Genomic DNA, 143,609 nt, shown 5'->3' on the forward strand with positions numbered 1-143,609 from the left:
TCTCACATAAAAAATAGGATGAACGGTAGGCAATCCATCCCATGAGGTGCCTCACATAAAAAAAGGATGAACAATCCACCATGTGAGGAAAAATCATCTCAATTTGGCCGAAGCCCATGAACATGCTGAAGAGTCCTCTTTGTGCACAAAGCCAACTACTCTATACTACAAGTAATCATGCAAACTCGTAGGGCTTCTCCAATGTAAGGTTTGTGAGCCTCTTTGTGCAAGGTTTTGTTGAATTTTGTTTTAAATTCAAAGCATTTTTTTTAGTGTTTTTAGTCTCACATTGCTAAGTGGAGAAGCTTGGAAGGGCTTATATAGGAAGCCCTTCCATCCTTGCTTAGCAATGATAAGGGGACCTACACGCATGCGCGGGCCAAGCCCAAATCGAGTGGATTTGGGGGGTTCGAGCCGGAAATCCATAAATCGGGCGTCACGTGCGCGATTAACGCGCGCGCGGGGGGAGGGGGGGGGAGGGTGCAAATCCCCAGTCCGTGGGCCTTGCGCTCACGAGCGGCCCAGTCTGAACTAGAACCAAACCAGAGTTTGGTTTTTCAGTTTTGTTCCGCGCGTGAGGAAGGGACGCGGACGCGACACTGAGACGCGTTTCCTCGCTAGCGAAGCAGTGCTTCGTACCTTCTCAGAGTGAATAAAAGGGGACTTGCAGCACCTCTATTCTTCGTCCGTTTTGGTTGGGTCCGAGTGTCGCGTCCGTTTTGGAGTGCACCTACGGACGAGACGAACGGTTGTCGGATCTTGGGAGAATTTTGCCGGAGAGCTTTTGCACCGTGAGGCGGCAATAAATTCTCTAAGGACAGTCGGCGTGCCGACGCTTCAACCGGATAACTATATTCTAAACCCTACTCCTTTATTTATCTATCTATTGCATGCTATTTTTTGTGCGAATATAATACTGCTTATATTGCTTTAAATTTACAACATTCTTAGAGAATTTATTGCCTGTATCAATAGACATGATGAATGATAGGGTAATAGGATCTGATGAGGCTAGTGCTAGACCCGAGAAATTTTACGGGCAAAACTTCAGACATTGGCAACAACGGATGAAATTTTGGCTTCTACGCTAGGGCTATTCTCCGTTATAGAAACAGACTCTCCTTCACCTAATGAAGAGGAACCTGCCCGTAGTGCTGCCTTAGAGAGGTTTAAGCAAAGGGATTATCTCTGCCATGGGAGAATCCCCTCTTAGACTCACTATTTGATGTGTACTGCTCAACCTCTTCATCTAAAGAGCTGTGGAAATCTTTGGATAAAAAATATAACTCCGAAGATTCTGGTTTAGAAAAGTATACTGTGGCAAAATTCCTGAACTTCAAAATGGTTGAAGGCAAATCTGTGGTTGAGCAGACACATGAATTCCAAGTTCAAATTCATGGTCTTGCTGAAGGAGATATGCCATTACCTGAAAAATTTTAGGTCTTGTCTATCATCGAAAAATTGCCTCCGAGTTGGGAAGATTTTGGCATGACTCTTAAACATCGGAGAGGTAAAATCTCTTTATAAGATTTGATGATTGCCTTAAATATCGAAGAAGAACATCGGAAGCAACATAAAAATGATGATACAAGAATGCCTATGGATTTTATTCCAAAGACGAATGTAGTAGTCTCATCTGACAAGAAGAAATTCAAAAATTAGGAAATGAAGAACAAGATAAAACCCAACCCAAAGGTTCAAAAGAAAACTGGAACCAAACCTAAGCCTTGCTGGGCATGTGGATAGGTTGGACATTATGCCAAATTCTGCCCTAAGCGAAAGGACAAGGAGAAAAATCAAAGCAATACGTCCAACACCAAGGTACAAGTAAATGTCGTGACTGCTAGTAACGACACTAGCGATAGGTTTGTTACCTTCAAACCCGAACTAAACTTGATCTATCAACCCAATGAATGGTTAGTTGATACAGGTGCTAATGTACACTGTTGTGCTGATCACTCTGTCTTCCTTACTTATCAGGTAATTGAAGGCACTTCCGTGACTATGGGGAACCATTCTGCAGCCAGGGTGTTTGGGATAGGACAAGTTGACCTGAGGTTCACCTCTGAAAAAATCCTGTCACTGCATGAGGTGAACCATGTTCCAGCGGTCCGTCGGAATTTGATTAGCGGATCAAAGTTAGTCCGTGCTGGTTATGAGTTGAACTTTAAATGTAATAAAGTTGTAATATTACATTTAGGAACCTTTATTGGAAAAGGTTACCTTAATGAAGGTTTATTCAAACTCAATGTAGAAAATGCTACCTTAAATAAATCTACTAATATTGGTTGTTCATATAACATTGAGTCTTATGATATATGGCATAACAGATTAGGACATGTCAATTTTAATACCGTGACAAGGATGATGAACCTTGACATGATTCCTAAATATGCTATAAAAGATAGGAAAAATGTGAAGTTTGTGTGCAATATAAACAAACCCGAAAACCCTTCAAATCAGTTGATAGAAATTCTGATATTTTAGAATTAATCCATACTGATTGTTGTGAGTTTAACGGTGTAATAACGAGAGATCATAAAAGGTATTTCATCACCTTCATTGATGATCACTCTCGTTATTGTTATGTTTATTTGCTAAAAACCAAGGATGAAGCTTTAGATAAATTTATGGTTTTTAAATCTGAAGCTGAGAATCAAACCGATAAAACTATTAAGAGGTTAAGGTCTGATAAGGGTGAAGAATTTACCTCGAATCTGTTTCAAAAATTTTGTCAAGATACAGGTATAATCCATGAGGTAACTGCTCCATATAGTCCTCAATCCAACGGTATAGCAGAACGAAAAAATCAAACCCTTGAAGATATGATTAATTCCATGTTAGGCAGTTCTGGGTTACCCAACTTTATGTGGGGGGAGGCTCTATACACTGCATGCCATGTGCTAAATAGAGTCCTAATGAAGTCAAGGGATAAAACACCATATGAGCTTTGGAAAGGCCGAAGGACAAGTTTGAAATATCTTAAAGTGTGGGGGTGCCTTGCAAAGGTACTAGTACCTGAACACAGAAGGAAAAAACTTGGTCCAAAGACCGTAGATGGTATCTTCTTGGGTTATGCTCAAAATAGTATTGCATATAGGTTCCTGATTATTAAATCAGAAATTCTTGGAATAGATGCAAATACTATTGTAGAACTTCGCGATGCTATATTTTTTGAGGATATATTTCCTATGAAGATGAGAACACCTCAATCTAGTATTCCTACTAGAAATGAGCCTTCTTCCGTAGAGGTCCCACTATTCGTAGTGGGTACACCTTCCTCAAGTCACTCTAGACTAGATGAATCTAGTGAGTATACAGAACCAAGAAGGAGCAAGAGGCAACGTGTGTCTACGGATTTAGGCCAGGACTTTATCACCTATAATATAGAAGGTGATCCTGTGACATATAGAGACGCTATGGCTTCTCCTGAAGCTAAACACTGGAAAGAGGCTATTAAAAGTGAAATGGACTATATTATCTCTAATGCCACTTGGGAGTTAGTAGATTTACCTCCTGGGTGTACCACTATAGGATGTAAATGAGTGTTTAAGAGAAAATTAAAACCTGATAGGTCAGTAGATAAATTCAAAGCCCGCCTAGTTGCTAAGGGATTCAAACAAAAAGAATGGATTGACTATTTTGACACTTATTCTCTTATTACCAGAATTACTACAATCCGAGTGTTAATCGCATTAGCATCCATATATCATCTTGAGGTCCATCAAATGGATGTCAAAACGGTATTCCTGAATGGAGATCTCGAAGAAGAGATATATATGGATCAGCCTGAGGGATATGTAGTCTCTGGAAATGAGAATAAAGTCTGTAGGTTAGTCAAATCTCTTTATGGTTTGAAGCAAGCCCCAAAACAGTGGTACGAAAAATTTGATAGAGCTATGCTATCTTTTGGCTTTGAAGTAAATGACTCTGATAAATGTGTGTATGCTAAAATGAAAGGTGATAATTGTATTATCCTATGTTTATATGTAGATGATATTCTACTATTTGGAACTAACCTTTCTATTATTAATGAGACTAAGACCCTCTTAAGTGGTAAATTTGATATGAAGGATATGGGTTGTGCTGATATGATTTTAGGGCTGAAGTTGACTCGTTCAACTGATGGAATAACAATTTCTCAGTCACTCTATATTGAGAGAGTATTAGAGAAATATGGTTATAGCCAAGTTAAATCTGTTGTCACACCATATGACCCTTCAAAAACTCTCCACAAGAATAATAGTAGTATGACAGTGTCTCAATTAAGATACTCACAAATAATAGGTAGTCTAATGTATTTAGCTAATTGTTCTAGACCTGATATTTCTTTTGCTATAACGAAATTGAGCAGGTTTACCAGCTGTCCGGACAGAACGCATTGGGATGCATTAGACAGAGTACTCAGATACCTAAAAGGTACTATATCCTTGGGCTTGTGGTATGGGAGATTCCCTGCAGTCCTGGAGGGATATAGTGATGCTAGTTGGATAGCAGACACTGCTGAGTGTAAAGGCGTTACTGGTTATGTCTTTACACTTGGAGGCGGTGCAGTTGCTTGGAGGTCTGTTAAACAGACAATTATATCTCGTTCTACATCTGAGGCAGAATTGTGTGCTTTATGTTGGAGTGTATACTGAAAGCCTAAGCTTTGTAAACATTCATTATGAATAAATAATCACATTTGGTCAAATTATCTACATTTAGTTGTAGTTGTTCACTTAATTTATATTATAGATAATATAGTATGTGGTGTCACATACAGAAGATGATATTATTAGTACCTTATAAATTATAAACAGTAGCTCACGACCAAAATGGAAAGGAACAAACCATTAGAAGGTCGTAGTGTAATTAGGTATCAGTTTATCTTGACTGTATAATTACACTAGTACACTTAGAGTGTATTGAGTAGGACCATTTGAGGTCGTTTCTTTTATACTGACTTTATAAAGAAACAAAGACCTCGGTTATTATGGAAGTGTGTGCTCTTAATCCTAATATAATAACAAGCACATATATTTGATATTTATTTCTTTAATTTATCAATGGGTGAGATTTAGTTCGATAAATCAATAAGCCCGATAAGTTGGGAAATGGTATCACTTATAGTGTGTGTTGTTGATTATAGAAGGAAACTGTGTCCTAGAGATACTAGGTTGATAATGTCCTCAAGAGGAGCTCATAAGGATTGTCATGTTAAACCCTGCAGGTGGACTTAGTCCGACATGATAATAAGGTTGAGTGGTACTACTCTTGGACTAAGATATTAATTAAATAAGTTGTTAGTAACTCACTTAATTAGTGGACATTCGATATCTTAAACATAGGGAGACTAACACACTCATAATAAGAAGGAGCCCAAAAATGTAATTTGGGATTGGTGCGGTAGTTCAATAATAGTTCTCTAGTGGAATAAATTATTATTGATAAAATTAAGTTGTGTGTTCGGGGCGAACACGGGATGCTTAATTTTATCGGGAGACCAAAACCAATTCCTCCTCTCGGTCCCTATCGTAGCCTCTTATTTATAGAGTACTATACTCACCTATATCCACCTTCTATACCCACCAATAGGGGGCCAGCCAAGCTAGCTTAATAAATTATATCTTCCACATAATATTTTAAAGAGAATTAAAATTAAAATATCTCTCTTAAAAGATCTACAAAAGATTAAAGAAAGAGATTAGATCTCTTTCCTTATTTGTAGATTGGTGAGATATTTTATTTTCTCTTTAAAAATTATTCACATGTTGTAAAATTAAAATTATGGAAATTTCTTTTTATCAACCATGAAGAGATTTTTGAAGAGAAATTTTAATTTTAAAATTTCCGGAAACAAATTAGGAAGTTTTAATTGTTGATTGAAACTTGTCCAATTTGTTCTTCATAATGTGGCCGGCCACTTGAATTTAATTGGGGAAATTTTATTTTATTTTTCTCAATTAAATCATGTCAAGGAAATTGAGGAAATTTTATTGTAATTAAATTTCCTAATTTGCCTAGGCCAAGGAATATAAAAGAAGGGGTGAGGGTGCCTTCATGAGATACAACCTCTAGCCGGCCATCCTCTCCCTCTCTTCCTCTTGTGGTGGCCGAATCTCCCTCTTCCATTGGAGCTCTTGTGGTGGCCGGATACTACTTGGAGAAGAAGAAGAAGAAGGAGAAAAAGCTAGCATCTCTTGGAGCTTGGTTAGTGTTTTGATTTTCTTCCTTGGTGAAGCTTCTTTCTTTGTGGCCGAACCTAGCTAGGAGGAGAAGAAGGTGGTTGGTGGTTTCTCATCTCGGAAGATCGTTGCCCACACAACGTCCGAGGTTAGAAGAGGAATACGATAGAAGATCAAGAGGTCTTTCTAGAAGGTATAACTAGTAGTTTTTCCTTTTCCGCATCATACTAGTTATTTATGGAAATAATATCAAATACAAGAGGTATACGATTCTAGTGTTTCGAATTTGTTTTCGATATAGTGTTCTTTTGTTTTTCTTTTCCTTGTGATTTGATTGTTCTTTTTGGTTAACCTAAAGTTATTTTAGGAAATTAAATATTAGCTTTCCATAAAAGGTTTTGTCTAGTCGGTGGTGGTTGCTCCCATATCCAAGAAGGTCATGTGCCTCGCCACGTCAGTACTGGGAACCAATTATGGAAATTAATATTTAATGGAATTAATAACTTAAGGTGATTTGGGTCGAACGTGTTAAGTTCCGCAGGAGATCCAAGTCAAAACCTAAAAGAACAAATAGATTAAGTTTTGGATCAAACGTGTTAAGTTCCGCAGGTGATCCAAAATTTAATTTAAAAGAACACATGGTAGCTAGGAAAAGGTTCAGACCTTTGTACAAAATTTTTGTACAGTAGAACCTCTAGGTTTTCCGAGTAGCAACCAACACTTTAGATACCACAGTAACTGAAGTTGATTGGCTTAAGGGTCTTCTTTCAGAAATTCCCTTGATGGTAAAGCCAATACCTTTTATTTCAGTACACTGTGATAATCAAACAACAATAGCTCAGATTAGAAGCTCCAAGTATAACCAGAAATAGAATAGACATGTACAAATAAGATTGAAATCTATTCGTGAGCTAGTGTCTCTTGGAGTGGTGTCATTGGACTTCGTAAGTTCAAAAGACAATATTGCTGATCCACTCACAAAAGAACTTGATTCTGAGAAAATCAAGAGATCCAGTAAGGGATTGGGACTGAGGCCTATCCTGGTTTCATCTATAACGGCAACCCAACCTATCTGATTGGAGATCCCAAGAAATATGTTCAATGTGGTATAAACAAGTTATAAGGGTGAACCGTAAGCATCAAATTGATTGAGATGTAATCTCATAGTCTCTTCCCTGGATAGATGCTTGACTGCTAGTAAGGATGAGCTTGGAGGCTCTTAATGAGTTCAAGGTCTTATTGACAGGATGCTCGCAGTACATCCTTGGAGAACTCACCTATGTAAGTGTAACTGTGTGGCCGCAGTGTGGGGGGTCTAGGCAACTCCCCTTAGCACTTATGAAACAAGATTCGGTGGCATAGTCGTAATGCACCAACCCAGAAGGATTCAACCGTTGCCCGTGATGAGTTGTTACCATTTGACTTCACATTTTTAATAAATTATAAAATTAATACTTGGATAAATTTATATAATTCTAAATAGAATTAAATTCTTGATTGCATTAGTCATGTCTAAAATTTTAGAAACAAAGTCATTAGTCTATTCAATAGATTTCAAGGATCATAAGAGTATTTGTTAACGAAATTAGACTATATATGAGTTTTGGTAAGATCTACACTTGCCCAAATTTGGAAAACAAACACATATAACGACTCAATATGTCCAAACGATGGAGTATTTATTTGTTAAATTATACCACATGAAAAGAAAAGGAGAGTGCGCACAAAGTATAAAGTGGAGATAATAGAGATTGCATGCAAATATATTTAAAGAGGGCGGCAACATAATTTATAATTTATATTTTCATGTTCTTCATCTTTTATTCTCTTCTTAATCAGTTCTACTTAATTTTTCATTTTTCAATATTATACACATTAAAATCTTACTTTATCTAACAACTCAACATAATTTTGTTAAGTGGGTGAACACTATGCAATGCACGTATAAACGACCTATATTTTACATGATATGAATACATCATGCATAAATGAAAAAATCAAGATGAGCGACCTACAACCCACCTAAGAAGAATGCATCGTATATGAGGGTGAATGACCTGCAATATTAACGAAATGCATCGTATGTATGTACCTATACATATATAGATAGGATGAACGACCCGCACTCCACCCAAAAGAGATATATCATATACATGGGGTGAATGATGTGCAATCGACCCACATTGTTCAGAGTAAGGTCTTTGCTCGTGATCATCTTTAGCACCACTTTTCCTTGGCCCATGATGTCCAAGATTGCTGAGTTTCCCATGAACAACTTGTCTTCATTAACTTCTTCAAAGTTATAGAGCAGTTCCTTATTGAAGCAGACATGTTTGGTAGCTCCAGTATTGATTCACTATTACCGTAGTTCTAAACTGACCAGGTTCAGTTCGGAGACAACAGTGCATAGGTCATTCATTTCTGGTCCCTTGTTTAGATTAACCTCCTACTTCTTCTTCGACTTTTTGCATTCCGAAGATTTGTCACTGGCTCAATCACAGTTGAAGCACTTCATAAAGAATTTCTTAATGTCTTCTCTGGGTTCCATCTTGGAAGTCTTTGGATTCTTTCATTTCGAGTTTTGACGGTACTCGACCATGTTGGCTTTCACTGTAGCATGAAAGAACAACTTTCTCTCTGAACTCTTGTTGTCTTCTTCAATATGAAGTCTAACAATGAGTTCCTACACATTCATCTCTTTCTGCTTGTGTTTCAGGTAATTCTTGAAGTCCTTCTAGCTAGGAGGTAGCTTCTCAATGATAGCAACCACTTGAAAGGTTTCACTTAGAACCATCCCTTCTAAGTGGATCTCGTGCAAGATCACCTGAAGTTCCAGGACTTGGCTGATCATTGTCTTGGAGTCAACTATCTTGTAGTCCAGGAATTAATCCAAGATAAACTTCTTAGCCTTTGCATCCTCTGTCTTGTACTTTATGTCCAGGAACTCCCACAGCTCCTTAGTCGTTCTCTTCATGCTATACACAACGTACAACGTGTTGACAAGACATTTGAGGATGTAGTTTCGGCAAAGGAACTCATAATGAGTCCATGCCTCCACTGCACTAATGGTCTGCGCATCATCATCCTCAGCACGCTTAAGAGAGTCCTCAGTTAAGAATCGAGCAAAATTGAACGTGGTCAAGTAGAAGAGCATCTTTTGCTATCACCTCTTAAAGTTCACTCCAATGAACTTCTTTGGCTTTTCCCCATGGTTGATTGATATAGTTCCAATCGGAGCGGAGTGGGCCTTAATGTGTTGAATCTGTTGCACCCCAACACTTTGTCCTGTGGTCATCTTAACATAATGAAGTCTATTTCAAGATTGTTGGATAATCTGTTGGTGGAGATATTGGAGAATTAGCTGAATTTAAATACATCAAATTAAATTTAACTTATCTATTGAAATGATTTGAGCTGATAATCTCAGGCTACTAGCGGAGCTGGTTCTGCCAAGCTTCCAGTGATCCGAGTCGCGGAGTTGATGCGATTCATAGCAGATTCAGAGAAGGAATTCATCGAGGAAGATGTCAAGACATGCGCTTAACGTAGTTTCCTTGAAATAAATTCGTCCCACCTTCGGCTATGCTTCGAGGTTCTCTCGGGTTATCTGTTTCCCAGGATACAACGGTAGAACCATATACATAACCAAGCACTGTTGTACATGACGAACTAAGAATACACATGAGTGTTATCACGAGTAGTTCAATCATGCGAATGCACGACTGAGAGAAAAGAATCAAGGAATGAAGGTGGAGGAATTCTTCTGCTTTTGCTTTCGTTTCTCTTACGTCTCTATCTTTGCTCAAGACTCAACCTCCTTATATAGGAATTCTCACCTTTCCTACAATAAATAACAAAATTATGGTTATTTAATGCTAAGTTTAATGTAGTCATTAATGAGTTTAATGTCTTCATTAATGTTGAGATATTACGAAATCATTATTAATGCAACTAGCAACCTACGTATATGAGAGTGAATGACCTGTAATATTAATGAAATGCATCGTATGTATGTGAACAACCCGTAATCCACCCAAAAGAGATATATCATATTACTTAGATAAAATTATAAATCAAATTTTGCATTATCGAGAGTTTTATGCATCGAGTCGTTCTTTTATCAATTTTAACTTGGATAAATTATAAATCAAATTTATTTAGCTAAAAAATTTAGCTGATAAATATATAACAATATAAAAATGATAAAGGAAAGAAAGAAAGAGAAAAAAATAAAATTTTGATAGGAATAATAGTAGAATATTAAATATGGTTTTAACTTTTCAAAGTATTTTTATAAAAAAAATATAAGTATAATGCATAAATATTTTAAATTTATTAATCTACTTAATTTTTGTCAGTAAATTAATTTTTTTATTAATGAAAGATTAAAAATTCTAGATAAAATTTTAATAAAAATAATAAAAAAATAACAGCCAAATCTAACTTTAAAGAAAAAAATTAAATTTTAAATCAAATCTAAATTTAATGAGTAAATTTTTTTTAAAAAAACCAAATTTAACTTTAATTTATAAAAAAATAATCAAATAAAAAATAAAAATTATTGAATAAATCTAACATAAAAAATAAAAATTACTGATGAAAATAAATTTAATTAAATTGATTTTAATTATAATTTTAAATAATACTATCCAAATTTTATATATATATATATATATATATATATATATATATATATAGGTGGACCCTAATATAATAGGGGCCTAGACATAGGTCATATTGGCCTATGGCTTGAACCGACCTTGTGACCATCCGTCATCCACGTATTCGAATCCCATCAGGATCAATAAGGCTAGTAATGATGCAAATTTAAAACGAATTTATTGTGGTCGGATTATGTTCGATTAATGTGGTATTATTGTGGTCGTTTGTTTATTTATTTATTTATTTATTTATTTATGTAGAACTAGGAATCAAGTTAGTCAACGCAACGGTGACCGTAGGTTAAATCATGTGGAAGATGCTTTGGAATCGTGGCGAGCGTTCCGTCAAATAATATAAATAATAGGCTAGGTTAATCTTGCATTCCTTTCTTATCCCATCTCGTTGAATTAAGTTCAATTTCCCCTAGCGTAAGTCCACTCCAAAGTCAATTGAGGCTGTTGTACACTCGACCATCCATCTCGCTCGTTTTGTAGCAATCCGCATTGTGCCACCGTTTGCTTGGCATTTTATATAGTAATCCTTGCCTTTGAGTTCCTCTTCTACCTCTGCAACTCACTCATTGATCAAGTTCGATGGTGATATCATTTTCCTCCACGCTGCTCTCTGTTCCTCTGATCCTTCTCCTCCTCCTCTGCCATGCTGCGTTGCTACTTGGGATTTAATCTAATCCTTGCCTTTGAGTTCCTCCTCTACCTCTGCAACTCTCTCATTGATCGAGTTCGATGGCATCATTTTCCACGCCGCTCTCTGTTCCTCTGCTCTTTCTCCTCCTCCTGTGCCATGCTGCCTTGCTACTTGGAAAATCTCATCGTCCTCCTTCTTCCTGCGGCGACATCGACATACAAAATCCATTCCGGCTATGCGGCGATCCTGACGGATGCGGCAACGATAGCTTCGAACTCAGCTGCGAGGGAAACCGCACAGTCTATAGTGACTCCCATTCTGAGAAATACTTGGTCACTGAGATCTCATATCGATTTTATGCCACAACGCTCCGGCTCATGCACAGTGGTTTCTTGTCCGACACGAATTGCCTTCTTCCCAACCATTCTTTCAAGAGCAATACATTTCATATGGGCCAGCGGTTTGATGAAGAATACCGGATTTTATGGGCCAGTTTCATGAACTGCACGCAGGAGGTAGAAAGTCAGGAGTATGTGGCAGTCCCTTGCCTTCGCGGCAGCAGCTCAACTACATACGTCGTCGTTAACGACAGCTCGTATCAGCTATCCTACCTCAAGAACTCGTGTAGCTTCTTAACCACCGTGCCAGTCGAGAACACGCTAAGTCCAGGTGATCACGACATCTTTAAGCTCCTGCGAAAGGGATTCCTGGTATACTGCACTCCATTACACTCGGTGAAATTCTGTTGGGAAGAACTAAAGTAATCAGGATTGTGCATTCATCTTCTCGCCTTAACTTGGTTAATTTTGATATCTCGTTGATTTCATAGATCAATTTGGTTTCCAATCTCCACGTGTGAATGCAGGTACGACGCTCTTGTAACTTTTGCAGGTCCAAGTCTCCTTTCCCAGATTACCTATGCCATCTTTTTTGGGCTTGAATTCCTGTCGTGCGTCTGCAATAATCGGGCCTTAGCGGATGTTCTTGGAATACTCGCCTCTGTTTTGTGGTCTCTTTTTCTTGCCTCACTAGGTGAATGAGAGACAAGATAATTCAGCAAATGATCTATTGTTTTTTATATATCGTCATTCAATTAATTGAAGCTATACATGATCTAATCGCTCTCCGTTAATAATTTTGCCAATATTAATTGTAGCGGCCAGATTAATATTGGCACCTCTATGTGCCTTCGGATTCCTCCTACTCAATTGCTGGAGGAGAAGCAGGGCACCCGAGGACGCCGTCGAGAAGTTCCTTCGCAACCAACAGCAATGTCTTTCGCCCACGCGCTACGCCTACACTGACATCGTCGCCATGACCGGCCACTTTAGGGAAAGGCTAGGCCAAGGCGGCTTCGGCGCCGTCTTCAAGGGCCACATCATGGGAACATACCCTGTCGCCGTTAAGCTCCTGGGCGGATCCAACTTCCACGGCCAAGATTTCATCAACGAGGTGGACACCATCGGAAGAATCCACCACCTGAACGTCGTGCGCCTTCTCGGGTTTTGCTCGGAGGGATCGAAGAGGGCGCTGGTCTACGAGTTCATGCCCAACGGGTCGCTCGACAGGTATATTTTCTCCTCCAATTCCAAATTCAATCGCAATGGGGCAAGCAGCAGTAGACGCCGCCTCAGTTCGCGCAAGCTCAACGAGATTGCCTTGGGCGTGGCCAGAGGCATCAACTACCTCCACACCGGATGCCACATGCAGATCTTGCACTTCGACATCAAGCCGCACAACGTTCTCCTCGATCACAATTTCACCCCCAAGGTTTCAGATTTCGGACTGGCAAAGCTCTGCCCCAAGGACTGTAGCCTAGTCTCTATGAGTGCCGCAAGGGGGACGATTGGATATATAGCACCCGAGTTGATCTCTAGAAGCTTTGGGATCATATCGTACAAGTCCGATGTGTATAGTTTCGGGATGTTGCTCTTGGAGATTGCTGGCAGAAGGAGGAATGTGGATCACAAAGCAGAGAATTCGAGCCAAATTTATTACCCTTCGTGGATTTATGATCAACTCGTGCAACTACAGGAATTTGGAGGAGCAGAGGCTGATGATATTAACTTGGAAATCGATGAAATCGAGAGAAAGCTGTCCATGGTGGGGCTCTGGTGCATACAGATAAAATCATGTGATCGTCCCTCCATGTGCGAGGTTGTGGAGATGCTGGAGGGGGATATAAACAACATCCACATGCCACCCAAGCCATTCTTTTCCTCCGGACAATCACAGTCACAATCGAACCTAGTTAAGTTATCATATGCTCAGTCATCTTCTGTAGGGTTGCATGGTATCTCAGAGAACGATGATCTTTCAGAACTTTAATAGCCTGATAAATTAGTTCAGATAGATAGTATATGTTTTCGGTATTGTTCAATATGTACTCAACAGGCTTGCTCATCCTAGTTATCGTTCTATCTTTTTTGACGGATGCATTTGGATTCTGAAGGAATTAGAGGATGTCTAATTTCGGTCTAATTACATGCATTCGATATCGCCATTGTTTTATTTTGAGATGGAGAAGTTCTATACTATAGCTTTTGGCAGATGCTTGAGTGACACGTATTTTTATTATTTTCATTGTTTTACCAAGAAGCTGGTAACATCAAACATCTAATTCCTTTAAACGAGAAGAGTTGTGTAGATCTAAATATGATATTTAATAAAAAAAATAAAGAAGACTAAATTTTTTAAATAGTTTTTGTAGATCGATAAGGGATAAGGGATAAGGGTTACGAGTTGAGGTGACTTTTGGTTCACTCTTAGGAATTGGAATGCGAATGAGTATCATAGTATTATGAAATAGAAATACGTATGAGCTTGGTACCATTTTTAAAAATAATGTTTGGTTAGTTGAATATTTTCAATCGGAATAAATTTAAATTTCTTTTTTTACCCTTAGAGAAAAATAAAAGAAAAAATTAGATGAGAGAGAAAGTTGAATGTGAGAGAAAAATATGATGAGAGAGAAAGTATGATGAGAAAAAAATGAAGAGATGGAAAGTGTAGTGAGAAAAAAATGAGAAGAGAGAGCGTGATAGAAGAGATTGAGGAGAGAAAAAGTACGATGAGAGAGAAAATATGCTGAGAGAGAAAGTGTGATGGGAAAAAATGAAAAGAGAGAAAGTATGATGAGAGAAAATGAGGAAAGAGAGTGTGATGAGAGAGCATGAAGAGAGGGAAAGTATGATGAGAGAGAGTATGATAGGAGAAATTGAGGAAAGAAAAATTATAATGAAAGAAAAAGTGTAATGAAAAAAAAATGAGAGAGTGTGTAATGGGAGAAAAAGTATATTGAAAGAGAATGAAGAGAGAGAAAATGAGGAGATAAAGTGTGTGATGGGAGAGAATACAGGGAAAAAATGGTAGAGAATTTATGATGAGAGAGAATAGGGAGAGAGAAAATATGATGAGAGAATAAGGAGAGAGAAAGTATGGTGAGAGAGAATAAGGAGAGAGAAAGTGAAATGAAAAAAAATTGAACAAATATATTAAGAGTATTTTTATTCAAAACTTAATTTTCATTCTCATTCTTATCAAAACCCAAGAAAAGAGGGGAGTTTCATCAATACCGAAATTTTTGTGTTTCATTCCAAATCTTAATTCAATTCCCATCAACCAAACACAAAGTTTGGGAATGAATCCATTCCCTCATTCTCAAACTCCTAAACCAAATGCCACCTAAGAGTTTTAGGGCATGGTAAATTCAAAAGAGCAGAAAAAACCTATTAGACGATTGAATTTCACCTTTTTAGATCGATCAAAGGGAACATAAGTTAAGAGTTTTGGAGCATAACACTCAAAGGAGTGTGATATGGATGTTATTAGAGGTCTCCATGTGTACCAAAAAGGTCAATGGCTCTAATCCTGTCTGAAAATCGTGAAGAAGGCTAGCTAGAGATGTGGCTCCTCTGTTGACCTCGCGAAGACTTCACTCCGATCTGCAACACAAGAAATGTCAGTGTCGGGCCAGGGAAGGGGTCCCTGTCATTGGCCCTCCGACGCTCAAGTCAGTCATCGAAATAGTAGAAGGCGGAGCAACGTAGTAGCAGTGAAAGCACAAGCGTGTGATGAATAGCATATACCTCCACCGGTGTATGGATCCCCCTTTATATAGTGATACAGTAGGCGACATGCACACTTCTCAAGGTGTAGGTATGTTTTTTCAACCGTATTATGAAAGGATATATCAGAAAAGTGTCTCTGACATTATACCTGATGCGGTGATAATGAAGAGCCCCACCCCACTATCACGGTGGAGGTCAAAGGAAGTCAAAGTCAAGGTGGTCAATGCATAGATGGCATCGGTCGGTCGAGCGAAGCATGCCCTAACCAGGGAGGAGGGCCCAATCCACCGCTGCCTTTGATACATGGAGAAGTCAAACGACCGACGCTCAATAAAGACAATGTGAAGAAGCCGCTCAAGTGCCTTCCTCGCTCGGCAAGGCACCAATATTCGTCATGGGTAGACGAAACTAAGGTCGAGCGACTACCTTACTCAGCTAGACAGCCGAGCCTGGCATCGACAGAGTTCAACTCCCGCCGAGCGACTATCTCGCTCGGCCTGACAGCAGGTCTTAATAATGGCAGAGTGGAACTTCGGTCAAGCAGACACGCAAAGGAGTATCGAGGCTCTGGCCGACCGGACGAGGAACCAGAGCGGCAGAAGGATGACCGAGTGGTCAACCCGCTCGGCCTAGCAGGACACTCCCTCTAATATCCAGCAGTATCCTTTTGGGAGTTGGTGTCGCCAACACTAGGCATGGACAGCCAGAAGATTATACGGCGGAAGCTTCCACTATCACTTCAGAAAAATGCTCGCCCTGTTAAGGTACTATGTCAGAGACAATTTACTGAAAAGTCTTTTCAGGGAAAGCTTTGAGAAGCATGCACGCATGCTACCGGAGCTCTATATAAAGGGGGGGGGGGTTCAAGCATCAGTGGAGGTATGCGATATTCACTGTTTGCACTACAGTCTTCTTGTTCCTTCGCTTTATTCTCCATCGCCGGTGACTAAATTCATCGTCGGAGGGCCAACGTCGGGGACCCTTTTCCTGGCTCAACACTTACATAGTTTGTGTTGCAAGCCCGAGCGGAGTCCACAGGAGGTCAGTGTGAGCGCCACATCCCTAGCTTTCTGTCTCTTTGACTTTCGGATAGGATTATATTTGGCGCCGTCTGTGGGAACGCTGGACGACTCACCGCCGTGACGCTCACTCAAGAGGAGCTTGAGATGCTCGTTCAAGCCCGAGCGGCGAAGATGATCAAGAAACAGCAATAACAGGCGTTAGCTGATCGGCAAGCGCCGTAACCTGCAACATCGACGGCTGGCAGACAAGCTGAGCAGGAAGATCGAGCAGCACAAATCTCTGTATGGGAGCAGAATAGAAGGTCGACCGCCACACAGGGTGAAGTGCCCCTTCCACCGCGCCTTGTTCCAAACCCCCTCTGAAATAGCCCAAGCGAATCAAGAACGGGGATCGCCTTCGGATGATGCTCCCGTTCAAGATGCACGAAAAGGCAAGGCACCCAGAAGCAGCCCAGCAACTTCGACCACGTGCTCAAGAAGACCAACAAGTATATAAATATGGAAGAAGCCCAAGCGGCCAGAAGAAAGGAGGCGTCGATTGAACCTTCGGTGTCGACCGAGCGCCGACCATCAAGCAGTCATCACCCGTCCAAAGGGCCAAGGGTCGAATGAGCGCGACCACACCAGGAGACGAGGGCACATGTCGTATAGCATGTGGTGTCCAGTCGGCCGAAGGCATCGAAGGGCAAGATGTGGACGCCGATGTTCTATTCTTTCCATCAGTCGGCGACCCACAACACGCAAGACTGCCACGACCTAACAACAATCGTCAGCCGACCGGGCCCAAGGGGATACCACCGCCGATCTCCTCCGATCGATGATAAAAGCATCGATCTACAGGGCGGCGAGAGGAAGAAAGAAGAGAGCCCGAGTGGCATGGCCAACATCAGCGGAGGGATGACATCGATCCCTCCCGAGTCCCGGCCGAACTAAATAGACCATCCGCTCGGAAAGAAGAAAACAGGAACAACGCTTCCCGAGGAGAGATAGGCATGATCGCCGAAAGGTCGACCGGCGGTGACTCCAACAGAGCCAGGAAGTCGTACACTCAGCGGTTGGAGATCCACATCATGGGATGCACAAGGAGAATGTCGAAGGACCCTAGATCAACTTCGGCCCAGCGACTTGGAGAGAGTGGAGATTCCTCACGATGACGCGTTGATCATCCAAGCGGTAATCGCTAATTATAATTGTATTTGAGAATGATCGAGTCCAAATTCCATCGGGTGCTTCATTTCTACATGTCGTTTCAATGACCCATAGCTGTCGCCGGCTTGGAATTTGTAGGAAGCATTGCAATGCTTACATTTTGCACGCATTTCTCTCGACGGAAGAGTAACTTTCTCAAAATATTTAGTGAAAGTAGAAGACTTTAGAGGATGAAGTTCCCGAGTAATTGCATCGGTACTTCTTTGTGTTTCGGGTGTCGGATTTGGAAGATGCTCGATCTCATCATCGGTGGATTGAATGTTGGGGTCCTCCTCCCGTGGATTCATTATTTCCTTTCCCTTCCAAGCTCGAGATGACGCACCTCCGCGGCCTCCTTCCATTGTAATTGAAATTAGAAACGAAAGTGTGTAGAGAATACGAAATTGATATTAAGAGTAGAGAAGATGTGCGTGAAAATGATGAAATAAGCTTTCTATTTACAGAATTTTGATAGTAACGGACACTTAATCATAGTCATTGATAAAAAAATGGTCCAATGATCCTAACCGTTGAAAAAATACTCAAAAAAACCTCCACATCCTCTCCCAACGACTATGAACTGCTAGTTTACCGGCGGTTCCAACGGCTATGAATCGCGGGTTAACCGACAGTTCAAACTGGTCAAAAAAAAAAAAAAATCAAATGTTGAACCGTCGAGCCGAACCGACGGTTCACCGATTTTGCACCAACGGAATCAGAACCGGCCCGGCAACTTACGGCACCGGTTCCAATTCAACCCGATTACTGGCCCGAGCCGGGTTCGGGCTAGATCCAGCCCGGGGTCGGGTCTAATTCGCCTTGACCCCCTTCTAACTCTCTTCCTTTGAGCGTAAAATATTAACAGAATGTAGGCCTCCTAATCTTAGTCGGACAGTCAACCACTTCTTCACCGTCGACTCATCGTTCCGTATTAATTAGATATAAATACGAGATGGCCAATAAATTTTAGATGAAAATGTTAGATGAAATATTAAATTCTTATTATATTTTTGATTTGATTTGGTAAAAACCAAATGTCTGTTTTAATTTGGGATTGCATAAGCGAGAAGGATATTTTTAGAAAGAAATATATATACCATCTGGTTAAAATGCAAAGTATGATATTTGATTTTGAAAATTATGATTACAAATGGTGTTACAAACAAACTAACATGGATGAGTATTATAATATATATCCACATAATTCTTTGAACAATGTTAATGAACAGATTTTATATTAAAAAACTTTTAAAATAAAAAAAATGTATATTTTGAATATAAAGAATAAAAATAAATAAATGTATTATTAAAAATCAATGCGAGTTTACGTTAATAAAAAAAAAATGTTAATATAATATAAGCTACGTGTATATATGAATAGAAAATGAAGATGAAAAATGGAAGCGGATGATTGGGACGACATAAACACCTTGAAGTTGATGGTCAGAAATTAACTTGTGCTTGTGGTGTGAAAGCCGAAAGGGGATGGATGACATGAACACCTTGAAGTTGATGGTCAGAAATTAACTTGTGCTTGTGGGACGACATAAACACCTTGAAGTTGACGATATATACTCAAAGAATTGCCGGCAAATTAAATTGGTCGAAGTTTAATTCTATTGTAATTTTATCGTACTTTTCTTTCTTTTCCCATTCCGTTTAAGTCATATTTTCTCACTTGTAGTAGCAAATCTTATTAATCCTTGGCTTAATTTGAGTTCCTAGCTCCTCTACCTCTGCAATTAACTAGCTCATTGATCGATCGAGTTAGATCGATGGCGATATCAATTTCCTCCACGCTGCTCTCTGCTCCTCTGCTCCTTCTCCTCCTCCTCCTCTGCCATGCTGCGTTACTACTCGGCAAGTCTCATAGTTGCCCTCCTTCTTCCTGCGGCGACATCCACATACGATCTCCGTTCCGGCTAATCGGCGACCCTGACGATGCGGCGACAGACGCTTCGAACTCGTCTGCGTGGGAAACCGCACAGTCTATAGTGACTCCCATTCTGAGAAATACTTGGTCACGAAAATCTCGTATAAAAGCAGGAAGCTCCGGCTCATGTACAGAGGTTTCTCGTCCGACGCCAATTGCCTTCATCTTCCCGACCATTCTTTCAAGAGCGATACATTTCATATTATGGGCCGGCAGTTTCACCAACAACACAGGATTTTATGGGCCAGTTTCATGAACTGCACGCGGGAGGTAGAAAGCCAGGAGTATGCGGCGGTCCCTAATTGCCTTCGCGGCAGCAGCTCGACTACATACGTCGTCGTCGTTAACGACAATTCGTATAATAATCCCAAGAACTCATGTAGCTTCTTAACCACCGTGCCAGTCGAGAAGTCGCTGAGTCCAGGTGATCACGACGTCTTTAAACTCCTACGGAAGGGATTCGTGGTACACTGGACTCCAACACAGTCGGTGAAATTCTGTTGGGAAGATAACAAGTAATTAATTAATTAATTAATTAATTAGGATTGTACCTTAATTCTTTATTTCATCAATTCAATTTTCACGTACATGTGAATGCAGGAACATTCTGGCAACTCTTGGAGGTCCTACTCTCGTTTACAAGATTGTCAATGCCATCTCTTTCGGCCTTCAATTCCTGTCCTGCGTCTGCAATAATACGGCCTTAGCGGTCGTTCTTGATGTACTACTCGCCCCTGTTTTGCGGTATCTCATTCTTGCCTCACTAGGTGAATGAGAGACAATATAATTCAGCAAATGATCATCTATTGCTTTTATATATATCGTCATTAATTCAATTAATTGAAGCTATGCATGATCTAATCGCTCTACGTTAATAATTTTGCCAATATTAATTGTAGTGGCGAGATTAATATTGGCACCTCTGTGTGCCTTTGGATTCCTCCTACTCAATTTCTGGAGGAGAAGCAGGGCACCCGAGGACGCCGTCGAGAAGTTCCTTCGCAACCAACAGCAATCTCTTTCGCCCACGCGCTACGCCTACACTGACATCGTCGCCATGACCGACCACTTCAGGGAAAAGCTAGGCCAAGGCGGCTTCGGCGCCGTCTTCAAGGGCCACATCATGGGAACATACCCTGTCGCCGTTAAGCTCCTCGGCGGATCCAACTTCCACGGCCAAGATTTCATCAATGAGGTGGCCACCATCGGAAGAATCCACCACCTGAACGTCGTGCGCCTTCTCGGGTTTTGCTCGGAGGGATCGAAGAGGGCGCTGGTCTACGAGTTCATGCCCAACGGGTCGCTCGACAGGTACATTTTCTCCTCCGAATCCAATCGCAATGGGGCATGCAGCAGTAGACCTCGCCTTAGTTCGCGCAAGCTCAATGAGATTGCCTTGGGCGTGGCCAGAGGCATCAACTACCTCCACACCGGATGCCACATGCAGATCTTGCACTTCGACATCAAGCCGCACAACGTTCTCCTCGATCACAATTTCACCCCCAAGGTTTCAGATTTCGGACTGGCAAAGCTCTGCCCCAAGGATTGCAGCCTAGTCTCTGTGAGTGCCGCGAGGGGGACGATAGGTTATATAGCTCCTGAGTTGATTTCTAGAAGCTTTGGGTCCATATCGTACAAGTCCGATGTGTATAGTTTTGGGATGTTGCTCATGGAGATGGCTGGGAGGAGGAGGAATGTGGATCAAAGAGCAGAGAATTCGAGCCAGATTTATTACCCTTCGTGGATTTATGATCAACTGGTGCGACTACAGGAGCTAGGAGGAGCAGAGGCTGATGATATTAACGTGGAAATTGATGAAATCGAGAGAAAGTTGTCCATGGTGGGACTCCGGTGCATACAGATGAAATCATGTGATCGTCCCTCCATGAGTGAGGTTGTGGAGATGCTGGAAGGAGATACAAACAGCTTCGACATGCCACCGAAGCCATTCTTTTCCTCCCCAGACTCGCAATCGGATTTCGTAATGGTGTCGTGTATGCAGCAGTCATCTTCTATAGGGTCGTTTGGTATCTCAGAGAGAGAACGATGATCTTTCAGGACTTGAATAGCATGATAAATTAGTTCAGATAGATATATATGTTTTCATGTATATTCATTATGTACTCAACAGGCTTGCGCATCCTTATTGTACATAGTCTTATTCCACCTTGCAAAGATTATTTTTACTGACTCAAATTCATAATCACAAAATCACACGGCAGTAATATTACTATTACGCTAGAGCTCCCCTTCAAGTTTGAAACAATCACACTAGAAAATTTGAGAACTATGATATTTGGAAGTGGTGGGTGGCTTAACAATTTGACTCAAAATCATTTGATTTAATTTGTTAAAAACAAGTAGGAAATATTTTTATAACTTTGACATGTAGGATTTCACTGGGTAAAAAAAATGATATTGGATCATGGAGGTTGAAACAAGTCCAATGGTACTTGGTTTGATGTTAGTGAAGGGCATTTAATTTGCGTGGACATAGGCATGCCTAGTTTGAGAGAATTTTTTGATAGTCATATCTAAAAAATTTTCTTTATTTGTACGATAAGCTTCTACCAGTAGATAAACTCAATGGAGGAGCAATGAAGAATATCAAGGAACTAATGTTTCCATTAAAATAATGTTTGGACGTAGACTCTTTTTTCTATAATCATCTGTAAGAAATCATCAAATCCAAGATGGATATACCAATTTGCTTTGGAAGAATTGAATTGCGCCATCAAGAGCAACAATAACATGGCACTAAACTCAAACAGCAACAGTGTCCGAATTATATGATCTGAATTATTCAAGGCATGTAATGTAATTCACAATATGCTGCATAACAGGTGGGCACAAACTATCATATATTTGATCTTTAAGTTGAAGGGTCGCTGAGCATTAGGCAAATAAGTGAATAGAAATGTGTAAGATTTAAACTTAAAATTGCACATTGATAAAAGTTTTACAAGTTATGGGAGCCAATTAAGGCTCGACGACATAGCATCGGAACAAAGAATCAACTTTTATCAGACATCATGTCGACAAAAGTGTCTTCATTTACTACCCATCTTTAGTTGGAAGCAGCATGGAGCTTGTGATCGGAAATGGATCTTAGACTTGCCTTCGGAGTAAAATCACGATGTTTTTCCATTAGATTTAACCACAGTGGATAACCTCAACCTGCATGAGGTTACAGATAAAAGAAGCTTCACATTATATAATACAAGCAACAACAGACAAGGCTAATTGACCGCTTCTAATTATAATGGTGTGCATTTGACATATGATTGGCAAGACCAATACCTTAAGGGCTTGCGTTGGGTATTGGCGGTCGTCACAGGAGTCCACGCCAAAGATGGTGCAGAGAGTTCTTCAGTGCTTCCGTTCTGTGTGTTATTTCCGCCAGACATTCCATCTTGGGTCACTGTTGTACCAGAATGAGATGGCTCCACAGAACAACCCGCAGCAGGAGCAGATAGTTCTTTTGCCGAAGATGGAGCAGAAGGTTCTATGGTGCTGCCATCCTGTGTGTTACTGCTGCTGCATATTCCTGCTTGAGTCACAGTTCGATCAGCATTAGAAGGTTGATCTGAGCACTGTGATTCAAAATATTCAAGCTCATCCAAACCCTCAGGTAGAGCTGCAAGGTTGCCAGGCTCCACACTAGTTAGTTTGTTAATTGCCAATGCCTCTGCCTCCTTTGAGCACAGAGATTGTTGAGTGATGCCAAATGTAGCAGCAGCAGCTGAAGTTTCAGGCTTTGTTAGTGGTTTAGCCGTCTGAAGCTTCATACCAATAGGATTGCTATAGGTACTGCCTTCCATGCATCTTCTCTTCCTTGAATCATCAGGCATATAGGTGACCCCGTTACAAGAGTCTGGAAATTCAGTTTCAGTTGGCTTCAAAGAAGAATCAGCCACTTGGTTTATTTTAGTACCATTCTCCTCTGTTGTATCGTCTACCTTTCTCTTTTTTGATTTTGATTCAATGGAACCAGTAGACGCAAGTTCATCCAGCTGTTTTGTATCAGTACATTTGTCAGCCACGTTGGCCATAGCCTCAGCAGCCTTTCCAGCCTGAACTCTATTTGAAGCCCTACCTCTAGAAATGTCATGACCCTCCAAACCTGCAACTACTTTAGAAGGGCGAGAAGGCCGTACACCACCAGGGAAAACAAATGATGGAACATTTCTTCGTTTTATGTGGGTAACTCGAATCTCCATTCCAGGTTTCCACGAGGTATACATGCCTACGGAATGCTTAAACTCTTCCACAGTTGCCCTTATGTCAAATTGCTCGCCTTCTTGTACTGGTACTCCTTGTTTTCTCTGAAGGCCCATGAAGTAACAACAATGAAATGATCTAGACTTGTCTGAAAAATCACGTGGACAAGGGTGGCACTGAAGCATGCCAAACGTATGTCTTTCAATCTGCAAAAGAAGTTCCAATTTGTTAACAACAGTTTGATGACCAAGTAACTCAATAAAGTTCACTTTAGTACTACCTTTAGGGTCAGTGTGCGAAGACGTGATTCTACCCAACCTTTCCAGTTCCTAAGGTCAGATTCATTTCCAGCGGTTATGTCAATCTCGAGATAATTCTTGTAGGCTTCAAAAAACGGATAAGGCTCAAATAGACTATCCCAGTCAGCTTTGCTAGTCTCCATTGCCTGCCACATTGTCCACCATAAGGCACTTTGAAGAGAGAAAATTTGTGAAGAAGATTGGTTATGACATGGATATAGCCAAATATTTACAATAAAAAATTGGATAAGAATTTCTGATAAGCTAAAATATTTCTGAAATAATTCATCATCAAGCCTTATTTGTTCTAATTATTTGACATTGTGTACATGAATTTTATGCCTATATTAATCTATGCAAGGGTATTTCACTAGAAATATTTAAATCGAATAAATTATTATTAATTATATAAATAAAATAATTTTTTTATTACGTTGATATCTACTTTGGTGCCCCTCACATCCTAGCACCTTTCACTTCACTCTAATCCATTCTATTCGTTTAAATGTAAATTTAATATTCACATTTAAACAAGTCAACACCATTTTAAGATATTTCCTCTCATTTAATCATTCTAGATTTGCACCTAATTATTCATAAACATTAGTGTTTTTTATTTTATTTTATCATTCCTAGTAACTCCACAAATCCATCATAGTATTCTCATATCTACTACATTATCTTTCTGTACATCCTACTTTCTGCTAGTGCAACACTCTAATTCATAAAATATGGCATGTGGTAGTACAGCCTTATAAAATCTTCCATTTAGCCAAAAAGACACATGACAATGAGACAACACCCCGAGAGACTCCATTTTTGACCAATCATCCTTTATATATCTCAATTAAAATTCATTTCTGTGTTGAATAAAAAAAGGCAGCCCAGTTTATAGATTATTTTCTTACCATTAAACTACATTTAACATATTCAGTTTTAGTTCTACTTATCATATAACATTTTATAGTTACTAAAGTTTTTCACCACAATTTATGCTTTGAATTTATTCCAATTACTCTCATCAATTAATATAATATAATATAATATAATATAATTTGTAAATAGTGTACACTGAGGTTTACCTTGGATTTGATTGGTTAGCGCATCTACTACTATCATAAAAAGATGGGCATTTGAAGTAACAACTTGATGTAGACCTACAACTATAGAAAATTCATTTTAAGTAACACAATTTAACAACATTATCGTGTTGTTGTGATATGTTTAGGCAATTTAAACATGGGTTGTTTGAGCTTAACCCATCCGGGTTTGGGACTCACATTAGTAGTTTTTTTTTAATCTATCAATGTTTAAAATTTCTTACAGAGCATCACACTTTGTAACTAAATTTCCCACTGAGAGGAATTAGATATATTATTCTGAACCCTTTTCGGAAACTACCACACTGCTCTTAGTGATAGTATGCTACTAAAAAGAAAAGGCAAACATGAGTATAAAATCTCATGAATGATGCATCCATATGTCATAATAAACTATCAATATGCTATAATAGACTATGAATTTTTTAAATTCAAACTTAGACTTGTAAACAACATAATGCAAATTTAAATGCTAGAAATGATTATCATATTGGGAACAGTACAAGAAAATAATATAACATAATGTACCTCACATATCTGATTTCCACGCTGAAATTCTTCCAACATGACCCGCAATGTGCTTGATGATACATTGTAGCTAGAATTCATACAGGGATATGCAGGTGTTATTATGGGCATTTGGTGATGTCTATCTCTGAAATTTCGTCTGGGATCCCAGATAGGAAGTCCAAGAGTACCCTCTTGAATCTCACAAAGCATCACAGGGTTTGGCCAACGCCATTGGGTGTAGACACGAAAAAAGCGCGATACTAGCATGCTTGGCAGTGCATTGGGGTATAATTGGCATATTCGAGCAACAAGTAATGCCCAATTTATACCACCAAGGAACCCTGCAACCTGATAAAAATGAAGGAAAAGCAATGAGGAAAAACTCTTCATGTGACAAAGGAAGAAATCTATGTAAAATATGAAAACCATACATTCGAATATACTCCACGTCTCTTTGCCCAAAACCTCATGCAGCGCAAAGTTGTGCGAAAGTTCTAGAGAAAACAAATTTAAACTATTAAAGTGTTCAAAGTTTACTAAATTGAATAGAACTGCAACATAGGGGGTCAGGGAACAAAAGAACATTGCACATTGTGCCATTGCACATTCACCTTGCAGGTTCGTGATATCAAAATACAAGGGACTGTGGTAACAAGATACCTGAATATTTGGCACCAAGTGTAAAATTTGATCTGTGACTCTACACCCATTCAAACTGCGAACAGTCTGCTCATCAGCATTTTGTAATATGGAGTCCTGTGAGATATCTAGGTCCTGACAAGCATAGAAATGAGAGATTGTAAAGCAATCAAATGCATTGCAGTGTTATAAAAGCACATCGATTCAAGTTTAGTAATTCTGGAAAAAAGGAAATACCATATCAATAAGCATTCAATCAACATAAGAGCCACAGTAGGATCACACACGGTGAAATGCAACATACAACATAGTTTTATTTTACTAGTAAATATGTACACTCTTTAATACCAAACTGAATTCACAATTATAACCCACTAAAAACTTAAAACGAATTTATGATGGCCAAGAAGACATGAAGAATTACTTTCTAAACCAACAAAGGAAATGTTTGATGCCAAAAAAGTGAATCTTCTTCACACTGGTGATTTAACATATTTAAGTTCAAAACATTTAAAATTACAAACTGAACCAACTTTCCCAGTAAAGAGGGAGAGGGGAAAAAGAGAGCATACTTCAGGTATGACCCAAAGTGTTAGCTTAGCATATAGAAGATCTATGGAAACTCCATTGAGCTTGAACCTCATTACAGGGACATGAGCATCTGGAACAGGTTGCAGTTCTGTCACTTCCGGCATCTCAGACAACATATTATGCAGTTCTGTGAAGAAATCTTCCTGCATAAGCATTCAAAAAATAGATTGCAGATATAAATGCTTATTTCAAACCATCGTCATCAAAGTTGTGCTTGAGGAAGGCTATATGAATATTATTCCTCCAGTATATTGCATGTTAAATGCTTAAGTCAAATAAAGTAGAAAAAACGAACAATGTCTATATCTATCTTACTTCTCTAGTAGCATGCCTTGGACCCACACACAAAGTGTCTATATCAGCGCCAGGACCATGCACCTAAGATTAAAAAAAAAGAGAGTATAGATAACACTAAACATTAAAGAATTGGCACAAAGTCAGAAAATTTCAGATGCTCAAATAATTTTTGATAAACAAACTGTACAAGTACATTTTGACCCTTAACCACTCATTATCAATCAATACCAAAATAAAAATAAAAAACTCACAAAACATATGAATCATTCATAATAATTCCTCATATCCGACCAGATAAAATGATTCTCAAAATGTTGTGTAGCTAGAGTGGAGTTATAATCTGATGAAAATTCAGCATTCATGATTAGCATGTGGCCAAAAGTGCCATAAACTAGCAATTTTTTAGGGAAATACAAATTTGCAGTCCTAACTGGAGTATAATTTGATCAATAAAAACTACAAACCTAAAGAATCAGTTGCTAGCCTCTGTCAGTCAATATGCGTCGCACTTTTAATAAGAATGGGCAATAAACATTGCACATGGCGCTCCACATAACGAAGTGTGTAACCAGAAAATTGGGCATTAGAGAGGTTGACAGTTACAATGCCTTAATACAGAGACAATCTTGTCAATAATGATGTCTCAAGCCAACTCAAAAAAATGAAATAACAGAAATAAGTTTCAACTACCTAGGATCAGTTTCATTATCATTACTAGTCATTGAGCTGTGTATTATGGTATGTTTCTATGGGTTTGAGAAAGAACCAACGTTGTAACACAGTAGAAACAACGAAGAAGTATGCATCTTATTAGATTGTCAAGATCACAAAGCATGCCATTTCACATTTTATCAAGTTAACAATTTGTCATGTAAGTATTCAGATTAGTTCAACACTTGGATGTAATTTCCTATTCACGCCTCCAATATGTCTATAATTTGTGGACAAAGGAAAGATTTGAATACCCCAAGTCGGTAAGACCCAAAAGTAAATATCTTCGCGTTTGCCTCTTGGACAAACTGCTCATTGAATCCCTTGGCCCTGCTAACTTTCTTTATCCAGAGCTTTACAATCTGTTGTAAACCCCCATACATCATTACCAGCAAAAGACATAAAATGTGTAAAGATATCAGTAATAGATTGCCAACCTGATCCAATCTTCCCAGAACCTCTTCTCTGGAGACAGCTTCTTCCTGGATTTCATACAACCCAGCATCCTCAAGAAACTAATACAAAGATAATAAATATTACAACGCATTCATTGACAACAAGGTTAAGGGAAATCATCCTGTTTACAGGGTTGAACCTTTTCCAGCTCCTGGGTCTTGTTGATATCATACTCCGTTGGCCCACTCCATGATATTGGCTCGGTGACCCCAAGGTAACCGTTAGTCCGTTTAGTGACTCCAGAGCTCTCCATGGGTGATAAACAACCCTTGCTTGCCAAAAAGATCTGATTTTTTTATATTTCTGATATGTACCCAGGCTGATCAATAGAATTACTAAACCAAATCAAAATCCTACACCTCCGGCTTCAATTACAAGAGGAAAAAACTGATTTTTTTAAAATATCTTTATAAATCCTAAATTTCAAACAATGAGCATCAACTGATGAAGGATACGAAGAGGAAGAAAGAAAGGACCGAAAAAAAAAAACTGTAACACCATGAAATGACTAGTTACAAATACAAAGAGGAAAATAATCCATCCAGTTCAAACGGGAGGCTTGATTTTACATAAAGATCTCATAGCCAAAGCACGACAATGCACCCAAAAGTAAATAACCACCAACAGACATTCCGAACACCCTCTCTTCGCTCCGCTCTATCTCTTATAAACGAGATAACAATCCGAACCAAATCCCAGACAATCGAAGAAAATAGGGCAGATCCTCCAAGAGAAAAACTTGCCGCGATCGCGCTGCCTCTTGCACCCTTGCTCAGCCTCGCCGATGAGAATATCCAGCGATGCCGATCTCGTCTTCCCAGTATCAAATCGAAGGATAAGAGGGATCAACGAGAAAGCCCTAGCGAATTGGGGTGGACGGTTCGGAGAGCCTTTGTAAAGAACAAGAAACTTCGCGGCCACTGCTCGAACCTAACTCGAGTTACTTATACTACTCAACGGAAACGATTGGCTAGATCCGTAGGCACCAATTTAACGAGTTGCTGCACCTACTGATTCAATCCTACCAACAATATACCCACCTTTCTTGCGTCGATAGTTTTGAAAGGGCCCAGTTACCCAATGGCGTAGGTTGTTGGGGACGTGGAGAAAATCTAACCTAATTTGTTTAATACAATTTCTATAATTGGATTTTAAATTAAGACGGAAATAAATGATAGATTCTCAAATGTCACTTAATAGTTTAATATTTTTTTAAATTATAAACTAAATTAATATTTTCTTATTTTAAATTTGTCCTTTCTATTCTCCTAACTGCTCGTTGTCGGACTTGTAACGGATACACTTGAGGGCCCATTTTGTTTAATTTGTAACGGATCTTTAATTTTGTTGGCCCAAATCCATCTTCCATCTTCTATCTTCTATACAGGATTCGTATTTTCCTAAACTTTAGGTCAAGATTTTTTTCATCGATTTAGACTTTCTTTCTTTCTTCAATTTATCATAGGTTATTAATATATCTTCTCTCTTTGGATTCATATCTGTTGATATAGTTTCTTTCTAAATCGATTGGGTTATCTTTATCGTTTTGCACTTAAATTTCTATCTATTTTGTTTATTTTTTAATACTTAGCCCATCTAATTTGCTTTTTTGTTATCCCAAAAACACATAGATAAAGAACAAAATTGTGATTTTCAGGAAAAAAAAAAGAGAAAAGGGAAAAAATTAAGAGGACGCAGAAATTTTGAAAAAAAAAATGAAAAACAAGGAAGTAAAAGAAAAGAAGCAACAAAAGGGTTATAAACATAGACTTTGTTATTCTATACTTGCATTTTGTTTACTATTCTTTATTTTTGAATTTTACATTTCCTATAAAATTTTGCCTAGATTTAATTATGGCACTCCTAAGTTAAATTTTGATAATTTTTTCTTTGAGAATTTTTTTCCAAGTATCTTTATCTTTTGATTCCGCATTCTCATAAGTTTTATCTAGATTTTATTCTAGCACTGGTTTAGATTAAGTTATGGCAAATTCTCTTTCATCTCTTATTTTAAGTGTCTTTATCTTTCAATTATGCATTCTTATAAGTTTTACCTAGATTTAATTTTGGCATGCCTAGATTCAATTCTGATAAATTTTCTTTCAACACTTAATTCGCTATCAATTCTACAATTTGCATTCTTCTTCAATTCCTATCTTTTATCCTAATACCGTTAGGAATTTTTAATTAATCAAAGAAGGCTTACAAGAAATTACCTCAATTCTAAGTTCTTTAAAGAGTTAACCTTAGTGAGTTGAGTGATAACAGATTGCTTTAATAGCGATAAGTGGAGAGAAAGCAAGACCTAGAGAATCACTTTATCAACGTGCCTTAAGATAATACTTAGAACATATAGGATCAGATTTAGTCATATCATTAATATATTAGAGGCACAAGATGCTATAATTACTGGATTGCAAAATAGCTAAGTTGGTAGAGTTTCAGTTCCTACACGAAGTGTTAAACAATATAACCATGATGATAATGTTGATTCTAAAGATATTGATGATAGAGCTTCTAGTGACAAATCTAGTAATACTAGAATTGGTGGTAGAAGAGGAAGGATGAATGATTATGTTGATAGAAACATGAAAAATATCCAGACGAAGATTTCTTCATTTCAAAGAAAAAGTGATCCAAATGTATATTTAGAGTAGATAAGAAAGTGAAATTAGTGTTTGATTGTCATAACTATTCTGAAGAGAAGAAAGTAAAATTTACTGTTATTGAGTTTATTAATTATGCTATTATGTGGTAGGATTCAATTATTCTAATCAACAGAAAAAAAAAACCAGGAGAGATTCGTTGACACTCGGGAGGAGATGAAATCTATTATGAGAAAGAGGTTCATTTCATCACATTACTATTGATATATGTACCAACGGCTACAAGGTCTAACCTAAGGGTCTAGCCTATGGAGGAATACCACAAAGAGATGGAGATTGCCATGATTTGAGCCAATGTGGAGGAGGACTGAGAAACAACCATGACCTGATTTTTACAAGGTTTGAATCCAGAAATTACAAATGTAGTGGAGTTGCAACATTATGTGGAGCTTGAAGATATGATGCATATGTCCTTGAAAGTCAAAAGGCAACTCAAAAGGAAGGGTTCAATCAAGCATGGGCAAAGTTCTAATTCATCCACTTGGAAATTTAGTTGATACAAAAAAGATGATGAAGTTGCATCAAAGAGTAAGACCAAGTTTTCTAAGAATAAAGATGCAAGTTGTATATTTGTCAAAGATAAAGAACTTATCCAATCTTCAAGAAATAGATATATAAATGCTTTTAAGTGTTTGGAAAGATGACATACTGTATCACAATATCCAAACAAGAGAGTAATGATTTTGAGAGAAAATGGGATATTAAAACTGAGAGTGAGTCCAAAGATGATAGTGTCTTACCACCATTGATGGAAAGCAATATAGAAGAGTATCTAGTTAAAGATGAAGCTCTCACATGCTCTAAATGTGCAAGTGAAGGGACAAGATGAAGAATAATAAGAAAGCATATTTCATACTCGTTGTCACATTAAATATAAGGTGTGTAGTATGATTATATATGGGGGAAGTTGTACTAATATAGCTAGTACTATCTTGGTTGAGAAATTATGCTTATCTACCACTAAACATCCTAGACCTTATAAACTACAATAGTTGAATAATTGTGGGGAAGTTAAGGTCAATAAACAAGTGCTGGTTTCATTTTTTATTGGTAGGTATCATGATGATGTTCTTTGTAATGTAGTATCAATGCATGCAAGTCATTTATTTTTAGGTAGACCGTGACAATTTGATAGAAAGGTCATGCATGATAGGTTCAAAAATAAGTATTCTTTTATGATGTATGGTAAACTTATAACTCTTGTACCATAACTCTCAAGCAAGTATATGAAGATCAATTAAGGATAAAAAATGTGAGTGAAAAAAGAAACGATTTTGATAGAAATGAGAATGATAAAAGAAAAAAACATGCAAAAGAAAATGAGTGTGAAAAAAGAAAAGGTGAGGATGAGAGGAGTGGAAAAAAATAAAAAAGGAAAAAAAATCAAGATCAAGAGAGTTAAAAAGAGAGTTTTTATGCAAAAGAAAGATGGTAAAGAGAGTTTTTTATTCTCAACAATCGATGATTATACTTTTGTATAAACAGACTTATTTCAACACTAACAATCTAACTCTTCTTTGCTTAATGTTGTTAAATCTTTTTTTCAAGAATTTGATGATGTATTTCTTGATGCGGTTCTTGATGGATTGCCACCAAATTGATTTCATCGCAGGAGCAACAATTCCTAATCGACTGGCCTATAGGAGCAACCCCGCGGAGATAAAGGAGCTTCAAAACTAAATTGAAGAGTTAATGAGAAAAGGGTATGTCCGAGAAAGTTTAAGTCCTTGTGCAATTCCTATTTGCTTATGCCTAAAAAGGATGGAACTTAGAAAATGTGTGTTGATTGTAGAGCTATAAAGTATGTTGATGCAATTTCCCTAAGTCAAGGTTGATTAGGTTGACTAAGCTTGAATTGGCTCAAGCTTAAGTCTTGATGTTTGAGTTTTGATGTTTGACAATGTATAGAGATTGCATGTGCAATCATCCATTTGGGGATATTGTTGGAGTAATTCTCCTTTGGTCAATGTTTGACCAATTTAGTGTGAAGAAGAATCAAGTAGGTCAAGGTTGACCAGATATTTAATTGAGAAGTCTTAACTAGAAGTTAGGCAAGGGCAAGTCAATGGGAAGGTTGGTAAATGATGAAAATCCAAGTGGGTCAATGTTGACCGGACACTTAGTGTGAAAAGTTCTGGTGAGTGAAGCAAATGGAAATTCCTAGTGAGTGAAGCTAGGCAGTTGGAAAGCTCTAGTGAGTAAAACCAGACAGATGAAAAATCCTGGTGAGTGAAGCAAGGTGAAAGACCTAGTGAGTAAAGCTAGGTAGATGGGAAATCCTGATGAGTGAAATCAGGTGAAAGACCAGTGAGTGAAACTAGACAGTGAGAAAATCCTGGTGAGTGAAACCAAGTGAAAGTCCTGATGATTGAAGTCATGTATGTAAAAATCTAGGTGGGACCAGGGTGACCAGACACTTGATTGTTTGGAAGTACAAGTGGGTTATGGAAGACCAGAGACTTGGCACGAAACGGTAAGTCCAAGTGGGTCAAGGTTAACCGGACACTTGGCACGGCTAGAAAAGTCCAAGTGAGTCAAAGAATTGACCGGACACTTGGTAATGAAGTCCCAGTAGGTAAGGGTTGACCAGATGCTAGGCATGAGCAAGTCCCAACAGGTTACAGTATACCGGATGTTGGGTTCGAGACCCTAAACTTGAGTTAGTCAAGTTAGGGTTAGTGAATCGATCAGTCAATTGATTGAATCAGAGCTCAATCGATCAGTTGATCGATTCGGAGAGCTTTGCAAGATAAGATAACCTAATCGATCAGTCGATCAATTGGGGCTACACCATTATTGATTGGAGATCACTCGCGCGAAAAGCATAGTGTGCTCCCCAATCGATCAGCCGATCGATTGGGGCTTGTTTTCTCATGAGATTGCTAGGCATGCTGAATCGATCGATCAATCGATTCAGGATTTATCTGCAAGAGCATAGAGCCGCTCTGAATCGATCAGTTGATCGATCAAAACCTCCCCAATCGATTGGGATATGATCGTTGTGCAGGTTGTGAGATTTAAACGACTGGGATTGTGCGGATCTGATGTAGCAATCGATTGGGAGCAGACCCGATCGATTGGGAGCCCTAGATCATGGAGTATAAAGGCGATGGCGAGGTTCAAATGCCACAGCGCTTACAGGAGTTTCTTCTCCACTTTTTCTCTGATTCTCACCACCAGTTCTTGAAGATTCTTGGAGTAAAGTGTTGCTGCATTTCCAAACAAGAAGAGAGCATCTTTGTTGTAAATCTTGTAAGGTTTTTCTTGTATTTCTTCTTGTTTGTACTGAGAGTCTTGTACAAGGTTTCTCCACCTCCGGTTGTTCTGAGAATGAATTATTTTCTTAGTGGAGAGTGTGTTAGATGTGTAGATCATTGGATTAATCACCTATTCTTAAAGTAGATACCAAGTAAATCTATGTGTTAGCATTGAAGAGCTTGACTTTAATTCTATCCATTATAAATTAACATCTACGAAGCAAGCGAATGAGCGCAAGAAGCTATTCATCCCCCCCCCCCCTCTAGTTCTGAAGTGACCCAACAAAGTGTTATCATCCTATTCCTAGATTAGATGATATGCTAGTTGAACTACATGATTCTTGCAATTTTCTCTAAAATTGATTTGAAGTCTAGTCATCATCAAATTTGCATGCGTAAAAAAGATAAATGGAAAATTTCTTTTAAGACAAGGCATGGTTTGTATGAATAGTTAGTCATGTCATTTGGGCTAACTAATGCACCTAATATTTTCATGAGATTAATAAATTATACTTAGCGTGCTTATATTAGAAACTTTGTTGTAGTATATTTTGATAACACTTTGATTTATAAAAAAAAATTAGATGAGCATCTCAATTATTTACAAAGAAGTTCTACTTGTTTTGAAAAATGAAAAGTTGTATGCTAATCTTCAAAAATATTCCTTTTGCATTAGTCAGATTAAGTTTGTCGGTTATATTATTAGTGCTAAGGAAATAGTGTTGGATTGTGAGAGAGAGGGTGAATCACGATTTACTTATTTAAATTTAAATTAGAGTAAAAAATAAAATTATAGCGGAAAGATTAAAGAAAGCAACACACACAGAAAACTTAATCGATTTTACTTGGTTTGGAGCTTTCGATGACTCCTACTCTAAGACCCAGGTCTCACGGACCTATCGATGGATAATCCACTAAATGCCTCTTCCGAAACCGCCGGAGAGGGGATAGAGTACAAGTAGAAAATAGAACAGTGTAACAACCTACATTTTCTTTTTACCAAAATGAAAGGTAATTAAACAGTAAATTAAGATTGTTACCAACACTTAGTAGATAGGAACCTGAACATGCTTGTGTGTTGATGTCGGTCTACTGGCAACGGTCGAATATCACGGAGTAGCAGTGTAGTAGTAGCAAATCATAATCGAGGCAACAAAGGAGTCGTAGAAGCTAAGTATCAAGTTATATTTCGAATGCTACTCAAACAACCCTCTCAAAGATTGTTGGAGGAGCCTCCAATGCCCATAGAGGCGCTTTCAACCTTGAAGCTTTATCCCCACAAGATCGCTTCTCATCCATGACGAAGCAACATTCTGATCCTCTTTAGGTTGCCTTCCGTCATCTTTAAGGCGCCTTCAATCCACACGAGAGAGTGCCTTCCATCATATCCAAGGCGCCTTCAACCCACGCGTGAGGGTACCTCCAGCAAAACAGAGTAAGCACAATAAACATAAGGAGTACTAATTAGATTCTGTCTCTCTAAGACCAGGATCTAGTCAAGGTTTTAACTTAGATTTTCCAAATGGACCTAAGCTGAACCGACGCCTACTATCCCCTCAATTGGGACGCATCCTCACTTAGTCACTCTCCTCTATTAACTTACTTTTACTTACCAATTTGTAGTCTATTGACTCACCTCTTGACCCACCAGGTCTTCATGCTAGTTGTCAGGTCCGCAGACCCAATTGGATTTCAGCCGGCTATCAAGCCCCACGGACCTAGTTAGACTTCCTGCTAGATATCAGTTCATCCCTTTGACCTATCTGATCTTCGTACCAACTATTGGGTCCCGTAGATTTAGCTAGATTTCTTGTCGGATATCAGGTCGTCCCTTTGACCTATCTGGATTTCCTACCAACTATCAAATCCTCAGACCTAGTTAGATTTCATCACAGTGTCAAGTCCTCTAGACACGTCAATCTCTGCACACTCGATAAATGAATTAATCAAAAGAACACTCTAACTTTAATCTCCTTATCATTCATCAAAACTTGAGTTAAATTATTAGTGCAAATTGTACTAACAAATGATAGTTGATGAAGTAGGTTAAGACTATTTGTGAATATCTAGCACCAAAACGATAACTGAGGTACATAGCTTTCACGGGTTGGCAAGTTTCTATAGAAAGTTTATTAAGAATTTTAGTACTTTAGTTGTATCCTTGACTGAAGTTGTTAAAAAGAATATTGGATTTCATTGGGATAGTGAACAAGATTTAGCTTTAAACTTACTTAAGGAGAAGATAAGTTCTGTACATTACTTATATTACCTAACTTTGCTAAAACTTTTGAAATTGAGTGTGATGCATCAAGAATAGGTATTGGAGTTGTGCTAATACAAGAAGGTCAACCTCATGCTTATTTTAATGAGAAACTCGACACAATAGCTTTAAACTATCCAACTTATGACAAGGAGATGCATACATTGGTAAGGGCTTTAGAGACTTGACGACATTACTTGTGGCCCAAAGAGTATCATTCACACTAATCATGAATCATAAAAGCATTTAAAGAACCAGAGTAAGTTGAATAGATATCATGTAAAATTGGTGGAGTTCATTGAATTATTTTCTTATGTGATCAAGTAAAAATGATGTATGGAAAATATTGTTGCAGATGCTTTGTCTCGAAGGTGTACCTTGATCCCTACTTTGAACACTCGCTTGTTAGGAGTTGAATACATAAAAGATCTATATTCTAATAATATAATCCTGACTTTGAAAATATGTTTAAAGTGAATATGCTGCATTTGGGAAGTTTTATAAACGTGAGGAATTTCTTTTTAGGGTAAATAGGTTGTGTGTGCCAAATTATTTATTGAGGAAACTATTAGTCGAAGAGACTTATGGTGGGGAACTATTGGAATATTTTGGAGTACGAAAAACTCTGGAAGTTTTTGTTGACCATTTCTTTTGGCCTCACATGAAATGAGATGTAGTCAAGTTTTGTGAGAAATGTATCACATGTAGGCAAGCAAAATCTAGAACTTTACCTTATGGATTATATACACCTTTATCAATTCCTAGTGAACCTTAGATTGATATTTTCATGAACTTTATTATAGGATTACAAAGGTCAAAATGAGGTATGGATTTTACTTTTGTGATTCTAGATAGATTTTCTAAAATGACTAATTTTATTTTTTCAAAGAAAACATATGATGCTAACCATATTGTTGATCTATTCTTTAGGGAGATCGTGTAACTTCATATAGTGTTGATGAGTATAGTTTCATATCGTAATGTAAAGTTCCTAAACTATTTTTGGAAGACATTGTGGGGAAAGTTGGGCAAAATCTTCTGTTTTCTATAACTTGTCACCCATAAACAAATGGACAAACTGAGATAGTAAATCAAATTTTGTCTACTTTATTATAAGCAATCATTCAAAAAAATTTAAAAGGTTAGGAAGATTAATTACCATATGTTGAATTTACTTATGTAGGATCGGAAAGAACACTAGAGGGAGGTGAATAGTGATCGTCGAAAATTGAAAGCGAATTAAATCGAAGTACGCAGCGGGAAAAAAATAAACCAATGCTAACAAACCAAATTTTACTTGATTCGGAGCCTTCGACGACTCTTACTCTAAGGCTCACACTCATCCAGTGCTTTCGTTGGACAATCCACTAACAGTTCACAAAAAGTTCATAGGAGTTAAGTACAAGAACTAGAAATAAAAGTTACCAACAACAACAAAATGAGAAAGTCTTGGTCGTCGGTTGTCGGAGGAGCTTCACAGTGTCGCAGGAGCGTTTTCGGAGCACCGAGCCAGAGAGAAACTTTTCATCATTGTTGTTCTGAAGTTCCGGGTCGAAGATCTTTAAATAGGTCCACTCCGGGCGCCTGGACCACGTGACTCCGCCAATCGACGTGCTCTACGTCAACTTGTGGATGATTTTTTGGTTCCGGGTGCCTAGACAGAGTCCAGGCGCCCAGATCGGCTCAGCGCTCTGGGCGAGCTTACTCCGAGCGCCTAGACCAGCTCCGGGCTCCCGGATCCCTTCTGGGTGCCTAAAGTCCTTTTCTTCAACATCCTTTTCCCTGCAAGAAAAGGTTAGTCCGAGTAATAAAAATTATATCTACCCTGCAAAATAGAGTTAGCACAACATAACATATAGGGTAGTAATTCGATTATGTCTCCTCGAAACCAGAATTTAGTCAAGATCTCAACTTAGGCTTCCCAAATGAACTTAAATTGGATCGACACCTACAGTTCCCTCAACGGGGAATGCGTCCTCACTGGATCTCTCCTCCAGTTGCTTACCTTCACTTACCACTTGCAGTCGCTTGACTTACCTCTAACCCACCAGGTTTTTTCGCCAGTTGTTAGGTCCACTAACTCAACTAGCTTCGGTCGGTTGTCAGGTCCCACGGACCTAATCGGACTTCCTGCTAGATATCAGGCCCCGCGGACTTATCTGGACTTCCCACAATCTATCATGCCCGCAGACCTAGCTAGATTTCAGCCTGCTGTTAGGTTCCTCAGACCAGTCAACTCTTGCACACTTGATAGAAAAGATTAAACAAACATCACATCTAATTTTAACCTATTTATCATACATCAAATCCAGATTATTAGTGCAACATGCATCAACAACTTACGCGGGGAGTGGGGGGGGGGGGTGAATAGCGCTTGTGACTTCCATTTAAAACAATCGAGTAAAACGTAGCGGAATAAAGATAGAAACGAAAAATAAACAATGGTAACACGACCAGAATTTACTTGGTTCGGACCTTGTGCTGACTCCTACTCCAAGGCCCGCACGTGAGAGTGCTTTCAATGGGCAATCACTAATCAATCGTAAAGATTACAATTACAATTTGAAACAATTACAAGTAATTAGAAAACTAAAAATACCAATGACTTGGTGGGATGAAAATTTCAACAAAGTCGTCATCGGAGCTTTTGGACGTCGTAGAGGCTTTATCAGAGCAGCGTGCAAGTGCAGAAGTCGTTCTGAATGTTGTTATTTAGCCCCTGGTCGAATACTGCTTATATAGGCTATTCTGGGCGCCTAGACAACGTGTCCCGGTCAATCGACGCGCTCTATGTAGGCTTATGGATGATTTTTTGGGTTCGGATGCCTGAACCGAGTCCAGACGCCCGGACCGCTTGGGCGAGGTTGGTCCAAGCGCCCGAACCAATTTTTTCCAACCTTGCTTTTTCATGCAAACTGAAGTTAGTCCGAGCAATAAACTATATATATAATATAAATTTGACAGCCTCTAACTGTCTGGTTTTGACTTTAAGTTTCGTTGAAACTCTAGGTCAAAACAATGCTTACTGTTCCCTCTTCGGGGGAATGCGTCCACACCTACTCCTCTCAAGAGAGTTTACCTTTTGTTAGATAAGTCCTCCCGACCGTCTGGACTTTTGCTCAGCATCCGAGACTTCAGGTATTCATACTGAACGTCCTCTCTACGACCCGTCCAGACTTCCACCTGGTCCGCGACCACCAGGATTTTCACCTAGAGTCCCTGACTCTAGGATTTTGCCCAAAGTGCTCAACCCGTCAAGACTTCGTCTTGCCTAACTATAGGTAGAACATTCCACCACCTAGGATTACCTCCTCCTAAGACCTAGGGTTACCTCCCCTTAGGGTTTCCACTTGTCTGTATCCACTACGACTTTTGTTTAAGCACACTTAGGACTTTTGTTAGGATCCTTTGTACGAGGCTAGAGAGGGGGGTGTGAATAGCTGACCCCAATTTCTCGTTTTTCTTCCTACAATTCGTTAGCGCAGCGGAAAAACAAACAAGGAAACGAAAACAAGAAGATCAAACCTCAACGCGTCGATGTAACGAGGTTCGGAGATTAGGGCTCCTACTCCTCGGCGTGTCCGTAAGGTGGACGAGTCCAGTCAATCCGTCGGTGGATGAGTCCCCGGAGAACCGGCTAATACAATATACTCCTTGTGGGTGGAGAAACCTCGCCACAATATTCTTGCAACAGCAAGAAAGGAATACAACAAGAAATACAAGAAGACAAGAACAATGAATGTAAAAACACAGGTTTTCTTGCCTCCTCGCCGACTGGATTTCGTTGAAGCAGCAGCTCCTCAGAACACCTACAACAGCAGGATATCCCAGTCGAGAAGCTCACGCGAAGCTTGCAAAGAAGAGCTCAACAAAGCTCAAGCACCAGAACAGCAGCTCTGTAGCAGAAGAGAAGAGGAAGAAGTTAGGGTTAGGGTTTTTACTGCACATCTTGTAAGCTTTTGCTTAACTTGTATTTCCCTTTCTTCTTCTTGTATTGAGAGTGTTGTAGGGCTTCTCCGCCTTTGGTAGTTACCATAAAGGAGTGTTATTCATAGTGGAGGGTGTGTGCGTTGGTGTGGATCCTTGGATTAGTCACCTCTTGTGAGGTGGATACCAAGTAAAATCCTAGTGTTAGCGTGCTTGTGTTTGTTTCTGTATTTTCCGCTGCACATCCAAGAAGAAACAAGCAACGCCCAGCAACGAAGCGCACCGAGCGAACGCGACGAGCTATTCACCCCCCCCTCTAGCTACTTTTGGTCCTAACAAGTGGTATCAGAGCGAGGTTGCTCTTCACCGGAATCATCGCCGGAAGGGTCAAGCATATCAAGAAAAGCTAGAGGGTGAAGAAGTTGGAGCAAATTCTTCAAGTTCAAGATTTTATCAAGCTCAACTTCAAGATGCAATTCCAAGATGGACTTGGATTTGACACAAGGGTGGCTCCACCATACACATCCACAAGCTTCGATTCTTGGAAATCAAGAATCGAAACCTTTCTTATGATGGAGATAGAGCAATGGTTTGCTCTAATGGAAGGCTTCGAAGCTCCAACAAACTCCAAGGGCAAGCTTCTCAAGAAAAGCAAATGGAGCTCGGAGAAAATCCAAAGGTGCGAGGCCAATGAAAAAGTGACCAAGCTTTTGGTCAATTTATTGCTAAGCACCATCCTTTGCAAAATTGGAGAATTTGAAGATGCAAAGGACTTATGGAGCAAATTGGCCAAGCTTCATGAAGAGATCCCCTCCACTGTACGAGATCAAGAAGAATCCAGAGAGGGAGACTCTGTGGAGCAAGACCAAGAGGAGGATTCCGAGGTTGAGAGATGCTCAACCTCCGAAGAAGAGGAAATCCAAGAAGCTTCATCCTCAAGGGAATGCAACGAAGGGAACAAGGAGGGAGCATACTCCTTGTTTCATATTCAAGATGATGAAGCCTCCACCTCTAGGATTGAGGGGGAGCAATCCTTGGTGACACCGGATCAAGAAGAAGGAGAAGCTTCTACATCCGGGTCAAGAGAAGAAGAGGAGGAAGAAGCTTATACCTCCACAAGTCAAGAAAAATCAAATGGAGGAGAATCAAGGTCCGATCAAGAGAAAGCTTCTACCTCCGGATCCAAAGAAAAGATGCCACCCTACAAGCAAAGGTACGTGAGGACGGAATATGAGAGGTATACAAAGGAGTATAATCACCTTCTACTATAATCAAAATGATCACCACAATTCATGTTACGGTAGGTTAAGAGAAGACTATTCCCAAGTGACTAACGATTTTGGAATAGAATGAACTCCGCTACATAAACGCCAAGAAAGAAAAGGAGAAGAAAAAAACAAAGTTATATTGATGTGCTATCAACATAGATTTACATCAACTCATCCAAGAGGGTTTATACTTCTTTAAGTCTCTCAAGAAGCCTAGCTAGCAACGGTTTCTTAATTGCTGCTAAATGGAAGAAGAATCAAAAGGATTAGGAAAAGACCGCGTGAATGCTAGCCATCATGAGCACTACTACCATCATGGGTTGTTGCGTCAATTCTCCCAATGATCAATGAACTAAGAAATGTGATATACGATTTCAGATCAATAAAGTTGCCTAGATTCGAATATTACACTCTTATTTGTGGGCTCGAGATGCAAACTTAATGTAAATTATAACAATCCTGTCTTTTTATAGTTTAACTTTTGAGAAAAGGATCTAGCATGGATGAAGGAGAGCACCAATAATTGGTAGTAGGCATCCACAATTAGCATAATGCCCATGATTTCCATATCTCCAAGTATATCAGAATTCCACAAGTTTTGTTGAAACAAACCAAAGGAAAAATAAATAAAAAAGCTATATCATAAAGCTTGCTCTAATATAACCTCTTGATAAAGTAAGCGTGCAATACAATGTGCACGCCATTGAAGGATGGGTTAAAAAACTAATGCAATTGAGTCAAGTTGGAAACTTGCCAAAAAAATGGGATTCAAGTGCAACTTCGGAACTGCTTTATCATTTCGCGAGGGAATATCCAGAGTGTACAGTCGCCATTCAGCTTCCCAGCTCAAATTTTCATGTACATTTTTTCTGGACTAGTGAATCTACAAAAGGAAAAAATATGACAGAAAAGACAGTCTGCCAGGAATTAAAAACGATGCTCATAAACAAATTTCCAAGAACTTTATATCTACTACAGCATACCTCTTATGACAATGTGAACTACAGATCTACATTAGTGTTAATGCATATCATTGGAGAAAATTTTATGAAATATTCACCCAGGGATATTTTCAAATCCTTGGTGTAACATAATATGATGAAACAAATCGAAATTACCTCTCTGAAATAAAACATTAAAGTTGCCAAGTAGAATCAAAATTCCCAAATTGATAGAAAAAATCGATGTGGCATGGTATTTATAAATGAGAAGTCCATGTTTACCTAGTCATCAATGCTTTTTTTATCAGATTGACCCATATCTAGTCTCCTCTGTCCTTGGGTTTCCTTGTGCTGAAGCAGATGGGCGTTCCCAAGATGTCTGATTTGCAAAATTATGGCTATCTACATCTCCTAGTCTATAGCTACGACTTCCAGATACCTTGATCAATGTAAGAAAATGATTAAATGTCTAATGAATTGATTGCGTAACAAATCAGAACTAAGGGTAGAAGAGATGGAAGTAAATGATGTTCATCCTTTAGCAAAAAAGTCACCCACCTTATCCAGAAGTGCAGAAAGGACTGTAATTCCTGGCAAGGCATCAAGACCATGCTGCAGATTAGTGCGGTTAATTTATCAAGTCACATCCATTTTCCCAAAGCAAGTTCACTATGTATTGCCAATTTAACAAGTAAATTACCTGATGTTCTACACGGGATTTGTAGAAAAACCCTCCACAGCAAATAATCATAGAGGAGACAATGAAGCTGAATTAAACAGATAGAGATTTCATAACTGAAGACAAAAATGAGAAGAAAGAACCAGAATTTAAGGAGAAATGCTTATTTAGACCCGCTTGATAAACAATTGCTCAAATATCCATCCCATTCGTACATAATATTTTTCCAACACTTTCTCAATGGTATAACACTAACAATTGTGGCTTATAAAAATCTTCTAATGTTCGTTACTTAACTAACATTATTTTTGTCAGATATTGAACCTGTGTTTGACCAATAGAACGTAGGAGGCACTTCCAAAAGAAAAAGAAAACATATATATGTATCAAATACCAGCAATTTGTCAAATATTGATTGCTGACGTACATGCAAGAAAGCACTCCAAATGTAGCCCATCCATTAGTAGAATCATCCTCTCTTTCTTGCCTATAATCTGCATATGATGCATTACAGAATTGGCATCAAACAATTTCAAATACCAATTAGTGTGTTCAGAGATTTATAAATATGATAGTTATATTGAATTCTCTAATCTAACAACACTATTTATAGCATAAATACTTTTAAATTGAATGTTAAAAGTATAATAAATAGTATGCTATAGTCATTCTAAATTTTTCTACAAATAACTAAATTTAAATTGTATAGAAAATTTGATATTTACTTAATTTCCGTTTACACCCCTACTCAAGTTATCATCATTCCATTCAGTCAACTCTAACAAATGTCACTATCAAAGTCACTAAAAACCATGGTATTTTATATTGTTTTTGAAATGGGATCCAGATAATTCTAATACATGGACTGATTACTAATCTGCAAATTTTCATGTATAGTGATCTGTTACAGAGAAAAACATGCAGCAAACTGGACTACAGTAGCTCTGCTGGTGGCAGAAATGACAAGTAAATACTATAATTGATCTGTTGTTATGCTATACCACGATGGACAATAGGCATCACTATTTAAAAAGCAGACATTTGAACCACTTAAAACCAAACCAGATAACAACAACACAGTATGAAAGAGTTAAACTATAGACTTTCAATGCAGAGAACTTACATTGGTAAAATATTCCAGCACTATTTACATAGCATCTAAAAGTATTAAACACTACAGATATCATGCAAATATATAAAGAAAAACTAACCGCATAGCTTTGTCAGGGTGAATCCAATTGGATCATAGCCATCCACTGGTACCATAATCTCGATTTCATAAGGAGTGTCACGAGCTACTTCACCTGTAAAATAGTAGCAAAGCATTCTTGGTGATCATTAATGACAAAGTTGTAGGTGTTTAAACTGCTGAAGAAATATACATCTCCAATATATATTGAGAACTGTTGGTGATAAAGTTGTAGGGGCTCTGCCATTTTCTGCTGAACCTGTCAACTTGACCTCTAGCCCTTTATCTGGGTTAACCTGCAAAAGCAGAGAACCAATAATTAATATACAAAAAGGTCATTAACAACCTGATGAAAAAAATTAGTTTACCTTGATGAGTGGTTTTCTTACAAGACCAGAAAGGCTGAATTTTGCTGTCAAATATAGAGATACATGTGTCTGTTCAGTACCAAAACTGCAGTAATACAAAATTCACAATAAGCCTGACAGAGTAGAGCACATCAACATATATCTTATCATGAAAACTCAACTTGTCATTCTGGGAGTCATACTGAAACAACGAGGCACATAATAATAATTTATAATACTGGTGAGCAGATCTCCTCAGGGCATAAAATTTAATCAATGAAAGCAACGTAAACAATTAAAGCTGAAATTTCTCACCATTTCTAGGAAGATTCCAGCCTCTTTACTAATCATCATTGCTATATCATTAGTCAAAAAAAAGGATTTTTAGATCCATTCTTTAAAGTTTATGTTAAGTGGGATTTATTCCATTCATATCTTCTTCTTAATAGATATCTATCTAAATGGTATATAGTACTCAATCTAAAGCCCTATCCCTAAAACGCTCAATGTGGAACTAAAGCCCTATCCCTAAATCCTTCTACGACTCCCCTCAGGGCTTGAACATAAATACTATCTATATCCATCTTGTTACATAAATAAGAAAAGTTCTCACGAAAACTAAGACATGACCATGATGAAAGTGAAAACACTAAGAAGCAAAGCTCTGAAGGCGTTGACAAGTATGTAGGTGCTGATTCATTTAGCCTCATCTTAGCTTGACAAAAAGGATATGGTGAAACACTAAGAGAAAATATCTTGAGTGGAGTTTTCCTCACAAAGGCATTGACAACACATGGCAAACTAATGAAAGATGAGAAGGAAAGCATTCAACAAGGGTTCTAGAGTCGGCAGAGAGGATGAGGCAAGACCATTAGTAAATCTCTTGAATGGGCTTCTCCTTGTGACAACATTGACAGCACATGGCGAACTGAATAAAGGGGAAGGAAAGCAGCAGAAGAGGGAACTAAGGTAGCTCCACACATGACAGAAGATGAGCAGTTCTGGAGGAAAGAGATTGAATCACTGATCGTGGAGGCATGAATGAAGCCAATGGTAAGAGGATGAGATAAGGACATTGTTTCTGATGCTAGAAGAAGGTTGAAAGCAAAGAAATCTGGTCAGATTTACTGAAAAAAAGGCATCAAGACCTAGAACTATTGGAAGATGGCATACTAACTTCGAAGTGGCTCCATATAGAAAGAGGAAAGATTCAAAGAAGCAAGCAAGGAGAGATGTTCAAAACTGAATGAAAGTAGCACCATCTGGATCTAGCAAAGGAATAAGACTCACATATAGCAGTGATCTCTTGTGGAGGAAGAGTTCTGAAGGCAGGTTGTTGGAGACTAACTGAACCGGACTAAGCATGATGCTGCAGTAATCTCAAGTTGATACCATGGTGTTGCTGGTATTGCTCGAGTCTAAAAATCCATGGGCAGTAAACTGATGTTTGGCCGCCAAGAAGCAATGAAGAGGTGAATAAGCGTGAGCAGAGGAATGAACAAGGAGGAAACCCTCTGAAACAAATGAGCAAGGACAAGTAAATCAGGAGATGTCATTCACATGCTCAATCAGCATGGGTATGCTTATCTTTTGCAGAGGCAGGAGTTAGAAGACGGCACCACCTATTATAGCTTACTCTCATGCAAGGAGATTGCTTAGACATTAACACAAATAGACCCAGATTCAGTGACAAGGAGGGGAGTAAGCGACAAATGCTAGGAGGAAATAAAATGAGGAAGAGCAAATCTGAGACTAACTCACCTAGGCTGTAGAGCACTGATGATGACAGAAACCTAGGAATAATCTAGAATAGAGGAATCCCTTGTCGTGTATTCAAAGATAAGTCTCCTTGTCAGGCCATGACTAGTCATGGGGGCAAGGAGCAGGCAAACAGGGGATTTAGCAATTTCTTCAACAAAGGAAGAAAACTGCTACCATGGATGATTTGAGCTCATGCTCACTCTCAGACAGAAGTTTCAACTCATGAACGAGACTAAAACAAAGATAAGTAGGCTAGGACTCTGAAGATAGGAGGAAAGGAAGACAGATGAGGGGATACTGTTGCTAAAATTGTTGGTCTCCCTCTAACAGGATTACTTTCCTGAAAATCCTAACCATAGAAGAGGGACTTTGATACCGTCTTAATTAGGGAAAGGAATGCTCCACTAAAATTCTTGTTGGTTAAGAGATACATTACATGGTATATAAAAATCAATGCATAACCCTAAACCTAAAACATCAAATGTGGAAGTAATCTCAGCCCGTGCCGAGGTTTAAAATCTCAACCCGTGCCGAGGTTTCGGTCCTAGACCGGAACGATATGGTTTCGATATCGTATCGTGTTGTGCCGATACGGTTTCAATATTTTTTTATTTATATATAGTAATTATTAGATAAATATATTTATTGTGTATAATTTAAAAATAAATTGTATATTGATTTTATAGAAGTTCTTAATTATTGAACAACTTAATATTGATTCCTCCAATCGATCGGCTGATCGATTCAGCAGTGCACTGTGTTTGTGCAGAAAGCATTTGAATCGATCGGCCGATCGATTCAATTCACTTATGTACCAATGCAACATGTGGCTGAATCGATCCAGGTTTTGATTCAATCGATCGATGAAGCTCAACGGCTATATCTAAATCGATCAGAGATGTTCTCAATCGATCGACGGCGACGGTTATGTGAGAAACGGCTACTTTTGAAGACGAATAAAAAGGGGAGATCACTGTAGCAAAACTAATCTTTCTTGCATACTCATTGTGCTAAGCAAAAAGAGTGTTCTCCAAGTGATTTCAAAGAAAAGATTTGAGTCTCTTCCTCCAAAACCTAGATCTCATCTTGTAAGAGGAAGAGGCATTTCTTGTGAAGGTTTCTCCACCTTCGTTTGTGATAACGAGAAGGAGAAGTTCATATTGGAGCTTGATCGTGTGGGTGTGTGTGCCTTGGATTAGTCACCTCAAGGAGGTGGAGACCAAGTAAATCAAGGAGTTAGCATTGCCTTCTTGTTTTCTTTCTTTTCATTTCTTTCTATTTGCTTCCACTAACAAGTTGTAGGCGAAAAATCGAAGAAAGACTATTCACCCCCCTCTAGCCAATCGCAAAGGTCCTATCAACATCTTCATAGGTAGTTAAGGTCAATCTTCTTTGTTGCTACTATAATTTTTCAGGAAACCAAATCCACAATTTTTTCTTGAGAAATTAACATCTTCATACGGGTATTTTTTTTAATAAAATAAAACATTGGAGAATAGTGAATAGCATTATAGCAACATAACAATGAGGATCAATCAATCAAACAATGAAAGACTGGCAATAATTTTGAGAATTACAGTGCTATAAAACTACTTATTTTCCAAGAGCACAACACCTGAATTCATTATGAAGCTTCTCGTATCCTAGTTGAGTCATTCCATTGGACACCTGTTCCAAAAGTCAAATGAGAATTCTTGTACTCAACAACAGAGAGAAAATGCCATAAAATAGAATACAGATTTAGTATTACAATTTCCCATGAGCGAGGATGAAAACCAACAGTAAAACCTTCAAATACTCGAGAACCACGATTAGTGCATGGAATTGCTAGTTGAGCATGCACCCTAGTTCATAAAGAAAGAAAAAAGAGTAATCAATTGACAGGCTTAAGATAGTAACAACATATGCATTATTGCTCTAATAGAAGTCAGCTGAAATTAATATTCTTTCAGTTCCAATCAATTGATGAGGCTGTCACTCAGTATGTAAGAGTAGTGAACTGACTCAAATTTCCTGGTTCAGCATCACTTAATATTATAATTTAAAATGGTCAAGGCTAGTTTTTGGCAAGTGGATTCATATTTGACCCTAACTATGTGAGTATATGCATGATACACTGAACAAAGCAGCAATCTGTCTAATATGATTTTGGTCCAACTAATGTGACCACTCATGGAGTCCAGCTTATAAAATTTGACATTCAAGATCTATTTGAACAATTCTGTGGATGCAGACATGCTTGTGCTTTAGGTCAGCTTGATAAATTGCGCTGACCAAGCCAAGCATGTAAAACAATCCAATTTAGTCTAATCATTGAGAATCTTATCTGGACGAGAAAATCATCATGAACCAAGATACCTAATGCAGGAAGATGTTCAAAAGCCAAACATGGATCTGAGAGCTAGAAAGGACCAGAAGAAGCAGATAATCAGATTATCTGGGCAGGTTTTCCATGAACAAAAAATTGGCCAACTCACAAAGACATGAAAGGACCAAATTTGCAATGATCTAGACTCCTCATCCATTAGAATCTTACAAGCCTATTGTAAAGAACAATATCACTGCATCTGACATAGCTATGAATAGTAAATATTGTCTGCTCTCAAATTTATCCAATATAACAAGAAAAGAAAATGTTTTATCTTTCTTGGGAAGAATATAAGACAACAACATGAAGTCATAAGTAAAACAAAAATGTCAAAACATAAAAGGATTAAAAAAGACAAGTCAAATTAACATACCTGCATAGAGATTCATCATAGCTTACACTACATATGCAACCAGATTGCCCTGCAAAAATTCTGACAATCAGCAAAATGTAAAGAAAAACAACACAAAACTGTAAAAGTTAAATGCTTATTCACAGTGTAACATAATACAAGGTTTAAGTCACTAATTGTACACAGTTGATATGCACAGGATTATAAGGACCAAGACCAATATTAGACCTAATGCATGGTACTATTTAGTGCCAAACATTAGTTAGCTTCCGAAACTAAGAGATATGATTGAGTATAGGGTCCTTGTTATAAGTATCATATTATCCTGATAAAATATAGACACCAGTTCTTGAGCAGTATATAAGCCTTGGATAGATTTAATGTGCCCTTGTTTGAAAATGGTTAAAGGATAAAAGTGTGGAATAATGCAACGTTCAGGTCACTGATTGTACCTAGTTGATATGTACGGGATTAAAATAAGGATCAAGACCAATATTAGACCTAATGCAAGCTACTGTTTAATGTTGAATATTACTTATCTTCTGATACTAAGAGGTACAACTGAGTATAGGGTCCTAGTTATAAATATCTTACTATCTTGATAAAATATATGCACAAGTACTTAAGCAGGATAAAAGCCTTGGTTTAATTGCCTCACGACCTTATGCTAGAAAATGGGTAAGGCCCTATGCTTGGAAACCACTAAAGGATTTAAAGCATTTATATTTCTATATCCGTATATAGTTACCAGGATTTTAAAGCAGTGACCAGCAACCATATACAACAAATATGCACACTGTCAAAGATTTACATATCCATCCAAATAGAAATTTGTATTTCCTACTAGGGAGAGAAACCAAAAATAAAGTAAGGTAAGATTTCTCCAACCGCACTTTTCATCGGACTTCATTAGCAGAAAAAGAGGGAAGGAAAAGATTGGGGAATCCCCAATTTTTCTCTATATTGTTTCAGTTCAATTGGGGACCAGAAGGCTCACTTTTGTGTTTAATGGAGTTCCAATTCAACCTTAATTTTTTAAAAAATATTATCTTTTTAAATTATTGTTAATTTTTTTATTTTTAACAAATAAGGTTTTGAAGCTTAAGTTTCCTTCCTCTTTCCTTCTCTCCAAGGAAAGAGAGAGACAAAAATTAGTTCACAATTCTTTTCATATGAGTTTTTTTTCCCTTCCCTCTTTCTTTTCCTAGTTATTTATTTCCTTTGTAGGAAAAAGAGCCTTTCCTCTATTTCCTTTGGTGTAAAGTGGGAGGGATGAAAAAGATAGGGAAGATCTTTTCTCAATTTTTCTCTATATTACTTCTATCTGATTTGAATAGAAAACTTACTTTTGCATGCATGTAGAGCTCAAATCCAAGCAAAAAAAAAAAAAAAAATTTAAATAATTGTTTAAATTAATTTTCATTAAAGCTTTTTCTACATTTTAAAAACAATCTTTTAAAGTTGAGTTTCCTTTCCTCTAAGGAGATAAATATTTCATAATTTTTTTACCTATGAGATTGTTTTCTCTAGCTTTCATTTTCTTTAGATGTTTCCTTGCTTTATACAAAACAGAGATTAAAATGAAAGGCACTGACCTGTACATGCTCCATTTAAGCAACTTCCACATATAATATCTACCTAAAAAACACAGGACAAAAGAGGTCAAAATTAAATAGAATTATATATTATAGTTAGTTGATAAAAGCCAAGAACTATGTGGAATACCATGAACCAACCTGAGATATACGACCCATTTGGTCAAAACTATGTTCACAATTTTGCAAGTCTCCATTGTAATACCCCTGAAGTGACAAATTAAGATCAGATGGCAAGTGATGGAACTAAAATCATCTGTAAGTTTATAAGGATATATCAAATCAATAAGGTGGCTGATGCTTCAAGCACATCGGTTGAGCAAAATCATACAAAACATAGTAGATTCAAAACCATATCGAACGTCATACCTTCTACAACAGCATTGGAATAAGGTTATATTCGGTATGAAAAATATGATGGGACATCCTTTTGACTTTTTTTTTAAAAAAAAAAGGCGCCCTTATGATTCTGATAATTAGGGTGCAGTGCCCTCTTGATTTTTGACCAATGACATGCCCCAACAAATCAAAACCAGTTAAAGAACAACTGCCTTATCCCAACAAGTCAATCTGTTGTTGAGTCTTCATTAATATCCATCTAGGATATATATTTTGACATCAATAGGTACAGAAACAAAATTGAGCGAATATGGGCCAAAAGTTTTCACCTCATTTTTTGCATATGTACCTGAACAAAGTCTACTGGTGCTGAACCAGCTGCAAAATAGTTTGAAGTTTCATAACGGCCAAAATCTATATATCCCTACAAAATGGAGTGGCAAATTATGTTTGTGTTCTGAACAGAAGATACATTTAGATGTGCAGAAATGTTGAAGTTATCAATACATAGCTCAAAAAGTATTTTCCTTTCTCATGAAAACAATAGTAGGTTGACTTTGTTAAAATCTGACAAAGAAAAAGTAGAAAGACACTGACATTATAAATCTAAGAAGTTTAATTTGAATTGAAGTCCAAGGTTCAGACACATAATCATAATGACCCAGTTTCTGTAACTGCTTTATATATCCCTCTGCAAGTGAAATATTAGAGCAAAGAACAGTGCTGATTAATGAGATATTGTGTGGCAATCCATCAGAAATGACGTGGCTAATACATAAAGAATATTTCCTTAGCATGACTTAATACCATTTGTGGTTTTGGCTAGTAAGCAATCAAATCATCAAGTTTTCACCTAATGCTAATATATGTGTTCATTAATCAATATTCCATATCACTGAACAAAGAAATTTCAAAATAGCATATGTGGTTAAGAAGCAGAATTAGCTGAAGAATGTAGAAGAAAAATGATGACAGTAAAGCAAAATTAAGGTCCCAACAAGTTGGGATCAGCAACATGAACCTTTTGTCACCAGTGAATTGCCTTGGGACAGTGATATCATTAGTCAAACTTAATAAACACCGAATTCAATAATAATGCCTCTAATATTGTCTTCTTCGGCTCTCCATAAAGGTTTTGACAAATAGAATAAAATAAATAATTGGTGCATCTACAGATCTCTGTTGAAGGTTTTATAAAATATGTTCCAACAGTCCTTCATCAACACCATTAATTTTTCCAATTTGGTATACTGACAACATCACTGTAGTAAGAATTAGCAGTCTAAATACAAGCAAATAGAAAAAGAAGTCACAGAATGAGCATAGAGCTCACATCCTTACCGCTTGAGAACAGCGCTCCACATCCTTGCAGAATCGAACCACCAAATCAGCATCCTATATATACACGGACAAACTGTAGATTCAATGATACACATGTATATGGAAAACTTACTAATGCTCTATTCTAAGGATTATATTTTACATGACTAAAATATGAAAGAAAAGGAATTGCAATATTAGAGATGGGTATTACAAAAAATTATACATGCTAGAGTAAAAATCTAGTAGGGATAAAGGTCATTCTTTCATATTGGAGCACATCTAATAGATTTTGGTTACTGCCCTCTTCATATGACCTGCAATAATCATCTCAAGAAGATCCTCGAACATTAGATTCCAAAAAATCCCTAATTTGTAATTCAACTTCATAACTTGTTCATTACAACCCAAACATACTTCTAGTGTTTTAGTAGACTTTGCCAAATTGATCAAACACAAAGACCTAGCATCAAGGAAGGCCACATTGATCATTTGTATTCATGTTGCTTCACCTTTTTTACAATAACACCTATAGCTTCTTAGTGTAAGACCACATAATCTTACAACCAAAGAAACCCACATATCCATTTCGCCATCCAAGCATTTTGTATTTGATTCTTGTTGGTTGTTGAGAATTCCATAGTTGGTCACCCCTTCATGCCATAATGTTCTCTTATATTTCCTGTACATCTTTCAGTTTAATCTATTGAGCAGTGCTAAAAAACATCCAATGTGCATACATGATGCACTCAAGGTTTAAAGTTTTGAGTAGATATTGGAACAAAACTGTTTCGTTTAGATTAGGTGTCGGTCTCTTTGAGGAGGCGGAGAAAGCATCCACAGAAGAGGAAGAGGCAAAGGAAGAGGAGCAATGACGAAGGAGGAAGAGAAGAGGGCCGATAAAGGAGGAGGAGGCAAAGGAAGAGCATTACAAGGTAGAGGAGGTGAGCGAGGGATAGGAAGAGGCATACCGCATACCTTGAAGAAGTCCCACTCATTGTGGAACCCTAGTCTCCTTTCTCACTAGCGAAGGAAGGCTCATAGAGGAGGAAGGTAATTGCAATTCTTGCAACTATGTGTGTCTCGTGCCTTGTTGTGTGTCAATTGGCGGGCAGAATGAAAAACTTTAACCATGTCAACTGGCACAGAATGAACTTTAATTCTTTGGGTGCAATAGTTGCTTTAATTTTATGTTGTATCACATGGTAGGATAAATTATTTGCTTCAGTAAGACATGCTTATGATGCCATGTCTCAATGTTATATAAGCTTCTGATGTAATTTGTTTCATGCAGATTAAATCTTTCTATAGAAGTATCTCCTTAATCTCTCCTTCTGCCCTCAAAGAATCATTATGAGATTACAGAAACAGTGATATAGCTGAGTAGAATCCCTGACAAAATTTTAATTCTTGGAATATAACAAACCAAGGATATAATTCAGAAGTTGAGCTAAAACATATATCCTAGTAATTAGGCAGAAAGAACACTTGTTTTGGCTTGTGAGTGAAATTATACAAAGTAAAATTTGGCTATATTAAAAGAGACTTGGTCAAGGTATTCTCACTAAAACCATCAGTTATTAATTCTAAAGAATGGAATTGTTCAAAAAAGTGATCATTTCGTACCTTTCCATCATATTCAAAAGTATGGCCAGTCCACTCAGTCTACTAGCAGCTCAAAGAAAACAATCCATGAAGAATCTCCAAATGATGACAATTTAAGCATATAGTCTAGTGTTTATCATTTAGAGTGAGGATACAAAATCAACAAGGCGACTAGTATTATCCAAGGCGTAACAGCTAGAACTTGGCACCGTGAGAGATGTGACGTAGTAGAAGTGCAAGAAGGTTGCTGTTGAACAGTGAGAGAAAAAACAGAAACAAGGGAAATATTAAGAAAGATACACACATGGACAGGTTTAATGTAAGAAAAGTAAAATGGCACAAGAGACTAGAAACACCAGTCATCTTGTAAAAATAAATCATTTGCGTGGCGATCAAGAAGGACAAGTGCAAGTGACACTCATGGTTTTATGTGGCCTCCTAAGTGGGTTTAAAAAGGGAGCACATAGCAGAAGCTAATGGCCACATATGCAATCTGCATATGCAATTTTTTTGAGAGAAAAAAACCTGTGGTTAATTTGAACCAATTTAAACTAGACCTAATCAACTTAAAAGCATACGGTACCCTATTCCATAGCTTATAACTTGTAATTGTAAATGTTAACTCAAATTCTTATCTTGCAAATGATAAAGATTTTTATATATTAACCATATGCATGCTTATACGCATGATATATTTTACACGATGGATTAATATTGACTATTATATTTCATATGTTTTTGCATTAAATGATCGATATATATATTCTATGTGAAAGTATGAATTGGATGCAGTAATTAGTATACTTTATCGTATATATGTGAGTCTCATAGAATTTTATCAAAATATATATTTTTTTTAATATTTTGAATAGTATCTGCACATACCCCTGTCTACTGCATGTGTTATGTGGTAAATTGACCATAGAGCATTTGCATACGTTTTTCAAACCTTAGTGATAATATAAACAACAAAGTAATATGTGTTTCCCAACAAAACCATTATGCTAACTTTATGCATGTAAATCGTTATGACATTAAATCATTAAAACCTTGAGGGTCCTAAGGATGAAAAGAAGCAGCACATATAAACAAACAAATAAATTCTTTGTATTGTCAATATCAAGCAGTTATTGGCGTCATTTCTCTTATTCTTCATGTTAGATTGGCTGAATGGAGTGAGAGATCTGATTTATCGCTAGACTTTGAAACATAATCAGGAATAGAACCTAACAAAGAAGAGAAACAAGAGCTTATGCTAGATTTGGTAATCTATCCTTCCGTACACTAAGTCAGATAATGAAGACCGACAGTAATAAGGTGTAATGTACCTAGACCGAAACGGAGAAACGCAGAAGTGAAGAACCCAAAAGTTAGTGAACTCCCACCGCTCGGCATTCCTGTGCAACCAAAGATTATCAACAATATACCTTGAGATAAAGCAGTTTTCTGGTCAAAGGGGAGAAAAAGGATGATTGTACAAGTAAAATTAATCAAAGAACAAAGATCATCGAGTTGTTAACCACTGTCCATTTGAAATTTGAATACGTCGTTACGTGCCTGAGGCAGGATGGGGGCCAAGGTCTAGGAGATCTCGGCTCCGGTTTGACAACGGAAGAGACTCAATCTCCTTCGGAAGCCACCTTTTCTCGTATGGTGAACAAGCCAACGAGGGTTGGTCCGGAATGGAAATTCTCTGGTTCGGATTGGGGCGAACTGAGGATTCGCGACTCGGCTGCCGAGACTGCAGGCTGGGCTATCAGAGGTTGCGTCCCGAATGAGCGCCGCCCACTGGGGCTTGGGCCGGCGCAGCGGTGAGATGGTGGCAGATCTGGGGGAAGAGGTGCACGGGTGGCGCCTGCGGGGATCGATGGTGTGGCGTGGGCGGAGGAGCCGTTGGTGACAAGCCGGAGGCGGTGATGGGGCGGTTGTCGGCTACGGTCGCGGCGATGCTATCTCAGGGTAATTTTATTATTTTTATTATTATTATTATTATTATTATTATTTATTTACTTACCTAATTGTGGGATGGAGGCATGGAACTGCACGGCTGTAAACGAGATTTTTGGGGTATTTAAATTTATTTGATAAGATATCTAAGTCAAGTCGAGTCGAGCTAAATTTAAAATAAATCAAGTTAAACTTCAACATTCATTTCAAAAGTTTGGTTTATTTTTTACGAGTTTGAGCTTGTTTGAAGCTTGGTTCGTTTAAATATTATCAAGCTCTCAATTCAAAAAAAAATATAGAACAGCCACATCAGCGACCCCCTTAAAGCCGGTCCCACGGATATAGAGGGAAGTAAATGTAGATACATAGCTGAAAGCGCATAGCCGGGATGCCCAGGCAATGACATCCCGATGATCGAACTCTGGATCTCTCGGCCACGAAATCATGCACCCCCAACTATGCTACGCCCTGGGGATATCAAGCTCTCAATTCAAGTTTGGCTTGAGCTTGGTTCGAGTTTGGCTTGAGCTTGATTTGAGTTTGGTTCGTTTAGATGTTATCAAACTCTCAATTCAAGCTTGTTTGATTGTGTGAAACTTTTAATTGTTTGATTGGTTATTAAGATTAATAATTTTAATTTATTTATTTATTTATTTTATTATTTATTTAGTATATTGAAAAGAGCTTTATTAATAAATATGGTTCGTGAACATTGTTCATTAACGTTGTTTACGAACATTGTTCACAAACGTTAACGAGCTGAACACATATGTGTTCAAATTTATTTGTTTAGCTTAACGAGCTGTTCAAGTTTGTTTGTTTAATTAATCTTATGTATATTGAACGAACATAAATAAGCTCTTATCAAGTCGAACACCAAGTTTGTTTCACAAATACTTGGTTCATTTACAGTCCTAACTGCACGCACGATGAAGTCGATCCTTTTCGGAATGACAACGTGTAAAATTAAAATTTAATTTCTTCAAAAAAAATATTATGCATACATTTTTATATAAATTTTTTTACTTACCTAGTTAATATTATTTAATCTTAATTATTTTTTTTAAAAAAAATCAAATCATTATAAAAAAATCAAATTACTTTAAATGATCGCTACAATCAGGTTGCTATTCTAATTTTATAATAAATTTATTTTTTTAAAATACATTTAAAATAATTTTGATTAAATTTATAAAATATATATATATAAAAAGTATCAAGTTGCTATAATAATGTTGAAAAAGTTGAAATTAGAATAGTTTTAGAAGGAAGGGACCCTAATTAAAAACATCCTTTTTAAATTTTTGCCCATGATTTATCCATAAAATTTAAAATATTATTTTATAATTTAAAAATAATATAATTATAAGGTGTTATCATTTAGGACAGGGGTTGCCTTCTATAAATTAATAATTATATTTTTTTTTCATTCCAATAAGAAAGTTATATTATTTACTCATCTTAGATGCTATTTATTTTAAGAAAAATGATTTACAATGGAAAAAATAGACACATAAAATGATAAATCTATAAAAATAAAAATAATATATTATAAATTTATATATCTATCTTTAAAAAAAAAATTGAGATTTTTTTCCTCGATACTCAAAATAATAATAGTAATATGCATTCCTATTGCAAGCAAACTCAAGCCAGGCAATTGATAAGTAGAGCAAACATTTCCTGAAACTAAATAATAAACATTTCCTAAACTTACACTTGGCAAGTTTCAAAAATTCATGTCATCTGTGCTTCTTGATTTACATGATAATTAATGAAAAACTTTCATAAAACCGGCTCCATCATCTCTAAAATTAATCAAATATTAAAATTAAAAACATTGGCGACCAGAAGACAAGTTCTATATCAAGATGAGCGTATATAGCATACAATCACTCAGCCTATGCTCCCCAAAGTCACTGGGAGTGCCAAATTTTAGACAGCAGATTTGCCAACAATTAAAATAAATTCTGAGATACTACTACCAGGTGCCCTAGAATCAAATATTTCACAGAAAGGGGGAAATTATTGAAGGGGCTTGATTCAGGGCTTCATTTTCTCCCAGCTTCACCTGTTTCTCTGCATATTGATCTACTAGGTGAACAGCAAACTAATTTTGTGATGCTTTTTTTTCCATTCTATGTGGCATGGCAATGCGGGATCAGAATGATTTTGCCACAGCCTAACCTGCTTCTAAAACTTACTGATGATTCGAATCTTCACTCGCGACGATATTTTTCCCAGAATCCTTTCTTCATCTTAGGTCCACCTCTGGATGTTGATTGTGATGGTTTAGCAAGGGAAAAATACTGCTTCAAGAAAGACCTTCTGTAAGATCTGCACTTCGAATTGGTTCCTATCTTGAGGTTTTTTCGAGCCCCCTTCCCATCATCAGACTGAGCGTCTCCAAGTGCATCAGTTTCTGCCATTTTACCCTTGCAAGATTTGATTATGTCCATGCCAGCCTTCTCGAATAGCCTTATTGCAGATTTTTCTCCATGCGTACAGACAGGGCAAGGTGGGTCGTATCGGTTGGTTTCAATAGTAACTTTCTCCAAACATTCGGAATGATAAAGATGACCACAAACCAAAACAGCAACCACACAGTGCCCTGTTAATCGCTTTGAGCATGCTTTGCAAATCTTCTGATGAGGAGGTGTATCCGGAGGATTTGAGCAAGCTCGTTGGCTTCTACATGATGTAAGGTTGACACTGTCAGCTGACCATCTTTCCTTATTTGAAGAAGCCACAAGCTCAAAGAATGCCCGCGTGGACCAGGCATCAGAAGACCCACCATGGGAACCACCTATGGAGAAGTCATTGCTGCAGGAAGAGAGCACAAACGATGGCCTTGCTCCAGCAGAGCTGTTCTCATCAACAGATTGAAGGGATGCTATTCTGCTGTCAGATATCTCCTGTGAGAGTTCATGGCCGGGTGATTGGAACAGCTTCCTTGTTAAAGTTGGATTAGACGGCAAAGAATCACTCAAAGAAGATGACAGATCTGCTCTAGATGCAGATGACAAAGGAATTAAGGCCACTGAGTTTATTAACTTCGAATCTGAAGCAATGGCTAATTTTGATGATGTATGGCCCATTCTCTGAATTTAAATCAAAGGGAAACATGAGATTAATATAAATTGCCAAATAGAAGAGGAGAATAACCAGAAACAACTTATTCAATCTCACCTTGGGGGATGAATTATTTGCAGTGAATGGAGTTTCTGTTTGATTAAAGAATACATTAAATTAAAGCCAAAAAAATTTCTAATAAGAGAGGTAAAGGAAATGCAGTAAATGGTTAGTAAAGGCATCAGAGGATAATTTTATATATAACTTGTAGTATCTCTTCATCTTTATCCTGAAATAGAAGATCATTTTAGAAGGACCAGAAAGTGTCTTCATCCTAAAGCTCATTAATTATTGGTCTGATTAATGATCTAGAATTTAAAATAATTAAGAAATACACTAAATACTGACTATCAATATCACATACACTTGACATGTGAAATAACACGCCATGGAGATGACAAACTACATTACCAATCTTAATTTCTTAGTTTCCTCATGAGTCTACATCTAATTTAATGTATCTTCATAATAGCTTAGCAATTTACATGCATGGAAAATTTTGACTTATCTATAGCACCTTCCTCAAAACATTCTCCATGAACTTGACGCACATTAACCACTTCAAATTATATGAATATTGTTAGCAATTAAAAAAAAACCATACTAAATACCAGCAAACAAGAAAATCAAGTTACAAAAGAAGGAAAACTAAAGAACACAAAAATCAAACAAGATGGCATATTAACCTAGAAAAGAACATTACAATTTCCTTCCTACTGCAATTGATTCACGGTGACTGACATTACAGAGCAGATGGTTGATCCAGTCTTTTAAAAAAGAAAAAAGGTGAAAAAAAAATACAGTACAGTCAATTTATCCTTTGCTCGTACTATATTTCTGTCTTAAGGACTCTTGGACTAAAGCACACACCACCACCCCTGAGATTTTCATTGCAGAACATATAGTTGTTGGATTTTATTTCCTTTAGGTGGGCTAACATGTGACTTGTCACATACGAATTTATGCCATTAAGAAACCAAATCCGCTATGTAATCTAACTTAAGTTTATTGGATTTTGGTTATTGGATATAGACTTCACATGTGTAAAACCTTAAATGCATACTGTCATTATCTATGGGCTGATAATGAATGCGGATCCACTATATATGGGTATGGTCCCGATTGGATTAGGGATCGATAGTTGTCTGCATCCCCATTGACGTAGAGAGTTCGGCACCAGATCCCTAATTCCGAAGGAAAACTGATAAGTGTGAAGTATATATGGTTTTTATCATATTTTCGCACTACATTCGACTCACTTTTGCATATATAATTCGTGGTAATTTGATTTTATGCTTCATTTTCATATTTTATTGTTCCTAGATACTGCTCTCGTTTATTTTGGATGACAGGAGGAAAGATTGGATCGATACAGGGAGCAAAAATGTCGAAATCCAAAAGCCCAGTCCTGCCACGGGCGGCCGTGGCAAGCTTTGTTGTCCTGCCACGGGCAACCTCTCTGCTGGCCTGCCACGGGCGATCGTGACCAACGCCACGACCCGTGGCGAGTTTGGTCTTTGCGCCACGGGCAGCCATGGCCAGTGCCACGGCATGTGGCGAGCATCCAACCCTGCGACTATAAAAGGCAGTGTGTTCATCAAAGTCTTCGTCCCCTCCTTGGGAGAGAGTTTCCACTCTTGGAGAAACCCTAGAGTCATCACCTTCATCAACTCTGACGCTCCATCCACCTCCGATGCAAGAAACTACTCCGAAGACTTCTCCCTAACATCTCTTAACCCTATTCTCTAATTTGATTGTATGAATGCTTTCGTTGTTGTCTTTGGATTGTCATACCTTTGTTATGGAGTAATTCTCATGATTCTAAGATGTAGGGAGTAGCCCTTTTGTTATGTGAACATCTTTTCAGTTAATCTATATATTTGCATGTTTTTTGTTTGAGAGAATGTGTGTTTATAATCCGGATCTACCGTATTAACACGATCTCAATGCCAAAAGCACGAGATTTATATCCCACAAGGGATTGGTGATGAACTGAAAGGAGAATCCGATCCTCCGACGCGTAGAAAACCGAGACGCAGAGAGTTGGATATGAAAGTGCAATCCGGTTTGCCGTGAGGAGCTCTAGGTCATCATAAAGCTTAATGGATCAAACATAATTCACTGTAGACCATGATTAGGGTTGATACGCCGTTGTAGAAGTAAAAGTTCACATCAGATACCATATAATAGTCTACCTACATAAATACTCATTGAGGATGAGAAACCAAATATAGATTAGATGTTTACATTCATTTGGGTAAAATCGAAATCCTAGAATTGCCCTTCACCACTGCCTTCTCTTAGTGATCTCACTGTCACTTTCTATGATTCTCTCTGCATCCCTCTCTCTCAAACCTCTCGTTCTTGCAATCTCAACTCAAGCTTTCCCACTTACTCCCGTGAACCAACCTTCGAACGTCTCTGCGAAATCAATTGGAAATTAATCAATTGTTCCTGTGGATCGATATATTTTATTACTTAACGATAGAGTCGTATACTTGCGATTTCCCACATCAAAGACCACCCCCTTGCTCCTTTTTCTTCCACAGGATTTCAGAATCTAGAAGACGACAATGGCTCTTCCACTGCATTCAAGTTCCATTGTCGTTATTTAATTTTATATATTTATTTGTTATGTCATACTTTTGATGTTACTAGATCTTTGTGTTTTCTCGTTCTTTTGGTTTCTAAAATTCATGAGATTAGAAGAAAACTCTAATGGCTAACATGTGGTATCAGAGCTAAGTTGATTTCATCGTATGCTATGGCAATAAAGTTAGGGTTTTTCATTAATTTGGTCTTCTTTTTTTTTATGCTAGATTAAGTTTTCCTAGTATAAATCAATATTTGATCGTCAAAAATCTTGAAAGGAAAAACATAGGATAGACTTAGTTCTTCCAAGTTTTCGTGTTTTTCACAAAGAACATGAAGAACAACGGAAACCGTCGTCGATTTCGTGGAAAAACCATCTTTTGATCCATTTTAGGGCAAATCGCGATAGGGCCATAGTCTGGCAATCGATTATGGCCAAGCCAAAATTTGCGAACAGAATTCGACAATCAATTAATAGCCTTGAAGTCGATAAAGAATTAATTTTAATCAATCAGTCAAATCGAATGAAGACACCAATTCACTAATCGATTGATGGACTTGAGGTCAATACAAAATCAATTTAAATCGATTAGCCGAATCAACTGCTTAAGGCAATCGATTGTTGGCTTTAGCAATCAATTGTCAATACTGAAGTTGAGAACAGAGGGCTGTGGGATCGATTAGTGTTTACCAATCGATTGCGAATCAACAATCAATTGATTAGTATGTTCTGTAATCAACTAACGGGATCGATTGGGTGATACCAATCGATTGACATAAATCATCAATTAATTGATGGTCCTAAAATCGGATCCACGGTCAATCGATTAGTTGTTACCAATCAATTGTCATAAAGAATCAATTGACTGATCAACCTAAACTTGAGCTATTAAAGTTGATCGAGTGATTATATGTTCGATTAAGGTTCCTAAGGATTTCTTGAGTCTATCTACACACGTGTTAGTAAATTGAACTATTATGTCGGCCCAAAGGACGACACCTTAGATAGGTTTAGTGCATTTTGTGTAAATAGACATATATTTATGTTAAGAGTAATTGGCCAAAAGGAAAATTACTTTTATTCCACATATATGTTCAAGAGTAGCTTATAACTAAGGAACACATTTTTTTATTTGTTTAGATCGTATGCATAAAATATGTCGGTCTAAAGGCATATTGCATGGATGATTAAGATAAATATTGTTGGAATTGTAAGATTGAAAACAAAGTCTCACATTGAAAACACATAGAAAAGATCATAGACTTATAAGGCATTTTGAGTAAAGCCCAAAAATAAAACCATGAGGGCTTAGGCCCAAGTGGTCAATATCATACCATTATGGAGATATCTAAATTCCTTCGGCCCTAACAATTGGTATCTTGATTAGGCGCCTTCAAGAGCATTGGAGGCGCCTCGGACCTTCAAGAGCATTGGAGGCGCCTCAGACCCGGTCTTCGTGACCGTTTGCAATCGGATAGAGCTTTATCCGATCAAACTGCTTGGAGGCGCCCTCAACCCCCTTGGAGGCGCCTTCAACACTCGGGATAAGATTTCCAGGAGCTATATAAAGGCCCCTGGAGCTAGGAAATTAATCAATCAACTTAGTATTCAATTCCTAGCAATAGTTTAGAGCTCTTAGTGTGTAAAAGGTTTCTCCGCCTTCAGAGAAGGAGACTTTTCTAGTACGCTTTCCAACCGCCTTGGATTAACAACCTTCCTAGTTGTAACCAAGTCAAAATCGCTGAGTCTTCTTTCTTTTCTGTTATTCTGCTTTATTTTATTTTCTTATTACTGTTGCTACTTTTTTAGTTGAAAGCTTGAGGAAGGTATTCTTATTTTGTAGGCAATTCACCCCTCCCCTCTTGCCGGCCCCGCTGCACCAACAAGTGGTATCAGAGCCAGAACACCTCAGAAGGACTAACCGTCGACTGAAGTAACAAAACGATGGCCGAAGCTAACATCTATCCACCAGCATTTGAGGGGGAGTTTGCTTTCTGGAAGCAACGAATGGAGGTATATCTTAACACAGACGCTGATATTTTTTTAATAATGAAATTTTGTTCTGAAGCACCAAAGACAACGAATGGAGAAGACATCGAACAATACCTCTGGACCAATAAGCAACGTGACGAGTTTATGACAACGTTCGGGCTGAATTTCACCTTCTAAGCGTACTACCGGATGAAGAGCTTGATAGGGTTGGTGACTACCAAAGTGCAAAAGAACTTTGGGAAAAGTTTTTAAAGCTCCACGAAGAACCAAGAGAAGCCGACTCCTCGATGGATACTGAACCGTCAGAAGACTTCGAGATCGAGGAAACTGCCAGATCAACCCTAACAGCCGAATTTCATCCCGCGGACACAGAAAGCTCAATCATCCCAGATGAGCATCGATGACGGGGGAGAGTCTTCAGAAGAAGACAACTCAACAAGGGGAGAATCAACGACCGACAAGGTAAGTCAAGTATGGTCTCCACCTCCTGATCAATTGGTTAAGTCAATCAAAACGTTGCTGCAAGATTTTTGTGAATTATAAAATATTTTGTCAAAAGAATTTTGCAAATTAGAAACATCATCGAAAGATTTTTTCGAATTAGAAAATATAGTGTCAAAAGATTTTTGCAAATCAGAATATTCCTGTCAATTAGAAAAATTATTAACTAATAGTGAGTTAAAAGAAACAGCCTGTCAATTAAAGGATTTTGGCAAACTAACAATAAAAAAGATACTACAATTTTATGAATGTTCAAATTTCCCTACTTTAGATTTGAGTAATTATGATAAACTAAAATGAAAATTTAAATATCATAGTTAGAGCATTTGATCTAAATTAAAACTTTAGACTTAGCGCTTTCAGCGAGAAAATTAAACATTAAAATTGATTTATGAGGCTTTGTCTAAGGAAGTGGTTATTGTTCCAATAACCAAGAAGGCCTAGTGTCTCGCTACGACCTGGAAGCCAAAATATTGGAATAAAAATGTTTAATTAACTTTCTGATAAAGCATTAAAATTATACTTAAATAATGCTCTAGAAAGTTTTTTTAAAAAAAATATTTTTTTTGAAATTCTTCAAAAATATTTTTTAACTTAGAAAAATGTCTAAAATTTTATACTTTGAAATTTTTTAAAGACTTAGAAGCTTTTTCAAAATACTTAGAAATTTGTTTTGAACATATTTATACCCCGTTTTTGCTGTGATCAAAGGGGAAGAGATAGGAACCAGTTAGGAAGAGTTAAAAATTAAAAAAAATTTCTTAGTGTTGCAAATTCTTTTATTGCAACCTTTCTGCTTAAAATGTTAGTTTAGTAATTTCTTTAAATTACTACATGTTTATTTTTGTTTCCCTAACTTGAACTTGGGTTGATGTACATCAAAAAGGGGGAGATTATTAGACCCCGTGGGTGTTTTGATGTGATCAACCAAGTTAGGTTAGGTCCTGCTTGTTATTTGATCCCTGTGTCTAAGTGTGCAAGAACTTAGGAGCGCAGGAAGACGCAGCTAGCGAGAAGGAAGGAACGGGAAGGGAGCTGACGGGCTCACTGTGTCCGAAGGACGAAAGAGCTACGGAAGAGTACACCGGTCGACGAGAAGAACGTGCGCGACGTTCGAGGGACGAGAAGCCGGGTCGGAAGTCTGCTCGAGGAGAAGGCCGGAAATTGGGTTCGGATGAGCCCTATTTCGGTTGGCCGAAATCACCCAAGCGATCGGAGCTTCGGAAGAAAAGGAAAAAGAAAAACTGGAAAATATTTATACCATGCAGTATTTATACCATGCCGTCCGAGGCGCCTCAGACCAGTCTGAGGCGCCTCTATCACCTTGAAGGCGCCTCAGACCAGTCCGAGCCGCCTTCAAGAGCATTGGAGGCGCCTCAGACCCAGTCTTCGTGACCGTTTGCAATCGGATAGAGCTTTATCCGATCAAACTGCTTGGAGGCGCCCTCAACCCCCTTGGAGGCGCCTTCAACACTCGGGATAAGATTTCCAGGAGCTATATAAAGACCTCTAGAGCTAGGAAATTAATCAATCAACTCAGTATTCAATTCCTAGCAATAGTTTAGAGCTCTTAGTGTGTAAAAGGCTTCTCCGCCTTCAGAGAAGGAGATTTTTCTATTGCGCTTTCCAACCGCCTTGGATTAACAACCTTCTTGATTGTAACCAAGTCAAAATCGCTGAGTCTTCTTTCTTTTCTGTTATTTTGCTTTATTTTATTTTCTTATTATTGTTGCTAATTTTTTACTTGAAAGTTTGAGGAGGGTATTCTTATTTTACAGGCAATTCACCCCGCTGCACCAACAAACCGTAGTTCGTTAAAGTCCAAGTACATCGACATCAAGTTTCTAGCGATTAAAGAAAGACTTCAGAGTCAAGTAATGATAGAACATGATTCCATGTTGGCAAATTCACTCACTAAGGGTTTGGTGCCTAAGGTGTTTCATGTGCAAATTATAAATATGAAAGTTCTTATGAAAGTACTCATCTAGTAGGAGTGTATTTATTTTATTGCTCTATATTTATTTATAAAGACAAATATTTTGTTTTGAATATTATACGTACATAAAGCTTAAAACGATATTTTATATGTTTATTTGACACTCTGAAATAAAATATCACGATTTACTGGTTTCGTTTAGCATATAGTGTTTGTAAATGTGATATAGATTCCTTCTAGAATCATAAAGTTTGATATCATTTGTTATTGCTGTTAGAGTGTATACTAAAAGCCTAGCTTTTGGTATGAACATTTATCTAGAAATAAGAATCACATTGGTCAAATGTCTATATTTATGATAAATGTAGTTGCTCAATTAATTTATATTGTAGATAACATGGTGTGTGGTGTCACACACAGAAGATCATGTTATCGGTTCCTTATAAATTATAAACAGTGGCTCACGACCAAGATGGAAAGGAACAAACCATTGGAAGGTCGTAGTGTAATTAGGTATTAGTTTATCTTAACTATATAATTACACTAGTACACTTAGAGTGTATTGAGTAGGACCATTTGAGGTCGTTCCTTTTATACTGACTTTATAAAGGAACAAAGACCTCAGTTATTATGGAAGTGTGTGCTCTTAATCCTAATATAATAACAAGCACATATATTTGATATTTATTTCTTTAATTTATCAATGGGTGAGATTTAGTTCAATAAATCAATAAGCGATAAGTTGGAAATGATATTACTTATAGTGTGTGTTGTTGATTATAGAAGGAAGCGTGTCCTAGTGATCTAGGTTGAGAATGTCCCAAGAGGAGCTCGTAAGGATTTGTTAAACCCTGCAGTGGACTTAGTCAGAGGTGATGAAGTTGAGTGGTACTACTCTTGAGCTAGATATTAATTAAGTGAGTTGTCGAACTTACTTAATTAGTGGACATTGTTATCTTAAACACAGGAGACTAACACACTCGTGATAAGGAGCCCAAAATGTAATTTGGGATTGGTAGTTCATAATAGTTATCTAGTGGAATGAATTATTATTGATAAAATTAAGTTGTGTGTTCGAGGCGAGCACGGATGCTTAATTTTATCGGGAGACCAAAACCAATTCCTCCTCTCGGTCCCTATCGTAGCCTCTTAATTATAGAGTACTATACCCACCTATACCCACCTTCTTACCCATCCTATAGGGGCCGGCCAAGCTAGCTTGGAGACCAAGCTAGGGTCGGCCAAAGGCATGGTTCATGGGTTCATGAGGTGGTCGACCCTATCTCGAACCCAAGCTTAGTGCTATTAAAATAAAAAGGAATTTTAATTTTAAAATTTTTTTATATAGATTATATAATTTAAAAGAGAGTTTAAAATTGTAGATTAAAAGGTTGATTTTAATTTTGTGAAAACTTTCCTTTTAATTATATTCATGATTTAAAAGAAAGTTTGAAAATTAAAAATTCTCTTTTATTAGTTTCTACAAAAGATTAAGAAAAGATTTAATATCTTTCCTTATTTGTAGATTGAAAGGAGATTTTAATTTTTAGAGATAACTTTCCTTTTTAAAAATTATCCACATGTTTAAGAGAAAGATTTTAATTTATAAAAATTTTTTTATTAACCAATCATGAAGGGATTAAAATTATTGGAGAAATTTTATAAATTTCTAGAAACAAATTAGGAAGTTTTAATTTTGTTTTAATTAAAACTCTCCTTGTTTTGAGAGAAGTGGCCGACCATTATAATTTGAAAGAGAAAATTATTTTAATTAAATAAATTTTCCTTTTCAACGGCAAAAAATTAAGGAAGTTTTATTAAATTTTCCTTATTTGCCAAGACTAAGGATTATAAAAGAGGGTAGAGGAGGCGAACGACTCTATTCTATTTTTCCTCTCTTTTCTCCTTGGGTGTGGCCCTTTCTTTCCTCTCCTCTCCTTTGTGTGGCCAAACCTTCTCGTGGTGGAGATATCTTTGGTGGCCGATCAGAAGGAGAAGAAGGAGAGAAAGAAGCCTCTTTCTAGCATCCCTTGGAGTATGGTGGTGGTGGCGAACCTCTTCATCCTAGGAGAAGTTTTGATGGCGAAACTTGTAAGGAAGAAGAAGGTGCTTGGTGGTTCTCATCTCGGAAGATCGTTGCCACACAACGTCCAGGGTTAGAAGAGGAATACGGTAGAAGATCAAGAGGTCTTTCTAAAAGGTATAACTAGTAATTTTTGTTTCCGCATCATACTAGTTATTTTTGGAAATAATACTAAATACAAGAGGCATACGATTCTAGAGTTTCGAATTTGTTTTCGATATAGTGTTCTTTTGTTTTTCTTTCCCTTGTGATTTGATTGTTCTTTTCGGTTAACCTAAAGTTATTTTAGGAAATTAAATATTAGCTTTCCATAAAAGGTTTTGTCTAGTCGGTGGTGGTTGCTCCCGTATCCAAGAAGGTCATGTGCCTCGCCACGTCAGTACTGGGAACCAATTATGGAAATTAATATTTAATGGAATTAATAACTTAAGGTGATTTGGGTCGAACGTGTTAAGTTCCGCAGGAGACCCAAGCCAAAACTTAAAAGAACGAATAGATTAAGTTTTGGATCAAACGTGTTAAGTTCCGCAAGCGATCCAAAATTTAATTTAAAAGAACACATGGTAGCTAGGAAAAGGTTCAGACCTTTGTACAAAATTTTTGCACAGTGGAACCTCTAGGTTTTCCGAGTAGCAACCAACAATTGCAATTTAGCATGAAGTGTTTGCAAATATGATACATTAGGGCTAATTGAAAATTAATATGTATTGATCACATTTCATATAATTTCCATACTATACATCCACATCTAAATCTATGTCATTAATGACATTAGTACTGTGATTATGTTAAGGTTTATTACCGTCATATATAGTTATTTAGTCTTATACCAATGAAATTAATAGACCAAATTGATTACAGGGTATTCTGTACCCATAAAATTTGACATTGTTATTGACGTCAACTAAACTTTTTTCATATGTTGTACACAAATCACATGTAGCCCAAGTGGAAGTTATCGAATTCTATTTCCTTTAGGTGGGCTCACATGCGACTTGTCACATACAAATTTATGTCGTTAAGAAACCCAACCCGTTATGTGATCTAACTTAAGTTTATTGGGTTTTATTTATTGAATGTTAACTTCATATGTGTAAAACCCTAAACCCGCACCATCATTATCTTTGGCTGATAATGGATGTGAATCCACTATATATGGGTATGATCCCCATTGGAAAAGGGATCGATAGTTTTTTGCATTCCCCATTTACGTAGAGAGTTCAACGTCGTCGCCTTAATTCCGAAGGAAGACCACCCCCTTGCTCCTTTTTCTTCCATGGGATTTCGGGATCTAGAAAACGACGCTTTACAACAATGGCTCTTCCGCTGCATTCATGTTCCATCGTCGTTATTCAGTTTTCTATATTTATTTGTTATGTCATGCTTTTGATATTACTAAATCTTCGTGTTTTCTCTGTTCGAGTTCTTTTGATTTATAGAATTCATGAGATTAGGAGAAAACTCTAATGACTAACAATAGTCTCATAGAAATATTGCCAGGCGGCCAAGTACTATATAAAAGAGTAAATGTAACTAGATTTTATTTTAAAATTATGACCGTTGCAACTAAATTCTTAATTGTCTCCTTATTATATAAAGGAAATTCAACATTGAATGCTGAAGGGCCATGGATGGACTAGGATATGAGATTTTCAGTAGAAAAACAAGAATTGCTTGTGATTAACCAGTAACCATTCTCTAAACAAACCAAGCAACAAGAATCTCTCATAGTCTGCCCTTGCTATTGGAAGATACATTACAAATGGTTAGAATAGAACAATTCAGAACCATGAAGGCAAAGAGAGACTAATACTACTCTTTAATTATAAGAAAGCAAAAGGACAGTACTAACATAGTACAGTTAGCCAGAGCAATGAACTGGTTTTGAGAAGCAGATGAATCAAAAAAAAGACAAAAGTTAACTGGACAACTCTTAGCAAAAGTTATTAAATAATATGGTGTTGGATTAATGGAAATGACCATAAGACATTAGTTTGGCATCCCTTGTGACTTGGCAGACCAATCCAAACGATGCAATGGACTATTACCTCCTACTGTTTTCTTGGTTTGAAATACAGAGTAGAATCACATGTGGCACTAATAAGAAAATAGAGAAGCAAAATGATACAATGGGCTATTACCTTCCTACTGTTTTCCAGGCATGAAATACATAATGGAATTGCATGTAGCGCTAATGAGAGAATAGAGTAGCAAACAACTCCAGATAACAGACATGGTTTCCAAGTTATGCAAGTGACATCTATAAATCTTTGGAAGTTAAGTGCTCGACCACCGAATAAAAATGGTAAATTTGATATATAAAAAAATGCAAGTAAATAAGAATTTTCTATAACAAATGAACAATATTATTGTTCTTTGGTGCCATGAAAACATGTAACTGACTCAAGAAATGAGATTTGTGGCATATTCTACCTTGAGTAACATCTCTTGACTTCCCAGCAGTTCCAATTCTAACTGGAGACTTAAGCCACTTTTGTAGTTGGAAAGCATTTGATGGACTGCCACTATCAGAAAATATTTCAGTTTCATTTGGTGATTCACTCTTAATCTCAAGCATAGCATTCTCAATATCCTGTTGAGCAAATTGGGCAGCATTTTCCATTGCATCCTCTATGTGTGTTCGGTTATCCCACCGAAAGCTCCAAGTAGGCGAGTTTCTAGAACTCCTATATGTTGAAACTTCAAAACGAAGAGGACTAGGCAAGGGTTTGTCCTTTACAGCCACACAACAATTCGCCCCCATGTTGATTTTGTACTGACTTTCCCCTAATGTGTATAAGCTTACGAAGAAATTAATGTTGAGGCCTTTTAAAGATAGAAGCACTACGTTTAGTTTCCTTCATGCAGGAGCCTGAAAAAATAATGTTGTCCATTGAATCTCCAAAAGTTCCTATCACAAGAGAATGGCGATGTCTTGAATTTTGCATCAGAAATCATGAATGTGAATTTACAAAACATATGAGATTGCAAAACAAGTGAAAACAGGCATTAAAACTCCAGAGGATATAAGGGCAAGAACGAGAGAAGAAAAAACTTCTGAGAATCATAGATGATCTAAATCAAAAGAGCACTGATTGATGCAACAAGAATGGTATTTCTATAATCTCTTCTCTTCTAACAGAAAAATACAACTATGAGAAGAAGAAATAGAATTCCTAGTCCATCATGCATCTAAATGTAGAAATCATGGTTAAATTTTTTGATGACCACAAAGGTGTCAAACAGAACCCCTTTGTTCCCTCAGCATGTCTTAAGAGAATAAACTCAATTACTGTTCACCAGAGATGAGAAGATGGAATCTGCTATGGAGAAAATTAAGGAGGCATTAAAGACCCACTAGACAAGGAGTGTTTGAATATTCAAATCATCAAGAAATACGGTGAACATTACCATCAACTAAAGACTTCAGTGGTTGACAATTTGATCGCTGTCACCCTCAATATCCAAGTTATTGGAACCAAAAAATAATTACGTGCTCAGCAAATTTCCGGAAATAAAACATAAATAAAAGACAATAGAATCCACTGTGGACCAAACAAGTAATACTGAAATTCACTATAGGATATCGTGACAGAAGTTAAGATCAACAGTCAACATATTTTGAGTTATAATAAACAGCTAAAGGGAACTAAAAGCAGCTAAAAGAATATCAACAATCTTTGATAAAAGGAACCAGTATAATTATTTCCGAACCAAGTGGAATCTCTAGAGAACATGAAGGGGGGAAAAACCCACCAAAGTTTTATTTTGGTGGCTCCATTAGATCGTTTCATAGGGCAAAGTCTTCTCAAATTGAAGATAAGCTACTTCGGAAATCATACTTTCCAATACCAGAAAGCTTCACTCAAATCAACCAACGTATAAGAAAGCCTATTAATTAAGTACCAACAGTCTCCTCGATGTGCAATTCTTCTTGGTTTGAAATATAAAAAAAAAATAACCTTTTTCAGTTGAATCAAGAGCGGCACCTTTAGAACCAAAGAAAACCCCGCTGATGAGAAAGAGAAAGTTCAAATCAGCCAAGCATCTCTCTGCGTGGATCGCGGTCAGAGGAAAGCCACAAGAGCTACCGCCGGAAAAACCGGTTCAGGCGCTAAGATCGACCAAGCGAGCTCGGGGATTTCGCGTCGAACCCGTAAAATCTGGCGCGCTCTACAGCTCGCTGACTCGCGGATAACCCGTACAAAATTTAACCAACGAGCCTTTTCTCCCTCTGGCCAGAAACCCCCTAACAAATTAGGGTTCTTGGCGCATCAGTTCTCAAGCTGCTAGTGGCGCATCTCATTGTTTCTTCCATTCCTGGGTTTGAGAGGGAGAAGGTCATGGGTGCGTTCCTTGGGTGCTAATATATGAAGATATTTTAAACTTCCGTACTCACACGTAGAAGACTTTCGCCCACTTGTTTACCCGCTGACAAGTGACGGAGAATTATACTTTTCCCTGGGCAATTTATTTATTTCTTTTTATTTACTAATTCTATATATAACCGGTTGCTATCAGCATAAATCAAAAAACTTCTACAAACATAATATTCTTATATTAACGGTTTATTAAAAAAAATGCATATCATAATTCATCGAAATTAATTATCAAAATTGAGCCTGTCCGACAACTTATCGCCCTTTAAGAAAATATTTAAAATTGGCATTTAATCAAACTTATTGCAATAGTTTAATCATGTTAAAAGTGATTTTTTAATTATATTTTATTGTATTTTAATATTATTAATTAATTTTTATATTTTAATATATTATCTCGTTATTTGAAAAGATTAATTCTATTGATTCAGTAACATAAAAAAAAATTATTATTATGAAAAATACATAAATAAATCATTTTTATGGTTTAGAAAGTATTTCCTTTACGTATATTAGTGGGGATAGATGATCTTTATCTATTTTATAAATGAGGATTATTTATTCTCACCAATATATGTAAAAAAGAACATCCTCTTTATAAAAAAATGATCCATCTCCTCACAGATCAATATTACAAGTAATTCAAATACTGATGACATATAATTTATCCGATAAAAATAAGACTCTTATTACATATCAACTCCTCCTATCAAATAAAAAAATATAAAAATCTAATTAACCTCATTGATTAGTGCTTAGATGACTAATCTAATTATTAAGGATTGTAATAGGGAGGGTTAAAATCTAACCCATAATAAATTCGTTCCGACGGAATTGGTTTAGACCTATCTAAATGGGTTTCAAAATGGATCCAGGGTGGGTTCCGGGTTTAACCGGATCGACCCCCGTATAATATTTTTTTATTAATTATTAATTAAATAAAAATTGATAATTATTTTTTAATTGAATAGATTTTTTTATGATAATATTTTTTTACAAAATATTATTAATATAAATATTAAAAAAATTAATGTTTAATTAATTTTTTAAAAAATATTTTATATTAAAAAAATAAAATATGATGGGTCTAATGAGTCTAATTATGATCCACCCTGTCGGGCTCATAGGGGCGGGGGCGGGGTAAGTCCAAAGAGAGGTGAGGCGGGTCCTGGGTTTGGCCAAATTTACCTCAACCTAGACCTGTTGCCATCTCTACTGGCCCCATAAAATTTTCATATATGCTATTAGGGGTAAATTGAGAAGCGTGAAGAGTGGACGGTCCAGCATCCATTGGATGTACCCTATTTGAAGAAAAAAATTCCTATTGATCCTGCAGAAAGAACGAGGGCCCCCTTTGAGGGAAGTCAATGACACGTATAGGTCAAAAGTCCAAGGGCAAGATGAGGTTCGGCCGGTCGGGTAAGGGTCGGATCAATCGATCGAACCGGTCAGAACCGAATCAAAGATAACCCGCGCGGGGAGTCGGGTTTCCGACGCTCATGGGGAACAAGGTCGCCGGGCCGAGCGGATGGCCCGCTCGGCCGAAGCACAAGGCAGCAATGTCGTGAACAGTCTTAGCCGAGCACATGACAGGGAATCTCCGGGCACACGACCGGGAATCTCTCGAGTGGATCCGTACATACGTCCAGTCGGACGTGAGGGGACTGCCGAGCGGCCGGACGCTCGACGTGGGAACAGAAGGGACAAAAGGACAAGGGAAACATCTTCTGACAACAAGCATGTCCAGCGACCAAGTCATACACTAAACCTTACGACAGAAGGTTCTGTCGTCCCATCAGAGAGGTGCTCGGACTGTAGCGGTATGGTGTCAGGCAAGCTCCTCTGACAAGCCCATACTGAGGTATGGTAAGAGGACACGTATTCGTCTCGGTATGTGTGCATCAGCCTCCTCATAGCTCTATATAAGGGTCCTCATACTTCGCGGGAGGTACGCGATCTTTGATCTTCGAAGCCACTTCCTTAGTTTCCTCTTGCATGACTTGAGCGTCGGAGGGTCGTCGCCGGGAACCCCTTCCCGGCCCGACTTCTTTGCAGGTTCACCGGAGCTCCATACGGCCGGTCAGAGAGCCACGTCATCGATTCAGATAGCGCCATGTGCCTAGCGTCCATCGATTCAGTGTTCAGACAGGATCACCTATAAATAGACTATAGTTGGGAATCAAACCGTGGGTGCCTAGGTGACAACTCGGATATCCTACCGTGGCATCGTAAAGGATCATTCGGTCCACTTCATGCGGATCGAGGGATTATCCATAATACAATTGCGGTCGAATCGCAGTAGCAATTCAGCTGCAATTGATTGTAATCCCTCCATGGATTAAGCTTTCCATCCAGGTTGTAGTTTTGGTCGGTGTGGGTGGCTGGAGGTCGTTGGCGGTGGGCGGGTTGCCTGACACCAAGTGGGTGGTGGCCTCCGATTGCCCACCCAACCTAAATTAAAACCTAGGTGGGAAGGTGAACCCAGGAATGAATCACAACCAATTACAGCTGAATCACGATCGTGATCCGACCGCAATTACATTGTTGATCATCTCTTGGTCCACAAAAAGTGGACCAGAGGATTCGGTGTGAGCCCTGAGACTTTAAAAAGATAAACTCAGTTAGCATCGTTGACTAACCCTGGGGTGACAAGTCTGGCCCTATGGAATTTTACCACTCGCCACTAGGGTAAATCAGGAAGCGCTCGCGACAGGTAGTCCAGAAACCCAGCATCCTTTGGTTGTGTGTCTTATTTGGAGGAAAAATTTCTATAAATACATTATAGTTGGAGATCAAACTATGAATATTTAGATAAAAACTTAGATATCATAGCCCCGGGGCATAAACTCCTCCTATCTCATGTGGTAAAAGATGATTCGCTTGCCTCCAGCGCTCTCGCTAATTCATCCCTAGGTCAACACATAGGAGGTAAATTACGAGCGGCTACTAACCATTAGTGTAAATGGTAAGGTATGAAGAGGACACACTTGGACGCGCCAAATTTCAATTTTAAAATCTTATATGACAATATCCCATATTTTAATCATAGCACCGAACTCTCGAGTAAACTCCTCCTATCTAGCACCGTGAACCAAGGGTTAATATATACTGATATACATTTGATGGTTAATATATATGCTAATTACATTTGTTGACACATACTACTAATCATAGTCCACATCTGTTTCAATATAATAATTAATTAATTAATTGCACCAATTCGGAAAAGGTCACACGCTAATCAGCAGGCACCATAAATGCCAAGCTTCCTTGAAATGTCCCTCTTCTTAAAATTTGTTTTTTTGGTGTTGAGCAATAATTAAACATCTCCCCTGAAGGCATAAACATGCGCGCCATTGCTCAGGGTGTTGGTTATATAGGTTTGTTGAATTGAACAAGAATCATTCCGAGATAAAGACAGAGGAATTACTCTCCATTCTACCTTTGATCTCCTGATTCTGAGTCATGCTACGGATTTCACCGTTTCCGTCGCCTCCTGTTGCTGCTGGTGGTGCGCCGCCCTCGCGGCCTCAACGGAGTAGAAGTTCCCCAAGATACCGGAAACAGGAACAGAGCAGTTGACGACGCCGGTGCATGCGCCTCAGGGCGCGTTGAGGAGGATCTGCTCCAGGGACTCGCGCACTGAGGACGGCGTTCTCAGCCTCCACGCAGTGCATTGCTGCGCGGCGAGGCAAAGGATGGAAACCAGCTGGCTCTTGTCCCGCTGCAGTCGACTCACCTCCGCCGTCAGCTCCTCCAGCTGCATCTGCTTCCGCATCCGCGACCGCCGCGCAAACTCCCGGTTCGACTGATCGCCTCCATTCTCTTCTGCCGTCTCTGCCTCATCAACGTCTCCTCCTCCAATGACGACGGCTGTGGCGGCGCCGTCGCCATGGAATTACTTCAAAGATCCAAACTTGCTTCTAAATGTAATATGCAGATCGAAACGCTGCAGTCGATGTTAAATTGAGTTCATGAGAAAACGTAAAACCAGTAGAGGAAAACCACGGAGAAGGATTGAACCAAGTTCATTAACTCTGAGACGAGGATTTCATTTAGGAAAACAGGTGACATGGACAAGAAACATCAAGGGGAACTATCTTGTCATGAATTAATGAGACAGTAGAGAAGTTGAAAAATCAGATTTTGACACTACGAATCACAGAAAAAATGGATTTTGATATTGTAATACTGATCAGAAATCAAGGCTAAAAGCTTAGAAGAAGGAGAATTGGAGGACCAGAGCACAGTTTCAGAAAACAGGGGAAGAAGGTGAAATGACAGAAGAACATTTATAGAAACAATGTTCAAGATATTACAGGAATGAGAAAATAAACAAAAAAAAAATGCAAAAACAAAGATAAAGAACAAGCGAGGGGAGCAGCTCTTTTGGAATCTACTGCGAAGGTTGTTGGGGGGAGGTGGCGAGGCATGTGTGTAAGAAATGGGATCTTCCACGAGAATCCAATTTCAGCTGATGAACAGAGAGAGTTGAATAGAAAGCTTCCATCTCTGTTGCATTTTCATTTTTTTTTCCTGAAAAACATCCGTAGAACAGTATGAAATACTTTATAGTTCTCGGTCAGTGTGCCGTATAGATCATCTTCAGTGTAGTCATTTCCTAATTCAACAGGTTGCTGTGCGAGAATGAGTTGAAGGCACATGAAGAGCATGGAGACGAGAGTCTAGCCTTGGACTCTAATGCCTTTTCTTTTGTAGTTTTCTGAGAAATCCCCATTTTCAAAAACAAATCTTGTCTTTTGTCCTTTTTTTTCTCTGGTTTTATTCCACCAGAAACTTAGTCCACGGAAAGAAATAGTATTCTATTCCCGGCTGGCAATACTGTCTTCTTCGTTACCCACCAAGCCAATCCATCTCAGGACTATCTGATGAGGTGTTTTGATGATTCTTCTGATGCAAGAAGCAATCAAGCAAAAGAAATATTAAGTCTTAAGCCTATCATGAATCATCAGCCAAATGAAGATTCTGATAATCTTCTCACAGATTTAGTCGACACATTTTGTCACTGTCAAGCAGAGGATTGGGTGTGACCATCACCCACAGTTCTGCTGGTACTCACTGAAACATGATTCCTTATCTTCATGAGAACTTTCCGCAAGACCACTTATTAGAAGAATGAACGAATAGTTAGTCGACACATTAACTTTTCTCTTAATCAAAGCATCTATTCTTCTTTAACTGCTAATCTAACCTATAATCAGGGATTAATTTCTTTACCCACACTCATTGGGAAAGGTAGACAGTCAAAAAGTGGCTCCCTTCCAATTGTGCTGCGTTCTTTCTTGCGCTCCCAACTCATTAACCACTAGAGCATTGACCCACAATAATGCAAGAACCTTTGTTTCTTTTGCATTACTTCTCGACATTGATGTGATGGGGTTTTGGGCAACCTTCTTGTCCACCCTTTGGATACAAAAGGTACGTGTTTAAACAATTGTTAAGATTAAGATTAAGATTTATGGTGAGGAAGAGATTGATTTGATTTTATGTTTGTGATTACATCTCTCTGTTCATGTAGCTTTCATCCGGCTGCTGTATCAAACAGCAATGGTGGAACCTCTCCGCGATCCCCTGCGGCACTGACACGAGCAGGGTGAAGGCATGCAAGTCTCCGACCACCGGCAGGAACAAGCAGTAGATCTCGCTGGTCATGGGGCCCATGTGGAGCGGCCGGCCCTCCCCGAAGTCCACCTCCTCCAGCCCCAGCTTAGTCCACGGCGAGATCACCAGGCTCGCCGACAAGTCCGGCCGCGTCCAACGCTCCTCCAGCAGATCCACCACGGACCGGACTTGGCCGTCGCGCACTCCCTCCTTGGCTGCTTGCACCAGCATGATCCCACCGCGGGCGCTCGAGCCGGACAGCTCCGCCGCAAATGTCTCCGCGCAGGCCATTACGAACGCGTTCCCGAAGTAGCCGCCGGGGAGCTCCGGCCTCAGCCGCCGGCGCACGTTGACCGAGAAGAGGAGCTTCACGCGGAGCGCCGGCGGAGGGTCTAGTGCCTTGACCCACGCGCGCCACACGTGCCACGCGAGCGCCTCGAAGGAGGTGCACTTGAGCGACGGCACGCACTGCTTCTTGAGGTGGAGGATTTGGGCAGCCGTGAAGGTGATCGAAACAGGGGTGAGCGGCTGAGAAAGGAGGAGCTGGAAGATGCTGTAGCACTCCTGTGTTTGGCTACTGAACTCGGGGTGGGGGAACTCGATCCGCGGCGGCTCTCGAGGCTTTAAGAGGCGGCGGTCGTGGACGACGGCGACGGGCACAGCAGCGCTGGGTTTGGCCGTGAGCAGCGCCCACGCGTGCAAGAAGTTCGCCGTGCCGATGGCGTCGCAGAGGCAGTGGCTGATCGCCGTGCAGAGTATCATGCCGCCGCAGCTCAAGTACGTCACCTGATGGCCAATCCAGATGCCAAACTGTTAATCCCAGCAGAAAGCTTGGCCGGATTTGTCAATGCCGTTGCCGCTGACAAATTTAGAACCGGAACAAGCAAAAAACAAAAGAATAAATTGAGCACGAAATCCGAGTCAACTCTGTCCTCAGTCTCCTGACCTGAACCAGGAGTGGTGGGACATCAATAAAGCTCCGTTCTTCGTCCGTTGGCTCATACAGGAGCTTCCTCCAGGATCGGTTGGGACGGGCGGCGCCTCGAAGGAACTCGTCGGCGGTGAGGATGGAATGGGCCTCGGCGAAAACCGCCCCCTGGGCATTGCAGTTCACCACAAGCTTCTCTCTGCCTCCTTCCGGGCTCCGGACCAGCCGGCCAGCGAGGGGGTAGTACTCCACGAGAGCCTTGCCTAAAGAGGCCGCGAGGGCCTCCGCCGCCACCGACCGCCGGTAGACGTAGACGTACTTGATGGAGAAGCGCAAGAAGGGCTGGTCGTCGAGATTGGAAAGGTATATAGTGTGGCGCGGCGTGGGGCTACTAGGGCGCACCAAGATGGGATCTTTGGGGCAATAGCCGTCGGGGATCTCTATGGACGGCCTGGCCATGTCCTCGGAAGATAGCAGAACTCCTGCAACCCAGCTCAGTGATAGAGGAAGAGGACGGTGTATATAGAAGAGAAAATTGCATTTTACTCCTCGTACTTCAATTTCGTTTAAAATACCTCCTGTATATCTTTATTATTTTTATTTTACTCTTTATTGTAAAAATATATAAAATATCCAAAGATGAATAGATACCATTTTTATATAATTTAAATATTATTAATGATATTGAATAAATGTCCACACTTTCCCTTATTTCTTTTACATTATCATAATTTTTTTGACTCGTAATTAATCTTGACGGCTGGAGTTAGGTTGAGTTTTATGAGCGTTTATTGTGAAATCCAAAAATTATATTTAATAAAAAAAAAACAAGATTGACATGAGGAAATCTTGGATCGGTTGTGTTTGGTTCCCTACTCCGATTGGATTATCGAGATCGGTTGGACACCTTGGCAAGGAATCATCATCAACACCTAACCCACATTTTGAAGCACTCTTCCATGTATTTTTGTTTATCAAACTCCTTAATCATTAGTTTTGTCTTTTTTTTCTAACTAATTTTCTGAAAAAATATTCTCACAAATTCAATTAATTTTTAGAAACATTCAGAGTAGACAGCTTAATTGACTCAACTCGACTAATCTTGACTAGCTTAACTAGCTAACTAGATCGTTTGTTAACACGTTTAATGCAGCTTAATTAGACATTAACATTTTGTAGATGATTCACTAAACCATCATCTACGAAATCATGCTCGACTCCATCACTAATCAATCTCAAAATTCAAGCAAAAGAGAGGGATTAATTAATGGTGCACAGTCAGTGGCGTGACTACTTTTAAAAGCTCTTGCTGGCTTTTTAGGGTTTCATACACATGCCCTAATCAATGACTCACTGCACTGTACAGTGCCCTTCCTCTCTACCACCCACAAACATGTATTTATTTTTACTAGTTTAGGCTTGACCCGTAATCAAGGCATCTTAATTAGAATCACAATTTGAGGGCAAACATCAAACCAGGGTTAGACGCATTCGAACACCCCTCGCGGCTAGACGCGATCATTGGATGAGTAGGGCTAGGAATGGGGTAAGAGTTTGATCGTCAATCGAGCATATCTTTTTAACTTTCTATCTTTGCTTGGCCAAGTTGTAGTTTGAATTTTGAAAAAGATGATTAATGATACTAAGAGGTTGTGTGATTAAATTTTTATATTTTAATATATTAAATCATTTCAATTTAATTTTTTTAATAAATTTTTTACCTTGAGTTATAATATAAATCCTTATTTAATTTAGATTTTAAGATGGGCCGGGTACCCATCTGGAAGCCCAAATTAGGATCCCGACGCGGTTTCTGATTAACGGAAATTTTGACGTTCTCTTATTAAGGACAGTTTAGGGTTCGCTTCCTGTGTGCGCTTCGATCCTTTTTTCCTTTTCCTCGCTTCCTTCTTTATTTTTGGCGATTGAAAGACGAGCTGTGCGCGTTTAATCTAGGTAATTCCTCCTTTTTTTTCGATATTGGATCTTTACTCGAAATTTTTTAAGAGTTTTAGAAAAGCACTTTATTCCTAGTAGATTGTTTTGAGTTCAATTTGGGTTTTTTCTTTTCATGTTGATTTAAGGATAGGGTAGGGTTCTGGATTATGCCGCTTCTTTATCCGTAATTAGACGACCTGATTATCGTAGATGTCTCGTCGAGATCGGATTTTGCTATTTGGATTATTTGATGAGGTCTGCTATTTATGAATCCATAATTATCTGAATTGTGAATGCTACGGGTCAAAAATTTGGTTTTTAGGGATTTCTCTTGTATCTCGTGTTTTGGTTGCTGCTTTACTCATCTTCAACAGATTCTAAACGTTATGCTGGTTGAAGATACATCAACTAGGATAAGATGAAACTCGATGGTAGAAAACATAGAAAACTAATTAGCTATTTCTTTTCTGTTAATTGTCTTTGGTTTAATCTGGCATAACATTTGATAAAGTTCCAGCTGTTGTTTTTTCGTCACGGATATGGAGTCTTTTACTTATGTATATTAATTATTAGTCTTTGCTTGAGAACCAAAAACAAAAGGTAAAAAGAGGAGAGCATATTGAAACTGAGGGTGAGCTACACGTAACATGGGAGCTGCAATGCAGTCTGATTATAAATTTATTGTAATTCTTGAATTAATGTTTTTTTCTTCTAACATTCAGTTTCATTTATTAAAATATCATGGTTCACTCTGATATGTTTTTCCATGAATTGTTGGTGTACAGTTTTGGAGATAATGAACTGTTGAGTTGAATTTTAATTTCTCTATACAGCTGACTGTTAGCATTAGCAAATGGCATAAACATCCTTTGCTCATTATCATTTGTAGCATTATGCCAAGGTACTCACCTGAGTCTACATTGACCAACTCTGAAATGATGTTAAACATTCATAGTCAGTTCATGTTATTGATTGTAGTAAAAGGTGATTACGCTCACCCCAGGCACCCCTTCTGTCCCCAAGTTATGTGAAGAGAGATAAATCACGAGGTTAGCTTATAGCCGACTGCCAAGTGGTTAGAGGGTGAGATGAGTTTTTCTATGAGGGCATGCACTTGTCGGGAATTAATCCTTGCTCCATTGTAGCAAATCTACCACCCTCTAACCAACTAGGCAGCCCCGTGGGGACTAGTTCATGTGCCCTAGGCAAGTGAATTTTGATGATTGCAATGAGTCACAGTTCAATGGACTTCAACAATGCTATTCAACGATTGTCTTGTTTTTCTTCTGGGGCATTAACTTACAATTTTTTGATTGTTGTAAAGCATCTCAACCTTTTCTCTCCATGTGCCCTCCAAAAAAAAGTTGGTTGGTATTCTTTGCTGTGCCACATAGTTTTTCTTTCTGTCCTGTTGAGTTCTGATTGTGTCAGCCAGGAAGTAGGCCATGCTATCATCCAACTTATCTTCATTTGAAGTGATATGCCATGCTATTGTCCAACTTATCTTCATTTGATGTGATATGCGATGCTATCATTCCACTTGTTTTTAGTCATGGAGAAAATATTCTTTAGTTCCCATGAGGAAGAAGTTATTAATATTGATTAATCGATTGTCTCTCTCCATTTCTTAACTGGTTCTACCTCTGCTGATTTATTTAGTGTATATGTTACAGGAAGTTGGCTTGTGATAGTGGTCCTTCAAGCAAGCAAAAATTTCAGTCAACTAGAAGGATAAGAAATTTCAGAGCATAGATTACTGTAATAAATCAGGTTAAACCAAAATCAAGAAAATGGGAGAGCCCTTTGGGGGCTCTTTAGATCGAGGAATGGTAAATGGAGGTTCAAATACAGAAGACGAATTGCACCACATGTACAGGTCAAGCTGGTATTTTAATAAGGAAGAGATAGAAAAGAACTCTCCCTCGAGGAAAGATGGTATTGATCAGATGAAGGAATCACAACTACGAATGTTCTACTGTTCATTCCTTAGGGATATTGGCATCAAGCTTCGCCTGTGCGCTCTTTCTCTTATCTCCTTGTCTGTTCTTTTTATCGTATATTGACTATGTCCTACTCTCCAGTATGTGCTACTAATTTTATTTTCTGCTTATTACACTTGTGAATTCAAGACTTGACTTTTCTTACCATCCAAGACTTACACACTTGCATTGAGTAACTTTGCAGCTCATACTAACTATTAACTATTAGAAATTGTGATAATTGTATAACATGCCAGTATTGGTACTGTGAGAATCTGTTTGACCAGTTTACAAATATTTAGTTGATTTAAAACAATTCGTAATCAATTATTCACCATTAACTTTGCTCGTTCATCCAGACTGTCTAGTGGTTCTATATGTGTTTATTAATATTTTCAATGATTTCCTGCTATTCAAGCTTTTAGTTCTTTATATTCGCATGAAAACATTCTCTACCTTGTTTTATATCTAGATTAAGTGACAGTAACTGTTCTATATGTGTGTAGGCTTGTGTGAATTTCTATTTTTTGCATTCTTAAATGTACCTCAGTATTTAGACTATCTCTAATTCCTTTTGTTTGATGATTATTTCCATCTATAGTTATACATTATTGTTCGTCATTCCCATGTTTGCTACACAGTATGACCTTGATAATATCGACTTTTGCAGGCCACAAGTCACCACTGCAACAGCAATTGTATATTGTCATCGCTTCTATCTCCATCAATCCCATGCAGAGAATGATTGGCAGGTTTGACTACTCACGTCATTTCAGTTTATGTTGCATTGATATTTTATTAATGCTGTCATAAATGAATTAATATCTATGAATATTATCGTTAAAAAATTATGAGTTATATAATTTGACTTTACTAATAAAATCAGATTAATCTGTATGATTTATAACCTTAACAAAATTACTAATAAATAAATATTCACTTATTTTGAATAATATTAATTGTTTTTTCATTATTGATAACTGATAAGCAATACGACTAATATGTTTTGATATTCATATTAATAATGCATGTAGTAATTTCTATGAATAAATATAATTAATTAGAATGGTACATTAATGAAAATATTATTAACATGTAGCATTATTACTAATTAATAAAATACTAGTAATAATGTTTCTGCATGTCTCGTGAAACATCTCGATGATGAGGATATGTCGCATAGTTAAATGTACCTTGCCTTGTTGACATCTCGCGACGAGATCTGGCTCCAAATGTGTGAATCCAGCACGGGTAAAAATTATTTTCAATTTTGCTATTTTCTCTCTCTGCATACTCCTCTCCTTGGTTCCTCTCTCTACGTTGGCCCTCTCCCCTTCTCAAGTTCCCCTCGCTTGCTGCCACCATAGTCGCCTTCCATCTGCCCCTCTCCATGGTAGCTTTTCCCTTTATTACCTTAGTCTCTCTTTTCTCCCTTTTGTGTCCATTGTAGCTTTAGGGCCACAGCTGTTTCCACTGTGTATCGCTGCTCCAGTGCCGAAGTCTCGTGTGTTGGTTGGCAAGTAAAATGGTAATTCCTGCCCTTGTTGGCCGACTGACACAACTCATAAGTTCGAATGTTGGTCACAATTTATACTGAATTAATAATATTATTGTCAATAATTCAATTACATAAGTAATGAAATTGTATTGACACAACACAATTCAGTACTAAAACTGTTGTATCACTTCGGCACAACATAGTACAGTACTAAAACTGTCGTATTGTTCTGATCAGAAATTGAAATGCAAAATCATGGCATGGCTCGAGATTTTAAAGCTTGAGTGGCCACTTTAAAAGTCCTTGTCTTTCAGGCTATTCTATTGACTATTGCAGTTGATTCCTGCTGACATGGATGAAGAGAGGTGTTTTATTGTGGGTTTTTTTTTCTTTTATTCAGTAATCTTATTTTTTGTTAAATTTTGATGTCATAGCCAATGCAACTGATTCATGTCATTACTTAACAACAAATTGATGGAAAGCTCTCTGGTTAGATCGACTACCAGTTCACCACATTGTAGAGGGCACAATAATTTGGTCGAAATTGAATATTTAGGAAAGGTTTGTAAAAACTAATCCTACATTGATTTAATTAACCTACAAATTGTAGAGTCTGGGAATACATTTTAGCGGGAAGCAAAGTGGATAAGCAGGAACCCTTACCTGTTACTCTAGAGAGCAAGCATTTCATTTAACTATCTATACTGTTGTCAATATCTATTGGTGGTTGAAGTTCTATTGTTTCCCTGCCAGATCCCATAAACACATCCAAGGAAGAACCTATTTTTTTATTCTTCTCAATTTTGCTCTAACATCTAGGCACATGGTTAGCCTCCAGAGAGTTGGTTATGGCTTGAAGAATTCCATGCACCTTGAAGAAAATATTTACAGGAGAAAAATAGGATACATACAGGAAAATTTGAACTGTAAAAGTCTTGTAGATTGATCATTTATTATTTAGATTTTATTGACCTTCAAACTAATGATATGATATGACCATTTGTAGAGCTCAGTGATTAGATAAGGTTCATGAAGCTGATTCCAAATAGTGGGCACGCAATCCTTGTTATTAGTTGGGAGAATATTTCTTGAGCGAGCATAGATGGCTGAAAATCCTTTTTGTCAATCAATAATCATGTACGACACCACAGATATCTTGAATCACGGACTAACGTTTTACTACAAAACCACATGTATCTTGAATCATAGGCTAACACTTCGCGTACTAATATTTGATTGTTGAAATCTTCTGACATTTTACTTACTAAAAATTAGTTATATCACTAAAATCTTATCTTTCTTTTATTTCTACCAGATATTGACCTTTTCCAAGACTATATACCAAGTATTCGGTTGGTCTTTGGTTTAGTTGTCCTGTCTGAAAGCTTTTTGCAGATTACGAGGATAAAAAACTTATTTGCTACGCTAAACACTTTGCTATATTGCTGACGTTGGCTTTTGGAATTGAGTTACCTTATTTGCACAGAAGATTTCTCACAATTTAGAGAAATATGACAAGCTCGAGGGCTCCATCTTTATAATAAAATTCTGTGTAAGTAAACAATATATTATATGCTACCCTGCAAAATTTTTCCCTCATAGGATTTGACAACATATGGACCTGCCAAGTAGCACCATGGTTTTTTTTACCTTTGTGGTGCTTGTCCAGTGATAATGACACTGAAGATTATAGATTTTCATCTGTTTACTTTTTAAACTACTTTGATTTGTAATTTTGTATTCTTTATAAAGTTTTTTTTCAGATTCTTTTTTATCTTCATGATCTATTGTGGGCCTTACTGCAGACTGTTGCAACTGCATGCATGTTCCTTGCCTCCAAAGTAGAAGAGACACCATGTCGTTTGGACAAGATTGTCGTCATTGCATATGAGACAATGCATAAAAGTGATCCTAGTGCTGCAGGGAGAATTCGTGAAAAGGTATGATAAACTTCTGAACATGGATCCAGATCCTGGTTGATCAGTCCTGTAAGGTAGTGTCAGTATTATTATGTATTACAGTTGCCAAAGTACTATTTTTTTTTTTTGTTAAAGGCTACCTTCCAGAAACAAAAGGATCTTGTTTTGATTGGGGAAAGAGTGCTTCTATCAACAATTCGATTTGATTTCGATGTGCTTCATCCTTACAAGCCACTTCTCCAAGCTCTGAAGAAATTTGGGATTACTCAAAGAGAAGTTAGGCAAACTGCATGGAACCTTGTGAATGACTGGTATGCAACTTCGTACTATCTTAGCTCCCGTTATTGTTTCATTTGTGTAGTGGTCTCATTACTCTTAATAATATGCATAGGCTTTGGACAACATTTTACGTACAATATAAGCCCCACTATATAGCAGCCGGTTCTCTTTTTCTTGCCGCTAAGCTCCATAATATAAAGCTTCCTTCAGAAAGGGGTTATGTCTGGTGGCATGAGTTTGATATTATCCCTCGCCAATTAGAAGGTTAGCTATCTTACACTTTAACTAGTCTTTGGTCTTTATAATTATAATTGTTGGAGTTTATTGTTCCTGATGTATGTATGACTTGCAGGGGCAATTCAGGAAATGTGTCAACTTTTGCAATGCAATCGAAAATCCTCTGTAACTTCGTTCGGGCAGCCAGTACAAGCTCCTGTAGCAATCAACGAGAAGCAGTTCTCAAGCAGTCCTGATTCTGTTTTAAGAACAACATGCATCTCCAGTAAAAGCTCAAGTCAAAATTCTGATGCTGATCTTAACAGCCATAAACACACAGATTCAGATTGTCATATCCAAACTAACTTCTCAAGTTCTGAGAAAAAAAAGATTTATTTGGAGTGTAGAACGGGACCTCAGTGCCATAAGACTGGTACTGACATTCCAACTGCTGCTGCTAAGCATAATGGTACATCAGTGGATAAACAATCAATGAGAAAAAGGGAGCACATACAGAGTACGTTTGGTGAAATCGACAAGGATCGCATTCAAGCAACTATTAAGAGGAAAAGGGAAAGAGAAGTTCCAGTGGTTGAACCATCTTCAAAGAAACAATTGTGTATACACTAAAGATTTATCTGGCATCCTGCTTTTGTAACCTATAGAAACAGCTTTACTTGTTAGGAAGAGTAAACTTCGGATGGATCATTTCTGATACATTGACATTGAAGTCCTCACAAAATTTCCACTTTTCCCTCATATATAACCATCTCTGGAGCAATATTGCTGCACAATTCTTCAGGCAATTACCAAAAAATCATCTGTATGCATACAACTGTGTTTCATTGTTCACTTGTAAGTTTGACCATGTAAATGCAAGAAAACAATTGTTGGTATAGTTTGTCATTCTTTTCATATATGTAAAGTTCCTGTATGGATCTTCCTACGGAATCAAAATACACAAGTCTAATTCAGAAAGATTCAGAATCTTAACCAGATGTCGTTTCCTCGCTGTATGTAATCTGGATCAGAGAACCAAGCCTGGTATAAGTTTAAAAGAAGACACTAGATTTTTGTAGTCTTTACTGCAGTGTTTCCCCTAGAAAAATTGCAGTACTTAAGCTACTTGTATATTTTCATTTCATGTTAGAAACGTAAGCCGGGATTTTTTTTTTTGTATTTATTTCTTTACATTATTATGTCAATGTGTAATCGAAGTAGTTCCAAACTATTCTTTAAAAGGTGAAATATGTGACTCTGACAATCTCTTACGGCTGTCTTACACCATTAGGAAGGTGTAAATCAAGAAATCGAAGCTAACCATTATATGGAAGGATAATTTCTCACATGGGAAGTAGTTTCAAACTATGATGATATACATAGCTGCTTCTGATGCTTTGCATGTAAATTGCATGTCAACTTTCACTATTGTAACTAGTATTGTTAATGGTTTGTATATAGAAGATTCTCTTCTTCTCATTGATCAGTGATGATGATTAATAAAAAGGGGTCTTATAGAGGAATCAGATCATATTGAATCTATTATATGGAATCGTACCTTACCTCATATTACAAGAGATTCAAGTCGTGAAAATAACCTAAAACAGGTTAACACTGTATACGCTAATCGAATGTGATCTAATATTTTTTTTTTCAAAATTTCATATTGATGAAAATTTAGTACACTGCCCTTTTGTTGATCAGTCATCTTCATATGAGTTGCAACTTCTAGTAACTGTTGTTACTAGCTGAAAGAAGCATTAAACTTAAAACTCTTGTTTTGCTTTTCTTTGAAGAAAAATTGTAACAAATTTCTTGGCCGGTAAAAGAGGACAAACATGGCCAAGAAAAAGATCCACACGAGGAAGTTTTTACCTTGTGAACCCAACATAAAATCAATAAAAATTTAATTTTATTTATTAATAAGTTTAATAATTCTATTAGTTTAGCTCTAAAGAAGTTTAATTAAATAAGTTCATGTACCGTATTAAATCAGTTTTCTCACCTGACTACCTGTAATGACAATAGGCTTTAATTAAACTGAAAACTGCACAATCAAAGGATGATAGCCTTATTTGGAATCACAAAAAGAACAACAACTAATGAAGGTATTTGGTAGATGATCCTATTTAGGAGGGATACCTAATAGAATGTGGAAGAAACCTTGTCTCTCTGGAATAACAAATATATAGTGAACACCTTGTGTAAATATAAAACAAACCTCCTCTATTAACACAATGAAATGCACAACATAAAATACATATGATATACATGATCAAGGTAGCTTGGCCCACGAAAAGAAACAATCTAATAAAAGAGCAAACAACACGAACTGAACTCCAGACAAAAGCTATCCAAATCAATGGACAACAAACTATTATCCTCATTAGACTAACTTGCAAATAGATAAAAAATATAGTATACAACAACTCATACTCAAACCCTGCTGGTCACCAATAACATATATTGAAAAGCAAAGCAATCCTTCTCTTTATGTTCTGGAATCTCCAAACACTTGCTTGAGATGTTAATTCCCAAGACAACTTGAGGTAATATCAACTCGAGGTCCTATTTGTCCAAAGATTGCTATAGCAGAAATACATGTTAAATGATACTCAAGATTTATTACCACAATCTAGATCTGAATTTCTCTTCTTGTTGTACATGATTTTATGATTTGTAAAATTCAACTCACTTCTATTCAATTTCCTCTTTACACCAATCACAAATCAAGCATCTCCTTCACAATAATACTCATTATATTTCAACCCTTGTACATCATGAAATTAAGGTTAAAGGACCATTTTTTTTTTCCTTTTTTATTTATAGGATGGCATATACCTCTAGATATATGCAGAAGTACAACATAATCAAGTCTTCATACAAAAGGGAAACATGTTGCTTATTGAGCTCATAAGTTTGCTATAACCTTGCATTACAATTACCAGAACTTAAGTTCCCTGCAAGACAGAAGAAAAATAGAGAATGTCAACAGATTCAAAACTGAGATGATGTACACAAACTCAATATTAAATCAAGAGATTATGAGATATAATGGGCATACAACCTTCTTATAAATGGAGATGGTAACCTACATTGACAGTGAAAGGTAAAAGGAGAGGAAAATCATCGGCTTCAATGAAGGTTTGTAAAAGCTTCCAAACAATTAAGTTAAAAAATTAGTTTAAATAGATAGGTAAAATAGTCTCACATCAAACAATTTAAAGTAATATATATATATATATCTATATAATATGTTAATTGTGAATGGTAGAACGACAATATTACTGACAAATCATTGCCTTCCATATTGTTGTCTTGAGATTCTAGCACTGTAGCACAAGCAGATATGCGTGGACATAATGTGTATATATATTTATATAGGAAATTGAAGGTAATGGGAAATACATATGCTTAGCACTCGCTCAGACATATATGCGTGTAGAAATATAATGCATATATACATTTGCTACAAACGAACCTGATCCTCTGGAGGATGAATAATCAATGGCCGTGAGGAGAGACTCCAATGCCAGATACAAAGTTTAGTCAAAAGGAATGGCTAGAAAATATTTTTAGTATCACAACCATATACGGTAAATTATTTACCGAACCGCGTAGGAAAATTTCCAAAATATCCAAATCACATACCCTAGTTTTAAAATTACCTAATCACATGCCCAATATCCATTTATGCAATCACTTGTCTACTAAAAGTTCAACATAATTAATTAACAAACAGAAATAGAACTGCTGATTATGTTACAGAGCATCTCATGCAGCACAGTTAAATTTGCATCTTCCAACTTTCAATTTCACTTGCATAAATTCAGAGACTTTTTGTGTACATAATTAACGATGATGCTAAAACAATTAGGGAAATTTTGTTATTTTTCATTACTTGAGCATGAATCCTTCATCCGACGCACCAACCACACATTGCAATATATTACCAGGGTTTGTGGAGTAAACTTGTCCATTTGGAGCACTGGATGATGGATCCTGTAAGAGATGAACATCCAATTTTACATCAGAATCAACATAATACAATACCAAGGTCATTAAAGAAGAAACATATATTAAACTATAACAAATTTGCAAATATCCAATTTCTAATACATAAGCAGGTTATCAAAATCTTACAGGCACGCGCTGGAAGGCTTCATCTATTTACTCCTTGGTTAAGCCTTTTTTTTTTTTTCTAGAAAAGAACGCTTATGTACAATTGGGGAACTTCTGACTTGGGTTCATTGAACATTTGCCTTAGTTTAACCTTGACTGACAATTTAACGCAACCCTCCTCCTTTATCCGGACTTGAGACTGACCATGACTTCTGACTTTTGGGTGTGATAGAAAATTAATAGCATTTTGCACTTAGTGTTCTCTCAATGCTGGTGTTTCTGAAATGTCATTGTCAGCATCAATCTTGGCCTCTATACCCCCATTGGTCGGTATATGTGTTTCAGATCCTGCAGAAAGAATATAAGGATAAACTCATGAATCCATGTGTATCAAGTTGTTCAAAGTCTTGTGGAAACAGTTTGAGACAAGAACATCAAGCAATGCAAGTAACCAATCACTATAAAGTATAAAGGACACAATGTATAACCATTAGTGTGATACCCTGATGTAGTACCTGCTGGTTCTTTTGAGAGCATGAAACAAAACGAAATCAAAGCGGTAATCAATCACAGTGATCTCTCGAAGAAATTGTCGAAGAACCGCCGGAGAAGTCGCTGCTGCTGTCGCGGAGAAGATCACCACTCGGAACCTCCTCGAACTTTTCCACGAACCAAATTCCAGTCTCTGGATGTTCTCTAGCGCTCTCTGATCACCTCACAACTTCGCTTGCGCTCTCTGATCACCTTCGCAAACCTTCTGCTACGATCCTCTGATCTTCTCAAAGGCTTGGACGCACCTTTATAAGAAGACTAAGGAAGACGAAGGGGAAAGGACGCCCCTTCGTCTCCTTGGCGTTTGCAGCAAAGAGAGAAACGAAGCTGGAACCATGTCCCTTCGTCTCCTGTAACGCCCAATATCTCCCACTCGTTCAAGTCAATCTATAAGGTTATATGGTTTCATAGACCATGTCAGTCACATAGACTACAAGGTGATCATGTCACGAAGACCAGAGTAAAATTAGTCACAAAGACCAAATAAGTCACGTAGACTTTATGAGGATCAAGTCACGAAGACCAGAGCAAAATTAATTAGTCACAAAGGCAAGATAAGAACATCCATTCCATACATTAGGGAAAATGGTTCGTGCGACAGCAAGCACATTGAGCATTCAACTACTAAGAAGATTGTCACACCTTATTTAGCTGCTCCATAGAACGAATCAAAGACATAACTGTCCATAGAACAAATCAGAGACATAAATGACTTGCCTTTACCCCAGATTAAATTATTTACATAATTATGAACATCTCTAATCCCTCATATTGACTATATGTCAAGAGCATGTTCAACATCTTCAATCAAACAAATTATTCACAATTACATTTTATGTACTGAACTAAAAATGTAACTGGTACTAGTGAATAAATGTCACAGATGTAAATCAATCTTAATCTTCCTTTTTAGCTAGAATCTATTCATTATAATTAGTCGCTTTCCTAGTTATGCTCCATAGACCGAATCATCCATAGTCAATAGGAAACATGTTAAAGTAGCAGACACTGATCAAAACTTCAAGTAGACAGCTAAATAGTCACTTAGAGTAAGATTGAGATTAACTTATAATCTCAAGGGTCTCACATAGTAGAGAAGTAGGGATCCATTTTCCTACTACCCTTCTTGTCGCCATAGCACATGTGGTATGAATCACATGCTACGATGTTATTCTCTTTACTAAAAAGAGTGCATGTTTTTTCCAAATTTAATATCGTACAGATTTCGATCTAGACATACCTAATGTCTAATCTTGAATTCAACATATGAATTCTAATCTGGCCTTTAAGCAGATTCAGTAAATGGTGGTGCATTTACTCTAATCATTACACAAATGATCTCATCTTGACACAATTATCAAGGCGACCTTAACTTATGAGTATGTCTCTATTCATAGCTACATAAGCTGTCCTATAAGCAACGATCTTACCTCTATTCGTACTTAACAAATAGAGATGATTGTTCATGTGAGTGGACCAATCTTAATCTGCCAATATGCTTATCGAGACTTTTATTCGAATGTAACAAAGACATATACACTGAATAGATCATGACATTTTTCATTTATCAAAATGTCTTTACAATTAATTACATTCTTCGAAGTCCCAAAGACTTCACATGTCCATGAAATGACTCTTTAGTCAATGGCTTAGTAAAAGGATCAGCAAGCATATTCCGTGTAGGGATGTACTCATGAATTATCTTTTTCTTGTCAACAATATCCCTTACAAAATTATACTTAATTTCTATATGCTTGTCTTTGCTGTGATATTTGTAATCCTTGGAAAAAGCTATTGCAGCTTGACTGCCACAGTACACTGTAACAGGACTCCCACTGTCCTCAACAATCTTCAGATGCTTCAGGAACCTTCTTAACCAGACAGCCTCTTGCACAGCCGTTGCATAAGCCACACACTCAGTTTCCATTGTCGACGAGGCTACACAAGCCTGCTTCTTGCTGTTCCATGAGATGACGCCACCATTCAGCAAGAAGGCATAGCCAGATGTGAATTTTCTGTCATCAAGGTCCCCTACCCAATCTGCATCTGTGTAGCCACTTAGGCTTATATCTGATCCTTGGAAGCAGAGGCAATAATCCACTGTTCCTTTGAGATATCTGAATATCCTCTTCGCCGCTTTCAGTGTCTCGATCCTGGGTTTGACTAGAAACGACTAACTAAGCCAACAACATACCTTATATCAGGACGAGTACACAACATAGTGCACATCAAACTACCAATAGCATTGACATATAGTTTCTTCTTCATTTCGATTATTTCCTCAGGAGTCTTGGGATACATACTTTTGCTCAAAACAGTACCTTTCGCTATAGACGTCTGTTCAATGTTGCAATTTGACATATTGAAGTGTTGTAGCATCTTAGTGATATAAGTTTCTTGAGATAAACCCAAAAGCTTTTTTGATCGGTCTCTAACGATCTTCACTCCTAAGATGTACTTTGCTTCTTCCATATCTATTATGTCAAATTGTGATGAAAGCCAACTTTTGACTTCTATCACACACTTTATGTCGCTTCCAGCTATTAGCATATCATCAACATATAATGATAAAATGATAAACTTTTCTTTCTCCTTTCTTTGGTAAACACAATGATCCTCATTGACCATTTCAAAACCATAAGATAATATTACTTCATTAAATCTTATGTTCCATTGTCTTGACACTTGCTTTAGCCCATATATAGACTTCCGAAGTCTACATACTCTTTTCTCTTGACCTTCAGCAACATAATCTTCTGGTTGTACTATATAGATTTCTTCGTCAAGATTACCATTAAGGAAAGCCGTTTTTACATCCATCTGATGTAATTCCATGTCATATTGTGCTACTATAGCTAGGGTGACACGTATTGACACAAACTTCACAACTAGGGAGAATGTCTCTTCAAAGTTAATACCCTCCATTTGGATATATCCTTTTGCAACTAATCGAGCTTTGTATCGATTAATCGATCCATCTACTTTCCTCTTTACTTTGAGAATCCACTATTCCCAATAGCCCTTTGGCCTGAAGGAAGATCGACTAAATCCCAAACTTGATTCTTTCTCATTGACTCCATTTCTTCATCCATTGTAATTTTCCATTCTTTTCTAACTGAGCTTCTCAAACCTTTTTCAACTGTTCGAGGTTCCTCATCATCAATTGGGAGAATCATCAATGTCTCATTCTCAATATCAAACATTCTCCGAGGAATAATCTGACGACTACTTCTTCGAAGGTTAGACTGTTGAGAAACTGACTCATTCAGTGGCAAATTACTGTTGGTGCAATGTCCTTCAGGTCAAGGTTGACCTGGTTAACCAAGCTGAGTCTTGGTTTGGGTTTAGATGTTTGACAATAAGATATTGATTGAAGAAGAGTCAAGTAGGTCAAGGGAGTGACTGGATACTTGACTGGGAAGTCCTAGTGAGTGAAGCTAGGCAGAAGGAAATCCTGGTGAGTGAAGCCAGGTGAAAATCCTGGTGAGTGAAGCCAGGTGAAAGTCCTAGTGAGTGAAGCTAGGCAGATGGAAAGTCCTAGTGAGTGAAGCTAGGCAGATGGAAAGTCCTAGTGAGTGAAGCTAGGCAGATGGAAAACCCTAGTGAGTGAAACTAGGTGAAAGTCCTGGTGAGTGAAGCCAGGCAAGGGAAAATTCAGATGGATCAAGGATGATCGGACATCTGGTGTTGGGAAGTCCAAGTAGGTCAAAGGATTGACTGGATACTTGGCATGAGGAAATCCAGATGGGTCAAGGTTGACCAGACATCTGGTGGAAGTCCAAGTAGGTCAAGGGAGTGACCGGATACTTGGCACGACGAGAAAAGTCCAAGTGGGTCAAAGGGATTGACCGGACACTTGGTGGGGAGTCCTGGCAGGTCAAGGGAGTGACCAGATGCCAGGCATAATGTACCAACAGGTCAAGGTTGACCGGATGTTGGTTAGAGGTTTGGGACTTGGTTTTGGGCAAAACCAAGTGCTGGATCGATCGATCGATCGATCAGGCGATCGATCCGCAGATCCGATTCTGCCCAATAAGCTTCGGATCGATCGGTGAATCGATCAGAGGTCCCAATCGATCGATGGATCGATTGGGACGCTGTTTCGATATGGCCGGATCGATCCGTGGATTGATCCAGCGCTTTGCAAGCGAGCGCCGGATCGATCCAAAGCCTCCCCGATCGATTGGGAACATTCGAATCGATCGGGATCCGACCGTTGCGTCGGGTTTATAGCCGCAGGCGAACATTGTCTTCGGCAGCGCTTCTCCGATTCACTCCAGATCTCTCGCCAACTCCTCCACAGCGCTCTCAAAAATCAGATCGCCAGTTCTTGAAGGATCTTGGAAGCTTTCCAAGTCAAGAGGCGGATCAAAGGCAAGAAGAGAAGCTAGGGTTAGGGTTTTCTGTACTCATTGTAAGCTTTGCGCTTGTATTTTGTTTCCCTTTCCTTTCTTCTTGTACTGAGAGTCTTGTAGGGCTTCTCCGCCCTCGGTAGTTACCGAAAAGGAGTGTTTTCATAGTGGAGGGTGCGTGCGTGGTGTGGATCCTTGGATTAGTCACCTCTTGTGAGGTGGATACCAAGTAAACCAACCTTGTTAGCGTTGTGTGATTGTTTCTGTTATTTTCCGCTGCATATCCTTGAAGAAACAAGCCACGCCGAGCGACGAGCACGCGACGAGCTATTCCCCCCCCCCCCCCCCCTCTAGCTACTTTTGGTCCTAACAATTACTCCCACTCGGTTGACTAGATTCAAGCATCTCCTGATCTGTTGATAAAAGAACATTATCCTCCTCCTCTATCTCATATAGAGGAATTGTCTTATCAACTTCACCTCGTGTTGGGAACTTAGTTTCAAGAAAAGTAGCATCTCTTGACTCCATTTCAGAGATGATTCCATCTTGTCGCTCACCAATAAAAATTTAACCCTTAGAAGTCTCAGAGTACCTTATAAAGATACATTTCTTACCTCTGGGTCCTAATTTTTCATGTTCGTGAGTCTTATCATAAACATAGGCAGCTGACCCCCAAGGTCCAACGGAACTGACTTTGAAGGCGTTTTGTTAAGTATATAGGCCACAACTAATAATGTATCTCTTCAATAGGAGATTGGCAAATTAGCCTGCGCTATCATAGACCTAACCATTTCAAGAAGAGTCCTATTTCTTCTTTCAGTAACCTCATTTTGCTGTGGAGTTCCAGGGATAGTAAGCTGTCTAATAATCCCTTTCTCATTACATATTGTCTTGAACTGATCAGACAAATATTCACCTCCACGGTTAGTGCGCAAGGTTTTAACCTTACATTCCAATTGATTCTCAACTTCATTCAAGTAACAAATAAAACAATCAAATGCTTCAGATTTGTGAGAAATCAAATACACATGACCAAAACGTGTGAAGTCATCAATAAATGTAATGAAATAAGAACTCACTTTTCTAGCCTTCATATTCATTGGACCACAAATATCCGAATGAATTAATTGTAATGGTGATTCAACCCTAATAGCCTTACCAAATGGTTTTCTAGTCGTCTTTCCAGCAAGACAATGCTCACATATAGACAAGTTAATCTTAGCATGAGTGCCTAAAAGACCCTCCTTAACTAATCTATTCATTCGTTCTTGTCATATATGTCCTAGCCTACATACCAAATTTCATCATTACCATCAGCATTACTAGTAAGAACAATGTTTGAAAAATAATCATCATTATTATTTGGTTCTACATCAAGAACCATAAAACCATTTGTTACATAACCATACCAATTAACACAGAGTTAATTCGAAGTTCCACACAACGGCTATAAAAATTTACATTGTAACCTAAATCAAGAAGACAAATGACATAAACCAGATTCCTTCGAATCTCAGGAGTATACAGGGCATCATGTAGAAACAAGGTATGCCCACCACGTAGGTTGAGCTTGCAAGTGCCAATGCCTTTGACTTCAATTCTTGCATTATTTCCTACATATATCCATTTGTTGCCAGCTGGTACCCGACGGTACTCCACATATGTAGCTTGATCACGTGCTACGTGGTTCGTTGCTCCTGAATCTACAATCCACAAAGGATATGAATCAGCTAACAACACTGTACTTGCAACATATTGCTCGTGAAAAGAAAATAACAATGAACCTACCTTTTTAGGCTCAGTACAATCCCGAGCAAAATGACCCTTCTTGCCACAGTTGAAGCAGGTCAACTTGCTCATAGGTCTTTGTCCATATCTCTTTCCTTTCTTCTTGATTTGGTTTTTAACATCAATAGCACTAGCCTCCTTTCCTTTTCCCTTTCCTTTCTTAAACCATCTTTTCTTATTCTTGGAACCAGAACCTTCAATTACAAAAGCTTGACTAGAAATCCTTGCGGATTCAATCCTCTCCGCCTCAAGTTCAACATGGCGTGAGACATCGGTGAAAGTCTTGATACTCTCACTGTGGGTCAGATTATATTTCATCGTTTCCCAAGAATCAGGAAGGGAACGGATAACTGCTTGAACCTGTTGTTCATCGGTCAACGCATAATCAACAGTCTTAAGCTCTCGAATCATGTTACCCATCTCCCTGAGATGTTGGGCCATGGTAACATTCGAGCGCTTTTTACAACTATCAAACTTGATAGTTAACTGACGGAGCTTACTCAGACTTACTCCACTGTACTTCTCTCTAAGGGCTAACCTAGACAGCATGAGCAGATGGTAATAGCTCATACTCAAATATCAGGTCATCCACCATTGAACTAATCAATAATAGAGTCCTTCCTTTTCCATGTCTTATAGGCATCAAGGTCACGTCTGTGCTGTGCTGTAGAATCATCAATCGGTTCCTCCATGATTTGATTTACAGCCTCTAGAACTTCTTGTTCCTCAAGAACGTATTGTATCTTGAGATGTCAGATTTTATAGTTATCCTCATATAATTTCTCACCCTTATTGAGTTCAGCTATGATGTTTTTAGTTGCCATGATCTACATAAATAAACACATTATTTATTATTTCAGTGTAATTCATATATGTGCAATTATTTATTGACTCAGTGTAAATTTGAGTTAGTTTACAAAATCAAGTGATAACATTATTTCCACTCATCATTTGTATGTTCTAATCTAATCAACATTGATCAATCATATTACACATATCCCATCTAATGAATGAATCATTATTAAAATGAACTGATCATTTTTCATATGAATAAATCATATCATGAAATGAACTAATTATTTCTAAGTTTGTTAACATATAACATAAGTTTTCATTATATAATTCTGTTCGTACATAACGACAGAAATTATTACATGATTCAAAAACTAGATGAGCTAACGCTGTTCGTACATAATGACAGTAAACAGAACACTAGTAACATAGATAAGCTAGCACTACTCACACTAGGATAAATGCTAGAGCAGTGGGTAATTGCATCCCATTTATCTCGGATTCTATGATGGGTGGTTCAGCCTCGGATGTATCCAACAGATCCATTTCTGGATCTTCTACACACTCTTGAGGATCCTCCTCTGATTCTTCGGGATCTATCTCCAGATCCTTCTCGGTATCCATCTCTGGATCCTCCTCAAAATCTTCAGGATCCATTTCTGGATCATTTTCAAATTCTTCGAGGTTCATCTCCGGATCATCCTCAGATTTTGCGGGATTTGTATCCTCCTCTAAATCTTCAGAATCCATTTCTGGATCCTCCTCAGATTCTTCGAGGTCCATTTCTTCAGGATCTGGATCCTCTTCATATTCTTCAGGACCCCATTCCAAATGAAGTAACTCCCTACACATCTCTGAATATGAGATGTGCCCATCAGAATCATCCCAAAGTTGGAATGCTATCTACCTTAGATGTTCCGATAATGAATAAACCAGAAACCATCTTCTATCCTTTTCCTGGACTGGATACCCTTCTCGCTCGAGATTCCAGAACAACCAATCGAGTCGACCAATAAGCCTACCGACTCCGTGATCCGGGTCATATTCCAGCTTCTTGATCTCCTCCCATAGCTCATGTTGTCGTTCATAGCGACCAGTCATCGTGTATATCATTCTTTGTATCTGGAATTGAAAATCATGATGTCAGTACAAAACTGACAGACCAGTAACAAAGATCGGTCTAATTCAATTCCCACATATAGAATAAAATATACAGAATGCACAAGCAATTAAGAAAAATAAATTTCCTTATTTTGGGGAGTCTTATATGACTGCCACATTGGATCGGTCGATCAGGAATCCGGATCTTAAGTTTAATCTATTGTCTTCATTAGAACTAATCTAATTGGACAGGGATTTTTGACCTATGTTCTGTTATTGTTTAAGCTCATTTGAGTCAATCTCAGACTTATTTATCAAACTCAGGTCCGGTTGATTCGTCCAATTGACCATTGGATTAAGTCGGACTCATTATAACAAATCTAATTTTTTATGATCAAATCTGACACAACAGAACTAATTCGGTCATATTTGATCAACCCAACTTCTGTAATCAAGATCACCCTAATTAATTCAATAATAAACCGAGCTGGTTAAACCAACAAATAATTTGAACCAGCTTTAGGTATCATTGAATCAAACTGGTCTGCTTAAATCAACTAATAATTTAAACTAGACCTGAGTTTGATCGGACAAGTTGGTCTGGTTCCATTTTCAATAAATTGAATCATAAATTAATTAAATATTTATTTATTAATTAATTAAATATATATGGATTTAATTAATCAATAAATATATCTAATTAATTTAAACCAACTGCTCAGTTTGTTTGTTTTTTTTTTTAAAAAAAAACAACGTTTCGAATTTTTTATTTCATCAAAACGTTTCATTTTTTTCACTGTGCTTCGTTAAAATGAAGCACGGTTCATTCCTTCTTCAATCGATTCATTAATCGATTATGTCAAAAAAAAAATTTCTCTTCAATCGATCCATGAATTGATTGAAGAACTCCATGCGATTTTGAATCGATTGAAATGAAATTTCAATCGATTCAATTCAATTAAATCGATTGGTTAATCGATTCAATTGATGAACAGTGCTCACTGTTCATCTTCTTCTTCGCAACAGAAGAAGAAAAAACGCGAGCTTTTCCGTATCGATTTTCATGCTTTCAAATTTATGCTATGATACCATTGTTGGTTCTTTTGAGAGCATGAAACAAAACGAAATCAAAACGGTAACCACTCACAGTGATCTCCCGAAAAAATCGTCGAAGAACCGCCGGAGAAGTCGCTACTATTGTCGCCGAGAAGATCACCACTCGGAACTTCCTCGAACTTTTTCATGAACCAAATCCCAGCCTCTGGACGTTCTCTAGCGCTCTCTGATCACCTCACAACTTCGCTTGTGCTCTTTGATCACCTTCGCAAACCTTCTGTTGTGATCCTCTGATCTTCTCAAAGGCTTGGACGCACCTTTATAAGAAGACTAAGGAAGACGAAGGGGAAAGGACTCCCCTTCGTCTTCCTTTCCCCCGTCTTCCTTGGCGTTTGCAGCAAAGAGAGAAATGAAGCTGAAACCATGCCCCTTCGTCTCATGTAACGCCCAATAGTTCCCACATTGACACTTGGGAGCTAATGAAGTGCTTTATAAGTTTACATAAGTGGATTAGTCTAATGATTAGACAAAAATAAATGTAGTTGATCCCAAATAATTATATCTAACATGATGATGATGATGATAATGATGATGATGATGATGAGGAAACTAATGTCAACGATCAAATGTAATCCTAGGCATCATATGAAGTGACATTTTAGTCCTAGAGCAAATGTAATCCGAGGCATGATATGGTGTTTGGAAAGGATTGTCTGTTGATGATCGAGCTACAAGTGGACCTCACATACAACCAAGTAATTTTGGACCATGAGTTGGAGTTTACATCTATAAAGACTTCATGTTACCAGTTATGAACCAAAATACAAGTTCCCGAGCTTTAGGGTTAATAAATGTCAAATATATTTCCATTTTAAATTCCGAAATTGTTTACAGATTATGGTAATAACTTAAGAGTTTCCAAATGAAAAAAAAATACCTTCCTTTATCTCAAAATTTAGTTATTATAAACTCCTCTTCCTCTCCCATGGGATACCCTATTCATTTGCAATGTTGAACTGAATTACATTAATATTTTGTTTTTCTAACTTTAGCAAGCATCGTAGCTAGGTGAAAAATAAGAGCAAGTTCAAGTTCATTTACAGGCAATTGTTCTCTTCTTTTAGTTGTAATTGGTGTGATACTGACACCCAAATTTTAATACTATGAAAGAGTTGAAAGCTCCACCCCATGGGTTGGCGGAGCTTTCAACTCTTTGATTTAGACTAAAGTCTTTTAAGACTAAGTCGGACCTACAAAGTTAATGATCTGGTCTTCTCAATTATGTGTGCCATGACATCTAGACACAAGGACATCAATCCCATATGACAAGATACCTTATTTTTCTGCAGAAGAATGCTTACCATGTAAAAACTCCACCATAATTAAGTAGGATGAACATATATATTTTCATGAAATAACATATACCAAAGGCTTTACTTTACCTGTTCTTCCATTCTGGGCTTGTGGATGTCAACCAATAGCCAACCATCCACTAGGGCTGTAAACAAGTCGAGCCGAGTCGAGTTTTGAGGTGTTCAAGCTTGTTTGATAAGATAAGCGAGCCGAGCCAAGTCGAGCTTAAAATGAACCAAGCTTTTGAAATGAGTGTTCAAGCTTGGCTTGGTTTATTTTTTATGAGCTTGAGCTTGGTTCGTTTAGATGTTATCAAGCTCTCAATTCAAGCTTGGCTTAAGCTTGGTTCGAGCTTGGCTTGAGCTTGGTTTGAGTTTGGCTTGAGCTTGGTTCGTTTAGATGTTATCAAGCTCTCAATTCAAGCTTGTTTGATTGTTTGAAACTTTTAATTGTTTGATTAGTTATTAAGATTGATAATTTAAATTTATTTATTTAATTATTTATTTAGAATATTGAAAAGAGTTTTATTAATAAATATGGTTCGTGAACATTGTTCACGAACGTTAACAAGCTGAACACATATGTGCTCAAGCTTGTTTGTTTAGCTTAACGAGCTGTTCAAGCTTGTTTGTTTAATTAATCTTATGTATATTGAACGAACATAAACAAGCTCTTACCAAACTGAACACCAAACTTATTTACGAACGCTTGGTTCATTTACAGCCCTACCATCCACCACGGCAAAGAATCTTATACGAATACAAACCGTGACAATCTAATGATAAAAATGAAACATCATAAATAAAGAATATGGCTCGCCAACAAAAATGAAAGGATAAACAAGAGTTTATTAACGACAATGAGAGTTAAGAGTTTATTTATTTCGATGCAAAAGTAGATGAATTGACTTGCCGAGTCAATTGACTCATAGTAGGGACCAACTTAATAAACTCAAGCGTACGAGCCCACATCCTTGACTCAATAAAACCCACTAAAAATGTGCCCACAAATTTATACATCAGGCAATGATTAAGAGGCCGGATATCTAGCGGTAGGTGATTAGTCCATTAACCTAACTTGGAAGGTAGTGTCCTATGAGAACAATGAAGGTGAGGGAGTTAGGCTGGTGCCCATGGTTGGTGGAACGTTAACGTCCAAGTTCTTGCCGTGTGGATGACGATCATGTTTTAAGGAAAATTGATCGTTGATGGAAAATAATTAAAGAGTTTTTTTTTTAAAAACTTTTTCTACAATTTTTTATTGATATGTAAAGGAATAGAAGATGCTTCACGTCTCATTCTGTCCTTTAAAATTATGGTCACAAGCAAACAACTTTAAGGGATGCCCATTCTCTCAATCCGTTTTCCATCAATTCTAATTTGCACAATTAATTGCATTACACTTTGATAGAGGAAAAAGAAATAAAAAGGTGAAATTTTGACAATTTTTTTGTTCTAGATGAATTCATTTCATGGAGGAGAGGAACTGAGATAGAACATTTCAGAGAGACATGTGCATGCGCTATTGACGTTGAATTGAAAGAAACTGGAAGACGACTACTGAAATCTCTAAAACGCCACCGCCAACGCCATCAGCAGTCCGCCGGCAGCGGCCCACCTCCGGGCGCCGGGGATCCGGCCAGCTGCGGACAGCAGGTAGTCCGGGTCGACCGGGTACAGGTACCCCGGCGTGTTGCACTTGAAGCACCACGGCGTCGGCGGCGGCGGCTTGTGGCACCAGGGGCATGGCGCCGGGGGCGGCGGACAGAGAGGCGGCGAGGGAGGCGGCGGCGAGGGCGGGGGCGGCGGAGGGAGCACTGGCGTGGTGCATGACGGCTGGCACTTCAGGTCTTCGCCGGCGACGACGATCGCGTTGTGGACCAGAGCCATGAGCATGAGGCAGAGCAGCATCGATTTCAGAGACGGACCTCGCCGATTTGCCATCGCCACGAACTCAAACTCAAACTCGATCGATTGGACTCCAACTCTCTTCTTTAAATTCTCTTTCTCTCTGTTTCAGTTCTTATCATGGAACTCGGCCATGCTTAGAAGCAAAGGGGAAACCACCATGACTATGATTTTATAAGGATCATGATAATGATATGAGACGGCCGGTACAGGGAATTCTTCTTTCTTTAATTTTTCTGTTAAAAAAAAATCTTTATTTTTAGTTTCTGAAAGCGATCGCCATGTGCATTGCTGATTGCTGTGTGTATATACTTTTAGAACTAGTGTCTACTTAATGCTTGCTTAGTTGTGAGCTTGCGTTCTTAAGTAGGATTAACTTTGAGCATTGACTCTTTGAGTCAAAAGGATTACTACCGATCGTTTTTTTTTAAAAAAAGTTTTGATATTCACTTGATTTTTGTTACTTTTCATCAAAGTGACGTGACTCCACTTTGTTTATAATTTAATTATATGTTGTTTTATCCTCGATATATAATAATTCGAATTCATGAGGCAATTTTTATCTTATTTTTTAAATATACATTGCTTATAGAAATTCATTAAACACTCATCCATAATTATTGATACACATTCTAATGGCTTATTAATTATTTTACCAATTAGGGCCCATGAAAAACATTCATTTCAATATTTGAGGTTGGATTCATTTACTTAAGTTTGTTTTATTTGTTCAGTGTAAAATATTTTATTTATATAAAATAATCTTTAAAAAAAAAAATACATTTTCATGTATATTATATTGAGTGAGCCCTCTTTTAAGTTGGTTGGATGTATAAGTTTGAATATCCTAATGAACCTAACTACCTAAGTAAGCAAGTCTAGCGGAGTAGGTCAGTTGACAATCTAATTGCCTATGTGATTTGGTCAACAATTGCTCAAGCTCATAGCACTTCAATGAATGATATTGGACCGTTTGAGATAAGTGATATTTTCTTTTTTTCTAATATATAATATAGAATGGCTCAAGAATGAGATAATAGACTCATCCAAGAGAACCAACTATGAGAGATAAAATAAAGTGAGGTTTGAGTTTATGATACAAGGATTTATCGAATAGAAGTTTGGATGAGAAACTAAACTAAGATAATCCAAAATGAAAACCTAAAAGAACCATCAAAGGTACAAGTTAAACTGATCAGTGTTATAAGATCGGACTGAGTTAGTCGATTCGATCTGAAAAAGGAAAAAAAAAAACAGTGAAAATTTCTGTTTTCTGGTCGTGCCCTCTGTTTTAGATGATTGCGATGGATATCCAACTCACCGGCATTTCCTTTCATTCAATGTTCAGAAGCTTTCCATTTTAAAAATTATTCGTTTTTTTTTTTCAGAAGAGGACATCCCTGAATGCCTGTAGGTTTTTATTTTTAAGAAATTGTTTATACGATAAATATCATATTATGTATCATAAATTCAGATTTATTAAAGGGTGTAATTTACATTAAAAACATTCTTGCACAAAATTCTCGCTAATACGGGTCCTGATGAATGATCCCATCTCATTGGGATTTACTATAGGCGTGTGGAGCCTTGAGTCGGGTTAAAATTTAAGAAGATGAGTTAATATAACAATCAAAGTTAAGAAGGGATTAACCCTTTGAGCTAACGCAATTGATTAGCTCGGCCGAGAGATCGTCAGACTAAACTGATGGACTAGTTTGACGCCGGTCCATTGAGCATTGATAAATAGTTAAAGATAAGTCAGTACTTACTAGAGCCGACATTCCTTTGCCATTTGAGGACATCATGATCAACTAGTTCGATTGAGTAGTCTAGTTGATAAGAACTATGGTTTGATTGGACAAACTGTACATCCGGTTTAGTTGAGCTCTTTGACCAAATAGATTAAGTCGAGTAAGGGACAAGTCCCTGGTAACACTCCATAAATCCGATCGGCTTGCCCTCACAAGCAATGGCTGATCGGGGCATAAGACGAACTTGGTTGGCTTGTCAGGGAAGCATGTGGTAGGCCCCTCAACCTAACGACCTCATATTCCTTTTTGAAGTTTTATATCACAGAGGACAGAGAATATTCTATACGCAAGTTATACATCAGAAGCTTCCACCATATTAATCACAGAGATTATGGGTCAATTTTAGAAAAAGTGTCAAAGTATATTTATAGTATGTCTTTTTTTTTAAAAACACTTTGAGATTCGTACATAAGCAGTAACACTATAAAAAGGTATCATCTACATGCTCAAGTACGTGATGCTACGCAATTATACATGTTCATAGTCACTGTTCATTCAAATTACTATTCATTCTACTCGATCCGATCACTTACTTAAACGTCGGAGTGCTTACGTCAGGGACCTTTTCCCTGGCCAGATGCTAACACTTTTTTATATATAATATATAAGAGCGCTTCAGAGTCACTTTTTGATAATAAAGAGTCTTCATTCCATCAATATCAGAATCACCTCTCCTGAATATCGTCTCATCTTCTCAACTTTCGGACACGATGATATATAATTTTATCATGTATTTTAAGAGGCTATTTTCACCATTGGAATCCGCTAAAACAAAATCATAGGACCGCAATGAATTATAAACTAAAAATAAAAATAAAAGGTAAACAGAGGCTTGCCTTAGAGTTAAAGGCGAGTTGTAGCTCTTACCTCGTAGGCCTGTTAACATAGAAAGCTTTCTGCAGGATGGCGCAGCTCATTACTTACACCTCTTTAAGCCATTGGCAGCAATACAAAAAAGTAGCACAACTGCAACGCCACCATTTTGCTCAAAAGGCAGGCTTGCCTTTGAACAAGGCCGGAACTAATTAAGCACGGACTGATTTCACCTCTTTAGGATGGTCCCTTGCTAAGATTCATAGCGTGCAGCTAGCTAGCTATCTCTCCCGGCCAATTCCCTGCCACTTCACATGCCTACCTTCCTTCCTTCCTTCATAAACCCTTCTCCTTTTTCCACCATGAATGCAAACCCCAAAAGTAGAGCATGAAAGCGGCATCTAAGCTCCAACTAAATTCCACAGTACATGCACTCTTTAATTGACACCAACCTCCGACCACTGTCGACCTTCTGCACTCCTTAACTTCCACCGTCGAGTGGAGGCATTCTCTGCCTGCACCTGCATGCGTATCTCTCTTCCATCCTTAATTCTTCTTCGATGCTACTTGGGAGTTTTACCTCTTTTGCAGCCGAATCCAATCCTTTCTCTGCGAGTGATGGCCTTGCTCCCGTCCGTGTGAAACAAATTACCGGACTCCGGTCCACAACGTGTGTCAAATCTCCATAGTTTCTTCTCTATGTTGTTTCTCATATATGATTAAGGTTCTACACATGAGGAGGATGAGCTCTTCCTGGGCTTTCTTGCTGCTAGCGATTCCATTTCTCCTCGTCTCTCATGGATTCTCAGAGCCAGAGAGTTCCGCCGATATTATTGCTCCGATGGCGAAGGAAGAGCAGGAAGCACTCTACTCGGTGCTCCGAGACTTGGTTGGCGAATGGTGGAACGGCCCTGAGCTTTATCCAGACCCCTGCGGCTGGACTCAAATACAGGTTCTTAATCACTGTGAATTAATACCCGGTACTGCTAAAAAGTTGGGTTTTTTGCACGTTAATTAAAATGATCGACGGAGAAAATTGCAGGGAGTTTCCTGTGATCTCTTTGATGGATTGTGGTATGTGACCTCCCTGAAAATTGGTCCTGTTCTCGACAACTCCCTCGAGTGCTCGGAGCAAGCACAGTTCAGTCCCTTGCTGTTCCAGCTCGACCACCTCAGAAGCCTCTCCTTCTTCAATTGCTTCTCTTCTCGTCAGCGAATGAGCATTCCACAGAGCAGCTGGGAGAAGCTGTCTGGAAGCTTAGAGATCCTCGAATTCCGGTCGAACCGCGGCCTCGTAGGGAGAATCCCCGGTGCCATTGCTCGACTCAGTAAACTGGAGTCCCTAGTCATAGTGGAGAACGCCGTGGACGGAGAGTTGCCGGTGGAGCTGGGCAAGTTGGAGCACCTGAAGAGGCTGATGCTATCTGGCAATCACTTTGCGGGTCGAATTCCCGATTCGATTTGTGGCAGCTGGTCCGAGCTCCTCATCATGGACCTGAGCAGGAACTCTCTCACAGGGCCACTGCCTTCCTCTCTGAGCAATCTCACTTCACTCCTGAAGCTTGATCTAAGCGACAATCACTTCAATGGAAGCCTTCCGCCAGAGCTTGGCCAGCTCAAGAATCTAACTCTGCTCGATCTCAGGAACAACGACTTCGTAGGTGGCTTGGCACAGTGGCTTAACGGCCTGACCTCCATTGAGAACTTGCTTCTGGCTCACAATCCTGAATTGGGAGGGAGACTCGAGGAAATTGAGTGGGGGAAATTGAGGGAGCTCACTGCTCTGGACTTGTCTCACACAAGCTTAACAGGTGAAATTCCTGCAGCCATGGCAGGACTGAAGGGATTAAGATACATTGCATTGGATGGCAACAGCCTCACTGGGGGTGTCTCACCAGAGCTTGCAGCACTGCCTTGTCTAGGTGCTCTCTACCTCAATGGCAATAATTTAACAGGGAGGCTGGAGTTCCCTCAGGAGTTCTATCGGAGGTTGGGGAAGCGATTCGTCTCGTGGGGCAACCTGAACCTGTGCTACGATGCCGCCGCGAAGAATGCAAGGGCAGTGCCTTACGGCGTGGCACGGTGCGAGCAAGATAGCCGAGAGAATGTCAGCTATGAGTCTGTTTTGAATGCTGCAAGGGCGGGAAGTGGAGATTTGAATGGCAATTGTGGTTCCTTGGGTTCCTTTGTGGTTCATGGGGGTGTCATTTGGGGGGTTTGGGTCATGCTACTTGTGGTTGTGTTCTTGTAGTGTTTGCAAACATGTTTTTTGTTTTTCTTGTAGTAGATTGGAATGTAATGTGGAAATATGCTACAAAATATTTAGGAATTTCATAATGTGTTCCTAACTTTTAAAACTTTAGAAAGGTGTTTTTTTCCTCCTACCTTTTTGCATATTTACATTACTATTAATTCTATAAAAATTAATCTATCTTTGTATTTTTTTTTAAGTTTAAGCTTAATTGTTTAAGACAAAATAAAAATGCTATTGAATTTCTAAAAGAGCATTGTCTATCATGAAATGAAGCAGACTCTTGGTGCAACCATAAATTGGAGGTGTGTATATTATTCTAATAGGTAATGTTTAAGCATGGATGTGTTTTAAGAGGTCCCAAGAATCTTCTTATATGAATATTTTCATTAGCCTTATAATATAAGAGTCTATGTAGAGTTGATTTAATTGATATTTTCATTAAGTATGTTTGGCTAAAATTACTTGACAACACAAAATAATACATTTCAAATTATTCAGTTTTAATTTATAAGAGTGAACGTCTTTTAAGAAAAAAATTTAATTGTAAATGTTTAGAGAGGGTGTACTTTAGAAATTACACTTCCAATTAAATGTTATTTAACAATTTTGAAACTAGAGGGCGTTTACTGAACTTTTTTAAATACCTAAGTTTTATATTTATCAAAAATATATATCTAATTCTCATTATCCCTTTTCCTTATCAATTAGTCGATTGATCTTAAGTTATCAGTTGACTATTATATATTCAATCGCACTGTCCCAGTTAAATTTTTTTTAAAGTTTTTTGCGCTCTATCTATGAACTTCTGTCGACTCTCTATATAGAATTGCATTAGTTTTGATTTGAAGAGATTTTGATGTGTCTACAACAAGCAACGAGTTAATCATGAGAGTCCTAAGAATTCTTTGATAGTATTGATAATGGAGTATGTTAGACCTAGGTCTTTAAATTAGCTTGTGATAAAATATTTCAAGATTGTGTCAAGTTCAGAAACTTACCATTCTTTATTTAGACTGTAAAATTCATATTTGAGGATGAGAGCTACTTTTCCCACCCCCTCCACCTCCTCTCTTTCACCCTGCCAAAAGACGCATGTAGCCTTCTCTTTATTTTTTTTAATTTTTTTATTTCATTTAATTCTCATTTAATTTTAATTTTTTAATTAATTTTATTTAAAAATAACTCTCATACAATTATATTTTTAAATTTATTTTTAAATTAATTTAATTTATTATTTTTTATCAATACTTTATTTTTCAATTTTATATAATTTTTATTTAGTTTTTATTTTTTAAATTAATTTAATTTATTATTTTTTTTCATAATACTTATATTTTTCAATTGATTTTTTTTTAATTTTATTTTTTTATTAATTTTTTTAATCAATTTTTTTATCAATTTTTTATCAGTTTTATTTTTTCCAATATTTTTTTTACATGTTTATAATCTTTTATTTATTTTTAGTTTATATTTAAAACTAAAAAAAATACTACTAATTAATAATGAACACATTCATAACTTAGGAACAAATATATTTTTTTTCAAATGAAGAGTACATGTAATAATACAAAAAAAAACATAAAAACATATAAAAATAGAAATCTTAATCAATATTGCCTTCAAATTCTGCTCCCGATGCGTTTGGTGGTGGTGCACCTATTACTTCGTACCACAAATGAGCGCGTGTCTTGTAACGAGTGACCCATTTAAAGGAAGAGAAAATTATGACATGTGTTAATAGTTGGATGCAGGTAATTTAAGTGTCAAATTAGGAATGTAATTTAAAAAAAGGGAGTAATTTAAAAATTATATAAAATAAAAAAAATTTAAAAATTTGATAAAAAAAATAATAAACAAAATTGATTAAAGAAATAAAATTAAATAAATATTAAAAAATTTAAAAAATAATAAATAAAATTAATTAAAAATAAAACTAAATAAAAATTAAAAAAATATAAGTATTAATGAAAAAATAATAAACAAAATTAATTAAAAAATAAAACAAAATAAAATTAAAAATATATATAAGTATTAATGAAAAATAATAAATAAAATGGATTAAAAATTTAAACTAAATAAAATTTTTAAAATATATAAACTAAATAAAAATTTTAAAATATATAAGTATGAATGAAAAAAATTAAAAATAAAATTAATTTTAAAAATAAAACTAAATAAAATTAAACTAAATAAAAATTTAAAAATATATAAGTATGAATAAAAAAATTAAAAAAAATTAATGAAAAATAAAAAATTAAAATTAATTAAAAATTAAAAATTAAAAATATATAAGTATGAATTAAAAAAAATTAAAAATAAAATCAAAAAATCAAAAAACAAAAAAAACAAAAAAGATAGAGGGTAGAATGGTCTTTTGGCAGGGAGAGAGAGAGAGAGGAGGGGGTGCGCGTGTCAGGGGAGGGGGGAAAAGCAATTTACTTTGAGGATATAATTACATTTAGAATAATGCAAAGAGTTCAAAATCGGTGTTTGATACCATTAGTGAATTTTGATCAAAATTTATTGGCAATGTTAGAAACCTCATAATCACTTCAAATCAAAACTATTAAACTTCTATGAGTCTCTTGGATGTAATCATGTCCTCTAACCTAGATTTCATAGTTGAGATTGAGAATTATGATTTTTTTACATTGGATGTAATCATGTCCTCTAACCTAGATTTCGTAGCTGAGATTGAGAATTATGATTTTTTTTTAAATTCTTTACATCCTTAAGATAATTTTACACAAACTCATTAAAAGATTTAGAGCTATCATAATTACTCATAAACACTATTAAAGGGTTCTAAGACTCTTCTAGTTCAAACCAAACCATGTTAAAATTTCAAAATTCTAGATACCGTAACATTATCAATGAGTTTTTAACCAAAATTCACTAATGACTTTATATACCTCACAAAAATTTCAAATTAAATTCACTGCACTCCTTGAATCCTCTTATGTTTAATCATACCCTTAGACTTGAATTCTATTGTCTAGATTGAGAGTTATGGATTTTTAAAATTTTCAATTTTAAAATAATTTGACATAAATTTGGAGGATCGTAAAAGCCTGCTAGAGAGGGGGGCACTCGTTGAGTACTTTCAATGAGTAATTCACTAATAGCTCGAATATTACAAGAGAATTCAGAATTTTAAAGTGCAAGTAATAAAAATAAATATATCGATGACTTTAGAGTAAAAGATTGAGCATCATCGTCGGAGGAACGTTAAGTATCGTAGAGAGCTTTTCGAAGCAGCACGGAAGTCGTTTGGAATGATATTCTCCAAGTGCTGGTTGAACCATTTTTTTATAGCCTTGTCCGGACGTTTGGACGGGTCTTGGGCGCCCCCATCAAGCTAACATGGTGTGACCTTAGCAAAACTCTATCCTCCAAAGTTTATCCATCTCAGGCGCCTGGACCGGGTCCAGGCGTTTGGATTCTGACGTATGGTGGCCAATTAGTATGCGTCAACTCCTTTACTCAGGTGCCTAGGTTCAGACCAATCTAGGTGCATGGGTTCGGACCAATCTAGGTGGCTGGACTCGATCCGGGTGCTCGGACCTCTCGGCTCTTGGACCCTTCCCGAGCGCCTGAAGACCCCTTTTTTGATCAACTTCTAACTTCGATTTCCTACACCACGGAGTTACAAAAACAAACATAATATAATAATTTGGATAGTCTTGAGATTGTCTGATTTTGACTTTGGATTTTGTTGAAATCGTAGGTCGAACTGACGCCTACTGTTCCCTCAACGAAAAATGTATCCTCACCTACTCATCTCAGAAGAGTTACCTTTTGAAACACCTATTTAGATTTTTACTTAGCATCTGATCATATTGATCTCCGAGACTTTCGCTAGACGTTCGATCCTCGACCTGCCTAGACTTCTGTTGGAAATGGGGATAGTGAGGAACGTGGCCCATGTTCCCCACTACACATAATGGAAAAGTCCATTATGCCCCTAGTATATTTCCCTATATAAAGGGGGTCCGTCCAAGGCTCAGGGCGTGTGAAATTGGGCGTTGGAGACGAGAGTAAGAGGAGAACATCCAAGGCGGCGGGATTTGGTTTGTGAAATTGCGGAGGGCTTTCCGATCTTGTGATCGCTCTTCCGATAGCGAGTTTCGCCATTGTCGATTACGGATCTGCGGGAGATTGCTGTAAGTTTTTACCGCATTTAATTCGTCTATCATGCATTTAGAACGTATTTTCAACATTGGTATCAGAGCGCGTAGTTCGTTCTAAATGCTTAGAGACGAATTATAAAATCGTTGTTCGGATGTTTTCTCGATTTGCCATTTCTCGTCATTTAGCATACAACGTCGCTCACCGGCGACAGGGTCGCTGGTAAGAGTCACCATCGCCGTTAACGTCGCTGCTCAACAGCGTACTGTACCAAGTTTTTAAAAAAAACCGCGACAATATAGCGATTTCCATCAGAGCAGGGCTCAGGCCGCAATGAAGTACCGGTGAAGGCATTTTGTGGCCTATGATGGCGTCTTGGTTGGTCGACGGAGTGCTCATGGTTGCTGCCTCTCACAATTTCTGCGCAAGCAGAGACTTGCTACCTGCGTTCATCATGGGTGAGGCACTGAAGTGGTGGGCGGCGAATAGATTGTGGTGAAGAAAATGCCGGCAGCGTGCATGAGGCGGCCTTGGCCTCTTGCAGTTTCAGTTTCTGTACGGTGTTTGTCGCTGGTGTGCGGCTGAGACGGCGTGCACAACATGCACGATGTGTGGTGTGCGAACGTGGCCAGCGGGCGTGGGCAGCGGAGAAAACGCGATGCTAAAAAAAAAAAAAAAAAAAAGAAGAACGTGCTTCGTGAGGAAACATTTTATGAGGAAAAGTTTGATTTAAATAAATCAAATTTAAATATATATATATATATATATATATATATATATATATATAAAAGGTGTTGCATGCAATTAAAAAAAAATCGAAACCTTTTGATTTCGAATTGCTCTTCCTGTAAATTTTTTTTTAAGCTTCTGTGTTTAAAAAAAATTATGCATGTTAAAATTAATTAAAATTATGATTGTTAGTCTAATTTTAATTAATTAGGTGGGTTTAAACTGGTTGGTCCAATTAGACCCGATTTAGATTAAACCATTGGGTTTAATTAAACCAATTTGATTCAACCCCAAATTAATTTGGGTTGATTAATTAGAGCTTGGACCAAATATGATCAAATGACCAGATTTGTTCTAATGGGTCAGATTTGATCATAACAATTAGATTTGTTCTAATTGGTCGGACTTAAACCAATGGGCATTTGTTTGATCAAACGAACCTGAGTTTGATCAATAAGTCTGAAATTGGTAGAAATGGACTGAGAGAAAAAGTAACAGAACATAGGTACAAAAATCCCTGTCCAATTAGATTAGTTCTAATTAAGGACAAAGAACTGAGCTTAGGATCTGGATCCCTAATCAACCGATCCGATGGATCTGACCAATTAGATTAGTTCTAATTGTCGACTTAACTCCTAAAATCGAGAAGATTTATTTTTCTTGATTTATTATGTTGGTACTATGCTTGTATAAATTGAAATAAGCCGGTTTTGTACTGGTTAGTCGGTTTTGTACTGACTTATTTTATTTTCAATTTTTCAGATGGCTAGTCGTGATTTACGACAACATGAGCTTTGGGAGGAGATTAAGGAGCTTGATTTCGACCCTGTTCAAGGACTCGGATGGCTTATTGGTCGGCTCGATCGGTTGTTCTGGAAACTCGAGCGAGAAGAATTTCCAATCGAAGACACACACAGAAGATTCGCTCTAGTCTATTCACTGCCAGAAAACCTTAGGCAGATAGCATTCCAACTTTGGGATGATTATGATGGACACATCTCGTACTCAGAGATGTGCAGACAGTTGCTTCATCTCTATTGGGGTCCTGAAGACCCAGAGGAGGATCCAGATGAATCTGAAGAGGATTTAGAAGATCCTGAAGATCCTCCAGAGGAGGATCCAGAAGAATCTGAAGAGCATTCAGAAGAGCCTGAAGATCCAGATGAATCTGAAGAGGATTTGGGAGAGTGTGTGTGGGATCCAATTGAAAATCTTGAAGCTATCTTGCCTGGGATTACCCCAAATGAGTCCAGGCTGAGAGGGATTATATTAGCCACTGCACTAGTGTCTGTCCTAGTGGGAGTGGTAGTTGCCTATCTAGTTTATTAGAGTTCTGTTATTTTTATTGTCATTTTGTATGAACAATAGTTAGTCTATTTCATTCATGTCAGTTGGTTATATGTTAACAATTTGCAGCATAATTTTATATTAATGATATGTTCATTTATTTTATGTTGTTTGCTTGACATGATGCATGATTAGTTCATGATATATTAAATGATTAGTTCATTTAATTAAAAAAAAACATGATATATTAAATGATTAGTTCATTTAATTAATGAACTCATGATATTATAAATGATTAGTTCATTTGTTGGGATGTATGTAATAGAATTGATTAATATTAATTTGATTGGTCATACGAATGATGAGTGAAAACATAGTTGTCACTTGATTTTGTAAACCAATTCAAAGTAATATTAAGTCAATCATAAATTGCATACATATGATTTACACTTAATACTAAATAATGTGTTTATTTATGATAGATTATGACAACCAAAAACATAATAGCTGAACTCAACAAAGGTGAAAAACTTAATGGGAATAACTATAAAATTGGCACCTTAGGATATAGTATTTACTTGAGGAACAAGAAGTTCTGGAAAACCTGTAGATGGTCCCACTGCACAAAATAGACGAGATCTTGATGCTTATAAGACATGGAAGAAAAAGGACTCCACTGCAAAGGACATATTGATTAGTTCAATGGTTGATGACCTAGCTTTCGATATGAGTTGTATCTTTCAACTTATGCAGTTTGGGTAGCCCTTAAGGATAAATACAGTGGAGTAAGTCTAAGTAAGCTTTGACAATTGACAATTAAATTTGACAGCTACAAAAAGCGTCCGAATATGTCAATGGTTCAACACCTCAGGGAGATGTCGAACATGATTCGGGAGCTTAAAACTGCTGGTCATGAGTTGACTGATGAACAACAGGTTCAAGCAGTTATTCGTTCACTTCCAGATTCTTGGGAGACCATGAAGCAGACCTTAACTCACAATGAGAGTATCAAGACTTTCACTGATGTCTCACGCCATGTAGAATTGGAGGCGGAGAGAGTTGAATCCGCAAGGATTTCTGGACAAGCCTATGTGGCTGTAAGTTCTGCTGGATCATATGGATCCAAGAAGAAGAAATGGTTCAAGAAAGGGAAGGGAAAGAAGAGGGAAGCTGCTGTTGTGGGACAAGGCCCAATCAAGAAGATAGTCAAGAAGACTGGAAAGAAACCTAAAAACAAGTTGACTTGTTTTAACTGTGGCAAAAAGGGCCACTTTGCTCGGGAGTGCACTGAGTAGAAAAAGGTAAATCCAAGTGTGTCTTCTTTTCAAGAGTATTTTGTTGCTAGTTCAGTGTTGTTAGCTGATTCTCATCCTTTGTGGATTATAGATTCGGGAGCAACCAACCATGTAGCTCGGGAACGAGTTACATTTGTTGAGTACCGTCGGGTACCAGCTGACAACAAGTGGATCTATGTGGGAAATAATGTAAGAGTTGAAGTCAAAGGAGTCGGCACTTGCAAACTCAACCTACGTGGTGGTAGAGTTTTATTTCTACATGATGTCCTGTATGCTCCTGAAATTCGACGGAATCTTGTTTCCGTTACGTGTCTTCTTGATTTAGGGTATTGTATTAATTTTTACAGTCGGTCTGTTGAACTTAAGGTTGACTCAGTGTCAATCGGATATGGTTTTTTAACAAATGGTTTTATGGTTCTTGATATAGAACCAGATGTCAATTATGCTATTGATGGTTGTTTTTCAAACATTGCTTTAACTAGTGATGCAGATATAACTGATGAGGTTTGGCCTGCTAGATTAGGACACATAGGATAAGAACGTATGAATCGATTAGCTAAAGAGGGTCTATTGGGCACTCGAGCTAAGATTCAATTGTCTATATGTGAGCATTGTCTTGCTGGAAAAGCAACTAGGAAACCATTTGGTAAGGCTATTAGATCTGAATCAACATTGCAGTTAATTCATTCGGACATTTGTGGTCCAATGAATGTGAAGGCTAGACATGGAGCTTCCTATTTCATTACATTTATTGATGATTTCTCTAGGTTCGGTCATGTGTATTTGATTTCTCACAAATCTGAAGCATTAGATTGCTTCATTCGTTATATGAACGAAGTTGAGAATCAAACGGAACGTAAAGTTAAGGCTTTACGCACTGACCGTGGAGGGGAGTATTTGTCTGATATGTTCAAGACAATATGTAATGATAAAGGGATTATTAGACAGCTGACAATCCCTGGAACTCCATAGCAAAATGGGGTAGCTGAAAGAAGAAATAGGACTCTTCTTGAAATGGTTAGGTCTATGATGGCGCAAGCTAATTTTCCAATCTCCTATTGGGGAAATGCATTATTAATTGCAGCCTATATACTTAACAAAGTGCCTTCAAAGTCAGTTCCATCTACCCCATATGAACGTTGGACAGGCAGAAAATCAGATTTAAGTAATCTGAGACCCTGGGGGTCAGCTACTTATGTTCATGATAGTTCTCACAATTATGGAAAACTAGGGCCTAGAGGTAAGAAATGTATCTTTATAAGATATCATGAGACCTCCAAAGGTTATGTTTTCATAGGTGAGCAACTAGATGGAACCATCTCCTAAATAGACTCGAGAGATGCGACTTTTCTCGAAACAGAGTTCCCAATCAGAGGTGATGTTGATAAAAATGTTCCTCTATTTGAGGAGGATGAGATATTATCAACAAGAGAGGTGTCAAAAGGGATACCTGAGTCTAGTCAACCGAGTGGGAGTGATATGCCGAGTCATGAGTTGACTTCTCAACAGCCCAACTTACGAAGAAGTGTTCGTAAGATCAAACCTAAGAAGAGGTTTGATATTGAGAATGAGGCATTGGTTACACTTCCAATTGACGACGACGAGCCTCAATCCATTGAGGATGCATTGGGATGTAGAGTTAGAGAAAAATGGAAAGCTGCAATGGTTGAAGAGATGGAGTCCATGATTCAAAATCATGTTTGGGACTTAGTTGATCTTCCTCCGGGCCGAAGGGCTATTGGGAATAAATGGATTCTCAAAATAAAGAGGAAAGCAGATGGATCGATTAACAGATACAAAGCTCGTTTAGTTGCAAAAGGATATACCCAAATGGAGGGTATTGACTTTGAAGAGACATTTTCTCCCGTAGTGAAATTTGTATCAATAAGAGTTATTTTGGCCTTTGTGGCACATTATGACTTAGAATTACATCAAATGGATGTAAAAACCGCTTTCCTTAACGGTGATCTTGACGAAGAAATCTATATGGTTCAACCAGAAGGTTTCATTGCTGAAGGCCAAGAGCAAAAAGTATGTAGACTTAGAAAGTCTATATATGGGCTAAAGCAAGCGTCAAGACAATGGAACATAAGATTTAACGAAGTCGTTTTATCTTATGATTTTGAGATGATCAATGAGGATCATTGTGTTTTCCTAAAAAGGGAAAAAGGAAAGTATGTCATTTCATCATTATATGTTGATGATATGCTGATAGCTGGAAATGACATAGGATATGTGAATGAAGTCAAGAAGTGGCTGTCATCACAATTTGATACAACAGATATGGGAGAAGCTGAATACATCTTAGGGGTGAAGATCATAAGAGATCGTTCTAAAAGACTTTTGGGTCTGTCACAAGAGTCTTATATAAATAAGATGTTACATCATTTCAGTATGTCTAATTGCAACATAGAACATACACCTGTTGTGAAAGGTACTGTGTTGAGCAAGAGTATGTGTCCTAAAACTCCAGAGGAAATAGCTGAGATGAATAAAAAACCATATGCCAGTGCTATTAGTAGTTTGATGTACACTATGTTGTGTACACGTCCCGATATCAGCTATGTTGTGGGCTTGGTCAGTCGCTTCTAGTCAAACCCAGGACCGGAGGCGAAAAGGATATTCAGATATCTCAAGGCGACAACGATTTATTCTCTTTTCAAGGATCATATATGAGTCTGAAAGGTTATTCATATGCAGTGGAGACTGGATGATAGAAAATCCACATCGGGCTATGCATTCTTGTCGAATGGTGGCGCCATCTCCGGAACAAGAAGAAACAAGCTTGTGTAGCTTTGTCGACTATGGAAGTGAATATGTGGCATGTTCAGTGCAAGAAGCAGTTTGGTTGAGTTTCAAGCATCTGAAAATTGCTGAGGATAGTGGGAGTCCAGTAACTGTCTACTGTGACAGCCAAGCTGCAATAGCTTTTTCCAAGGATCCCAAATATCACAGCAAAGGCAAGCATATAGAAATTAAATATAATTTTGTAAGGGATATTGTGGCTAAAAGAAAAGTCATCCTTGAGTATGTCCCTACATGTGTTATGCTTGCAGATCCTTTTACTAAGCCAATGACTAAAGAGTCATTTAAAGAACATGTAAAGTCTTTGGGACTTCGTAGAATGTAACAATATTGAAATAACAATCAAACTTTGTGTTATGATTGTGTAATTTGCCATAATTTATTCAGTGTATATGTTGTATTTGTTACATTCATATAAGATCTCGGTGAGCATGTTGGCAGGTGAAGATTGGTCCACTCACATGGACAATCATCTCTGTTTGTTAAGTACAAATAGGGGTAAGACCGTTACTTATGAAACAGCTTACGTAGCTGAAATTATGAAATTAGAGACAGATTCATAAGTTGAGGTCGCCTTGATAATTGTGTCAAGATGAGATCATTTATGTGTAAATAATGGTCGAAGTAAATGAACCCACCATTTATTGAACCTGTTGAAAGCCAGATTAGAATTCATATGTTGAATTCAGGATTAGACGTTAGGTATGCCTAGATTGAAATCTGTACGATGTTAAATTTGAAGACAACATGCACTCTTTTTAGTAAAGAGAATAACATCGTAGCATGTGATTCATACCACATGTGCTATTGCGACAATAAAGGTAGTAGGAGAATAAATCCCTGTTTCTCTACTATGTGAAACCTTTGAGATTATATGTTAATCTTAATTTTTTGCCTTAGTGACTATTTAGCTGTCTACTTGAAGTTTTAATCAGTGTCTGCTACTTTAGCGTGTATCCTATGGCTATGGATGATTCGGTCTATGGAGCATAACTAGGAAAGCGACTGATTAAAATGAATTGATTCTAGCTAAAAAGGAAGATTAAATATATTTACATCTTTTGTTGTTATTCACTGGTCGACCCATTTCTGTTATGTACGGAAATGAATGTGAATATAGGATATGGAACATGCTCATGACATAGTGGTCATTATAAGGGATTAGAGATGTTCATATCGATGTAAATGAAAATTATTTAATGTGGGTAAATAGCAAGACATGGATATCTTCAAGATAATGGCTGTGTGTCATTTTAAGATTGGATGGATCCTGGATAAAGGCTATGTGCCACCAGGAAAAGTGGCTAAGTGTCATAAAGAGTGTGTCTCTAATTTATTTGAGTAGCTAAATAAAGTGTAACAACTTTATTAGCATTGATTGCTCAAAGAGCGGCTAAGTCAAGGTGTAACAATCTTCTTAGCAACTATCGCTCAGTGTGCTTGCTGTCGCACGAACCATTTTCTCTAAGTATGAATTGGATGTTCTCATATGGTCTATGTGACCAAACTCTCTAATAGTCTATGTGACTTATTAAGTCTTTGTGACTTACCTAAATGAACTAGTCTTTGTGACTTACCTGAATGAACTAGTCTTAGTGACTTACCTTGGACGAGTGGGAGATGTTGGAAATGGGGATAGTGAGGAACGTGGCCCATGTTCCCAACTACACATAATGGAAATGTCCATTATGCCCCTAGTATATTTCCCTATATAAAGGGGGTCCGTCCAAGGCTCAGGGCGTGTGAAATTGGGCGTTGGAGACGAGAGTAAGAGGAGAACATCCAAGGCGGCGGGATTTGGTTTGTGGAATTGCGGAGGGCTTTCCGATCTTGTGATCGCTCTTCCGATAGCGAGTTTCGCCATTGCCGATTGCGGATCTGCGGGAGATCGCTGTAAGTTTTTACCGCATTTAATTCGTCTATCATGCATTTAGAACATATTTTCTACAACTTCCGTCTGGTGTATGCCAGGATCTGCCAAGTCTTCTGCCCAGTCCACCCGACCAGGACTTCGTGCCTAATCCTCTCGACCAGGATTATGCGTCCAATCTCTTAACCAGGACTTCATACTCAATCTCTTGACCAGGACTTCGTGCTCAATCCCTTGACTAGGACTTCGTGTCCAATTCCTTGACCAGGAATTCGTTGTCTAGCCTCAACTAGGTCTTGCATGTACATTCAGGTAAGTTTGTTAGATCACAATACAACTTAACTTTAAACCCTTTACTATTATTAAAATTAGATTGGATTAGCTAGTATTCCAATACAACAAAATTCGTTAGAGATTCTAGGCCTATTATATTTTCTTATCAACACATTTAGATACATTAAGATTATCAATAATATGAGCCGAGAAAAATGTCCTCTTTGCAATAATCAACTGTAGTTTTTTTATTTATCTCCTCATAAATAACAATGGAATCTCCCATAGGACAGATTCCATTTCTTACTATACCAACTAAGATTATTAATATATTTTATCCTCTTGGGATGGACTAGTGACTAGTACATGGGGTGTTGTCACAATGAGGTATGGGGGTCAAATCCTGGCTAGTAATCGGGTTCCTGCCCTTCCCTATGCACTAGTCATTGTCTGAGCTAGTAGCCCCCGTAATTTACCTTCTCCGTCTAGGGACGAGTTGACGGAGACGTTGAGGGCAAGCGAATCACCTTTTACCATAATAAAAGTATTAATAAATTTTATTATTTATTAATTTTATTAAAAATAAATTCTTTCTATTCTTCCCCTTTATTTTATTTTATTTTATTTTTAAATCTGAGTTGTGCCAGTAAAATCCTCTTTATTTTATTTTATTTTATTTTTCTTTAAATCTGAGTTGTGCCAGCAAAATCCGAACTGTGAAAGGAGAGATTTGGTGCATCCATTTATCCGTCAGGCAACTGATGGCAACTCCGAAACACAACAGGAATAGGCTTTGATGTGACCGGTATGGAGTGCATCGTATAAGAAGACTGCGGCGTATCTGCTGCAGGCAAACTTTGTGATGATGATGATCAAACAGAGCAGGAGGGCAGCATCTTCGTGCTCTGGGGATGCAATCAATCTACTTGATATTGACACAGAACACAGTTAGCGAATAAACACACTTATCCAGAGTTAAATAACACTACAATTAGAAAAAATATTTCATTAAAATCACAATCCGAAGTTAAGTCGAGTAGGTTATTCTGCACCTTATTAAGTTTATTTCTAATTTCTAGTGCTAGAAATCATGCATACAAAAATAAAGATCACAAATATATATTTTATTAGTGAAAATATTAGAAATGTTATTAGTGAGATTCTACTGAGGACCAAAATTTACTTTGTGGAAATTAAGGACTGTGATTAGCAAGTAAATTCCTCGAAAAAGATATAATTCACAGGAAATTGAAAAACTCGTACAACTAATTAATTCACTGCATTTCAGCAGATATTGCTTTAGCACATGAATCACCTCGTAAAACAGGTTTCTTAATTTCTCTGGCCTTGTCAGATAGCAAATCAGTGTTATTCTCACTGTCTCTCTCATTCAAAAGAACAAAGGGAGCCGAAGAAGGGAAAGACATCAAAATAATTTTACAAGCATTTCATCAACTTGCATCTTCTGGGGACCTTCGAGAATTTAGCAGAGCAGTGACGGGACAAGCTTCAACTTGTTTCATTCTTTACCAATGCACATTTCAGCTACAGATTGTGAGGTGATCTCAGTTTAACTGATCTTGGTGAAACTACAACACTTTGGTCGACGACTGTATGTAGCTCATGAGCCGCTTCAGCGCTTTACCACTATCAATGGCTTCTCTAGCCCTGTCAAGTGCAGTTATAACGTCCTCAGCGCCGGCGCAACCCATCAAATGATCGACCATTCCTGCATTAAGAACAATCCTGTCGTACGCCGGTCCTTTCTCACCTTTTAGAGCTGCCAGACCCAACTCGATATTCTTCCGAACCTGACACAGAAAGCTAAAGATATTGATGCACTGACAGAAATGCAAGTTATCAAGCAAACCCTTCATCAGATGTATACTGTGCACCAGCTTAAATTTAACTCTGAAATTCGTCATTATTGATAATCCCATTACTATAATAAACAAAACTTGATAATAATGAAACCAAGAGATTATTTGTAACTAAATTAGGTAGGAAGTTGTCCAAGATATTCTAAAGTTTGTAAGATATGTCGAAGGAAAGGACCGATTCCACTGATTAATCAGTAGAATGGGTGGACACCAGTTTCTCTAATCAAGTGAGAAGCATATCAATCCAAATGTATTGGAAGAATAAATGGAGGTAAGTGGCTACCGATCTATCAGTTCTTGGAGTATCCGTTGGTTCAAAACCATAATCTTCTGCATTGACATCAATACTAAAGCTTTCACGAGAAATTCCTGGAGAAAAGGAGGGCAAATTTATTTAACTTTGATACACCATACAATTTTCAGCTGCAACCAAACATGTTTGCTAAAATTCCAGAATTGGGTAAAAGAATCTGAATAGACCAAAACAAATAAATTGAAAAGGCTGATACCATCAATGTCGGTGAGAACATCCAATCGTGGTGAGCGGAAACCTGAACAGTGATTCACTGGAAGACCTTTTGAAGCATTAGCAGCTCTTGATTTTGTTGTCATTGAAAGTGCACCTTCTTCTCCCTACAGCAGAATATATAGAACAGTTTTTAAATGAGATACAATTGAAACTCACCTCAGTTAACATGGGGATTATAGATTATGTTTTGACATAAGAAGTCAAATAAATTAACAAAGCTTACCGTTAGTCACATGTCACGCCAAACAATACTCGAAATTGATGGTGACGTAAATCAAATTTAATCATTTGATGAGATGATATATGTTAACTGAGATAAAAAGAATTTATCTACGTCATTGCATAGTGAGGTATTATTTATATACAAATCAGAGATTTATTTTAAGAAATTATAATTAAGTTAATTGATAATTAACTTAATCGACAGATATATATTAACTAATATATACACAAAGATATATATATATATATATATACTCCCCCTTAAGTTTGAACATAGATATTAATCATACCCAACTTGTTACAAAGATAATCAATCCAAACCGGATTTAAAGTTTTTGTGAAGATGTCTCCGAGAGTTGTTCTTTAGTCTTCACATATCTCGTAGAAATATTTTCTCATGAACAAAATGACAATCAATTTCAACGTGTTTAGTTTGCTCATGAAAGACTGGATTCGATGCACGAAAGAGAGCAACTTGGTTATCACATCACAGTTTAGCTCGTACTGAAATTTTAAATTCTATGTCAATCAAAAGTTGATATATCCACATTATCTCATACACAGACCGTGCCATAGCTTTATATTCTGACTTTGCACTCAACCGTGACACAATATTTAACTTCGTACCCTTCCATGAGACTAAATTTCCTCCAATAAAGATATAATAATCTAAAATATGAGTGTGCCCATGATTTCATATACGATACCCCATTCACGTGCTCCCTTTAAGTAATACAAAATTTACTCTAACACTGCCCAATGATAAATGGTTGGAGATGAACTAAGTAACAATATTAACCGAATATGTAATATCTGGACGAGTCACAGTAAGGTAATTCAACTTCTCAACTGACCTTCGATATTTCTTAGGATGTTCAAATAGTTCTCCATCTCTTGAGAGGTGTATGTTATGAGTCAGGAGCACTACATGACTTTTCTCACAATTTGCTTGTCTCAGTTAATAAGTCGAGGGCATATTTTCTTGGAGATAGAAGTACACCTTTTTTACTCCTCGTAACTTCAACACCTAAGAAATATTTTAGCACCCATAAGTCTTTTGTATTAAACTAAGTATGAATGAAAGATTAAGTGATGAGATTCCCACAGTATCACTTCGAGTGATAATAATATCATCCACATATACAACTAATAGAATGATACTAGCTCCTGCTTGTAGAACATAGAATGATTAGACTTGCTTTTCATCATACCAAACTTTTTAACAACCTGATTAAATTTTTCAAGCCAAGCACGACAAACTTGCCTTGACAACCCCTGAACAACAAAACCAGGAGGTTGCTCCGTATACACCTTTTTGTTAGTACCCCAAGATAGTTTTGATGTGATCAACCAAGTCAGGTTAGGTCCTGTTGGTTTTTAACCCCTGTGTCTAAGTGTGCAGGAACTTAGGAGCACAGGAAGTCGAGCGAAAGACGCGGCTAGCGAGAAGGACAACACGGGAGAGAGCCGATGGGCTCGGTACGTCCGAGGGACGAGATGTTGCAAAAGAATACGCGAGCAGATGAGAAGAAGACGCGTGACATTTCCGAGGGACGCGAAGCAAGAGCGGAAGATTGCTCGAAGGCCGGAAAATGGGTTTGGGTGAGTCCTATTCCGGATAACCGAAATCACCCAAGTAAGCGGAGCCGGAGATGGAGTGGAAGACCCGGACTCAAGCGAGTGGAGCCAGAGCAAGAACCCGGACTAAACAAGTTAACATAAGGTTAACCTTGGTCCGAGCGCTCGGATGATCCAGGCGCTTGGACCATGAAAATTATCCATATCGCGTCAAATGCGATCCGTTGCGACTGGGATAAAATTTTATCCCCTCCAGGACCCCGACCAAGGCTATAAATACAACCCTGGTCCCAAAAGTTTAGACAAAACACTTGTAAACAATTTCCTTTGTCTAACTTTGCATTTTGAGTGCTTTAATTGCTATAAGAGGCTTCTCCGCCTAAAGGAGACTTTGATAGTGAGCTTTAACTTCCTTGGATTAACAACTTCCTCTTCTTTCTAGTTTCTTATTTAATTTATGCAAGTGTGAGTTTAATATAAAGTTATAAAGTTAGAGGAAGGTTCGTTTTCCTTTACAGGACTATTCACCCTCCTCTAGCCGGCCGCCAAGGGAACTACAAGTGGTATCAGAGCGGGTTCGCTTCAAGAGGACTAACTGCCGAACGAAGCACACGAGATGGCCGGACCAAGCATCAACCCACTGAAATTCGAGGGGGAATTCGCGAGTTAGAAGATGGAGGTATTTTTTAAAACAGATTTTGAATTATTAATAATTATGAAATATGGTTTTGTAGCCCCGAAAGATAAAAAAGAATATCAATGGACGAAGTAGCAAGCTAACTTCGTGGTAAACGGTAAAACAGAGTTTAATTTGCTTAGCGTTTTACCACCTCAAAAAGTCAATGGTATCGGAGCCAAGGAGCTCTGGGAGAAATTCCTGGAACTATACGAAGGGACCTCGGAGGCAAAACTAGCGAGACGTGACCTGCTCCGGAACCAGATCAGCAACCTCCAGTTAGAAGAAGGTGAAGTAGTCACACACCTCCACTCAAGAATCAAGGAATTCATCACCGGACTCACGAATCTTGAAGAAAAGGTAAGCAACCGAGATTCGCTAAGGTACGCGCTTAACGCAAGAACTACTGAATGGACATCAATAGTATATGCTTATTATATATCTAAGGATCTAGAATCAAGTACTTTAGAAGAAATGTTTTCAACTTTTGAAGTCCATGAAACGAGATGTGCAGATCTGAAGGAGTCAAAGCACAATATTGCCTTAAAGGCAAAGATAGACGAACGAGATTCTGAATCTTCTCTCGAGGACGATGAAATGACATTATGGTAAGTAGATTTAAAAAATTATTTAAACTTAAAAGATTTAATCAAGTGCAGGGTACAAAAAGAAAAAGAAAGATAAGATGCTACCACTGCAATGAAGAAGGGCACGTGAAAGACAACTGCTCTAAATTGAAGAGCAAGGACAAAGAACAGAATAAGAAGTCAGCCCATACCAAGCATAATCTAAAGGCGATATGAGACGAAACGTCGTCCGAGTCAGAGATCGAAGCCCTCATCGGACTTGCGCTAGTGGCAAGTCACCAAGAAGACGAAGACGAAACAAGTTCGTCCGAAATGAGCATCGAGAGCATCGATAAAGGAGGAGCGACATCAAAAGAAAGCAACACTTCAGGGGGCTTTAGATTGCGGGATCGACAAGATAAATCAAGTACGGTTTCTCTCTCTTGACAAGTAATTTCAGTTTATAAAACTATTATTGAAAAATTACTGTAAGTTAGAAAAAGAAAATAAAGAGTTAAAATCAACCTTAGCTCTATCTTGTCGATTAGAAGATCTCAACAAGATTAAAACTGAAAATAAACAACTAAAAATAGAAATAGAAGATCTTGAGAAATTAAAAATTGAGAATACAAATTTAAAGGATCAAATAGAAAACTTAAAAAATTCTGCATGTTTAAATTTATCTGCTTTAACTTTCAGGAACTATAAAGGATTAAATTGACAATTTAGATATTACAAGGGGAAAATTAGAAAATTATCTAGAAAATATATTCGTCAGAAATTTTTAATTAACTCATTAGGAAGGAATCTATATTGGGTTCCAAAAACATGCTTAAGTTAATTATTTTTTTTTTCGACTTTCAAAGAGAAAGTTAAATATTTAATTTCTTTAAAAGACTTTGTCTAGAAAGTGATTATTGTTCCAATATCCAAGAAGGCCTAGTGCCTTGCCACAGCATAGAAGCCAATTACTGAAATAAAATGTTTAATTGACTAACTGTGAAACATTTAATCAGTTTAATTTATGCTTTAAATAGTTTGTCAAAATTTATATTAGAAAAATTCTAATCATTAAAATTCATTTAACAAAAATCATATTTGTTAGACTTATTTTAGAAAATTTATTTTTTTATATCTAAACAATTCTTCAGAATTTTTTTTAACCGTTGGAAAATTTTCTATGAATTAATTATTCAAATATAAATTTTTAAATTTTTTTTCTGATTTCCCTTAAACTTTAATTTTAGTTTTTCCAAAGTCACTTTAAAAGTACCCTATTTAATGTGATCAAAGGGAAAAAGGGAAGATTAAGTCTAGGAGGAGAGTAATTTAATTTTTTTTACATATTATTGAGTTCCAAATTTATTACCTTGTTACTATTTCTTTATGTTTGTTTACCCTAACTTAACTTGGGTTGCTCACATAAAAAGAGAGAGATTGTTAGTACCCCAAGGTAGTTTTGATGTGATCAACTAAGTCAAATTAAGTCCTGTTGATTTTTAACCCCTGTGTCTAAGTGTGTTGGAACTTAGGAGCATAGGAAATCGAGCGAAAGACGCGACTAGCGAGAAGGACGGCATGACAGATAGTCGACGGGCGCGGTACGTCCGAGGGATGAGGTGCTGCGGAAAAGTACGCGGGCGGACGGGAAGGAGGCGCACGACGTTTCTAAGGGACGAGAAGCCGAAATGGAAGATTGCTCGAAGACCGAAAAATGAGTTCGGGTGAGCCCTATTCCGGATGGCCGAAATCACCCAAGCAAGCGGAGCCGGAGCGGAAGACCCGGACTCAAGCGAGCGGAGCCGGAACAAGAACTCAGACCAAACAAGTTAACATAAAGTTAACCTTGGTTCGAGTGCTCGAACGGTCCGGACGCTCGAACGGTCCGGGCGCCCGGACCATGAAAATTATCCATATCGCGTCAAACGTGATTCGTTGCGACGGGGATAACATTTTATCCCCCTCCAGCCTGGAACCCTTCTAGGCGCCCCGACCAGAGCTATAAATACAATCCTGGTCCCAGAAGCTTAGACAGAACACTTGTAAACAATTTCCTTTGTCTAGCTTTGCATTTTGAGTGCTTTAACTACTGCAAGAGGTTTCTCCGCCTAAAGGAGACTTTGATAGTGAGCTTCAACTTTCTTGGATTAACAACCTCCCTGGTTGTAATCAAGTAAACCTCGTTGTGCCACTTCTTTCTAGTTTCTTATTTAATTTATGCAAGTGTTAGTTTAATATAAAGCTAAAGTTAGAGGAAGGTTTGTATTCCTTTGCAAGGCTATTCACCCCCCTCTAACCGGCCGCCAAGGGACCTTCATTTTTGAAGATCACCATGAAGAAAAGCATTCTTGATATCAAGTTGATGTAAAGGCCAATGATGAGTAGTAACCATTAAAATAAACAATTAAACATATATCATCTTTGAAAAGTGTCAGAATAATCTACCCTATAGGTTTGAGCATAGCCTTTAACGACGAGACAGACTTTTAATCCGTCAACTAACCCATCCGGATTGACTTTAACTGCAAATACTCATTTGCATCCAATAGCCCGTTTCCCTAAAAGTAGTAGACCAAGTCCCAAGTGCTTCAGCTAAAGCATTCATCTCCTTAATCATTGTATCTTTCCAACCAGGATGAGATATAGCCTCACGAACAATTTTAGGAATAAAGATAGAGTCAAGTGAAAAGCTATTATAAAAAACAAAAGAAGTAGGATAAGTGCACTGACGTTTACCTTTATGTAACAGGAAGATTATCACTCGAGACTAGATCTGGATCTAATGACGAAGTAGTAGGTGCAAGACATCAATCAGTAGGTTGACGCTTGAAAAAGACTTGAATAATAGGTGTCAACATGAATCAGTAGACTGACACTTGGAAAAGACTTGAATAATAGTTGGCTTGATAGGAGTCGATTCCGAGACGACTACAGAGGATGTGATAGAATATACCAACAAATTGTTGGTCCCGTTAGGCCGGCAAGAGGGGGTGAATTGCCTGAACCCAAAGTTTAAAAAAAATATCTCTTGCTTTGCTTAGCAAGGATGCATAATTAATTTAAACAAAAATGAATTGCAAAAAATGAACAACTAAGGACGGAAAGTAAGAAGGCTAGAACTACTTAATTACAACCTAGATGGTTGTTAATCCAAAGCGCTAAAAAGCTCTGTTAGTGCAGTGAGCACTAGACGATCGAACCTATGTTTTGATAATGACAAAGGATTCAAAGTTAAGTTGTCTTGTTATCTAACAAATGTGATTGAGCTTGCAGGAAAGTCCTAAGTGTTCTTAGGCAAAAGCCCTAGTGGATACTAGGCAGATGAAAAACCCTAGGGGGAGGTAACCCTAAATCCTAGGGGGAAGTAACCCTAAATCCTAGGGGGTGGTAATCCTAGGTTATGGAAAACCTTAGGGGAGGTAACCCTAGGTCCTAGGGGTGGTAACCCTAGGTAGAAAGTCTTGGCGGGTCGTGAACTTTGGGTGAAATCCTAGAGTCGAGGATTCTAAGTGAAAATCTTGATGGCCGCGGACGAGGTGAAAGTCTGGATGGGTCATAGAGCGAACGTCCAGCATGAAGACTTGAAGTCTCGGGTGCTGAGCAAAAATCCAGACGGTCTGGAGGGTCTAGCAATAGGTAAACTCTCCTGAGAGGAGTAGGTGAGGACGAGCTCCCCAAAGAGGAAACAGTAGGCGTCGGTTCGACCTAGGGTTTTCGGAGGAAATCGGAAAGTCAGAACTGGACAGTCCGAAGACTGTCAAAAGTCATATATTGCTTTACTATTATTTGCTATTTGTCTAACTCTGTTTTGCAGGGAAACTAATAATTGTGAAAGGTTAATTTTGGCCTTGATCGGTCGACCGAACCGGAGATCGGTCGACTGAACCTCCAAGCAAACAGATTAGATTTTCAGCGAACTGATCGGGTTCAACCAAGGGATCGGCTGACCAAACCTGGGGTTCAATCGACCGAACAGTGGATAGGCATTGGCGTGGTCAAGCCGAGTTGATCGGACCAGATGAGCTGGGGATCGGTCGATCGATCCCGTCATTCGGTCGATCGAACGAAGACTTCTATCCGAAGCAGCAAAACCTGGATGAGAAGATCAGTCGACTGATAAGAGTCGGGTCAAACCTGATCCTGAGATCAATGGGTCTGGATCAGGTCTGAGGTGGCTATAAATCTCAGCCAACACTTTGAGACAACCGAATTCAAAACTACTTATGCTCTATGTGCTGCTCCAAAGCGCTTTGACAACGTGCAACTACTGCTCCAACAATCGACGAACTTTTAGTTACTTTTTTATTGTTGGTAACACAGTCTCTTTTCATTGTTTTAATACGTGTACTTGTATATCTGTAAAGCCTTTACGAATTGATAGTGGATTGCCCAACGTAAGCGATCAACAATCGCGAGCCTTGGAGTAGAAGTCATCATAGGCTCCGAACCAAGTAAAACCAAATGTGTCAACTTGGCATTTGTTTTACTTGTTCTTTATTCCGCTGCGTTATTCTGTATTTTTCGAAACGAGTGAAAAAGCCACGAGTATTATTCAACCCCCCTCTAGCACGTCATGGATCCTACAAGCTCTACTAGAAATACTCATTCGTTGAATGCGAAATAGCCTCTTACAGACATTGACAACTCAAGAAAAAGACTAGGAATGATTACAATAGTAGTTGTTCAAGTTATTGTTAATTTTCTATCTCAAGGAGTCTTTTTATAGTCTCTGGAAAAATTTATCTGTAGCTCGGAGGCGCTTCAAGTAGGTTCAAGGCGCTTTCAATAGATCAAGTTTTATCTACCAAAGATAAAACTTTATCTTTGGCTAACGAGTATTGAAGGCGCCTTCGCACTGTTCATGCGAGGCGCCCTTAAGTACACTGGAGGCGCCTTAGGTCCCGTATACAGCAACTTCACTACTGAAGCTCGAGGCACCTTCAAAGTCATTGGAGGCGCCTTGAGACTATTCATCCAAATAGTCTTTTCTCCCTGCTCGCTTGGGTGATGCTCCGACTGTCTGGAATTGAGCTCACCCGAACCCAACTTCAACTTTCTCCTCAAGCAGTCTTTCGCTCCGGCTTCTCGGCCTTAGAAGCATTGCGCGCTTCCTTCTCGTCCACCGTACTCTTCCGCAACACCTCATACCTCGAACGCACCAGCCAGTCGACTTCTTTCCCGTGTCATCATTCTCGCTAGTTGCGTCTTCCGCTCAACTTCTTGTGCTCCTAAGTTCCTGCACACTTAGACACAAGACATCAAACACACACAGGACTTAACTTAACTCGGTTGACCATGTTAAAACTACCTTGGAGTACTTACACAAATAATCCTCCACCCTTTGACGAGTTTGAATAGGTGACGATGAGAAATAAGGTGTGTCTTCCATGAAGGTAACATCAATTGAGACAAGCTATTTGTAATACTGGACAATAACACCTATAACCTTTCTGAATACGAGAATAACAAAAGAAGATACACTTCAAATCCTTGGGATCTAATTTAGTAACATGATATAATTAGGCTAATTGATAATTAGCATAATTGACAATTAGCCTAATTGACATACATATATTAACTAATATATATTGATATTATGGTAACGAATATATATAGATATGGTATCTAATATATATATAGATAATAATATAGAAATACTACAAATGAGAAAATATGTTGGAATGGTATGAACATGTTGAAAGTCACCAATCAATTCTTTAGCTAGAAAAGCCAAATCAATTATAATAGAAGGTGCAAGGGGTAGAATAAGATTAAAGGAAACATGGTCAATGTGTATATATATATATATATATATATAAGCTCAATGGAGTGATAAAATTCATGTAGTTGACTCCAAATAATTAGCACAAACGCTTGGTAAAAGAGCATAGCAATAAGCAACATTTGTAGTCTTGAATGGAAGAGAAGCTGCCCACCTTTATAACCAAACCAGAATGCACTCTCCTTCTCTTCATAAGCATCAACATTGAATTTTCATAACCTCCATGATAGAATCCAGAAACAATAGCTTCTCTTCCCTTTGCCTAACAAAACAAACATATCTGGTTAAGTTGCTATACATGAATACTAATTTTCAAGCCCACAATAATGAGAAAAGTTCATGCCAGAAGGTCACCAAATTGCACTAACTCTTAAATTTATGTACTTAAAGAAAGGAAATTAAATAAGCACCATTATAAAACATTTTAATTATCAGAAAATCATCTTGTACTGCAGCAGGATTTTCATTGTATAATGGGCATTCAGAAACAAAGCATTTTACAAGGTCAAGCAAACTCAGGGATCCAAAATTTATTAACGGTACTATGGTACTATTACATGAAAGCTTCTAATTCCATACCTAATAATAATTTGTCAGATTTTCTTATTATAATAATGGGGAAAATGCATGGCATACTCATTTAACAACGTACAGAACAATCACACGAAACTATATTTATCTATTGGTGAGTTATGAATGAAATACGAGTGATAAACAAATTATACTGGACCATTTGATAATGCCAACCCTATAATATGATATGCATAAAATAACAGTATAATAGGAAATCTACCAGGTGATATGCACAAGTTTCAACTCACCCTAACAAACTGTTGCACTTTCTCTGTGGTTGCCAAGGGGGGACGTTTCTTAATATGCTCCCTTAGGCCAATTAGAGAATATCTGCAACATAACCATCAGCATGAAGATTGGTGTCTAGATTATCTGGTTTCAGAAACAGCTAAGTCACAGATCACATCATCTGATTTCCATGTTTATCTAAAGTGAATGCCAGGTAATAAAAGAACATGGTCTGGCCATTTTCAAAGTTGAAAGTAATAAACTATTAACAATAACAATCATTTAACAGAACATACTAGTCTAAGGATGCAAAAATGCATGTTGACATTCACAGAGCAAGCTCATTAATAACTAAACAAATCAACTTTCTTTTAGACAGATATAAAGCAATGGGAATACACAATCAAAGAGTGTTAATCAAAGATGAGATATAAAGAGATAATAAAAGAGAACTCAGAATTCATTTATTTCAAGTTTCCAACAATACCATGATAATAGAATTAATAGGACAAAATGTTCCTCAGCAGTAGGCACAATCATATCAAGCAAGTTTAACATTAACTTTGCAGAAGGTTTATTCATAATAAAAGCAGTGTCGTTTCCTTGCAATTTCTTCATGAATATTTCAAGGGTAATCTAATAGGAAAAAAAAATCAGATTTTGAGTGTGGATAGTATGAAATTAACAAGTTAGATAAAGCTGATTAAACTGAGTTTTTGCTAAACCGGCTTCAATTAATATAATTAAAAATCAACTGCTTATCCATGAACTGCACTGCACATTAAAATATGTAAGCATATGATTCTACATACTTTGATTTACATGACTTGGAATGAAAGACTTGTTAAATACAAATTTCCTCCTCCCACATGAATCAATTAAATAGATGCAACCTGGCTACATGATAAGAAGTAGTGGAATATTCATCAGCACGAAGGCGAAATAGAATTCCTAACATTTGCAAGCTTAATTTGTCCATCAGAAGGTCTGATGATATATAATAATTTCATATTCATACTCTTCTACTACAGCTAATTGAATCCTTATTCAGAGATTCTATGACAAATATCAGTAGCAATTACCAATTGAACCATGTTGAATAAGGTCCTCAATAGGTAGACTTACCTAAAAGTTTATGAAAAACTTTGAACATTCCAATGAATTGTGTGAAGGAAATAAAATGCATCCTTACAGTGATGGCTGAACTTCTTTCTGATTTACATAAGCGAAGCCAACATTTTCATCCTGAAAGATCCACATGATATAACACTAAACTCCCCCCAAAAATACAATGACAAGCTGTAAATACAGTTTGAAGCATACTTCCAGTAGTATCTTCGCATGTGCTGGTGACAGATGGGTATTTGCACCCATGAACTTCAGCAATTGCCCTTCTGTTATTCCTCCCTGCAAATCATAATGAACTAAGATCTACAAGCTCAACAGTTCTGGACATCCTAGGTAATATCATATATCAACCTAATTTGATTACAACTCTCTGAAATTGATCGTGTACATAGGACTCTAACCTTAGGTGCCATCCATTGGACACCATGAATGAGAGAAGATTCATCATAGCAAGCTCTAACTGCAGCTACAAACAGCGTACTCTTGAAGAATCGTGTATTTCCATCATAGGGTTCACCATAGTGAGTCAAGGAATTAACATCAGCAATAGGAAGTGGCCCTGATCGATCATACAGAAATTGGTAGCAGAAAATTATTTAAGAACTTGAATTTTAGTTGGATGCACAAAGGAAAGCCTTACCTAGTTCACCATCAAATGCTAGACAGTATGCTTTAAGCTCACGGTCTGTTTCTCTGTTCATCCTCTGCCCTATAAGAAAAGCAGCAAGCAGTGACTCATTCACACTTGAAGACCCAACATCATCCGAGTTCAGTGGAAGAACGTCCCTTAGAACACCTTGAACCTCTTCATAGCCTAAATGACCACCTGCTAGAACCTCCCTTAACGCACCCACAAGTCTCATCTCAGCAATTCCATCACCACCATAATTTGGGCCTATTGAACAACCAGATCCCATAATTGTGCCCTCTGGATCAGCTATGAAGATTATGTCTTGTGGAAGAACATGCAAAAGGCGTGGCCAAAAGAAATCCATTGCACGCCTTTCACCCTCACTCCACTGTGTGTGTTCAGGAAAAGAGTTTGCCCTTATTGTCATTCCAGCAAAAAAAGCACCAAGTTGTGCTTTTGAAACTTCTTCATCCTTGAGTTCTCCCCTAGCTTAAGAAACATGTAATCTTATTAGATAGTAGATTGTGATGAATGGATAGCAATCCTCACTACTATTATGAATCATCATGGAGATCTAGTTACTATTCCTTCATTGCATATTATTCTTTCACCAGCTATTTCTTTATCATATAATGAAGCAAAAGAAGAAAAAAAAGTTGGTGAAGAATATTAAATGGATAGTTAGTAACACCTATTAGTAAACTTATTGAAAAGAGAGTAGCTGGAAAACAAACTGTTGTGTTCAAACCAGCAGCCAACTAGATAACAGAGAGTATGCAAATACTAGAATACAATTTGACTATTTCCTTAAGTCTCTTAGATGTTGCATCTGTTGTAAACTTCACAGATCAATGTCTAATAACCAGATAATTGATATACCACAGGAGACAAGTTATTCTTTTTTCATTTGTTTTGATTGGCCAAGATGAAATGTAATATTTCTTAATTCTTTGAGATTATGTATCTCTCATAAATTTTGAAAGTTCAAAGCGTCCACAACATAGGGTAAATCAACTTGTGAAAAAGGGAGTGTGGCCTCAATGCTATATAGCATTGAACTTAATCATGGATCATGCAAATGGAAGAAGAGAATATTTCCAATTGATTTAATATTTCTTGAAGAGGGCATTTACTTTAAAAATAAAGGAGAGAGAAGAAATTGAACAATTGAAATGAGTTCCACAACATTCTTTGCCAATAGGAAAGTGTTGAGGAGAAAATTAAGGATGTGGACAAGGTAGTTTTATTGCTTTACATTTTGCCAGAGTGCTAGAATCACTTGGTTACCACTTTTCTTCCTAGCAAACATAATTCTATTGATTATGATTCATTTGGCAGTGCTTTACTAGCAAATAACTTCAACAAAGGTTTTTTGGTGGGAATTCTAGTATTGCAAAAATGGAGACTCACATGGCAACAGGAAAAACTTATGAGCATGGTGGCAAGAAGAAGAGCTTATGAACTGGAAGACTTTTGGACTACTCACATCGCCGCCCAAAATCCAACAAACATGAGGTAAGAAGAACGGTAACAATGCTTGGTTTTGTTGGCAAAAGTAGCCACTTGAAGAAGAATTGTTGGAAAAGGAAATATATACATTCTGTAAAGAAAGATAGCGACAACAATGAGAATCCTAATGAAGACAACCAAGTTGAGGTGATGATTACATCAAAGCTAATGATGGATGAGGTGATTACATCAAAGTTAATGATGGATGAGTGTTAGTAGTAGGCTATAATGCATATTATCAAGATTGTATGCTTGACACCAGTGCCACCATTCATATGTCCTTTCAAATCATTGTTTACCCCATATGAACCATACAGCAGCATAGTGAAGATAAGCAACAATTCAAGTAGTATAACACTTGGCATTGGTTTGGTTAGTTTCAAGATGTCTAATGAAGCTATGAGAACTCTTGAAAATGTGAGACATATTTCGAATATATCCCAAAGTTTGATCTCTTTGCCTATTTTAGAATATGAAGTATACAAGTTCATGGGTTATGATGGCATTCTCAAAGTATCAAAAAGTACTATTATTGCTATTAAAAGTATTTGTGCTGGATTATTTTATAAATTATAGAGAAATTCTATTATTGGTGATATTTCTTATGTTGTTATCAATATGTCTGAAACTTTCCAGCAGTAGGCAACGCCATTCATGGGTATTGAAGGAGGTAAACCCTCCTTTCAAAAAAAAAAAGAAAAAAAAAGGAGCTGCTTCACATCCGGAAACTACAGCAGGAATAATCAGATCAAACGGCCATCCTTAAGCAGCTACCGACTCAGGCTCGAGAGGGCCAAACACCAATAAGCAGCAGTTCAGAGTTGGAGAGGGTTCTAGTAACTATGGTATCAAAGGCTTGAGCATGAGTGACTAATGGATAGAGGTATTGATGAAGAAAAAGCTTATTCTTTCAGTTGACCTAAGCTTGTCCAAGAGATTTTGTAAGCATTGTTACTATGGGAAACAGCATAAACGAGTCCACAAAGATGGAATCATACAAACAAGAGGTAATCTCACTGCATTCACCAAGACAACTAAACAATAGTTTTTCATAGATACAGTAGCTAATCGAGAAAGGGAATAATCAGCAATGAATACCGAGTTAATTTCAAAAGGAAGGCAAAATAATAGGATGCTATCTTCACTTCGACTCAAATTTACTGATACCGAACTAGACAATTAAAGCAATCACCTGACTTAAGTATTGTGTCGAGAACCTTGAATGCCTGTTCTTCTGATAGTGGTCTCGTCTGCTCCGGCCCAGTGCACACCCGCGCCTGAGCTTCCAGCACCGTCTGATTGGGTTTAGGAATCTCGTTCGGCCGGTAGGAAGACGAGATCGACGGGTTAGAGTGTCCATATACGAGATGCTCGACCTCATCAATTGCAGCATCGGATCGAACGAAGAGGCGTCCGACTGCGTGCTTCCGGCGCAGGCAAGGAACCTGATTGCTCGAGCTCAGGAATCTGGATGGGATCTGAGAAGGTAATCGAGAAAAACTAAGTTTAGGGTGTGGGGAAGCGTTGATAAGGGAGTTCATGGCGTTCGTCGTCGGGGCCAAGGATGGAAGAAAGAAAGAGGAAGAGAGAGTAGACCGGCCGCTTCGATGTTACACGGGAAACGCGTACGGATATATTTTGGGATGGGGCGGAGGAAGGTTTATAGACGGAAGGGGAATGGAAATGGAGGGCAGGAGGAGGGAAAGTAAATTATTTAGGAAAGTTAATTAACATAGTTTGAAGTATATCTATTATAAAAGTACTCTCAATTTAAAAATTTGTTGATGGATGATTCATATCTGAATTTGTTGATGGATGATTCATATCTAAATAAGGATGAGAGATATAGAAAAAAAAATTATTAAAATTTTTAGTAACATAATTTTGTTATAATTTTTATAATAAAATTTTATTACAATTTTTCATAATAAAATTTTATCATGATTTTATCAGATATGAAGTTTAGACATTATTTATAAGGATCATTATAAACCTATTATATAATGAGAGTAATTTATTAGGATTCTCTTACAGAAAGATTTTTAATAAAGTTCTGACCTTTTTACTAAGTAAATCATCATAAAATTGTCAACGATGCTAATTCAACCTCTCCTTATGTGAAAAAAAATATTATATTTTGAAGAACAAAATATATGTTAAAGCGGCCCATGGAAGAAAACGTAAGCATCGAGGAATCAACGAGAAGGAGCATTGAGACTCACCCATAGCATCAGAGGTCACAATAGCAGATTCTTCATCGATGGAGGCGGGAGTTATAACGGCGAGCTTTGGGACGACAAGGGGCAACCTCCTAGGCAGCAAGTTTGGCTGCCTTTTTCTTATCGTAGAAGGGCTCTACAATCTCCCTCCTTAATGTCCACTGTTGGTGCAAAAAACATCAGACGATCGAACCTAAGTTTTGATTATGGCAAAGGGTTCAAAGTTAAGCTGTTGTGTGATCTAACAAGTGTGACTGAGTGTGCAGGAAAATCATAGTTGAGACTAGACAGGTGGAAAGTGTTGGGACAATTTCACTAGGTCAAGTTTGACCAGTTTGACTAAGCTTGGGTTGAGTCAAGCTTGAGTCAGGATTTGAGTTTTGATGTTTGACAATATATGGAGATTGCTAGGGCAATCGTCCGTTTGACAATATATGGAGATTGCTGGAGCAATCGTCCAATTGTGAAGATGGTCAAGGGATTGACCAGGTTGATGAGAAGACAGGTCAAGTGGGTCAGTGTTGACCGGAGACTTGACCGGGTAAGTCCTAACTGCAGTTTAGGCAATGGGAAAGTCCTAACTGGAGGTTAGGTAAGAGAGAAGTCAAGTAAGTCAAGGTTGACAGGAGACTTGACTGGGAAAGTCCTAATTGGAGATTAGGCAAAGGTAAGTCCAACAGGAAGGTTGACAAGAGAGAAAATCCAAGTAGGTCAGTGTTGACCAGACTTGGTGGTGAAAGTCATGATAAGTGAGATCAGGCAACTGGAAAGTCCAAGTGTGATATTCGCAAAAGGAAGGTCCTGGCGAGAAGCCAGGCAACTGGAAAGTCCAAGTATGATCTTGGCAAAGGGAAAGTCCTGATGAGGAGGCAGACAATTGGGAAGTCCAAGTGTAATCTTGGCAAAGCAAGTCCTAGGGTGATTTGGCTAGGAGAACCCGACAACTAGGATGAGGCCGATGGAAGCTCCAGAAGGCAAGACGTGAAGGATGAGGAGATATCCGAGGGACGCAAGGCTGATGGAGGAAGCTAGAAGGCTAGCTCGAGGTTGGTAGAGAGTTGCCAAATACTAGGCGTGCAAACCCAACAGGTCACGGTTGACCGAGAGTTGGGTTTGGGGAGCTAGACTTGAGTTTGAGTCAAGTCCAGGGTGTTCAATCGATCGGGCGATTGATTGAACAGGCTCCAATCGATCAGCAGATTGATTGGAGTGTGTTGCGATTATTGTGATGGCCCAATCGATCAGCCGATCAATTGGGGTCAGAAAATCACGAGCACAGAAGTTCTCCCAATCGATCGGGCGATCGATTGGGAGTTGCCAGTCGATCGGTCGATCGATTGGGCAGCAGAACCTCTCGCGCGGACGCGAGAGGACAGAAAGTCTCTGAATCGATCGGCCGATCGATTCAGGCAGTCCCAATCGATCGGTCGATCGATTGGGAAGTGACCGTTACGTAGGTTGCAGGCGATGGACGGTTGGGATTCCTGGGTGCTGACGTGACAATCGATTGAGGTTGATTTGGATCGATTGGGAGCACTGTATATAGCCTGGGCGGAGCGTTTTCTTCGGAAGTTCTTTGCGAGCTTGCTTCCTGCAGTTTTCTGCGATTCACCGGCGATTTTCTCTAAGCTTCTCCGCCAATTCTTGAAGGCTCTTGGGGTGCATCTCCAAGGTTCAAGAGGCCACGACAAGCAACAAGTAAGCAAGAAGAAGAATGTATTGAGTTGTATTTTTGTTTCTTCTTGTTGTATCTATGTTGTGTTGTGTGTGAGTGTTGTAAGAGGCTTCTCTGCCTCCGGCCGGCTGCGACCAAGAAGGAGGTTTTCATAGTGGAGATAGGCATGTCGTGTGGGTCCTTGGATTAGTCACCTCATCTTTAGGTGGATACCAAGTAAACTCTAGGTGTTAGCGTTGTGAGTGTTTTGTTTTGTTTTGTCTTTGTATTCCGCTGCACATCATCAAGATGAAGCAAGAACGAGCAAGCACGACGAGACGCTATTGACCCCCCTCTAGCGGACATCAAGGTCCCAACAGAAAGTCCTAGATATGGTTAGGCAATGAAGTCCTGGTCCAGGGGACTAGGCAAAGACTTGGCGAGTTAAGGACTTTGGGCAAAATCCTATAGTCGAGGACTCTAGGTGGAAAATCCTGGGGGTCGCAAACACCAAGTGAAAGACTGGACGGGTCGTGGATCGAACGTTCAGGATAAAGTCCTGAAGTCTTGGATGTCAAGTAAAAGTCCAGACGTTTTGGAGGGTCAGTCTAGCAAAAGGTAATTTATCCTGAGAGGAGTAGGTGAAGACACGTTCCCTGAAAAGGGAGCAGTCGACATCGGTTAGACTTAGAGTTTTAGCGAAACTTAAAGTCAAGAATGGACGGTCCGGAAACTATCAAAGTTATCTTTTATATATTGTTTGTCTATTATTCTAACTCTATTTTGCAGGAAGACTGATATTTTATAGGTTAGGACTTTGTTTGGTCGACCGAACGCCTGGATCGGTCGACCGAACGCCCGGAACGGTCGACCGAACGCCCGGAACGGTCGACCGAACCCCAAGCAAAAAAGATCGTGACTTGATTGGGTTCGACTAAGGGATCGGTCGACCGAACCTTGGGTTTAGTCGACTGAATGGTGGATAAGCAGCGACTTGATTGGACCGAGTTGATCGGATTAGATAAGCTAGGTATCATCGACGGATCGGTCGACCGAATGGCGGGATCGGTCTACTGAACAAAGACTTTGTCCAAAGTGGCAACATCCTGACGAGAAGCTGGGCAGATTCAGAAGGTTCGGTCGACTGAACGACTGGATCGATCAACCGATCAATGTCGAGTCAAATAGTGATCCCGAGATCAGTGGATCTGGATCAGGTTCAACTCGATTATAAAAAAGGGTTTGACTAACAGCTTCGAGAACAACATTCAGAACATCTATTGCTCTTGCGCGCTACTCCAAAGACAAGTCTACAAAGTTGTAGCACAACCCCGACGATCGAAAGCACGCCTCTCCGTATTCTAAAGTCATCGTTATAAGTGTTCATAGTACATTAATCAATTTATCATTATACTTCATCTCTGTACTTAAATTTACGAATTGATAGTAAATTGCCCAAAGTAAATACTCAACGAGTGTGGATCTTGGAGTAGGAGTCGTCACAGGCTCTAAACCAAGTAAAACTAACTTGTGTCGTTGTTTTGTTTATTTCTTCATTTCCACTACATACTCTCGAAATATTTTCTGAAAAACGAACGTGGTAGCCACTGACGCTATTCACCCCCCTCTAGCGCTTTTGATCCTACAATTGGTATCAGAGTGGGGCTGCTTCGAATCGGTGAAACCATAATTCAAGTAATTTTTTATGGGTTAGTTTTTAAATTTTTCGGAGTCAATCAGAATCAGTATAATTTCCCCTTTCGATCATTTTTTCCGCAATCAATTTTTTTTCTCGAAGTTGGTGCAACACCACTCGAGCTCTTTTGTTTTTCATAAATTCTTTATACCGCACTACTAATCCAAGACTAAGTCTTGAGATAAGTTTCTTTATTTTATTGTGTGCAAGATTTGTTTCTTAAATGACTTACCAAGAAAGCTATAGCACTACACGCTCACCACTCTTCTCTAGGGAAGATTTCGGCTACTAGAAGAGCCGAATAGAGTATCACCTCAAAACATAAGTCGAGATGTGGATCATCATCTAAACCGGCTTCACACTTCCACTCGGAGACATTGAAAAATCAGTGTCCTATGAAAATTGGGACCAAAGTGTTATGAAGAAGATCGAAGCCGATGCAAAGATAACCCAAACTCTTCAATGTGGCTTAACCAAAGAGGAATTGAACTAGGTCGGACCCTTTAACAACGCCAAGGAATTATGAGAAAAGTTGATCGAGTTGCATGAGGGTACCTCTGACACTAAGGTAAGCAAATTGGACCTAATATTGAATAAGTTATATAATATTAAATGTAGGATCGTCAGTCAGCAAGTCAACTCTACGTTCGAATCCAAGATCTACTTAACGGGCTCCACGTGATTGAACAAAAAGTAAAAATCATGCATTTTATCTATTAGGGCATCTTGCATGCCAATTAGGTGCGAATAAACCCTCAAACGCATATTCCTCAATGTACTGCACAATTGGTTTAAGAGGGTTACCGTCTTCATATTCAATTCTTGCAAACTTTTCTTTAAGAAGATCAACCTTCTGTTTTGGTGTTGAAGTTTCTTTTTCCCCTAATACCATATCCTTGAAAGAAGCCTTCTGCACAGTTGTAGAAGAGTCAGTGTCACACCTCTATCAAGTAGTTTATCATTAACCACTACTGCTATAAAAAAGTCATTCATTTATTCAAAAAAACAAAAAAATCATTGCCGCCTAGATAACCGTTTGGTGTTATTAAACTTGCTTAGAGCATCCATAATATATCATCATTATAATATTCGTCTAGGTGCGCGTGCGAGCGACGGACTCGCA

General features: G+C 38.0%; 10 protein-coding genes and 1 long non-coding RNA gene across 19 annotated transcripts; 4 read left to right on the forward strand and 7 right to left on the reverse strand.

Moving 5' to 3' along the window:
- Positions 1–11,325: 11,325 nt before the first annotated feature.
- Positions 11,326–13,882, forward strand: LOC121976951 (rust resistance kinase Lr10-like). 2 transcript variants are annotated; one of them, XM_042529386.1, is made up of 3 exons: positions 11,326–12,234; positions 12,340–12,506; positions 12,631–13,882. In XM_042529386.1, the coding sequence occupies exons 1-3, from the start codon at positions 11,573–11,575 to the stop codon at positions 13,800–13,802; spliced, it is 2,001 nt and encodes a 666-aa protein (XP_042385320.1). In that variant the 5' UTR covers positions 11,326–11,572; the 3' UTR covers positions 13,803–13,882. The 2 variants fall into 2 exon arrangements, with proteins under 2 accessions (XP_042385320.1, XP_042385321.1); XM_042529387.1 differs by having other exon boundaries at positions 11,327–12,143; positions 12,366–12,506.
- Positions 13,883–20,585: 6,703 nt separating this feature from the next.
- LOC121978017 (rust resistance kinase Lr10-like) lies at positions 20,586–21,755 on the forward strand. Its single transcript, XM_042530412.1, has one exon. It carries the CDS (start codon positions 20,745–20,747, stop codon positions 21,735–21,737), a length of 993 nt encoding a protein of 330 aa, XP_042386346.1. The 5' UTR covers positions 20,586–20,744; the 3' UTR covers positions 21,738–21,755.
- An 840-nt stretch (positions 21,756–22,595) lies between these two features.
- Positions 22,596–29,442, reverse strand: LOC121976953 (nuclear poly(A) polymerase 1-like). The gene is made up of 12 exons (XM_042529390.1): positions 29,255–29,442; positions 28,651–28,830; positions 28,493–28,570; positions 28,310–28,417; positions 27,363–27,425; positions 27,029–27,190; positions 26,478–26,591; positions 26,249–26,311; positions 25,836–26,165; positions 24,189–24,353; positions 22,988–24,114; positions 22,596–22,864 (listed from the first exon to the last, which is right to left on the reverse strand). Exons 2-12 carry the CDS (start codon positions 28,762–28,764, stop codon positions 22,819–22,821), a joined length of 2,370 nt encoding a protein of 789 aa, XP_042385324.1. The 5' UTR covers positions 28,765–28,830; positions 29,255–29,442; the 3' UTR covers positions 22,596–22,818.
- Positions 29,443–42,432: 12,990 nt separating this feature from the next.
- LOC121976954 lies at positions 42,433–56,370 on the reverse strand. Its single transcript, XM_042529391.1, has 19 exons — positions 55,943–56,370; positions 55,714–55,782; positions 54,541–54,632; positions 54,407–54,445; positions 52,802–52,855; positions 51,810–51,884; positions 51,263–51,328; positions 51,122–51,164; positions 49,548–49,596; positions 48,557–48,650; positions 48,422–48,474; positions 45,067–45,151; positions 44,892–44,994; positions 44,721–44,813; positions 43,937–44,003; positions 43,531–43,597; positions 43,389–43,442; positions 43,113–43,269; positions 42,433–42,772 (listed from the first exon to the last, which is right to left on the reverse strand). Exons 2-18 carry the CDS (start codon positions 55,778–55,780, stop codon positions 43,135–43,137), a joined length of 1,236 nt encoding a protein of 411 aa, XP_042385325.1. The 5' UTR covers positions 55,781–55,782; positions 55,943–56,370; the 3' UTR covers positions 42,433–42,772; positions 43,113–43,134.
- A 1,787-nt stretch (positions 56,371–58,157) lies between these two features.
- On the reverse strand, positions 58,158–72,910 carry LOC121976955. Of its 5 annotated transcripts, none has more exons than XM_042529394.1 (4): positions 72,559–72,910; positions 71,003–71,441; positions 59,522–59,556; positions 58,158–59,433 (listed from the first exon to the last, which is right to left on the reverse strand). In XM_042529394.1, exons 2-4 carry the CDS (start codon positions 71,331–71,333, stop codon positions 58,552–58,554), a joined length of 1,248 nt encoding a protein of 415 aa, XP_042385328.1. In that variant the 5' UTR covers positions 71,334–71,441; positions 72,559–72,910; the 3' UTR covers positions 58,158–58,551. The 5 variants fall into 5 exon arrangements, with proteins under 5 accessions (XP_042385328.1, XP_042385326.1, XP_042385329.1 ...); XM_042529392.1 differs by having other exon boundaries at positions 71,003–71,480; XM_042529395.1 differs by having other exon boundaries at positions 72,532–72,910.
- Positions 72,911–78,424: 5,514 nt separating this feature from the next.
- On the reverse strand, positions 78,425–79,999 carry LOC121976957 (alcohol acyltransferase 9-like). The gene is made up of 2 exons (XM_042529397.1): positions 79,517–79,999; positions 78,425–79,356 (listed from the first exon to the last, which is right to left on the reverse strand). The coding sequence occupies exons 1-2, from the start codon at positions 79,955–79,957 to the stop codon at positions 78,466–78,468; spliced, it is 1,332 nt and encodes a 443-aa protein (XP_042385331.1). The 5' UTR covers positions 79,958–79,999; the 3' UTR covers positions 78,425–78,465.
- Positions 80,000–81,343: 1,344 nt separating this feature from the next.
- Positions 81,344–88,225, forward strand: LOC121976958 (cyclin-T1-2-like). 2 transcript variants are annotated; one of them, XM_042529399.1, is made up of 8 exons: positions 81,344–81,454; positions 83,110–83,450; positions 84,086–84,167; positions 86,400–86,465; positions 86,719–86,853; positions 86,968–87,143; positions 87,224–87,375; positions 87,464–88,225. In XM_042529399.1, exons 2-8 carry the CDS (start codon positions 83,227–83,229, stop codon positions 87,955–87,957), a joined length of 1,329 nt encoding a protein of 442 aa, XP_042385333.1. In that variant the 5' UTR covers positions 81,344–81,454; positions 83,110–83,226; the 3' UTR covers positions 87,958–88,225. The 2 variants fall into 2 exon arrangements, with proteins under 2 accessions (XP_042385333.1, XP_042385334.1); XM_042529400.1 differs by lacking the exon at positions 86,400–86,465.
- A 1,449-nt stretch (positions 88,226–89,674) lies between these two features.
- On the reverse strand, positions 89,675–101,531 carry LOC121978018. Of its 3 annotated transcripts, none has more exons than XR_006111111.1 (4): positions 101,182–101,531; positions 91,471–91,797; positions 91,281–91,329; positions 89,675–90,287 (listed from the first exon to the last, which is right to left on the reverse strand). It is a non-coding gene; the product is annotated as an uncharacterized LOC121978018 (long non-coding RNA). The 3 variants fall into 3 exon arrangements; XR_006111110.1 differs by having other exon boundaries at positions 91,229–91,329; XR_006111109.1 differs by lacking the exon at positions 89,675–90,287 and having other exon boundaries at positions 90,317–91,329.
- A 2,260-nt stretch (positions 101,532–103,791) lies between these two features.
- LOC121978019 (sulfated surface glycoprotein 185-like) lies at positions 103,792–104,514 on the reverse strand. Its single transcript, XM_042530413.1, has one exon. It carries the CDS (start codon positions 104,384–104,386, stop codon positions 104,012–104,014), a length of 375 nt encoding a protein of 124 aa, XP_042386347.1. The 5' UTR covers positions 104,387–104,514; the 3' UTR covers positions 103,792–104,011.
- Positions 104,515–107,410: 2,896 nt separating this feature from the next.
- LOC121978020 (piriformospora indica-insensitive protein 2-like) lies at positions 107,411–109,252 on the forward strand. The gene is made up of 2 exons (XM_042530414.1): positions 107,411–107,926; positions 108,017–109,252. The coding sequence occupies exons 1-2, from the start codon at positions 107,690–107,692 to the stop codon at positions 109,223–109,225; spliced, it is 1,446 nt and encodes a 481-aa protein (XP_042386348.1). The 5' UTR covers positions 107,411–107,689; the 3' UTR covers positions 109,226–109,252.
- Positions 109,253–122,833: 13,581 nt separating this feature from the next.
- LOC121976959 (anthranilate phosphoribosyltransferase-like) lies at positions 122,834–138,586 on the reverse strand. The gene is made up of 10 exons (XM_042529401.1): positions 138,110–138,586; positions 135,418–135,897; positions 135,179–135,336; positions 134,973–135,056; positions 134,842–134,894; positions 133,670–133,751; positions 133,003–133,110; positions 124,005–124,128; positions 123,779–123,864; positions 122,834–123,426 (listed from the first exon to the last, which is right to left on the reverse strand). The coding sequence occupies exons 1-10, from the start codon at positions 138,456–138,458 to the stop codon at positions 123,205–123,207; spliced, it is 1,746 nt and encodes a 581-aa protein (XP_042385335.1). The 5' UTR covers positions 138,459–138,586; the 3' UTR covers positions 122,834–123,204.
- Between the last annotated feature and the right edge of the window lie 5,023 nt (positions 138,587–143,609).

Source organism: Zingiber officinale, chromosome 4B, assembly GCF_018446385.1.
Source record: "Zingiber officinale cultivar Zhangliang chromosome 4B, Zo_v1.1, whole genome shotgun sequence".
Lineage (NCBI taxonomy): Eukaryota > Viridiplantae > Streptophyta > Magnoliopsida > Zingiberales > Zingiberaceae > Zingiber > Zingiber officinale.

What these genes read in the sequence shown, in the direction of transcription:
- LOC121976959 (XM_042529401.1), bottom strand. Translation starts at nt 138,458, where the DNA reads ATGAACTCCCTTATCAACGCTTCCCCACACCCTAAACTTAGTTTTTCT. An exon ending in CGACACAATACTTAAGTCAG is followed by an intron (nt 135,898 to 138,109) that starts GTGATTGCTTTA and finishes ATGTTTCTTAAG; the next exon opens with CTAGGGGAGAACTCAAGGAT. An exon ending in ATGCGAAGATACTACTGGAA is followed by an intron (nt 134,895 to 134,972) that starts GTATGCTTCAAA and finishes TGGATCTTTCAG; the next exon opens with GATGAAAATGTTGGCTTCGC.
- LOC121976957 (XM_042529397.1), bottom strand. Translation starts at nt 79,957, where the DNA reads ATGGCCAGGCCGTCCATAGAGATCCCCGACGGCTATTGCCCCAAAGAT. An exon ending in TCCCACCACTCCTGGTTCAG is followed by an intron (nt 79,357 to 79,516) that starts GTCAGGAGACTG and finishes ATTGGCCATCAG; the next exon opens with GTGACGTACTTGAGCTGCGG.
- LOC121976951 (XM_042529386.1), top strand. Translation starts at nt 11,573, where the DNA reads ATGGCATCATTTTCCACGCCGCTCTCTGTTCCTCTGCTCTTTCTCCTC. An exon ending in TTCTGTTGGGAAGAACTAAA is followed by an intron (nt 12,235 to 12,339) that starts GTAATCAGGATT and finishes GTGTGAATGCAG; the next exon opens with GTACGACGCTCTTGTAACTT. An exon ending in TCTTTTTCTTGCCTCACTAG is followed by an intron (nt 12,507 to 12,630) that starts GTGAATGAGAGA and finishes TATTAATTGTAG; the next exon opens with CGGCCAGATTAATATTGGCA.
- LOC121976958 (XM_042529399.1), top strand. Translation starts at nt 83,227, where the DNA reads ATGGGAGAGCCCTTTGGGGGCTCTTTAGATCGAGGAATGGTAAATGGA. An exon ending in ATTGGCATCAAGCTTCGCCT is followed by an intron (nt 83,451 to 84,085) that starts GTGCGCTCTTTC and finishes CGACTTTTGCAG; the next exon opens with GCCACAAGTCACCACTGCAA. An exon ending in ATGCAGAGAATGATTGGCAG is followed by an intron (nt 84,168 to 86,399) that starts GTTTGACTACTC and finishes TTATTTGCACAG; the next exon opens with AAGATTTCTCACAATTTAGA.
- LOC121976953 (XM_042529390.1), bottom strand. Translation starts at nt 28,764, where the DNA reads ATGGAGAGCTCTGGAGTCACTAAACGGACTAACGGTTACCTTGGGGTC. An exon ending in TTGGGTCTTACCGACTTGGG is followed by an intron (nt 27,426 to 28,309) that starts GTATTCAAATCT and finishes TTTTAATCTTAG; the next exon opens with GTGCATGGTCCTGGCGCTGA. An exon ending in ACCCAACGCAAGCCCTTAAG is followed by an intron (nt 22,865 to 22,987) that starts GTATTGGTCTTG and finishes AACCTCATGCAG; the next exon opens with GTTGAGGTTATCCACTGTGG.
- LOC121976955 (XM_042529394.1), bottom strand. Translation starts at nt 71,333, where the DNA reads ATGGGGGCGAATTGTTGTGTGGCTGTAAAGGACAAACCCTTGCCTAGT. An exon ending in GTCAAGAGATGTTACTCAAG is followed by an intron (nt 59,557 to 71,002) that starts GTAGAATATGCC and finishes TTAATCAAACAG; the next exon opens with AAACTCCATTCACTGCAAAT. An exon ending in CAAATAATTCATCCCCCAAG is followed by an intron (nt 59,434 to 59,521) that starts GTGAGATTGAAT and finishes ATTTAAATTCAG; the next exon opens with AGAATGGGCCATACATCATC.
- LOC121978020 (XM_042530414.1), top strand. Translation starts at nt 107,690, where the DNA reads ATGATTAAGGTTCTACACATGAGGAGGATGAGCTCTTCCTGGGCTTTC. An exon ending in GCGGCTGGACTCAAATACAG is followed by an intron (nt 107,927 to 108,016) that starts GTTCTTAATCAC and finishes AGAAAATTGCAG; the next exon opens with GGAGTTTCCTGTGATCTCTT.
- LOC121976954 (XM_042529391.1), bottom strand. Translation starts at nt 55,780, where the DNA reads ATGCCGAGCGGTGGGAGTTCACTAACTTTTGGGTTCTTCACTTCTGCG. An exon ending in CACCAGTAGACTTTGTTCAG is followed by an intron (nt 51,329 to 51,809) that starts GTACATATGCAA and finishes TTGTCACTTCAG; the next exon opens with GGGTATTACAATGGAGACTT. An exon ending in AAATGGGTCGTATATCTCAG is followed by an intron (nt 51,165 to 51,262) that starts GTTGGTTCATGG and finishes TGTGTTTTTTAG; the next exon opens with GTAGATATTATATGTGGAAG.
- LOC121978017 (XM_042530412.1), top strand. Translation starts at nt 20,745, where the DNA reads ATGACCGACCACTTCAGGGAAAAGCTAGGCCAAGGCGGCTTCGGCGCC.
- LOC121978019 (XM_042530413.1), bottom strand. Translation starts at nt 104,386, where the DNA reads ATGGCAAATCGGCGAGGTCCGTCTCTGAAATCGATGCTGCTCTGCCTC.